This window comes from Gasterosteus aculeatus, chromosome X (genome assembly GCF_964276395.1).
Source record: "Gasterosteus aculeatus chromosome X, fGasAcu3.hap1.1, whole genome shotgun sequence".
Classification (NCBI taxonomy): domain Eukaryota; kingdom Metazoa; phylum Chordata; class Actinopteri; order Perciformes; family Gasterosteidae; genus Gasterosteus; species Gasterosteus aculeatus.
In genome coordinates this window covers 3,359,655-3,497,259 of record NC_135698.1, presented here as the reverse complement: position 1 = coordinate 3,497,259, position 137,605 = coordinate 3,359,655, and the positions used below count along the sequence as shown (strand labels likewise).

The window sequence follows — 137,605 nt, the reverse complement described above, 5'->3', positions numbered from 1 at the left end:
CCTGAGCTATACAGTATATGAAGGTCACTCGGAGACTATAATCATCTTTGTTGAATGATCTGGCTCATGTGGGGGCGGCAATTCAGCAGTATGACTAGGACGTAAACTCCAAAGTGCCTTTTAAAGGTGATAAATCCCACACTTACCGGTAACCAGTGAAGGGAGGCTTAAACCGGGGTTATAGGATTAAGTTTTTGTTTAATACAGAGCAGCTGCATTTGGTTTGAAGGCACCTCTCTAATCAAAAGGAGGGAAAAAAAGAGTCTTATGTAACTGATGTATGTTTTACAATTCAGTTAACCAGAGAAAAAGAGGCAGAGCTGGAGAGGACTTATCGCCTTTCTTCATCAAACCTTGACCTCCATTCATCAGTCATCAAACTTGTATGCACTTGTCCTGCAGTTGCCCACTCACATGTTAGGCGACACTCTATATTATTCCAACAACCAAGTCTTTTCTGAAAGCCATGTTGTTCCTCTTTTTGTTTACTTAAAGTCAAACTCCATTCAATTCTGTTGGCTGTAAAAGCCCTTTCATTGCACAACATTACACAATTAGTCCAAATGCAAACGAGATGGTGACACGCAAAGTCATTCTAGTTCTTATGTAAGAAAGTAAACAACATGGTCTTATGCATTGAAGGAACCATCTATCTTCTCATTAACATATTAAGGAGAGGAAAAGATAAATCATGCTAGAAAGTTAACAAGCTCTGGAGAAACTCTGCTATAATCAAAGTACTGTAAACCCTGATATCTTGAGACATTTCTATGTATGCTTTTGTGCCACTCTGCCTTTTACAGGAGTGATTCTGGCAGATTACGGTTCTAGTTGGAAGGAGCAACGTCGCTTTGCTCTGATGAACTTGAGGAACTTTGGAATGGGGAAGGACAGCATGGAGGAGAGGATTCATGGAGAGATACAATATACTGTGGACACGCTGGAGAAGAACATTGGTATGTCATCTGTCCTCCCATGGATGGCAGCGTTCACTTTAATCAGGGACACTGAAATCAAATTACTAATATTTGATAATGTTACAATGTGGAGCTCGATGAAATTGCACTTTCTTGTTTATTATTCCTTTGTCTGTATTCTTATGGTTGAAATGCACCTATTGTAAGATTCTTTGGATAAAAACATCAGCTAAATGACATGTGATGTAATTTTGCCTAATGTGAAGGATAGATTATTTTTGCTTGTTAATTGGTAAGTTAATTTTGTTGCACAATACTGTGTTGTACTTAAGTGGACATTTTGTCTTCTCCAGGCAAATCCTTCAGTCCTCAAAACATGTTTCACAATGCGGCCTCCAACATCATCTGCCAGGTTCTATTTGGAAAACGCTTTGAGTATCAGGATGAGACTATGAAAACACTTGTTCAATGCTTCACCGAGAATGCCAAGATAGCCAATGGGCCATGGGCTATTCTGAGTAGGCATGCTTCTGCCTTCAAATGTCGCTCAGAAATATCAGATACTTCTGACTTTAGTTAAGCTTGCGGCTCAGTGGAGCCGTACTTCAGTGATCGGTGGTGATTAGAGCCAACTTTAGCAGGCTAAGATGGTTGTTAGCAGGTATAACGTTTACCACATACTCAGCCTTTTTGTTTTGTTTGTCCGTTGGCCCAAATCAAGAAGCTACAATTGGAGCTAATGGTAGTGTTGCTTGCAAAGCTGACAATTGTCTAACCGCGAGAGTTAAGCCTAGTTTATGCATGCGCGTTTTCAAGAGCCCCTTGCGTGCCTTTTTTACCCCTCCTTGCGTGAGTCGACACATTTTTCTAGACTGGCATCAAAACTACGCAAGCCTCCTGCAGGCCGCAAGGCTGTGATTAGTCTGCTAACTACATCGTTTCCGGAGTCTCAGTTTCATAGCCTAATACTGCCATTATTAAAACGAAGATTTTTTACGAGAGAATGAATCAGATTGAAGAGCTTTTGTCGGAAATATCCGCAAGAAAAAAAAAAGAAATCCGCAAATATGACCACTTCTACAACCCGTCATTGGCGGATTATGGCGGACCCGTCGCTGGCCTCCAATTCATGGATGGAGATCTCCGCAAACGTTGGTTTGCCAGTCGAGGGGTGCACAAAGACGTAACTTCAGTCCAGAATTTCCCAAAGCCACACTAAAGTAACTGATGGTCCGAATAAACTGTGCACCTGCATCGTAAGCATGGATTGATGTGTATCCTTGCAAACCTACTCGCCTTGACTCACAGAAGAGTTGTTTTCCTGCAAAGCACAGAATCTTAGCCCATATGTGATAATAAAATAATTTGTTCAGACTGATTCATGCCAAGATGCAGAATGTTTGATATTGAATAATCTAAAATTGCGTGTTCTTTTCATTTACACAGCTTTATGACTCCTTTCCTTTGATCAGAAGCCTGCCACTGCCCTTCAGACAGGCCTTTAAGAACGTTGAGGTAGGTTAATCTCTCTCTCTCTCTCTCTCTCTCTCTCTCTCTCTCTCTCTCTCTCTGCATTCATTTTGTCAATTAAAAGTAGATTATAAATTATGAATGTTGACGTGAATGTTTTTCAGACATGTCAGAAGAATGCAAAAACTTTGATGAATGAGCACAAGCAGACCAGAGTGCCTGGAGAGCCGCGCGACTTTGTTGACTGCTACTTGGATCGGCTGGATAAGGTGAATCATTGAACACAGAAAAGATGGGTACATTTTTGAATAATGCAAACTTGTTGTTTTTTGGCAAAAGTTTAGGATTGGGAGGTGGGGGAGGTGCAGGGGGTTGGGTGAACTGGCCAGCCAGCGTTTCTGAGATAGGACTGAGACAAAGAGAAAAGGCGATGTCATGATTTTGCAGCAAAACATTTTAGATGTGACGTGTCGAGTCTTGGTCAATCAGCATTAAAATGTCTTCAGCGTCTTCATTTCTCTCCAATTTTTTGACGCAACCCCTTATGACGGTATGATTATGAACAACTTAATATTGCCCTTAAAGTTTGAAGTTTCACATTTGCATTGTCATTCTCCTCTCTCTAGCCGGGTGATGATCGGTCGTCCTTTTCAGAAGCGCAGTTGACTATGTACATTCTGGATCTTCACTTTGCTGGGACTGACACTACTTCCAACACTCTCCTTACTGGTTTCCTCTACTTAATGAACTACCCACAAGTACAAGGTATGCAAATACTCTACAAAGGAATGCTCATAATTGTTTGTATCGTAGATTCTTTTATACAGAAATACTTTTTGTAAAAGTCCTGAATTGAAAAGGTATTTTTTTTGGAACACGTATCAATTGTCTCATTAAATTAATGTCTCTTTCTTAAAAAGGGACAGCACAGCCTTGGGGAACTGTTTACCGGTTAAGTGTCTTTCCCAAGCACACTGTGGCATGCTGGTTGATGATGCCATGGAGGGAACTATTGCGCTTCCGAATTGATGTAAATCGACCCTAACTCTTAGCCCTAACCTATAAGTGACAAGATGCAACTTTTAGCTACAAATATGCAGAAAGCTCTCACTCCAGTTATGAATGATTAGTGTAGTGTTTGTAATAGCAATAGATCAAGTGTGTCCCTGCAGTAAAGGCTTTCATTTTTTCCCCCTCAACAAATTTCACCTTTGAGACAATAAGATCCACCCTCACGAGTGTACCACGGGTCATTGTTAGAGGCCTTTGGCAAATTCCAGAAAGACAGCCTCTTCAACAGAAGGCAGTTTGAAGTAGGAAATTGGCAGGTGTAAATAATTAAATCAACGATTGCTGAATTCCATTGGACTGCTTCAGTTTCAAGGCTGTAGTTAGTAGTTTAGTAGTTTCACCCATGCGTCTCAAAGAAGCCTTAATAGCTGCTAACTATGCATGTGTATATGGTCAGCTAGTTCACCCTGAGTCATGTATCAGTTTCTGAAAAAACATATTTGGTTCATAGAGGAAAGTACTGATCAAAGCCCGGCTGATGAATAGGTCATGGAAAATATATAGGTGTCGTTGTGTATGAAGGTCGGTAAAACACAAGAAAAAGATTCTTTAGTTTACTGACGCGATCAGTTTGAAGTCTGGTTTCTCATAAATGTCTTGCCCGGTATATTTCTTTGTCAAAGTTGAAAGAAGCCATATCAAAGCGATTTCATTCACGCTACATTAACATTAATGTCGACAGATATGTAAAATATGAATGTCTACATTGTTTGGGCTAGAGCAGAGACACCTACTTGCGAACAAAACCAACTAACCTTGTTCACCATTCCCTGAAAATCAGGTCATTTCCAACATTGAAAAAAATTACATTACATGACATTTAGCTGACGCTTTTATCCAAAGCGACTTACAATAAGTGCTCAGAAGACTTTTTAATGACTTTGTTATTTATCGGTGACGCCACGTATTAGGATGAATTCCCCTCCACTATTGCATAGGTTTAACATTGATCCACTCCTATAATACTATTTTCCAATTTATCAAAAATATTGCAAATTTGTATTATCATCCTTCATGTTTCTGTCAGAGCGTTGTCAGCAGGAGATAGACATGGTGCTGGAGGGAAAGGATCAGGCCAGTTCTGAGGACAGAAACAACATGCCTTATGTGCAGGTAAATCTCACACTTTTCTCATAGCCAATAAATCTTGGATTCAATATGTTCACCCGTGGGTACATCCTTGGGATAAATTCAATTCACATTTCACATATATACCAATCTTCGTGCCAGTTCCCATTTTGCTGCTTTTTTTGTGTGGCTGATCTTTTGAGAGCCGGTGTTTAAGTATGGGAACATGATGTTTAAATATTTCTTCATCCAGGCCGTAATCCATGAATTCCAGAGAGTAGCCAACACTGTTCCACTCAGCGTCTTCCACTGTACAACTAAAGACACAGAGCTCAATGGATATTCCATCCCCAAGGTAAGAAGCAACTGGTCCTGTCTTTTCTGTCACTATTGTGTAAAACAATGTAGGCGTCTCTGCTGGGAATGTACATCTCTGCAAATTATTCATTCCTCTTTTTATTCATGTCTTGTCCACAGGGTACTCTGATCATCCCTAATCTCACCTCAGTGCTGAATGAGGAGGGCCAATGTAAATTCCCAAATGAATTCAACCCTGAAAACTTCCTCAATGACCAGGGAGTTTGTGAAACCAGAGGCCTTCATGCCTTTCTCTGCAGGTGTGTATGTTTCAATTCTCGTCAAATCAATTATCTTCATGTAGACCAAAATCACAAGTAACGAAATGGCCTGAGGTGGCTTCAGAATCTGTATAATATGCAACACCGGTTGTCATGTAGAACGTGTCATTGCATTATAAATATGTGTAACACTAGCTTTATAGTGGTGCTTTTAGTTTAAGAATAAATACGAAAGTGGGATATTAATGAATCAGTTGGTCTAGCGTGTCTATTTTTTGTTATACACACCATAATTTTGCTGTGGAACAGGTGAAAACTACTACGTGGCATGTGTAGCAATGGTCTTTTAAAATTAGTATTTTGAGTTTAAATTGCTCATGACTTTAGTCAATTCACCAATAATGTACATGGTCGAATGGTTTATATTAGCAATAGAAAATATGTTATTGTTTGATCAAAAAGTGGGTGCACCAATCTCAGAGGGGTTGAACGGCACAGAGAAATAACTACTAACAAATGACTTACAAACATGTTCAGTTTAAGAATCTGTATTATGGTACCACCTTGTGGTAGCAATGGAAGATGTCATCAGCAGAACGCACCTCCGATGACAAGCACTGCATATGATCGATTATTCATGACAGCTGGAAAAAAGTAACATGCACATTAAAATATTTCCCACAATCTTTTCTGCAATCTTTCAGCGGGAATAAGATGTTCTGGACAGTCAGACACCAAATGCCCTATGTGCAGGTATGTTCTGGATTATTTCACTGAGATGTTCCGAGGTACCGTTTGGTGACAGCGGTGTCTTTCATGTAGGCAGTCATTCATGAGATCCAGGGAATGTCTGACACTGTTCCCCCTCAGTGTTTTCCACTGAATTGATAATGGTCACGTTAAGGAATGAGTTCTTTACAGAGAGTGAGGTGGCTCTTAAAAGAGCCGTTGTTGGGAGTAGAATCAGGGTGTTTAAGCTCGCTCACCGCGGATGCGACGGGCCAGCTGGATGTCTTTGGGCATGATGGTGACCCTCTTGGCGTGGATGGCGCACAGGTTGGTGTCCTCGAACAGGCCCACCAGGTAAGCCTCGCTGGACTCCTGCAGAGCCATAACAGCAGAGCTCTGGAAGCGCAGGTCGGTCTTGAAGTCCTGAGCGATCTCTCTCACCAGACGCTGGAAGGGCAGCTTGCGAATCAGCAGCTCCGTGGACTTCTGGTAGCGACGGATCTCCCTCAGGGCCACGGTACCGGGCCTGTAACGGTGAGGCTTCTTCACGCCGCCGGTGGCCGGGGCGCTCTTACGAGCGGCCTTGGTGGCCAGCTGCTTCCTGGGGGCTTTGCCTCCGGTGGACTTACGAGCGGTCTGCTTGGTTCGTGCCATAATCGACTAGTGTCACTCTGATTAAGAGAAGTGAACTTTGAGAGGAGACACCCGGCTCTTAAAGTGTGGACCGGCTGAGGAGCGGTGACGCTGATTCAGACCTCCGGCCCCTGATTGGTGGAGGACTCCTCCTGGAGCTCAGCCGCGACTCTACGAGCGAGTCTCCGCTGCTCATTGGCGGAAAATGATTTAAAAATGTCCGCCAAAAACTTTGAGCTCGCGCCCTCTGTCTTCCTGTCTGGAGCCTCTTCTCTGGTTGGTGCGTGCGTCAGGAACCGTCCCACCCGCTCCGCGGACATATAAAGGAGGGTTTGACGCGTTCACACACACTTCCTTCCCTGAAACAGTCTAACAATGAGCGGCAGAGGCAAAACCGGTGGAAAGGCCCGAGCGAAGGCAAAGACCCGCTCCTCTCGTGCTGGACTCCAGTTCCCAGTCGGTCGCGTCCACAGACATCTGCGCAAAGGGAACTATGCGCAGCGTGTCGGCGCAGGAGCCCCCGTCTACCTGGCGGCCGTGCTGGAGTACCTGACCGCTGAGATCCTGGAGCTGGCTGGAAACGCCGCCCGCGACAACAAGAAGACCCGCATCATTCCGCGTCACCTGCAGCTGGCTGTCCGCAACGACGAGGAGCTCAACAAGCTGCTGGGCGGAGTGACCATCGCTCAGGGCGGCGTGCTGCCCAACATCCAGGCGGTGCTGCTGCCCAAGAAGACCGAGAAGCCCGCCAAGAAGTAAAGCCGGAGACCTCCATCTACCACAAAGGCTCTTTTAAGAGCCACCCACCCACACGAAAAGAGATGTGATCCTCCTGTGTCTATTATGTGGTCCTACTTATTAAGATAATCCCAATAAAGTCACACAAGTTAATGAATACCTCACAACCTTTTAATGTATCGCGTAGAAAGGACACTACTGCAGCTGAAGCATAAAACCGTTTAGACATTGTTTGACACTTGATGTAGATGGATTCACTTTCAGAGAAAGGGAACAGGAAGACAAACAGGCAAGATTACAGAATGAAAAATAAGGATTTGACATTTTAAAGGAGCCACTCTTATTCAATACAAATATTAAATATTCCTTTAGAATTTAAATTGATTGTAGCATGAGATGGGTAATATAAAGGTTTCAATAACCGGATGCTCTTTCGCAGGATGTGACAATCAAAAACATGTTTTCTACTTTACGCAACATTTGGATGCTTTTGTATAATAAAGATGTATTATACAAGATTTCTTTGTAGAATAGTCTCGCAGGAAAAAAGCTCTTTAAGGAAGGATTGAGCCTTTAATGGAGGTGTTTGTTCTTCAGACTGATATCAGCTCACTTCTTCTTGGCTTCTGCTCCACATAATTGAGGGAATGTTTTGCCATTTGTGCCTTATCTGCTCCATGTTGAAATAGCTTCACACCTAGTCTACAAACTATTTCCTGATGGGTTTATTTTTTAAATGTATTATAACAGTATTTACTTGGAATTGTCCTAATTCTTACAATCTTATACATGTTTAATTGAAATGTACATTTTCTCCATTTAAAACAAATGTTCAGTGATGATGGATGGGCCAAATTCTGGAGTCTGAGCAACATTTGGATATCAAAGAACTGCAGGTGTTGTCCTTGAATAAGTAAAACCATATTTTCTTATAAAATGGTCTTTAGAAGCTCATGTTGGCTCGAAAATAGTGGATTTCCTAAATTTTCCCACCAGCAGTTGTATAGTTCAATTAAATACAGTAAATTAAAATAATTTTAAGAAGTCAAAACACTATAAAGTCTGAAAAAATAAATAAAGGCAAAGCTCTTTGAGGAAGGAGTGGGTGGCTCTTAAAAGAGCCTTTTATGGAAGTGTTTGTCACATCAGTTTACTTCTTCTTGGGTGCTGCTTTCTTGGCTTTGGGCTTAGCGACCTTCTTCACTGGAGATTTTTTGGCTGCAGGGGCCTTTTTCACCACCTTCTTAGGGCTCTTGGCCACCTTTTTGGGGCTCTTTGCTACCTTCTTGGGGCTCTTGGCCACCTTCTTTGCCGCTGCGGGTTTCTTGGCCTTCTTCGGTGACTTCTTAGCGGCTACAACTTTCTTCACTGCCGCTGCTTTGGGCTTTTTGGCCGCTGCGGGTTTCTTCGCCGCGGGCTTCTTGGCTTTAGGAGCGGTTTTCTTTGCCGGTTTGTCGGCGGTGGTCTTGCTCATCTTGAAGGAGCCGGAAGCCCCGATCCCCTTGACCTGGACCAGAGTCCCCTTGGCCACCAGGCTCTTGATGGCGGTCTTGACGCGGGCCTTGTTCTTGTCCACATCGTATCCTCCGGCGGTCAGAGCCTTCTTGACGGCGGCAGCAGACACGCCGCTCCGCTCCTTGGATGCGGCCACAGTTTTCACGATGAGGTCAGAGACGCTGGGACCGACCTTCTTCGGCTTGGACGCCTTCTTCTTGGCTGCTTTGGGCGAGGCGGCGGCTGGAGCTGGAGCTACTTCTGCCATGTTGTCCCGTTGTTGTGCGTTTGTGTCGTCGAGGACTCGAGAGAGTGAGACTGATGAAGAGCTCAAAGCAGCGGACTGAACTTAAACGCACCATGAGAACCGTAGAGACTCAACCCAGCCCGGCGCTCCTCGTGCAGTCTGAAAGTCGAGTCACTTGTGTTTTCTCTCCACTGATTAAAGACTAAAAACTAAATGTGCATCAGGTGCTGGAGGCTGAAGGTGGAGGATCCGATAGCGGACTAGTTTCTCTTCGTGTTCAGGTCACGTAGAGCTCTGATGATCGATGCGTTTTGTTTGAGGAGCCTCCAAACATCACCTACTCAGCGCCGTGGACAGCAGTGATCGGCGGCTTTTCCCACTCATTTCTCTCTTAAAAGTATTTAAAATACATCAAGTCTCCATCAAAATTGGGTTTCCAAACTATCCACATGTTGGTTCATGGTGTCAACGTAAAACAACCATCAGATGTTGATCAGTATTTAAAAAACTGGAGTTTTTGTGGAAGCAGCAAACACAGTGATGGTGGTTACAGTTCAATCAGACCTCCCATCAGAGCTGCTCACTGTGGACATTTCTTCTGCTAATAGTACCTTTTACTATACGCAGTTACAACTTTTTATCATCAAATATACTGACCCACTAATGTTAGTTTTTTGGGAAGCTTTCATATGCATATAGGTCTATTATTGTAAACCATTATTTATATTGTGTTGATGAATTCTATCAGCACAGATGCAGTTACATTTAGGTGAACATAACACATGTAATCATTATTATACTATCATAAAGTTACGAATGAAGTATTTCTATGCCAACATTCAAAGGAGCTGCTCACTGTGGTCATGTCTTCTGCTAATAAATTGTATTATAAATAGTATAACATATTTGAATCATCAAATATACTGAAAAACCAATGTGGCCTTTTTTTTGGAAACTCGAACGTTGCAATAACACTGCTATTGTACCACTGATGGTGTGTAATAGTATTCAGCTGATGAAGGAAGTCAGCACTAAAATTTTGAATTTTTAGTGCTGTCATTATTATATTGTCATTATTATGTATGCAGATCAACTGTGAACAGCGAAGAACATGACTCACGATTAGATCAATGAACAACTTAATAACTCACGGTGCATCTACTTCAGCCCAAAAAACAAGCTGTCTGCTCGAGACACGATAAGGTGAAATTTCTCTCTTAGTTGTTTTCAGTTTTTATGTCCTGAGAAATGTTATTGATGTATAATATACATAGCTCAACTTATAATCAACAAACACACTCAAACTCAAAGTTATCATTACTATTATTATTGTTAAATAAAAGTATTCCTAAGCAAACATTCAAAAATAGTTAGTTCCAACCCTTGTATGAGTGTGGAACCATTGAGTACCATTCTGAGCAAAAAAAAATTAAAACAATTCAGAAGCAATAATGTGAAATTAGAATGACAATTGAATTTTATGGCGTATCTCATTCATCAGCATCCACCTTTTTACAAAGGAAGACAGGAGCAATTTGTGGATTAACGATTGTATTCAGACTAACACTCTGAAATTGCATAATTGGAACGCTTGACATAACAGGAAGACAGGAACAATATTGTATTTCGGATAATAATAATCTGAACACAGATATTTGCGCCCTTGACTTATATTATTAATCAATATGTTCTGTTGGGTTTTAACTTGTTTTTTTCCAGGGTAAATGACTTATAGCGACGACTATATTTTGAAGGAATGAAAAGTATACTTTAACATGCCTGAAAGGTGTGTACAGGATAAAAGTAAATAGAAAGTAATCCTCCACAGGGACCCATTATGCATGTGATGAGACAGAAATATGGAGATCTCTAAAGTTTTTGGCCGAGTGGTCAAAGGATTTTGGGTTCCCTGCAAATGGTTCTCTCAGTAGAACAGGGGTCACATTATCTCTGGGGGCCACATTATCGTTCCTGACTGTGATGGAGGGCCGGGGCCGGGTCAGCTATATAACAGAGAATTGTATGACCCAGATCAAAATGACCACCAGCAGGCCTCATTGTGTAGTAGAGATTACTTGCCTGGAAGAGCCATCCACACTACTATATCCCCACTACTATATAAACACTTGATTCCTGGCACATATTTTTTTAACTTTACTAGTGGTTTGCAAAAGTAGTAATCGAGTCTTCACACTTTGTTTTAATTTGAAATATCACAGATATTCCATTTATTTATTTTCAAATAAAAATAATATCAAAACTTTCAAGGTAAGAAACATCTGCCTAGTTGAGGGGATTTGACACTGGCAAAGGTGAGTGAAAAACTATAAATTATAGGTAGGCCTGTTGATATTAATAATAATATTAAAAATAATTGTGTGCAGCACTTAATAAAGGTCAAATAAATAGGCCTATAAAATGAATGAATTAAAAAAAATTGAAATTATAATAACACATATATATATATATGTACTTCTATATAACTTATATAATAACTAGAAAATGCATTTCCTGCTGAAAATGCGTTGGAATGCAAAAAGCTGAAAGCTGAACTGAATTTTTAAAAATAGCTGAAAATACAGAAGGTTGAAGGGAATTTGAATACGTTTGCTGAAAATTACAGATATTAGAAAAGCTGAAATTAATTTTAAATAGCTGAAAATACATATATGGGGGAAGCTGCATGGAATTTTAATAGATTTGCTGAAAAATACAGAAGTTGCTGGAGCTTAGATGAATTTAAAAAAATACAGAAATAACAAAAGCTGAGATGAATAAAAAGAGGTTTTAAATTGTTTGTAGTAATATTAGTAGTAGCATTAGTTATAGTTTTATTTGTGCTAGTAGTAAGTAAGTAGTAAGCAGTAGAAGTAAGTTTAGTATCAATAGCAGTATAAACAGCTGTAATACTACTACTATTAGCCATAGGAGTATTTGCAAGTAGAAATACTAGTAGTATGGTAGTAGACATATCAGTTGTAGTACTAGAAGTACTAGTAATATTCGTAGTGGTTGTAGTAGTATTTGAAAGAGCAATACGTATTTCAACAAAACCGCTTCATTCTGAGCTTCATGGTTAAGGTACAGATAATCATTGAGGCTTTTATTTTGAAATGATGGAATTGGGTGAGGGGGGGTTGGAAGACAGAATGTTTGTTATTTAAACTAAGAAGTTTTTAACTAATAGGGCTCATCACAAACATTACAGTAAAAATTTCCCCCATGGGGCTTTTATTTTGAAATGATTGGATTGGGTGGGGTGGGGGGGTGTAGATAGAGGGAGGGAGGGTTAGAGGGTGAGGCAGGGAGGGGTGGTGAGGAAGAGATAGAGAGGGAGAGGGGAGGAGAATTAGACAGAGAGACTGACTGAGTGAGTGATTAACAGTGAGAAGAGGTCAGGGTGGAGGGGGGGCGAGTGTCTTCATCATGTTGGTCTGTTGACAGAAAGCATAGCTGCATCATGTGACTCCACTATTCAGGTAATAGGAGCAGCTGTGAGTCACAGACAGATACTGCAGCATGTGTGTGAGTATCCACGGCAACGGCGCACCTGGGTTCATTAACAAGCTGCTGAACAGGGCAGAGACAGGACAGCGAGTTACACAGAATCCACACCTCAAACAAGTGTTCACTAGCGCAAAACTATAACAGCTGTGTAAAAAATAAGACGTTTTTGCGAGACCCAAGACTCTACTGAACACATGGATGTGTTTTTTATGTCTGTCCGGTAATAAATACAGCTCCTATGGCAGTTTACAAAACGTGTACCTTCTGGATTTTTTGAGAAATATGTCGGCAGATTTGCATTGGAGCCTATGGGGCTTTTGGCAGAGGTTGTGTCACTTTTAACACTCCGTAAACCAAAACTAAAGAACTCTGGGATTCCATGAACACATTAAACCAATCAGCACAACCAAGCCATCATTAATTCAAAGAAATTAAGCATCAAAAGTGTATACTTTGGCTGGAAGGGCCGAAGTTCCATATTTTTTTAACCACATTCTGACACTGCCGCACACTCTAGCCCCTCAGCTGTCACTCTAAGAACCGCAATACACACTCATGTATATGGAATGCCGTTTTAGTCAAAATTAAATACATAAATGAATAAATACATGAAATATGCATTTGAAATACATCATGAAATAAATAAATGAGGCAATAAATATGTAAATATTAAATACATTTAATTATTTCATGGTACTCATCTCTTTTCTTGTCTTGCTGGACCTCAGTGCCACATTTGTCGATCAAGCCAGAAGAGAAGGACCAGCTAGTTAGACTTCAAGAGTGTCTTGGAGACATCAAAACTTGGATGACCGGCAACTTCCTGATGCTAAACTCAGAAAAAACGGAAGTTATCCTGTAATTTGCGATTATGGGCTATACAAAATAAAATGAATTGAATTGAATTGAATTACTCAATCCTGATCAAGAGATCGACCTATATGCACTACACAGGTGCTTCATGCCACTTATTCAGCATAATCTTCAGCTGTTCAAGGAGGCTTGGAATCATCACGGACTGAGGACTGCAAGCCACCGTTCACCTTTGCAGTTGTGGTTATTAAACCACAAAGAGGGACAAGATTTCTCACAAGTAAAACATTTTTTAGATCATGTAATGTATACCATCTTATGCCATGCCTCAATTAAAACGTTTTACCCTCAGTACAATGGCCTGAACACCTGTATTCCTTCTGTATTTCAGGTTGATGAGGATTATGGCGTCGACTGGGAAGGACCACATACTCTTTGTGCATCTTTTGTCAGTGTTCCTGAGATCCAGCTCTTGCGCCCGTTCAGTGAACATGAACTTGCAAGCCTACCAAACTGTAATGTTCCTTTCAGTGAAGCATTGTCAGTTTACATTAAAACTGTTAAGACACTCAAAGGCATGTTAAACCCAGAACCTTAGGTCAAGCACAGTTTCATCATGAAAACTTAGGCTACATCTACATTTCTATGTTTCCGTTTTTCAGGGTTTGAGTTTTGAGCCAAAAGCGATCTCGGTGCACCAAGTGTTATCTCCAGTACATTACATTCTGGTATACTGTACATAAAAAGGAGGCAATGTTCATTAACATGCTTTTATTTGTTCAAAAAAGTGAAATATCTTTGCCTGGTTCATTGCATGTCTCAGATTGTCTTCTCATTTACAGTTTGGTAAACATTTATTGTGAACCTGAGTGTGACTGAACTAGATCAAGAAATGGAACCGTAATGGTCTGTGATAAAATCTCCACCCCTCCCATGAACATGATTGAAAAAGATCTGGTTTTGTTTAAGTAACTTGTGACATTGAGTCCATCCTAAATAAGACCAAAACCTGTGTCAGTGGAGTTGATGCAGGCCTGAATGTCACTAGCAAAAGCTTCGTAGTCATTGTAGTGTGCAGGAATACGAAGTGTTTCGAAACATGTTGCAGACTTGGGAAAGTCACTGGTGACCACTTCCAGCGTTAGTTCACTGGGCAAGAGATCCCATCCTGTCCGGAATTGGAGGAGTACAGGTGTTCCCTGTATAAAATGCAGTATAATTTTTATTTTTGTAGAAGTGCTGAGCAATAACTTTATGAAAGTCACCATTGCTCAATACAAACCAAAAACATGTTTGGCCACAACATACCTAAATGTATGTGCAATCCAAACTGGAGAAGGGTCATCACTTTTGAGAGGAAGAACCTGTTGACTCCTTCTCTGACAGCTGCATCCCCTTTGGAAAGAACATACATGTTTTGAGTAAATTGTATGGAAAAATATTTTTTATATTTTCCAACATTGAAAAAGCCGTACCTTCCAATTTACAATTGAGAGGGCTAGCCCACTACAGTAAAGATACAATTATAACACAAATTGGATTAAAATGCTGAATGGCAGAGAAGGTAATAACTTTTGCATTCTCCCTAGCAGTGAATTTCCTTCACCTAAATCTAACTGCACTTTCATGGCTTCACTGAAGCTACAGGACCAGGACTGCTTCTCTGTCCTAGTTTCACTGATGCTACAAGATGGCTCATCTGTCCTAGGTTCACTGATGCTACAAGATGACTCATCTGTCCTAGGTTCACTGATGCTACAAGATGGCTCCTCTGTCCTGCTTGAAGTATTTACTGCTTGCTCACTCTGAGTGTCAACAGAAGAAGCTGCAGCAACACTGGGCAAACAGAGAAGAGTTTACAGAGATTAACACAAATAATCTTAAAGCAACATGGATGTTTGTAAGGACATTTGAATATGACTTTGGCATGAATTTAAGTCCCTATACGGCCAATAGCATCTTTTTAAAGAATAGACTGGATGTTAAACTTTTTAAATATATGTACAACAGAAGAAGGGACTAACAATTGGGACTTTTAGAAGACAAAAGTAATTTCTGTAATACTTACAGTATAAGTAATATAACTTACACGTACTTGAATATTGACACCAAAGTCATATTCAGTCAAAGGTTTCTGACAAGACTACCATGTTATACATATGTATTATGTTCCACTGAAACCTGTATGGTTTAAATGAGTAAGAAAAAATGTTTCACAACAATTATAACACATAAACAAACACACCCTGGACACGTGGCAATATGATTTCTCATTTGATTTAAAGGGAAATCCTTGTCACAGGTTAAGCATCTGGTCAGCGGCCCTTGGTGTTGCATGGATTTTGGGATCTACATAAAACAATGACATCAAAGATCATTAATCACTTAAGCGTTTTGTCCTGATGGCAGCATTTTTTTTTTTAGGTTTTGCGATGGAATAGTATTTCTGCTATGCAAAGTTTTTCTTCTGGTAGCTGACAGTTAAATGATGCTCAACCTAAAATCTCACCCTACATGCTTCAGCCCTCCCTTCATCCAGAGCAAGGGCCAGGCCAAGTACAATACCTTGTGCCTACATTGTTACCTCTGCAGGTATTCCGTATCACATCAATCAACCTAAGCTGAAATTTTTCTTTTTCAAGTTTTAGGCTGGGATGAAATTCGGAGCGGATTGAAAAACAAATCAATCAACTGACCAGAGAACATCAGCCCTAAATCTAATGACATACTTACACATTCACAAAAAATACGATTTTGCAATGGCCTGATGTAAATCATGGCCTATCCGATGCCAGTTGCAGGATTGGAGAGGTATCGGACAGTGTATCCTTCATCCAGGTTTGGCATTGGGGTTAAATCTCTGCTCCGTGTTGTCCCTGAAATCCTGAGTAGTTGAAACCCCCCCTGTTTGTAACTGTGGAAAGACTGCCTCAATTTTGTCACAGAAACTTTTATGATCTTCCTCTCTTACTACATACCACACACATAATAGAAAAGGGGGAAGAGAAGAAAATAGCTATTATTTTAACATTCATATTCATAAATTCTCAAAACAATGTTAAAGGGTACCGTTTTTTTCAACCCTATTCCCCATGTTTTGTGTCTAAGTGACTGATAGGAACAACAATCTTTGACATTGGTACAGTATTAAGCAAGATGGCTGCAGTCGGCAGCGAAGAAACAAGCTACAATGCAAGTTAATAGGACAATTGTCCACTTTGTATTTACCTTCACAAAAGTGCTTGTTTTGCCGCTGACAGACTCAGATTGATATTGTAAATGTCTGACAAAAAAGGATCCTACTCTTTAACAGAAAGGTCAACCTTCTTAAGAATCCTTTTCATGATGTTGTCAGAGACTTAGAATACTAATCTGAACATGTCAATGGGAATACAAGCACTTTTGTGAGGGTAAATACAACTGGACCAATGTCAAAGATTGTTGTTCCCATTAGACACAAACACATAGGAACATAGGGTATAGGTTGGAAAAAAATGGTAGTTACCCTTTAACTGCCTGATGAAACACAATCCGTTTCTCTCCCAGTCCAGCAGCTGTTTATTCCATTTTGGCATTTTTTGCAGGAACTTGGTCCCCCATATGGCCATTCAGGCAAAAGAAATTGTGCGTAAACGTCGTCCAACACAATCTTTTAGCTGGAGGTGCGGTTCTTGTTGTAGGTCTTGCTGGCCTAGCACTGTAGGGAGCGAAAAGTCTCGCCACTTCAGCTTAAAAATGTGAAAAAGAAAACATAGGATTAAAGAGACAGTCTGTAAATACAGTAGCATGCCATGCACACAAAGACAAAGCTTTTTCATATAATATATGCTGATCTTATAGAACATGCTGCTTTGCTGTACACAAAATTACCCAACAGTGTGTACAGAAGTTAACATAAGCACAACCTTAAACATCTTATTTTATAAATGCAAAATACACATGAATGCAGCAAAAATATTCATCCTGAAATATTAGATAGAATAAGATAACACTAACTGGGAACATTTAAATGTAAAAGCAATGCTTTTACCTGCCTATTTAACATTATCTGATGATACTTGCAAACTTTTATTCAAGTAATGCTTGAATAAATGCTTAACTTTTGTAGAATTATCACACTGTAGAATTAGCACCTTTACTTCATTAATATTGCAGGATCTGAATACTTCTTTCCCCACTGCTAGATAGTTACATTAATTTTGTGTAACGCTAACATTAGTTTATCTTTGGTTGTGAGATCAGCGTTTGCAACCCATACTGTAACAATGTTATATCAAAACCTAGACTTTCAAACATCAATATGTAATTTATTAATATGTATTTGTGTCTAAATGACATAAAACATATTTTCCTATTCTATTTTGCCTGGAAAGGCTTCCAAGGCGCTCGTGTCTCGCGTGAAAAATAGGTGTCAGATTTATTTCTAGCAAAAGTGGATCTGTACCGTTATCGGCCTGAGGGGTTCTGACCCGTTTTAAATAGTCTATAACGTCATACAGACGCATAGAAAACACACATAAAGTTACTTGATTTAAACAGGCCGAGTAACGTGGCGTTTACTATGCAGCCGCAAATGAGCTCACTGAAAGTGTCTGGGATATCATTAATATTACTGGGAAAATCCTTAGCGCAAGCTAATAGCATAACGTTATATGAAATTACTTTACTGTTTTTTCTGACAGTACCACTTTCACCTGCCGTTAAACTGTGCCGGGGAAACACAAGCAATCTCGCTGTCACTCGTGAAAATGGTGCTAGCTAGCTGGTTGAAGTAAAGTTGTTTAACGTTACCTTGGACAGGGGTTCTTGTGCTTGCGGTTCCCACTTGGGCAGCTCTAGGTGGTGTTTGGTTGTAGGTGGTGGTGGTGGTTTTCATCCCATCGAGGCGGTTGGCAGCCGCTCTAAATAAGTCTGAGATACTTTTCTCAGACATGAATGAACCAGTGCCTTATCTGCTACTTTCACAGCCCTTTCACTTCCAGCCTTTTTTTGCACACGGCTCTGTTGTCTGTTCTGAATGTTAGATGTAGCCACCCCCCCCCCTGATTTGCATATAAGAACGTGAAATGTAAAACGGCATTATGAAACAACTCTCTGGAAATGTAAAACGGCATTATGAAATAAAAGTCTCTGGAAATGTAAAACGGCATTATGAAATAAAAGACTCTGGAAATGAAAAGTAGTATTATGAAATAAAGGTACCATGAAATGAAAAGTGGCATTATGAAATAAAAGACTGTGGAAATGAAAAGTGGCATTATTAAAGAAAAGTACCATGTAATGAAAAGTGGCATTATGAAAAAAAAGTACCATACAATGAAAAGTGGCATTATGAAATAAAATCACCATGAAATGAAAAGTGGCATTATGAAATAAAAGTACCATAATATTTATGTATTTATTGCCTCAGTTATTTATTTCATGATGTATTTCAAATGCATATTTCATGTATTTATGTATTTATTCATTTATTTATGTATTTATTTAATTTTGACTAAAACGGCATTCCATAGTTTTCACACACACTCACGCCACACAACCAATTTCTCACGGCAAAATAAAAAATTCTGATTTTGGGCCGAAGCGCGTTCATTCCTTTTCAAACTCCCCGACGATAGATGGCGCTAAGGAGCGCATCTGTTAACCTCTTTACCTCAAAGAGTCCCAAAGTTAGCAACAAAAGAAGATTTTCAAACTGACACAACCGCGGGAGAAACTCAGGAGGAGCAAAGATCAAGGTATGTTAATGACATGTGGTTCAATTAAGTACTCACTCTCTTAAACTTTAAATCTTGAAAGAATTAAGGCTGTTTATTAAGGCTGCTCACTGTGAGCAGCCTTAATAAACAATGCTTAATAAAAAAATGACTAACCAGCTTCTGATCTCCTTAATACCTAATTTTATTAGGTATTCCAAAATGTAAGGAAGAGTACGAGATTCTCATGGGAGAACACAAGAACCTGCTTATTGCCCTCCACGCTGAGCAGGCCAAGACAAAGCAGCTGGAGGAAGATAAGAAGATCCTGGAGCAGAAAAATAGGGTTCTAACGGCGGAAAACGTGGTTCTTGATGAGGCAAAGATGCTCCTGGGCCAGGAAAAGAGGGTTCTGGAGGGAGAAAAAATGGTCCTGGCCCAGGAAAAATGGGCTCTGGAGGAAGAAAAGATTGTCCTAGGGCAGGAAAAATGGGTTCTGGAGGAAGAAAAGATTGTCCTGGAGCAGGAAAAGATGGTCCTGGAGGAGGATAAGAAGCTTCTGGTCGAGGATCAGAGGCTCCTGGAGGATATTTGCCTCCGAATGAAGAAAATAATCCTAGGATTCTTTGGGAGGAGGATGGAAGACAGAGCCACAGAGATGGCAAAGATGAGGAGGAAGGCTTCTGGCGGTGGATTTTTCCACAGGCCCTTCAGGAGGTAGTTTCTTTGCCTCTGTTTTTCTCCCGGTACTCGGGTTTTTAAAAAAAGATGGTGAGAGGGAGGAGGTGGTGGTAGCGGGTAGACGGAGTATCTGCCTCTATGTGTTTTTTTCTCCCGGTGCTCGGGTTTTTTTTTAAAAGTGGTGGAGGAGACAGGGAGTGGGTTTGGCGTCAGGAGGTAGAAACAGCAAGACAAATAACACAAACAGCAAGACAAATAACACAAAAACTCGGGGACAGCCAGCAGGCCTATCAAACTCCCAAATATGTGATTTTTTTGACTTGACGTGTGTTTGAGTCACACACTCACACTATGAGCTACGCATCTCATTTTATGATAATTTACAGATAATAACCTAGGATTTGAGGCACCGCTCTACACGTGAAGTGCTGATGGTTAATTAAAAATGACCAGCAGAGGGAGCTCAATGACCTGATAAGATGTGCTTCTAAAAAATGCCACATCAGCCCAGCAGAAGCTGAGTTTTTTCATCTGTATGCTAGGACTTGTTTGCATGGCTCGTTGGTCTAGGGGTATGATTCTCGCTTAGGGTGCGAGAGGTCCCGGGTTCAAATCCCGGACGAGCCCTAACTTTTTTACTCATCTTTGTTTGTGCAGCCCAAAATTGTATATTACAAATTTGTCTCAGAGGGCTTTAGAGTCTGTACACATGCAACATCCTCTGTCCAGAAACCCTCACATTGGCACACTCCCTCAAAAAATAAGAACAACACTGGTGGGGGAAAAAAGCAAAACCTCAGGGAGAACAGCAGAGGATGGGATCCCTCTCCTGGGACAGACTACAAGGGATGTCCATCCATCTTCACACCGCTTATCCTGAACACAGGGTCGCTGGGGGGGCTGGAGTCTATCGCAGCCAACTTTGGGGCGAGAGACAGGTGACACCCTGGACTGGTCGCCAGCCAATCGCAGTGCTAACACGGGGACATACAACCATCCACACTGACACAGGGAATTTAGAGCCACCAATTAACGTCATCCCATGTCTTTGGACTGTGGGAGGAAGCCAGAGTACCCGGAGAAAACCCACGCAGACACAGGGTGAACATACAGCCTCCACACAGAAAGGCCACTGGGCAAAGTCAAACCCAGGACCTTCTTTCTGCAAGGTGATAGTGCTAAGCACCACACCACCCAAATGTCATGAACAACATAAAAGATTTACAATACCTTCAATTCCTAAGAGACATAAAAAAAAACCTCCAAATAATTTCAATCACAGGTACACCGATGTGAAATGAAGGGAAGACTTAACATCCATTGAATCTTGATGATTTTTTGGCATCAGCCAGAGCCAGGATGAGAAGGTGGAGCGAAATCAATTCAGCTGTACACAGCTGGAAGAACTGCGCGTCCACGGGTTTCTTAAATAGACCACGGTATCGATCAGAGATTTACTGATGAAATGGAGAAGAGGCGCACGGCATATTTTTCACCAGCTGAACAGCAACTAATTATAAAAAATCATAGAGCTGCAAACTTTTCAAAAAAATCTTTGAGTCAGATTTTGTCGGAAGTGACAAAAATTTTGCCGCACTCGCAGACACACACATTGGTGGCTCAAAAAATCAGGGAATTGGAATTCATTTGGCGTTGTAGCCATGTTGTGCCCTGCAATCTAGTCGAATCGTTGATGAGGGCGGCCTACTGGAGATGGACAACATTGGTTACCTTCTGAGAAGCAAAGACACAGCTGAAGGTAAACCCCCAGGACATTTTGGTTTCAGTAGATGTTATTTCCTACATTCTAATCGATTGTTGGGTGGTATGCTAAAGAATTGATTCTGATTCATCTGATCATGACTTGTAGGGCCTTCTAGACTTGAGCTGAACCTTCAGAAAACTATTGTTGCGCCTTAATGACTGTCTATGTGCCACAATATGGCCTAATTATTAGACCTGTGTTTGAGATTTGACCCAGGTAAAAAAGATTCAAGTAGGAATTGGGAACTTGGGAAATGGGAAAAACCATGTGGATACTTGTGTGATGCGGAACAATTTGGTATTGGATATTTTTTTCAATTTACAAATTAGGAAATATATATTGTGAAATATGTAGAAGGCAGTGTTGAGAAAGAAGTTCTTCAGAGGTAGTGAGGTGGCTCTTAAAAGAGCCGTTGTGGGAATATCGGGCGGTTTAAGCTCGTTCCCCACCGATGCGACGGGCCAGCTGTATATCTTTGGGCATGATGGTGACCCTCTTGGCGTGACTGGCGCACAGGTTACGGGCAGCCTTGGTGGCCAGCTGCTTCCTGGGGGCGGTGATACAAGGTCAGACCTCCGGCCCCTGATTGGTGGAGGACTCCTCCTGGAGCTCAGCCGCGACTCTACAAGCGAGTCTCCGCTGCTGATTGGCGGAAAATGTTCAAAATGTCCGCTAAAAACTGTGAGCTCGCGCCCTCTGCTCTCGCGCCTGGAGCCTCATCTCTGGTTGGTGCGCGCGTCAGGAACCGTCCCGCCCGCTCCGCGGACATATAAAGGAGGGTTTGACGCGTTCACAGATACTTCCTTCCCTGAAACAGTCTGACAATGAGCGGCAGAGGCAAAACCGGCGGAAAGGCCCGAGCGAAGGCAAAGACCCGCTCCTCTCGTGCTGGACTCCAGTTCCCAGTCGGTCGCGTCCACAGGCATCTGCGCAAAGGGAACTATGCGCAGCGTGTCGGCGCAGGAGCCCCCGTCTACCTGGCGGCCGTGCTGGAGTACCTGACCGCTGAGATCCTGGAGCTGGCTGGAAACGCCGCCCGCGACAACAAGAAGACCCGCATCATCCCGCGTCACCTGCAGCTGGCTGTCCGCAACGACGAGGAGCTCAACAAGCTGCTGGGCGGAGTGACCATCGCTCAGGGCGGCGTGCTGCCCAACATCCAGGCGGTGCTGCTGCCCAAGAAGACCGAGAAGCCCGCCAAGAAGTAAAGCCGGAGACCTCCATCTACCACAAAGGCTCTTTTAAGAGCCACCCACTCACATGAAAAGAGCTGTGATCCTCATATGTTCATAGTTTTTTTTAGTCATTACCACATTAGGTCATTTGTGCCACAATAACCATCCACTAATAATTCCATCTCAAGTAAGAAATATTTTGTCTATTATGTCGTCCTCCTTCTTACGGTCATCCTAATAAAGTTGCACAACTCTCATTAAATCTCAGCCTATTAATGTATCACGTAGAAGGGACACTAATGCAGCTGAAGCATAAAACAGTTTTAAATCCGACACTTGGAGGACGTAGACGGATTCACTTTTAGAAAAAGGTAACTGGAGCACTTACAGGCAAGATTACAGATTGCAAAATAAGGATTTGACATTTTAAAGCGCCACATCTCCTTTTCAATACAAATATTAAATATATAATATTCCTTTAGATGTATTTGTATTACATGTATTTGTCTCTATTCTGAATGAAAGAAAGGTGTGTGTCACGTCCCTACACGTCAGGAATTGTGTGTGTGTATGTAATTATCAACAGGTTGCCCTGTGATTGTGAATGGTTTGATTGACGGTCATTAGATGATTTCAGTGCATGCGATGATTTATACAACATGATTCTCAACATGCAACTCTGTTGTGAAACGAAAAATATAAACAATCTTGTGTTATATCAAGAGCACTAAAGTGATTCAATCTCAACAGGGAAATCCGCATAGATGCGATGTTTGTGACGCATGCGCAGTATCACACAGAAGGCAACCAATCACGCTCGAGCAACAGCACAGTGTACTTTGCATCTAGTTCATATATGAACACCGTGCTGTCTAAATTGAGGCATTCTCAGTTTACAGAGAAGTTTCCAATCATGCCTGAGGTTGTGAAAGCGCCCAAGAAGGGCTCCAAGAAAGCCGTCTCCAAGGCCGTCAGCAAGAGCGGCAAGAAGAAGAGGAAGACCAGGAAGGAGAGCTACGCCATCTATGTGTACAAGGTGATGAAGCAGGTCCACCCCGACACCGGCATCTCCTCCAAGGCCATGGGCATCATGAACTCGTTCGTGAGCGACATCTTTGAGCGCATCGCCGGTGAGGCCTCTCGCCTGGCTCACTACAACAAGCGCTCCACCATCACCTCCAGGGAGATCCAGACCGCTGTGCGCCTGCTGCTGCCCGGCGAGCTGGCCAAGCACGCTGTGTCTGAGGGAACCAAGGCCGTGACCAAGTACACCAGCTCCAAGTGAGCCTGATGTAGACCGCCAACACAAAGGCTCTTTTAAGAGCCACCCACTTCTTCTAAAGACCATTTCCTGATGATTGTGTTTCAAAACTGTCTTATATCTCTATGTATCTTATTGATTTACATAGGAATACATGTTTTCTATGTATTTACCTTTATTCAGCGTTATGGCGTAATTCTGACTTCCACCAACATCTGCGGTTTAATTTAAACTTAACAAAAGCGGAAACATTTGGCTTTTCAGTTTGAAGCATTGCCCAGTGAGCACTGGACTTTATTTTAACGTTGAAATATGGTTAAAATAAGGTTGAAACGAGGTCTGAACGTCAAGACCTCATTTCAACAGCTTTTCAACTCTTCAATTCTCTATTGGATGAAAAATCAACTGGCCAGAAAACGTCAATTTGTTGATAAATGTGTCATGTTGTAACGTAAGGTTGAAAGAGACTACGTTAGATTTTCATTATATAATGAACTGGTCGGCGAAATTTGGTCTACACGAAGACTTGTATTTAACCTATTTAATATTTCACTTAAAACGTCATAAATATTAAACTACGGACTCAGTGTTCGACGCCTGCAGAGCTTCGACCGGGTGCAGCACGAGGCAAAGTTACGGCAGCAGAGCGACATGAACGGGCTGATAGAACCACGACTACCGGCTCCAATGCTCTAAGTACGTGAGTGTTTGAAGCACACCTGGAACTATAACCAGTTGTTTTACATGTGCTGCCCACTCGATACGGGAAAGACTGTCCTTTTTGTTAAGCTAGTTGGCGTTAGCGCAGGTAGTTTGCTAGTTAGCATGCTAGCGTGCAGCATGATGACCTGGACCAAAAGTAAACATCCCAGAATATTTTTCGTGTGTTTGGTGTTGGTAATGTGTTAGGTTGCAACTATACCTATACATTTTATTGTCTTTCCCATTTCATATTGAAAATGCGTTTTTTAAGCAATGGGGGCTAAATACAGATTGCAAGGGAGCTGAATTCAACAAGTTGTGGTCTGTAAACGAGGGCCAAAACATTGTAAGTTACTGTGTGCTTATAGCACAATACTGTGTGATATACCTGGAAATGTTACTCCAAAAATGCCATAAGTTGCAGATGAATTGTTATCTTGTTTAGAATCTAATAAGTAAACAGTCTATAAATTAGGGTTCTAACACACCTGCTGCTGCTCATAAACCCAAAAGATCAACTTTGCCCTTTCCTTGAAGTCTTTGTGCTTTGTGCTCACAGGTTTCTGTGGGTGGTGGTTGCATCTGATGGAGGTTACATCTGATGACGGTTGTGCCTGCAGTGGTCCTGCCTTACCCCTGGCTTACTACTCTCAATATTAGAATAATTTCTGTCGTAGGAATTGGATTCACTGTACATCTTTAAGTTGTTCATACTCTGCACACCTACTTTTCTGCTGTTTTCCCCTCAGGTTTCTCCCGGGTGAAGGTTTTTTACATTTTGGGGGTTTTGGGACAGGATGTTGCATGTTTACAGATTGCAAAGCTGAACAAAAATAAAATGATTTGAATTGAATAAACATGTTGACTAGAGGAATCTGAAATTGAGGGGTGTTCTGTGCATGTGAATGAGGGAGATGCAACTGATTTCAGGTATACTATCCCAAAACAAGTAACTCACAGCCAAGTCTTGTTACAGAATCTGAAAATGAAGTTCCAATGATTCAGAAAATGGGCTACAAACACTGAATTCTAAACTAACCTGTCCATGTTTTTTCTGCACTTTCAATGCCTTAGTTTATTTCCCTGAAATATATTTTATTTTTGTGTTATATTTATAATAAATACAAATTAATAAAACAATGTGTTGTCCTTGTTAAGGGCTGTTAACATGACAACTGTGACTAAGTATGTAACTTGTAAGATTCCAGCAGGCAATTTATCCGTTGAAATGACGTCTATGGCCAGACGTTGAAAAGAAGTTGCAAATTGGTACAAAAGTGAAAGTTGTTTCAACGTCTATTCATAGACTCAACACTGTCAATAAAAAACACAACAGCAAACACATGTATTAGCAAGGACTTGTTATTTTTCTATTACATGAAATAAGAGCATGAGGAACATGAGTTTGTATGGCGTACACTCTGTAGCAACAGCACAGTGGATTTTGCATCTAGTCGATATTTACATGTCACCACGGTATTTGATCAAAAATGAGTTTTAGGCATTTGGAATTAGGTGGTAATTGCTTATAAAAGCTTGTGGTTGGTTTCAGAACCACGACTAGCACTTTCAGTTCTCTTTGAGTGGCGTCTAATACGTTTTCCTTAAGTATAAATTACATAGGGGGAGTGGGTGGCTCTTAAATGAGCCTTTCCACCATTTTGGAGCTAGGAAGAGCAAGAGTGGTGATCTTGTTGAGTGTTTTGGCCTCAGTCAGCGTGGTTACATGGATTCGAATAACTGGCTTAGTCGGACTGAAATCGACTTATACCATCATGTAAAAACACTGAGTGAGGGAGGGACAAGTAGTTTGGCAGATGCAGAGCGGAGGTTGGGATGTAGGGTTTGACCATGTACTGGATGTAGACTGGAACTGATCCATTCACAGCACGGTTTTGAAGTGGATGCGGGCAGCCACCGGTAGCCAGTAAAGAGAGCGGAGAAGTGGAGTAGTGTGGTAGAATTTCGGAGGGTTAAAGACCAGTCGAGCTGCTGCATTCTGGATTCTGGAGCTGCAGAGGTTGAATGGCGGTGGCAGGGAGACCTGCCAGGAGAAGTTGCAGTAGTCCAGGCGTGAGGTGACAAGAGCCTGAATCAGTACCTGCGCTGCCTTCTGGGTGAGAAGAGGACATATTCTCCTGATGTTGATGTTGATCCTGAGTGTATCTACAGGATCGTGTTGTAATATTGGGAGTCAGAAAGAGTTGGCTGTCTGTATATAGAAACTATAATTTTACACAGCATTAAGTTACTTATATACAATATGGGACATAGAGCAGCAAGTCTTGAACCCCCAACCTTGCCGTTCGCGGCACACCCTCTACCCCTGTGCCACGTCAACCCAGTTTATGGTTGAACCATGTCTTTCTGCTATCTGCAAAGTTTTATTTTGAGAAATGAAAGGTATTAAAAATGTGACCATATCAATACATTGTTGGTCTGCGCATTATTCAAACAGAACTATGCATTGGAATCTGCATTAATATGTCCCATTTTCATCATTACAGTAATCAGCTCCTCAAAGAAAGTGCGTGGCCCTTAAAAGGACCGTTTGTGTGTTGGTAACAGAAGTCGGGGTTTATCCTCCGAAGCCGTACAGGGTGCGTCCCTGTCTCTTCAGGGCATAGACCACATCCATGGCGGTCACAGTCTTCCTCTTGGCGTGCTCGGTGTAGGTGACGGCATCGCGGATGACGTTCTCCAGGAAGACCTTCAACACACCGCGGGTCTCCTCATAGATCAGACCGGAGATGCGCTTCACTCCGCCGCGCCGAGCCAGACGGCGGATGGCGGGCTTGGTGATTCCCTGGATGTTATCACGGAGGACTTTACGGTGACGCTTGGCGCCTCCTTTGCCGAGTCCCTTTCCTCCCTTTCCTCTTCCGCTCATGTTGTCAGATAAGTTTGAAACAAGATGGGCAAGTAGGCTTAGTTCACAGATTTTTAAACCCAGTCGGAGGACGTGATAGGAGACAGAGGCGGGGCTTGATCTTATTGCCATAGCGCCCTCTGCTGAACTAGACCATTAATAATCAACCTTCGTCACCTCTGTCATTGTGCTTCAGATACCTAAACATTGTCTCCGTTTATCTTGTTATAGATCATGAAGTGGGACATCTTTGACATAGTATGGTTTTGCTTCATTTTTTGGTCTCGGCTTCCTTGACTGTCAAGGATGCAATCTGAGGGAGGATGAGACAACCATCTGATGGATATACTGTGTTACACAGTAGTGAAAATGGGGGTGGAGGCTCAGGATAGTTAAACTGTGTCTTCCGCCATCTAGCTGCAAGCAAAACCAAAGCAGACATTCTGTAGGGGCCATTATGTGTTGTTGTTGGCAAAGTATATTTTGTTTGTTAGACTGTATTTATATTGACACTTTGGACACTAGGTGGTGGTGATTAGGTGCACATGGGTGTACATAAGGGACGTAGGTGACAGGAAGCGAGGGAGAGGTAGGGGAGCACTAGACAGTTCTCACTAGACCACGAAGACAGACCACCATCAATAGGAGCACGTTCAACCGGTATGTTCATCTGTTTATACAATTGCCTGCAATAAATTACAAACCTCAACCACAATCATCGCTGGAAAATCTTTTGTGTGTCTGCATCGAAACATCACTCCCACCTGTGCCTGATGGCAAAGAACAACAACGAGACAGCTAAAGGGGCAGCAAACCTAAGATTGCAATTAGCCAATTTGGTAGAGGGCCGCACAAAGGGAATAAATAATTTTTACGTTTTTCATTTCACTGCTTTTTCATCTTAACACATTTTAAGGCGCTTGTCTAACGGAAATGAGCAAAAAATCCAACAGCGGGGAGAGTTTACTTTAAATGTAACGTTAAATTATAGAATTCACTTGAATATCTACCGATAGAAATGTTATAATATAAAATATGACATGACATCGTAGTTTAACCGATGTCGTGTTTTTTCAAATTCACATAAGACTTTAGAATAAACTGCTCTTAGTGATAACGCTAAGTCCCCTCATACAGCCCCTGAGCCAGACTCTCACCTGAATCCCCCCTGAGTCCATGTACTGTTTTTATAGACATCAATGTACCAACACACAATTATAACAAAGACAAAACGAGCAGCTCACGTTCCCTGGAGCCGCTGCGCCATTAACGGCAGCTCCTCAAAAGTCACTTTAATGACTCAACTTTCACACTTTAGAGGCTGACAAACATCCAACTGAGGCTGAGACGGTTTTATATGTAGTTTATACTTTATATTATGTAATATAACTATTATTATGTTATGGATCAAAGTGAGCTCAAGTAGTTGAAGCTGAAATATCATTTTCTAAGGTAGAACGTTACAGAATAAATACACAAGGAAACTTAACTCGCTTTGCTCCTTTTGTTTTGTTGTGTGATTATAAACTTTACATTTAGTTGTGTTATGGACCAGGAGGAAGCAGCATCAAGCTGAAGGAGAACGATGTGTGTGGCGACATTCAGCTGCTGTAACTTATTCCGAAATATCTTAAGGTTAAAATAGCTTGTATCCTGTTCAATAGAAAAATAAGAAGTCCTTGCATACAACTTAATACATGTGTTGGTCAATTGGTTTTTTGTCACGGTGTGGTTCACTTCCTGTTGTATTTTGTAGTTTTCTGCCACTCGTGTCCCCGGGTAACTTCACTTCCTGCCTTGTCCCGTCATCCCCTGTGATTGTCTAATAGTTTCCACCTGTGTCCAATCACCTGCACCTCCCTTGTGTATTTAAGCCGTGTGTCTCTTGTGTCACTTGTCGTGTCATTGTCTTTCGTCACACATGTTGCCTGCTGTTTTTCCTCCCGGTTCCTGTGTTTTTGACCTTTGACTATTAAAGTCCTTTTGTTCCTGCAAGTCTGCATTTTGAGTCCTGCCTTCCACCCCCACTCGCATCCCCTGACAGTTTTTAGTAACATTGATGGAATCTCCTCTGCCTTAATATTGTTTATATTCCTTTTAGCTGAAAGTAATTTTATATAAAAAGTATTATACATTACCATTACATTAACCGGAAAATGTTTGGAAAATTATCTCAGCGTGAAATATATCATACTCCGGAGGAGAAGCGTATCTTCCTAAATTAAATTAAATACGAAGAAAATGACCTTACTTATCGGTACTTCATACATTTTTCGGCTTTTAGGGCGTTTGTTTTTAAGCCCAGCAGGTTGCTTGGCAACGGGCAGGAAGTCCCCCGCAGGCCAGACCGCCCCACTTCAGAGACCGCTCGGTTCAGCCTACGCGGTTGCTGCCCAGGTCTGCGAAGGCTGCTGAAGGATGCAGCCCAGCGACTTTGAGACACAGCGACAGTCTAACATGAATACGGTGCGTAAGGCAAACATGGTTAGGGACCCAAAGGTCGCATTTTCACCATAAAAAAAGCTACAACCCCCTGCAGGAATCGAGTTAAGGTATAAATTAAACCGGTATAGGTAAGAGTAACAAACAACTAAACAATGCTTTTTTTCTTTGAGTACTATATTCTGATTGAAAGACATACTACCCCCCCACACTCTATAAAAGTATTTTACTAATGGCAACCAGATGAAACAAGTATCTGTTTCTGTCTCAGTAGTATGTTCAGATGTATACTCTGGGATTTTTCCGGTTTTCTCTTATTTAATAACGCATTCTGTTATTTAAACGTTTTCAGCAAACGCCTTTGTCAACCAGTTAATCATATTTTTCATTTTGCAGCATTGTGCACCACAAGATCTTTGCCTTTGCAGTCAGAGCTGCAAATATTTCAAATCCCTTCAATATTTTCTCTGTCTATTATATTGTGTGGAAGTTAGACCACACCCAAAGTGCATGAATGGCCTGTTTCCCTGCTGGCTAATACACCACCTTCAGAGGGAGTTAACTGCGCAGACAAGATCGTTGCGTAACCACATGAAACAACAGCAGCCCGCAGTGTCGCGTCCTGTGCGCGGTGGTTTCGTTCATGACGGGAGTTTAATAGTGATTCCGATCCACGCTTTAAAAAGCAGCGATATGAAGGTAAGACTTGTTCTTTATTTTCAGGTTCACGAGAAAACACTTGGGAGGATGAAGACTAAGTGGTTGGTTCGGTACCAACTTCTTCACTCGGGTCGCCTGCATGTTCTGCAGGACGCGTCACTCATCGGCCCGAGCAGCCGCTGCGCTTCGGCTCCTTTTTATCATATTGAACCCAACGTAAATAAAATAAATACAATCACGTCATTTGGGGTGACTGACGTATGACGCTCGTGCTATTCTGGGAATTCCACAACAAGTAAAGTATTCAAAGTAATCTCAACGCAGGAAAAAACGAGAAAAGATGTCGAACGCTATTATAAATGATTTAATGTTTTTTATTTTGAGTTTCGGACTGCAGGTCAAACGATTATCTATAGAAATAGATAATACAACAAAAATAAAAAGTAGTTTTTGAGAACCTGTAGAAGTGTAAAATGTTTGGCATATTGGTCATTATTTATAAAGATAGATATCGTTGACGCTCTTCGTATGTTCATATGTATGGAACAATCTGACGAATAATTGAAGAGGTTTAAGAATCTATATTTCTTTCTGGAATGTAGTCAAGTAGAAGGTCGTAAAAGTAAAAAATGCCTCTGATTTTTATCTACAGTATCTGAAAAAAAAGAAACGTTTCTCTACATCGTATTGTGTAACTGGTTTGCTGTATTCACCTCTATTAACAAGCCATGACAATAATTGTGTCAAACTACGGAAAAAGTTTAGCACTATATAAACTGATATTTTGGTGGGCAATTCAAGCCAAATCCTGGAAGAATTGCCTCTCAAAGTGTAACCTGTTTCTGTTTTCCACTCACCCACAGGTGAGCAAAATATAACTACAGGAGTCAGCATTCAGAACCGAGAAACACTCGCAGAAAGCCAGTAAACTCTTCAGTTCTTTCCCTTCCACCATGTTTGCGTCAATAATCCTGCTGTTAATCTGCGTCGTCTTCATCGTCGTTCAACTCAAATCCCGAAGGCCCAAGAACTTTCCACCAGGACCCCCAGTCTGGCCGATACTGGGGAACATTTTGGACCTGAGCCTAGAGAACCCCCTGAAGGACTTTGAGAGGGTAAGACAGCTGAAACGGACGATGTGGCTCTTCCAATACATTCTCTTGTAATTGTATGAATGTAATCACTATCACAAAATGTGTTGAGAACATTTCAACACTTAAACCTTTGGCAAAATGTGAAAAATAAAAACGTGACAAGTCTTTAAGTGTCAAGTCATTATGCTTCTATTTTACTCGCAATAGGTGATTACGGACGTTTTCCCTGTACAGAGTTGACAGTCTGTGTTCTTAACTAGTGGACTATGGCCAACCAGTAGCTGAGGTCACGCATACTTATTAGGTGCTGTCTAACTTGCACACAAAGTAGTATTTGCAAGGCCCAAGGTCAGGTGCTTGATGTAATGTGCCGTTAGTTGTTTTAATTTTTCTCCTAATGTTTTCATTATGTGATGATTCTCATGAATTACATTTTTTCATCTTAATTTGTTGAGTTTGTTTAAGCTCGTCCAATATTTTTAACACTGCTAACCTAATTTCCCAGGTTAGAGCATAAAGATCTAACTATATCAGAAAACATGTTGTTTTGATTATATTGAATTGCTGGACGTAAATAACAATCTGAAGTTAACTTATTTAAAACACTACCATGTCATCTTCTTTTCTCCCAGTTGAAGAAGACCTATGGAAATGTCTATAGTTTATTTCTCGGTCCCAAACCAGTAGTAGTCATGAATGGGATGAAGACCATAAAGGAGGCTTTGGTGACCAAGGGTGTCGATTTCGCTGGAAGACCCCAAGACCTGTTTGTCAATGACAGCACCCAGAGAAAAGGTAGGACATACATGATGTTTCAATGAGCAGCTAATAAATGTATCGTCCATCATAGCTTATTTAAAAAGAGCAACACAACATTCCAATGTTCACTTATCTTTGTCCATATAGAGATGGGAAAGTCACCAGTGTGAGTATATATGTAGTGGCCATTTGTCCTACAAATCTTTAAAACAAATGGCCACTGGCTGCACCTACTGCTTTGTTTTTGTCAGGAAGCAACAAAGCGGATTGTCAAGGCAATCGATTCCTTTTGTTCACATTTATTTGCAGAGTCCGCCAAACACATACAATAAAACTTGGCTACCTTCCTATGCAGTGCTCTGGCTCGCTATCTCGCTGGTAAAAAGAAACTATTAGTCACCCAGGTGCATGCTGGTCCTACCTGGCTATGCCCTTAAGTAACCTGCGGGTGCCCACAGTATTACCTAAATACTGGTCCACTTAACCCAACTAACTATATTTTAGTATAAATAACTGGATTATAGCTCCCACAATATATGTTATTAAAACAAATGGTAAATGGACTCTACGACACTTTTCTAGTCTTCCGACAACTCAAAGCGCTTTAACACTACATGACATCATTCACCCGTTCCGACTACAACTACACACTGTAGTCACAGCTACAGGAGCAATGTTGGGTTAAGTGTCTTGCCAAAGACACATCGACATGCGGGGTTAGCAGGGCCTGGGATCGAACCACCAACCCTCTGATTGGAGGACGGCCGTGCTCCCCACTCACCCACTGTTGACAAGGGTCAATGTGCAGTTTTTTTATCGCTATTATCACAAAGTACGTTGAAATGTGTGACCTATTCAACAGCATGATAGGAAATATTGAGAAGGTAGAAGCAGGCACCTGAGCTATACAGTAAATGAAGGTCACACGGAGACTATAATCATCTTTGTTGAATGATCTGGCTCATGTGGGGGCGGCAAATCAGCAGTATGACTAGGACGTAAACCCCAAAGTGCCTTTTAAAGGTGATAAATCCCACACTTACCGGTAACCAGTGAAGGGAGGCTTAAACCGGGGTTATAGGATTAAGTTTTTGTTTAATACAGAGCAGCTGCATTTGGTTTGAAGGCACCTCTCTAATCAAAAGGAGGGAAAAAAAGAGTCTTATGTAACTGATGTATGTTTTACAATTCAGTTAACCAGAGAAAAAGAGGCAGAGCTGGAGAGGACTTATCGCCTTTCTTCATCAAACCTTGACCTCCATTCATCAGTCATCAAACTTGTATGCACTTGTCCTGCAGTTGCCCACTCACATGTTAGGCGACACTCTATATTATTCCAACAACCAAGTCTTTTCTGAAAGCCATGTTGTTCCTCTTTTTGTTTACTTAAAGTCAAACTCCATTCAATTCTGTTGGCTGTAAAAGCCCTTTCATTGCACAACATTACACAATTAGTCCAAACGAGATGGTGACACGCAAAGTCATTCTAGTTCTTATGTAAGAAAGTAAACAACATGGTCTTATGCATTGAAGGAACCATCTTCTCATTAACATATTGAGGAGAGGAAAAGATAAATCATGCTAGAAAGTTAACAAGCTCTGGAGAAACTCTGCTATAATCAAAGTAAACCGTGATATCTTGAGACATTTCTATGTATGCTTTTGTGCCACTCTGCCTTTTATAGGAGTGATTCTGGCAGATTACGGTTCTAGTTGGAAGGAGCAACGTCGCTTTGCTCTGATGAACTTGAGGAACTTTGGAATGGGGAAGGACAGCATGGAGGAGAGGATTCATGGAGAGATACAATATACTGTGGACACGCTGGAGAAGAGCATTGGTATGTCATCTGTCCTCCCATGGATGGCAGCGTTCACTTTAATCAGGGACACTGACATCAAATTACTAATATTTGATAATGTTACAATGTGGAGCTCGATGAAATTGCACTTTCTTGTTTATTGTTCCTTTGTCTGTATTCTTATGGTTGAAATGCACTTATTGTAAGATTCTTTGGATAAAAGCATCAGCTAAATGACATGTGATGTAATTTATCCTAATGTGAAAGATAGATTATTTTTGCTTGTTAATTGGTAAGTTAATTTTGTTGCACAATACTGTGTTGTACTTAAGTGGACATTTTGTCTTCTCCAGGCAAATCCTTCAGTCCTCAAAACATGTTTCACAATGCGGCCTCCAACATCATCTGCCAGGTTCTATTTGGAAAACGCTTTGAGTATCAGGATGAGACCATGAAAACACTTGTTCAATGCTTCACCGAGAATGCCAAGATAGCCAATGGGCCATGGGCTATGGTGAGTCACAGGCATGCTTCTGCCTTCAAATGTCGCTCAGAGATATCAGATACATCTGACTTCAGTTAAACTTGCGGCTCAGTGGGGCCGTACTTCATTGATCGGTGGTGATAGAGCCAACTTTAGCAGGCTAAGATGGTTGTTAGCAGGTATAATGTTTACCACATACTCAGCCTTTTTGTTTTGTTTGTCCGTTGGCCCAAATTGAAAAGCTACAATTGGAGCTAATGGTAGTGTTGCTTGCAAAGCTGACAATTGCCTAACCGCGAGAGTTAAGCCTAGTTTATGCATGCGCGTTTTCAGAGAGACGCAAGGACACGCAGACGCAAGAGCCCCTTGCGTGCCTTTTTTACCCCGCCTTCCGTGAGTCGACACATTTTTCTAGACTAGGATCAAAAGCTATGCAAGCCTCCTGCAGCCCGCAAGGCTGTGATTGGTCTGCTAACTACATCGTTTCCGGAGTCTCAGTTTCATAGCCTAATACTGCCATTATTAAAACGAAGATTTTTTACGAGAGAATGAATCAGATTGAAGAGTTTTTGTCGGAAATATCCGCAAGAAGAAAAAAAGAAATTCGCAAATATGACCACTTCTACAACCCGTCATTGGCAGACTATGGCGGACCCGTCGCTGGCCTCCAATTCATGGATGGAGATCTCCGCAAACGTTGGTTTGCCAGTCTAGGGGTGCACAAAGACGAACCTTTAGTCCAGAATTTCCCAAAGCCACACTAAAGTAACTGATGGTCCGAATAAACTGTGCACCTGCATCGTAAGCATGGATTGATGTGTATCCTTGCAAACCTACTCGCCTTGACTCACAGAAGAGTTGTTTTCCAGCAAAGCACAGAATCTTAGCCCATATGTGATAATAAAATAATTTGTTCAGACCGATTCATGCCAAGATGCAGAATATACGTGTTTGATATTAAATAATCTAAAATTACGTGTTCTTTTCATTTACACAGCTTTATGACTCCTTTCCTTTGATCAGAAGCCTGCCACTGCCCTTCCGACAGGCCTTTAAGAACGTTGAGGTAGGTTAATCTCTCTCTCTCTCTCTCTCTGCATGCATTTTGTCAATTAAAAGTAGATTATATATTATGAATGTTGACGTGAATGTTTTTCAGACATGTCAGAAGATTGCAAAAACTTTGATGAATGAGCACAAGCAGACCAGAGTGCCTGGAGAGCCGCGCGACTTTGTTGACTGCTACTTGGATCGGCTGGATAAGGTGAATCATTGAACACAGAAAAGATGGGTACATTTTTGAATAATGCAAACTTGTTTTTTGACAAAAGCTTAGGATTGGGAGGTGGGGGAGGTGCAGGGGGTTGGGTGAACTGGCCAGCCAGCGTTTCTGAGATAGGACTGAGACAAGGAGAAAAGGCGATGTCATGATTTTGCAGTAAAACATTTTAGATGTCGGTATGATTATGAACGATTTAATATTGCCCTTAAAGTTCGAAGTTTCACATTTGCATTGTCATTCTCCTCTCTTTAGCCGGGTGATGATCGGTCGTCCTTTTCAGAAGAGCAGTTGACTATGTACATTCTGGATCTTCACTTTGCTGGGACTGACACTACTTCCAACACTCTCCTTACTGGTTTCCTCTACTTAATGAACTACCCACAAGTACAAGGTATGCAAATATTCTACAAAGGAATGCTCATAATTGTTTGTATCGTAGATTCTTTTATACAGAAATACTTTTTGTAAAAGTCCTGAATTGAAAAGGTATTTTTTTTGGAACACATATCAATTGTCTCATTAAATGAATGTCTCTTTCTTAAAAAGGGACAGCACAGCCTTGGGGAACTGTTTACCGGTCAGGTGTCTTTCCCAAGCACACTGTGGCATGCTGGTTGATGATGCCAGGGAGGGAACTATTGTGCTTCCAAATTGATGTAAATCGACCCTACCTCTTAGCCCTAACCTATCAGTGACAAGATGCAACTTGTAGCCACAAATATGCAGAAAGCTCTCACTCCAGTTATGCATGATTAGTGTAGTGTTTGTAATAGCAATAGATCATGTATGTCCCTGCAGTAAAGGCTTTCAGTTTTTCCCCCTCAACAATTTTCACCTTTGAGACAATAAGATCCACCCTCACGAGTGTACCACGGGTCATTGTTAGAGGCCTTTGGCAAATTCCAGAAAGACAGCCTCTTCAACAGAAGGCAGTTTGAAGTAGGAAATTGGCAGGTGTAAATAATTAAATCAACGATTGCTGAATTCCATTGGACTGCTTCAGTTTCAGGGCTGTAGTTAGTAGTTTAGTAGTTATACCAATGCGTCTCAAAGAAGCCTTAATAGCTGCTAACTATGCACGTGTATATGGTCAGCTAGTTCACCCTGAGTCATGTATCAGTTTCTGAAAAAACATATTTGGTTCATAGAGGAAAGTACTGATTGAAGCCCGGCTGATGAATAGGTCATGGAAAATATATAGGTGTCGTTGTGTATGAAGGTCGGTAAAACACAAGAAAAAGATTCTTTAGTTTACTGACGCGATCAGTTTGAAGTCTGGTTTCTCATAAATGTCTTGCCCGGTATATTTCTTCGTCAAAGTTGAAAGAAGCCATATCAAAGTGATTTCATTCACGCTACATTAACATTAATGTCAACAGATATGTAAAATATGAATGTCTACATTGTTCGGGCTAGAGCAGAGACACCTACTTGCGAACGAAACCAACTAACCTTCTTCACCATTCCCTGAAAATCAGGTCATTTCTAGCAGTGAAAAAAAGTACATTACATGTCATTTAGCTGACGCTTTTAACCAAAGCGACTTACAATAAGTGCTCAGAAGACTTTTTAATGACTTTGTTATTTATCGGGGACGCCACGTATTAGGATGAATTCCTCTCCACTATCGCATAGGTTTAACATTGATCCACTCCTATAATACTATTTTCCAATGTATCAAAAATATTGCAAATTAGTTTCATCATCCTTCATGTTTCTGTCAGAGCGTTGTCAGCAGGAGATAGACATGGTGCTGGAGGGAAAGGATCAGGCCAGTTCTGAGGACAGAAACAACATGCCTTATGTGCAGGTAAATCTCACACTTTTCTCATAGCCAATAAATCTTGGATTCAATATGTTCACCCGTGGGTACATCCTTGGGATAAATTCAATTCACATTTCACATATATACCAATCCTTGTGCCAGTTCCCATTTTGCTGCTTTTTTTGTGTGGCTGATCTTTTGAGAGCCGGTGTTTAAGTATGGGAACATGATGTTTAAATATTTCTTCATCCAGGCCGTAATCCATGAATTCCAGAGAGTAGCCAACACTGTTCCACTCAGCGTCTTCCACTGTACAACTAAAGACACAGAGCTCAATGGATATTCCATCCCCAAGGTAAGAAGCAACTGGTCCTGTCTTTTCTGTCACTATTGTGTAAAACAATGTAGGCGTCTCTGCTGAGAATGTACATCTCTGTAAATTATTCATTCCTCTTTTGATTCATGTCTTGTCCACAGGGTACTCTGATCATCCCTAATCTCACCTCAGTGCTGAATGAGGAGGGCCAATGGAAATTCCCAAATGAATTCAACCCTGAAAACTTCCTCAATGACCAGGGAGAGTTTGTGAAACCAGAGGCCTTCATGCCTTTCTCTGCCGGTATGTATGTTCCAATTCTCGTCAAATCAATTATATTCATGTAGACCAGGGGTCTCAAACTCAAATCAGCTGCGGGCCAGATGCAGCCCACTTCAACCGAACGCGGGCCAGACTAGCGTCCGAACGGCATGGTCGACAATAACACAACTTAACACTCACTTTCAAAAGCAGTCATTGAACCCCACCCTGGGGGATCGGTCCGAATGAGACTACAACACTAGTCCTCCTTTAACTCAGCGGGGGAGACCTAAGGTCATGTGACCGTGGAATTCCTTTATAGCCAAACGTGAAGTTACGTGAATCGAAGCTGCGTAGTAATGGACGGAGACGCTCGTCGGTGACGTCAGATGCTTCATGTGTTGTTAGTGTGAGTCGTAAAGGAAAACTTTATTAAACGAGCGATGCTAACGCTTAGTCACATGATCACCTGCGCGAAAGAGGGCAGGAAACTGAATTTCACCCTCCTGCTCTCTGCACCTCGGCCGACACACACGACCCGCCCCCCATGTCAGTCACATGCATGCCACGTTCACTGGACAAGCACACAGTAGGAAACCAGAACATCATAACATGTCCCACACAGCAGCTGACAGTGGGGTTACAGTATAAAACTTGCGGGCCGCACTAACATTACACTTTCATATTAAGGATGGGGCCACAAAATATCGGCCCGAGGGCCGCAATTGGCCCGCGGGCCGCGAGTTTGAGACCCCTGATGTAGACCAATATCACAAGATACGAAATGGCCTGAGGTGGCTTCAGAATCTGTATAATATGCAACACTGGTTGTCATGTAGAACGTCTCATTGCAGTCTTGGCCTAGGCAAGCGTGAACCAGCCCCAACTATAAGCTTTATTGAAGGTCTATAACCTACTCTAAAAAGGGGGGAAAGTGTTACTCTTAAAGCTTTATCCACTCTGTTCTGGGAGCCCAGTGTTTTAGTGGGGCGTTGAGGGTAGAGAGTAGTGGGGGTAGGAGAGCATAAGAAACAAACAACACTGTGAGGGTAAGTGCATGACTATGAGCTCTTTTTTATATTGTATTCTGTATGTCTCAGGCCCTCGGATGTGTCTCGGAGAGGGTCTGGCCCGTATGGAACTCTTCCTGTTTACGGTGACGCTGCTGAGGAAGTTTAAGTTCATCTGGCCTGAGGATGCAGGAGAGCCAGACTTCACTCCAGTCTATGGGGTCACTCTGACTCCCAAACCTTATCGCATGAAGGTCCAACTCCGGGTATCGCAGAAAATCCCAAATTTATAGATTGTTTTAACCAACCAGCAAACAACATGATCTGATCTGCACTTACTTGTCACCTACATACATCACCTTTAACAATTAATAGAACATATACTTGTTTCAAAAGCATCACTGGTGAATGCTACATTTTACTCTTATGCTTATATAAATATGTATAACACTAGCTTTATAGTGGTGCTTTTAGTTTAAGAATAAATACGAAACTGGGATATTAATGAATCATTTGGTCTAGCGTGTCTGTTTTTTGTTATACTACACACCATAATTTTGCTGTGGAACAGGTGAAAACTACTACGTGGCATGTGTAGCAATGGTCTTTTAAAATTACTATTTTGAGTTTAAATTGCTTATGACTTTAGTCAATTCACCAATAATGTACATGGTCGAATGGTTTATATTAGCAATACAAAATATTGTTATTGTTTGATCAAAAAGTGAAAGTGGGTGTACCAATCTCAGAGGGGTTGAACGGCAGCGGACAGTGAGGGGATCGATATAAAAGGAGCAGAAGTGGCCATGCATGCCTGAGGACCGTTCTGACAATAGCAAAGTCATCCGGCTGGACTATGGCGGGCCGGATTTGGTCTGCGGGCCCCAAGTTTGACATATGCGCCTTACATTAATCTATCAAAGAATATGAAAATACAGTTCTTTTCACAGAGAAATAACAAATGACTTACAAACATGTTCAGTTTAAGAATCTGTATTATGGTACCACCTTGTGGTAGCAATGAAAGATGTCATCAAGTATTCTCAGCAGAACGCACCTCCGATGACAAGCACTGCATATGATGTGTTATTCATGACAGTACAAAGAAAGTAACATGCACATTAAAATATTTCCGGACACAGTTGTCTATCTCTCTGTATTCCTCAACGTTGTTAGCAGGAATAAGATGTTGGACAGGAAGGACTGTTTGGTGACAGCGTGTCTTTCATGTAGGCAGTCATTAATGAGATGCAGGGAATGACTGACAGTTTTCCACTTAATTAGTATCCCACGATACTCAACTGTATTTGTCGACCAGAAGAGACCGACCAGCTTGTCTTGAAGACATTAGAACTTGGATGACTGGCAACTTCCTGATGCTAAACTCAGAAAAAACAGAAGTTATCTTGATAGGCCCAGAGCGCCTTCGAAGTCAGCTGTCACGTGATACACTTTTTATGGATGGAATTGCTCTGGTATCAAGCAGCACTGTCAAGAATCTTGGAGTTCTCTTCAACCAGGATATGTCCTTCAAATCTCATATTAAAAAAGACTTCAAGGACTGCCTTTTTTCATCTACTTAATATATCGAAAATCAGGAACTTTCTGTCTCGAAGTGATGCAGATAAATTAGTTCATGCGTTTGTTACTTCTTGACTGGATTACTGTAATTCTTTGTTATCAGGCTGCTATTGTAAATCTCTTAAGCCACTCCAGTTGATTCAGAATGCTGCAGAATGTGTATTAACAAGAACTAAGAAAAGGGATCATATTACTCCAGTATTAACTTTGCTGCAGTGGCTCCCTGTTAAATCAAGAATAGAATTTAAGGTACATCTCCTCACCTACAAGGCACTTGCTCGTGAGGCACCGTCTTATCTTAAAGAGCTTGTAACACTGTATTGCCCTACAAGGCAGCTGCGGTCCATAGATGCTAGGTTACTTGTTGTTCCTAGGGTTTTAAAAAGTAGGATGGGATGGCCAGAGCCTTCAGTTATCAAGCTCCTCTTTTGTGGAACCAGCTTCCACTTTCAGTCCGAGGGGCAGATTCGGCCAGCTCTGTTAAGATAAAGCTTAAAACTTTCCTCTTTGATTCTGCCTATAGTTAGGGCTGGCTCAGGTTAGTCCGGACCAGCCCTTAGTTAAGCTGCTATAGGCTTAGCCTGCCAGGGGACTTCTTAGGACACACCAAGCTCCTCTCTCACGCTCTCTTTCTACAATAATCCACGTTTTATTAATGTACATGACTTATTCAGCTTCTTTCCGGGAGTTTTTTGTGCTTTCTACCCTAGCAGGTCTCCATAGATCATAGTTTCTTCTGGACCCTGGTCCTGACACCTGCTGCTGTCATCATCATCATCATCATCATCATCATTATTATTTTAAATATTAAATCATATTACTGTCATCATAAACCAACATTACCCTCTCCTAAAGACTTTGTGCTTTCCCTCCCCCAGGTTTCTGTGGATGGTGGTCGTCCCTGCAGTGGTCCTGCCGTGGGCCTGGCTTGCTACTCGCAATTATTTGAATCATTTCTGTCATAGGAAATAAATGTATTATACATCTTTTACATTTTTCATTCTGTACACATGACATCCATTGTAGTCTGTCCATCCCGGGAGTGGGATCCGTCCTCTGACTTTCTCCCTAAGGTTTCTTCCCTTTTTTCCCCATGGAAGGGTTTTTTTCATTTTTGGGGGAGTTTTTCCTTTGCCGATGTGTGGGTTTCGGGACAGAGGATGTCGCATGTGTACAGACTGTAAAGCCTTCTGACCGATACAAGGGTACAACAAATAGTTTAGATATCAAACACAGCCAGCCAGTCCACACATCCGCAGACATTGAATAGTGAGGATTCTCACTACAGTGCTATAAGGGTGATGTACACCGACACACTTCAACGCCTTCACTAACAAATGGGATGTATAACTTACATGCCCCTTTTTAGTGAATGATTCGACTCAAGATAAAGAACTACATTACCTCACTATGGTTGATCAGGGTACAAAATGAGAGGAAAAAATCTCTTTTTTCCAAGCACGGCCATCCCATACTGACACAAATGTGGCCATTCACTTTCTGGAGAAGTAAATACACTAAATGAATCTCTCTCAGACACAATTTATGTGAGAGCCAGAAAATTCGATTTATTAGGAAATCCTGAATTAGATGAACTGAAACGAACGTTGTTGGTACTTCATGGATTCATTCATTTAGAAGACGGTAACTGCTGGGAACAAAAGCTCAGCCGCGCCTCTAGAAGCGAGTCTCCGCTGCTCATTGGTGGAAAATGATTTCAAACTGTCCGCCAAATATCAGCGGTCCCGCCCTCTGCTCTCGCGCCTGGAGCCTCTTCTCTGGTTGGTGCGCGCGTCAGGAACCGTCCCGCCCGCTCCGCGGACATATAAAGGAGGGTTGGACGCGTTCGCCGACATTTCCTTCCCTGAAACAGTCTAACAATGAGCGGCAGAGGTAAAACCGGTGGAAAGGCCCGAGCGAAGGCAAAGACCCGCTCCTCTCGTGCTGGACTCCAGTTCCCAGTCGGTCGCGTCCACAGACATCTGCGCAAAGGGAACTATGCGCAGCGTGTCGGCGCAGGAGCCCCCGTCTACCTGGCGGCCGTGCTGGAGTACCTGACCGCTGAGATCCTGGAGCTGGCTGGAAACGCCGCCCGCGACAACAAGAAGACCCGCATCATCCCGCGTCACCTGCAGCTGGCTGTCCGCAACGACGAGGAGCTCAACAAGCTGCTGGGCGGAGTGACCATCGCTCAGGGCGGCGTGCTGCCCAACATCCAGGCGGTGCTGCTGCCCAAGAAGACCGAGAAGCCCGCCAAGAAGTAAAGCCGGAGACGTCCATCTACCACAAAGGCTCTTTTAAGAGCCACCCACTCACATGAGAAGAGCTGCGATACACATGTCTACAGTATTAGGCGCAATATTTGAACCTACAAATGTTTGAAAATACAGTGGATATTTGTCAAATCGGTCCAACTGATTCCAGTCAATCAGCCAAATGAACCCGATGGTTGATGTCGGGCCACCTTGATTCCTCACAAACAATCCGAGCTCAAACGTTAATTTGAACGACTAGATGTCAGTCATCAGGATAATTGTGCTCCTCCTACTTCTAAATTCACCTCACAAAGTGAAGAAGAAGCCATAAGAATACAAACTGTACGTGTTTCACTTCCATGGCTCAGTGTGCCGAATGCCTACAAGTCCTGTTAAGGTGCCTTATAATATGTATGACTAATAGACATGTATTTGTCTATTCTGGATGAAAAAAAGGTGTGTGTCATGTCTTGACACGTATGTAAATATCAACAGGGTGCCCTGTGATTGTGAATGGTTTGTGTGACGGTCATTAGATGATTTCAGTGCACACAATGATTCTTACAACATGATTCTCAACATGCAACTCTGTTGTGAAACGACAAATAAAAAACAATATTGTGTTAAGTCAAGTGCACTAAAGCGATTCAATCTCAATAGAGAAATCCGCCTAGATGCGATGTGTGTGACGCATGCGCAGTATCACACAGAAAGTAACCAATCAATCTCGAGCAACCGCACAGAAAGATTTGCATCTCGTTCATATATTGACGCCGTCCTGTTCGGATCTCGACATTGTCAATCTACGAAAGCGACTTGAATCATGCCTGAGGTTGTGAAAGCGCCCAAGAAGGGCTCCAAGAAAGCCGTGTCCAAGGCCGTCACCAAGGGCGGCAAGAAAAGGAGAAAGTCCAGGAAGGAGAGCTACGCCATCTACGTGTACAAGGTGATGAAGCAGGTCCACCCCGACACCGGCATCTCCTCCAAGGCCATGGGCATCATGAACTCGTTCGTGAGCGACATCTTTGAGCGCATCGCCGGTGAGGCCTCTCGCCTGGCTCACTACAACAAGCGCTCCACCATCACCTCCAGGGAGATCCAGACCGCTGTGCGCCTGCTGCTGCCCGGCGAGCTGGCCAAGCACGCCGTGTCTGAGGGAACCAAGGCCGTGACCAAGTACACCAGCTCCAAGTAAACCTGATGTAGACCACCAACCCAAAGGCTCTTTTAAGAGCCACCCACTTCTTCAAAAGATGATTTCCTTATGCTTGTATTTAAAAACCCTTTCCTCATGTGTTAATTTTTTAAATGGAACATTATTTCCTTAAATTATTCATAATGGTCTTAATTCCATGTGTTATAAATGTTAAATTGAAATCTGCAAATTGTTTAATGATTGCTTATCAATTTAAAGCACAAACTGCCTTGTTGCCTGATCTGCATCCATGGTTTGTTTGCTAAAAGGAGTACCAAAAACACACAATAGTGGCTATTATGGTGTATTAGAAAAATGTGTATCGTCCAACTTATTTCTAGGGAATCTATAAATCTAGGTGAATCTGTTTAATTTAACGGGAGCTCAGAAAGCGCAGGAAGGCAAGGTTGAATATAAATGGAAACATGTCTGACGACATGGCAAAAGTTTGGGCAGGATAGTGTAAAGACACCAGCAGTGGGTCAAAGGTCTCATGTGTGTCTGTAGACACTAGGAGACATCAACCAGAATGAGCCAGTTAGTCTAGCAGCAAAATGCCAGAAAGAGGGACAATAGTGGGACAACATCAGGATAATCACAATGAGGGTGCTTTAAATAGAGATGTCTGTCAGATAAGTAAACACGTTGGAGAAAATAGAACACAGTTCAAACTGAAGTGCGTTAATCCACAACAGTAACAGTATCTTTGATTAGAGGTAAACATAAAAAGTATTGTGTTAATAACTTAAAAGGAAAAGCTCTTTAAGGAGGGATTGGGTGGCTCTTAAAAGAGCCTTTTATAGAAGCATTGGTTCTTCAGACTGAGGTCAGTTTACTTCTTCTTGGGTGCTGCTTTCTTGGCTTTGGGCTTAGCGACCTTCTTCACTGGAGTTTTCTTGGCTGCAGGGGCCTTTTTCCCCACCTTCTTGGGGCTCTTGGCCACCTTTTTAGGGCTCTTTGCTACCTTCTTGGGGCTCTTGGCCACCTTCTTGGCAGCTGCGGGTTTCTTGGCCTTCTTCGGTGACTTCTTAGCGGCTACAACTTTCTTCACTGCCGCTGCTTTGGGCTTTTTGGCCGCTGCGGGCTTCTTCGCCGCTGGCTTCTTGGCTTTAGGAGCGTCTTTCTTTGCCGGTTTTTCGGCGGTGGTCTTGCTCATCTTAAAGGAGCCGGAGGCCCCGATCCCCTTGACCTGGACCAGAGTCCCCTTGGCCACCAGGCTCTTGATGGCGGTCTTGACGCGGGCCTTGTTCTTGTCCACATCGTATCCTCCGGCGGTGAGAGCCTTCTTGACGGCGGCAGCAGACACGCCGCTCCGCTCCTTGGATGCGGCCACAGTTTTCACGATGAGGTCAGAGACGCTGGGACCGACCTTCTTCGGCTTGGACGCCTTCTTCTTGGCTGCTTTGGGCGAGGCGGCGGCTGGAGCTGGAGCTACTTCTGCCATGTTGTCACGTTGTTGTGCGTTTGTATCGTCGAGGACTCGAGAGAGTGAGACTGATGAAGAGCTCAAAGCAGCGGACTGAACTTAAACGGACCATGAAAACCGTGGAGACTCAACCCAGCCCGGAGCTGCTCGTGCAGTCTGAAAGTCGAGTCACTTGTGTTTTCTCTCCACTGATTAAAGACTAAAAACTAAATGGGCATCAGGTGCTGGAGGCTGAAGGTGGAGGAGCCGATAGCGGACTAGTTTCTCTTCATGTTCAGGTCACGTAGAGCTCTGATGATCGATGCGTTTTGTTTGAGGAGCCTCCAAACCTCACCTACTCAGCGCCGTGGACAGCACTGATCAGCGGCTTTTCCCACTCATATCTCTCTTAAAGGTATTTAAAATACATCAATTCTCCATCAAAAGTGGGTTTCCAAACTATCCACATGTTGGTTCAGGGTGTCAACGTAAAACAACCATCAGATTTTGATCAGTATTTAATAAACTGTACTTTTTTTGGAAGCAGCAAACACAAGGATGGTGGTTACAGTTCAATCAGACCTCCCATCACAGCTGCTCACTGTGGACATGTCTTCTGCTAATAGTACCTTTTACTATACGTAGTTGCAACATTTAATCATCAAATATACTGACCCACTAATGTTAGTTTTTTGGGAAGCTTTTATATGCATATAGGTCGATTATTGTAAATCATTATTTCTATTGTGCTGATGAATTCTATGAGCACAGATGCATTTACATTTAGGTGAACATAACACATGTAATCACTATTATGACTATCATAGCTCGAGACACTATAAGGTAAAATTTCTCTCTTAGTTGTTTTCAGTTTTTATTCCTAAGAAATCATGTTATTGATGTATAATATACATAGCTCAACTTATAATCAACAAACACACTCAAAATCAAAGTTAATCATTACTATTATTATTGTTAAATAGTTCAGTATTCCTAAGAAAAAATTCAAAAATAGTTAGTTCCAGACCTTGTATGAGTGTGGAACCTAAAATGCATTGAGTACCATTCTGAGCAAAAAACACTAAAACAATTCAGAAGCAATAATATGAAATTAGAATGACAATTGAGTTTTATGGCGTATCTCAATCATCAGCATCCACCTTTTTACAAAGGAAGAAAGGAGCAATTTGTGGATTAACGATTGTATTCAGACTAACACTCTGAAATTGCATAATTGGAACGCTTGACATAACAGGAAGACAGGAACAATATTGCATTTCGGATAAAAATAATCTGAACACAGATATTTGCGCCCTTGACTTATATTTATTAACCAATATGTTCTGTTGGGTTTTAACTTGTATTTTTCCAGGGTAAAAGAAAATCAAGACTTATAGTGACGACTATATTTTAAGGACTGAAAAGTATACTTTAACACGCCTGAAAGGTGTGTACAGGGTAAAAGTAAAAAGAAATTAGTCCTCAACAGGGACCCATTATGCATGTGATGAGACAGAAATATGGAGATCTCTAGAGTTTTTGCCCGAGTGGTTAAAGGATTTTGGGTTCCCTGCAAATGGTTCTCCCAGTAGAACAGGGGTCACCAAACTTTTTTCTCTGGGGGCCACATTATCGTTCCTGACTGTGATGGGGGGCCGGGGCCGGGTCAGCTATATAACAGAGAATTGTATGACCCAGATCAAAATTGACCACCAGCAGGCCTCATTGTGTAGTAGAAATTACTAGACTGGAACAGCCATCCACACTACTATATCCCCACTACTATATCAACACTTGATTCCTGGCACATATTTGTTTATCTTTACTAGTGGTTTGCAAAAGTAGTAATCGAGTCTTCACACTTTGTTTTAATTTGAAATATCACAGATATTCCATTTATTTATTTTCAAATAAAAATAACATCAAAGCTGTCAAGGTATGAAACATCTGCTTAGTTGAGGTGATTTGACACTAGCAAAGGTGAGTGAAAAATTATAAATTATAGGCCTGTTTATATTAATAATAATATTAATAATAATTGTGTGCAGCACGCCTATAAAATAAATAAATTAATTAAAAAAACATTGAAATTATAATAACTTATATATACATACTTATATATAACTTATATAATAATAACTAGAAAATGCATTTCCTGCTGAAAATGCGTTGGAGTGCGAATGGAATGCTCAGTGTGAGCAGCCTTAATAAACAATGCTTAATGAAAAAATTACTAACCAGCTTCTGATCTCCTTCTTAATATCCATTTTTTTGTTATTTTATTCATGTGTATTTATATTATGTGTATCCATTGTTTTGCTTTGAAAGGCTACTGTTTAAGCACTTTATTTGTTGCACTTTTTTGTTTGATAATGACAAATATTTTTACCTATCTAAACTTGTCATCTTTTGCTGAACATTAATAATTAAGTGCTCTTAAGAATACAATTATTAACAATATAGGTTAGGTTTCAGTTAAGAATTAGTTGAATACCATTGTAATCAAAATGTCAATCAACTTAAATTGGTCAAATGTTAAACACAGGTCTATTAATTAGGCTATAATTGTGGTACATAGACAGTCATTGAGACACAGCAATAGTTTTCTGGTTGAATGTTCAGCTAAAGTCTAGAAGGCCCCACAAGTCATGAGCAGATGAACATGAATCAGAATAAGTTCAGGCATACCACCCAAAAATACACTAGAATGCATGAAATAACATCTACATAAACCAAAATGTCCTGGGGGTGGACCTTCAGCTATGTCTTTGCTTCACAGAATGTAACCAATGTTGTCCATCTCCAGTAGGCCGCCACTATCAACGACTTTGGGCCCCACAAACCACCAGAAAGCAGGGTACAACACGGGTACTACACCAAATGAAAAGTTCCTGATATTTGAGCCACCAACGTGTGTGGCTGTGTGCGCGCGGCAATATTTTGGTCACCCCCTGACAAAATCTGACTTAATGGTTTTTTGAAAAGTTGGCAGCTCGGTGTATCAAAAGGAGGCATATGATTTTGACACGCAGGACAAAATCACCAGTCAGCTACCAGTGACGTACTCATTGAAGTACATTGGTATTTTATTGCTATGGAGCGACTTCTCAAATCATGAATTGATGGTCACGTTAAGGAATGAGTTCTTTACAGAGAGTGAGGTGGCTCTTAAAAGAGCCGTTGTTGCGAGTAGAATCAGGGGGTTTAAGCTCGTTCTCCGCGGATGCGACGGGCCAGCTGGATGTCTTTGGGCATGATGGTGACCCTCTTGGCGTGGATGGCGCACAGGTTGGTGTCCTCGAACAGGCCCACCAGGTAAGCCTCGCTGGACTCCTGCAGAGCCATAACAGCGGAGCTCTGGAAGCGCAGGTCGGTCTTGAAGTCCTGAGCGATCTCTCTCACCAGACGCTGGAAGGGCAGCTTGCGGATCAGCAGCTCCGTGGACTTCTGGTAGCGACGGATCTCCCTCAGGGCCACGGTACCGGGCCTGTAACGGTGAGGCTTCTTCACGCCGCCGGTGGCCGGGGCGCTCTTACGGGCGGCCTTGGTGGCGAGCTGCTTCCTGGGGGCTTTGCCTCCGGTGGACTTGCGGGCGGTTTGCTTGGTTCGTGCCATGATAGACTCGTCTCCCTCTGGTTAATAGAAGTGAACTATGAGTAGAGACACGCGGCTCTTAAAGTGTGGAACGGCTGTGGAGCGGTGACGCTGATTTAGACCTCGGCTCCTTATTGGTGGAGGACTCCTCCTGGAGCTCAGCCGCGCCTCCACAAGAGAGTCTCCGCTGCTCATTGGCGGAAAACTATTTCAAACTGTCCGCCAAGAGCTGCCCGCCCTCGGTTATCGTGCCTGGAGCCGCCCGGCTCGCTCCACGGACACGTGCATTAGGGTTGTCTCGACTATACAACTCTATATTTATTATTGCTAATGTCAAGCTCTGAAACATTTAGTCCACGGCTATAATTTCGTGACGGATTTCTTATCAGAGCGACGACCTGAGGAAAAATAAACGTTGTGTGTCTGGTGTTTCTGCCGTATAGTTCTACAAAGAAATGCTTCCAATCATCACTAACGGATCCCATATATGAAAGGACGTGACACTTTTTGCTTGTGAAATGACTCCTTTTATTTCTTCTGTCAAAATACAAACATAAAACACCACCGTAAGAGCTTTTTGCCTTCTTGCATCCAGGTCCATTAAAATGTTCAATGAATATCTGCATGAGTCAGTAACAAGATCCGTAGCCGTACAGTCAAGCTCACATATGAACATTCCTTTTGCATTCTCAAAATGTCCTATTCCTTTCCTTTAAAATATGTCAAACATACAAGGAATTTGTCTTGGCGGTTGGTGCGCGACAGTAGACAGTGTGACAATAGACAACAAGACAGCAGTGCACAAGTAATAAAGTAAAGTAAAATGCTAATGCAATGGGTTAGTAGAATAAGGCTATGGGTTAGTATAAAACAATGGAATAAAGTTAGTTAAAAATGTAAAATATAAAAAAAAAGTTAAAAAACATATTAAGCATAAAGTGCACTGGCGAACAAGTAAAGTGACCAGTGATGACAAAGTGATAAATTACAGTTAAAGTGACATGTGCAGTGTGAGGGGGAGTGACCGGTTGAATGTTATGAGGGGGTTATGAAAGTAAATCCATCTACATCCTCAAGTGTCTGATTTATAACTGTAAAGTTCTCAAGTTAGCTGCAGTGGTGTCCTTTCTACCTGATGCATTAAAAGGTTGTGAGGTAATGATAAAGTTGTGACCTTATTAGGATGACCTTAATAAGTAGGACCACGTAATAGACAAAGTATGAGGATCACAGCTCTTTTCGTGTGGGTGGGTGGCTCTTAAAAGAGCCTTTGTGGTGGATGGAGGTCTCCGGCTTTACTTCTTGGCGGGCTTCTCGGTCTTCTTGGGCAGCAGCACCGCCTGGATGTTGGGCAGCACGCCGCCCTGAGCGATGGTCACTCCGCCCAGCAGCTTGTTGAGCTCCTCGTCGTTGCGGACAGCCAGCTGCAGGTGACGCGGGATGATGCGGGTCTTCTTGTTGTCGCGGGCAGCATTTCCAGCCAGCTCCAGGATCTCAGCGGTCAGGTACTCCAGCACGGCCGCCAGGTAGACGGGGGCTCCTGCGCCGACACGCTGCGCATAGTTCCCTTTGCGCAGATGTCTGTGGACGCGACCGACTGGGAACTGGAGTCCAGCACGAGAGGAGCGGGTCTTTGCCTTCGCTCGAGCCTTTCCACCGGTTTTGCCTCTGCCGCTCATTGTTAAACTGTTTCAGGGAAGGAAGTGTCTGTGAACGCGTCAAAGCCTCCTTTATATGTCCGCGGAGCGGGCGGGACGGTTCCTGACGCGCGCACCAACCAGAGAAGAGGCTCCAGACACGAAGACAGAGGGCGCGAGCTCACCGTTTTTAGCGGGCAGTTTGAAATCATTTTCCACCAATGAGCAGCGGAGACTCGCTTCTAGAGGCGCGGCTGAGCTCCAGGAGGAGTTCTCCACCAATCAGGGGCCGGAGGTCTCAATTAGCGTCACCGCTCCTCAGCCGCCCGACTGCCTCTGATGAATCCTTAAATCTGCTTTTACACATTTCTGCAATGTTGGTATTAAAAATGAATGGTAAGATTTCTGCATTACTGACTTAAACAGGAGCCTTCAGTGATATACTCCTTTATTGCTTTGCTAAAGAACAAGAGGCTCTATAATTCTGAAGCTCCTAATACTGGTTAACTTCATAAGATCATCTTCCTTTACTGTCTTCTATGTGAGTGCAAGTACATATTATGTAAACACATTCATGTAAAGTACGAGCAGCTCAGTGGTATGGTTTCAATGGTACTTACATGTAAGATGATTTCCTCCACTGTAAAATAAAATACAATTGTCACTGCAGTTATAATGGTTACATAGATCTTTGAATCATAAAAACTTGGGATACTCATCCTCGCTACTCATCGATGCTTATGGTGAGATATATGCGGGCAATGAGGATTAATGGCAACAAATCTAAATTACAAGATTGATTCCTTGTTCCCGTTTTGTATTTCATGCATTTTCCACTGTCTTTAGCAGTGTCTAAGTTTCCCTCTGGTTGATAAATTTCTTTAGATGCTCACACTTGTTCAGTTGTTGGAATTTAATGAATTCAATTGATCAGTGAACAATTGATATTTTCTAGAACGCTAAAAATAAATCTACTGCTCTAATATACATTATTTTCATGCACATTTATCAGGTTCTGATGATTTCAGACTCAACTTTTCCCTTGAAAATGTTATTCAGCTACAATAGTGATTAATCATTAAAGATTAATCCCAGCTATATTTTCAACAGCTGAATAATGAAGGAAAAGCTCTTTGAGGAAGGAGTGGGTGGCTCTTAAAAGAGCCTTTTATAGAGGTGTTGGTTCTTCAGACTGAGGTCAGTTTACTTCTTCTTGGGTGCTGCTTTCTTTGCTTTGGGCTTAGCGACCTTCTTCACTGGAGTTTTCTTGGCTGCAGGGGCCTTTTTCACCACCTTCTTGGGGCTCTTGGCCACCTTCTTGGGGCTCTTTGCTACCTTCTTGGGGCTCTTTGCTACCTTCTTGGCCGCTGCGGGTTTCTTGGCCTTCTTCGGTGACTTCTTAGCGGCTACAACTTTCTTCACTGCCGCTGCTTTGGGCTTTTTGGCCGCTGCGGGCTTCTTCGCCGCGGGCTTCTTGGCTTTAGGAGCGGCTTTCTTTGCCGGTTTGTCGGCGGTGGTCTTGCTCATCTTGAAGGAGCCGGAGGCCCCGATCCCCTTGACCTGGACCAGAGTCCCCTTGGCCACCAGGCTCTTGATGGCGGTCTTGACGCGGGCCTTGTTCTTGTCCACATCGTATCCTCCGGCGGTCAGAGCCTTCTTGACGGCGGCAGCAGACACGCCGCTCCGCTCCTTGGATGCGGCCACAGTTTTCACGATGAGGTCAGAGACGCTGGGACCGACCTTCTTCGGCTTGGACACCTTCTTCTTGGCTGCTTTGGGCGCGGCGGCGGCTGGAGCTGGAGCTACTTCTGCCATTTCGTCCCGTTGTACGTTTGTATCGTCGAGGACTCGAGAGAGTGAGACTGATGAAGAGCTCAAAGCAGCGGACTGAACTTAAACGCACCATGAGAACCGTGGAGATTCAACCCAGCCCGGAGCTGCTCGTGCAGCCTGAAAGTCGAGTCACTTGTGTTTTCTCTCCACTGATTAAAGACTAAAAACTAAATGTGCATCAGGTGCTGGAGGCTGAAGGTGGAGGAGCCGATAGCGGACTAGTTTCTCTTCGTGTTCAGGTCACGTAGAGCTCTGATGATCGATGCGTTTTGTTTGAGGAGCCTCCAAACCTCACCTACTCAGCGCCGTGGACAGCAGTGATCAGCGGCTTTTCCCACTCATTTCTCTCTTAAAAGTATTTAAATAACATCATATCGCCATCAAAAGTCGTTTTCCATTTGATCCACATGTTTATTCAGGTTCTCAATGTGAAAACAACCATCGGATGTTGATCAGTTTGTAATAAACTGAAGTTATTCCGGGAGCAGCAAACACACTGATGACGGTGAAGGCTTATAGCTGCTCGGCGGACATGTCCTCTGCCGATAACACTTATTAGTTCAACTTGTAATCTTCAAACATGTTGCCTCTTTTGGAAAGCATAAATGTTGCAATGTTACTTATTTTACCTGTGATAGTTTTCAGCTGAATAAGGAAGTCTGCACTGAAATTTAGATTTTGATAACAATGTCCACATAATCCTTATTATTGTTATGAATGCTTATTCCGATCATCATTATTTTCAAGCATTCAACATAAATTATGTAAAAGATTCAGCCCAAGCCTTCATAGCTTATTTTACTCTTCTAACTTAGTTGCACATTTGCCAGCATTGTGTTGCTGGATATTACAGTCTGCTCAATGGTAGCTCCTCTTGCACAGTTCAAACTTACAATACAGGATTGCAAATGTCATTTTTGGTTAAAACACCAAATGAAAGTAGTCGTATACTTTAAGACCCAGATGAGGGCCTGGGGGCATAGACCAGACCTAGACGTACATGTTATAACACAGCAGCCTGGAAACCCGCACGGCCAAAAAGTCCAAGTAGCAGTCTATCATTTTCCCATATATTATAGATTTAAAGAAATATATTGTTTAAAGATCCCTTTTGAAGATGAGTACTGGTATAATCATGGACATGTAATTAGATTATATAACTTTTTGATCAATTTGCACTTTTTGTACAAACAGGTCCATGCGATATAGATTATGTTTTCACTATCTGAACAGTGTCTAATTTACAAATGTTTCAGACCCCTTCAATCTGAAATGTTTCAATAGTAGATTGAGTACATCCTCTTGATATTGGCATGCAGAGGGGCGGATTGGCCGTCGGGAATACCCCTGGTGGGCCTATGGGTTTGGGCTTGCCCAATACCGGCCCACCTGTCACCAACGGGCATCTGACGTCGCCAAACCCAACTATATTCTGCTTACAGCAGGAGATCGCAGGTGGGCTTTTTGCCGGAGACATGCAGGTGGTGTTGGATTGAATTCTGGTATCATACGTATCAGGTATCTTGATTTTTATGGCAGGTTATTTTTTGCCCATGGTGATTGAGTTTGACACCGCTCCCCGCTGTAGCCTACTCAACACTCACTCGCTCGCAGATGAAGCATGGTCTTTCTCTGCGGGCATTCCTTAAGGCTTAAAGCTCTGTAGTTATACGTATAACCATCTGATCCTAGCCCAGAGTTACGCATAATCATCTAGCAAAACTATACCTAACTTGGACTGTTACAATAAAACCATCCATCTTCACACCGCTTATCCTGCACACAAGGTCACAGGGTCAAACACAAACATGTGTACCCAGATCTATTTGTATTAGCATCTTATGAGCATTCCTGCCTCATCCGTGCCATATGAGCGCGTTTTTTCTAAAGCTGGGGAAACTATCTACAAAAAGAAACCGACTCAACCCCAATACTGTGAAGAAAATTTTGTTTCTCAATAAAAATCAATAATAATGTCATGTCCCATCCCATGTGTCCATAAGCACCTCAATATCCTGTCATAAGAAACCTGTCCAAAAGCACAATCACCGCCCCACTGACCTTTCCTCTGCAAATCACTTCCCACATTCAAACAATTCACATAGGTCCCTATGACTGCCATGAACTGCACATGCAGTAGGAAGCACTTGCAGGTATTTTAAATTATATTACCTACATATAACTGGGCCAAAATAAACTGGTAGGCTATTCGATACATATGCACTATAGGTTTTCAACAGCAGAGGTCATATAGTTTGCGATGCATTGAATGAATGAACCTTTTTCCGATACAATTGGCTGGAAAGCTTCAGTGGTTCAGAAAGCTTCACTTTGCCATCACTACTGGTCGATACGTGGGATTAATTGAATGGGCAAGTACATTTCCCCCCCTAATCTGCATTCTGGCTTGTACTCATTTTAAGATATATATATAGACGCAAGATGTAAATTGTAGAAAACTTCTACGGGAGAGGGTGATCAGCAATAAAATTTCAGGATCAGAGATCCTAAAATACACTTAGGGAAACCAATCTAACAAAGGCAATGTCAGGCTTCAATATAGAATTGCCCCTTCACCGGGATGGGGCTCAATAAGTTATATACATTTGGTAATGCAGATTCTGAAATATTTCTGGAAAAGCAAAAGTATTACGTACAAAATGTTTCAGACATTTTGAAAACTTTCACTACCTCACTACCTTACTGGTAGAGAGAACATATTCAACAATATTGCCATTTTTCTGAGGAACTACTTACAAGGACATCAGCTATTCAGAGAGAGTGCGTGGCCCTTAAAAGGACCGTTTGGTTTGTAACAGAAGTCGGTGTTTATCCTCCGAAGCCGTACAGGGTGCGTCCCTGTCTCTTCAGGGCATAGACCACATCCATGGCGGTCACCGTCTTCCTCTTGGCGTGCTCGGTGTAGGTGACGGCATCGCGGATCACGTTCTCCAGGAAGACCTTCAGCACACCGCGGGTCTCCTCGTAGATCAGACCGGAGATGCGCTTCACTCCGCCGCGGCGAGCCAGACGGCGGATGGCGGGCTTGGTGATGCCCTGGATGTTATCACGGAGGACTTTACGGTGACGCTTGGCGCCTCCTTTGCCGAGTCCTTTTCCTCCCTTTCCTCTTCCGCTCATATTGTCAGATAAATTTGAAACAAGATGAGCACATAGGGTCAGTTCAAGATATTTAAACCCAGTCGGAGGACGTGATAGGAGACAGAGGCGGGGCTTGATCTTATTCACATAGCGCCCCCTGCTGAACTAGACCATTAATAATCAACCTTCGTCACCTCTGTCATTGTGCCTCAGATACCTAAACATTGTCCAAAATACAGCAATATAAAAGACAATGATGTTTGGGCTTACAAAGCCAAATCACCAGATATTATGATGCAATCGGAGGGAGGATGAGACAACCATCTGATGGATATACTGTGTTACACAGGAGTGAAAACTCCAGTTAAACTGTGTCTACCTAGCTGCAAGGAAAACCAAAGCAGACAAAAAGCTTTTGCTGAAAAAAATGTTTTATTTTTATAAAATGACTTCTTTGATCTTTGTAGAACTTCTTTGGAAAGTTGAAACCCCTGACAAGAAAAACCAGGAAAAACAAGAAAAACCCTGCAACTTACCAAAAAAAGCTTAATTTAACCGGTATGAGTATAACAAATAATAATCATGAGAGTATGACAGTGTGCATTTTTCTCAATGAAAAAGGCAAACTCTTTTCTTGTTTATTGTTTTTTATTTTGACAGTATTATATTATGATTGTAAGAGGTAATAAAACCTCCCTCTATAAAAGTATTTTACTAATGGCAACCAGATGAAACAAGTATCTGTTTTTTTCGAATGTTCAGATGTTGCAGTTTTCTCATATTTAATAATGCATTCTATTGTTTAAACATACATTTTTCAGGAAATGTCCACCAGTAAATCATAATATTCATTTTGCAGCATTGTGCACCACAAGATGTTTCACTTTCAATTGCTTTTGCTGTCGGGGCTGCAAATATTTCAAATCCCTTCAAATATATTGTCTCTGTTATAAGTTAGACAACACTCAATGTGCAAGTATGGCCTGTATCACTGATGGCTATACACCATGTTCAGAGTTAACTGTCTAGACAAGATCGTTGCACATAAAGCATGAAACAACAGCAGCCCATAGAGTTGAGTTCTGTGCGCAGTAATTTTGTTCATAGCGGAGGGTTAACAGTGATTTCGATCCATGCTGTGATAAGCAGCGACATGAAGGTATGACTCGTTCTTTATTTTCAGGTTTACAAGAAAACACGTGGAGGATGAAGACTAGTGGTTGGTTTGGCAAATGTTTGTTTTGGTACCAACTTCTTATTAAAGAAGCAGCCCCACTCAGGTCGCCTCCATTCTCTGCCCGGTGTTTCGTCACTTATCGGCCCGAGCAGCTACTGAGCTTCGGCTTTCACGTTATTATGTTATTGAACCAAATGTACTGAAATATAAAAATAAATATAATGACATCATTTGGGGTGAGTTACGTATAACGCTGGTGCTAGTGTCGTGTAGGGCTCCTAACTTGGCCCCTAAGTCCAGATCTCCGGGGAGCACAATCACCAGACTGAAGGATTTGGAAGAATACTTTTATTATAACAATATTTTATAAAAGGGAGCATTGACTTCAAGGCAGGAGACATAGCATTGGTTTAGCCCGCACCCTCCAACCTATATAACCATGACGGTAGCAAGGCTACTAAAACCACTTCACTAACACAGCGACCCAAAGTGTACAATTCACGTCAACCCTATAGCGACTTAAATAACACTGCATAGGCCTAATACTGCGCACATCTCGTTAGGACAAGACGAACAGGCACAGGACAAAGGGAGATGCAGAAATTATATACACACAGAGAGGAACGAAAGGAAGGTTAATTTTCAAAATATAACAAGAAAAAAACGTGTTTTTTGACATAATCCTGGGGTACATCATTGGGGTAAATTCAATTCACATTTGCTGTGACGGCCCCAGGGCCACTGCCAGGGTATTTGTGGGTGTGACTCTGTCTGTGTGTGTGTTTACCCCTTTTCCACCAAGGCAGAACTGGTGCTAGTTCGGAGACAGAGCCTAGTTTCAAATCGGTTCTTTGGTTTTCCACCACCAAAGTACCAGCTCTGAACCAGTAAAAGTGGTTCTTAAGTAGCACCATATCGTTGCTGGTCTGGAAGTAAGAACCGCTTACGTCAGCGGCTGGGGGCGGGGTTACCGTGACCAACAAGACGAGAGAAACTTTGTGATCTGCCATTTTTCGACAGCAGCTAATCAAGCTAACAACAACACAATGGACGCTACTAGGCAAAAACGCGAGCCGCGCGAACATGTTTGATCCGCCGTGTTTGGATGTCGATTTAGCTCCGCAAAGCCATGAACATCAATAGCAAAGCAACGTCCGCCATTGATGATGTGTTTGTGTTTGGCGCCGCCGAGCTGACGTTGCTGGGAAAGATGAGACGTAACTGTGACGTAGGACTTGGCTCTGCGCTGGCTCTTTAGCCTGTGGAAAAGCAAACCGGTTCTTTGGAGGCTCCGAACCGGCTCTAGCTCTGGCTCCGAACAAGCACCTTCTTCTTCTTCTTCTTTTGCTTTTTATGGCGGTTGGCAAACAACTTTCGGGTGCATTACTGCCACCCACTAATCTGGAGTGTGGACTTAAGGAAATTAAACCTCTACTAGAACTAAACCAAATCAAAACAAATCAAAACAAAACAAAACAAAAAAAATCTCAAATTCTATTCATTAGTCTTGTATTCTCTAAATATGCCAACAGCAGTTCCCAACACTTGCCCCTAATGCCCTTCTTCAGTATTTCACTTATATTTGCCTCTCCCAGCTCTCTTAGCCCCTTTCTCAGGACTTCTCTCTCTGCCTCGTACCTCTGACATGCCATCAAAACATGGTCCACAGTTTCCTCTTCTTGACAGTATTCGCACCTTCCATTTCGATGTTTCCCAACCGTATAGAGGGAACTGTTAAGACCAGTATGGCCGTTTCTTAGCCTTGTCATTACCCTCTCCTCTTTTCTATTTCGTCCACCAGCTCCCACACTCCCAACCAATGGTTTATTTTTAAACAGATATCTTCCTTTGCTCCCTTTATTCCATTCATTCTGCCATATCGTTTTGATTTGTCCCTTAATTACCCCTTTAGCTTCTGCCTTACTCATCTTTATATCGACTATATTTCTCCCACACTTCAGTGCCCTTTTTGTTGCTTTATCCGCCTCCTCATTTACCTCGACTCCAACATGGGCAGGGACCCACACAAACCTAACTGCCATCCGCATTTGATGGGTTCTGAATAGGGATTGTAGGATTTCGAACGTTAAATCTTCTCTGCTTTTGGAGTGGAAAAACTTCAGACTCGTTAGCACTGCACATGAGTCTGATGCTATTACCACTCTCTCTGGCCTGACGTCCTCTACCCACTGTAGTGCAAAAACTATGGCCATCATCTCGCATGTAAACACTGATAGGTCATTACTGAGTCTTTTCCCACACTCATACTGGAATTCTGGTATTACTGCTGCAGCTGCTGTTCTACCAGTTTCAGGGTCCTTTGCTCCGTCTGTATATATTTGTATATAGCTATGGTAATTCCTCCTGATATAAGACTTGCAGATCTTACATTTACCCCCACCCTCATGTCTCATCAGTTCAAGTAGTCCCAGGTCCACTTCAGGCTGTGGCAGTAACCAAGGAGGAACAGCTGGCTGCACCACTGCTGGAGAGTAACTCCTATTTAGTATACCTAGTTCCCTAGCCTTCTCCCTAGCAACCCGAACAAGCACCTGGTTCTTGTTCGTGGAAAAGGGGTACCTGGTGGAGTGGAGCTGAGGCCATCAGGCAGATCAGACGCAGCTGGCCACTGTCTCTTGAGTGCATTAAAACCTGCCCCTTTCTGAGGGTTTGGGCGCGACTGCTGGCTTTCTCCTGTTCCCCAGCACAATGCCGGTTTCCGTTCCTGCGTTTCGGTTGTTTAATCGGTTACTTTGGAGAATAAACATTGTTGGCTGGTAATCCCTGTAGCGTGGTTTCGTCTATTTGTTGTGGCCTTTGAGCCAGATCATAACAAATTGGGGGCTCGTCCAACTTGGAAATTGTACTATTAACAGAGGTTAAGTGATGTGTTTTTTGTGGAAACCTATGGAAGGGAATTGACCAGGCTGTGGGATGATTTGGAATCGTTGGTGCAAGTTTGTTTCTGTCAAGTAAAGGGACAAGGAAGGTAAGTGTTGACCTTTTTGGTTGCGCAAATGTATATATTGAGCCAATTCCCCTGTAGGTATAGCACGTTTTCCTCTTTAGGATGTGTGTGCACAGGAATGTAGTGCGGGCTGAAAGTGGTTGGAGCGGTTGTCTCGGGAGCACGTCCATGGTTGTGGCAAAGTTGCCAGCTTGCTGGTCGCTTAACCAAACTACTGGGTTTTGGTGCGTAAATACCCACCGCAAATAACTCCTGAAGACTAGGGTTGAGTTAGGTAGATCGGGTTAGGCAGTTTAGAGGGGATGCTCAATTTGAGATTATTTTGTGGTCTGTTGCGCACTATTTAGGTCAATACTGTACATTATTTTGTTTACCGGGGACTGATTGCTGTTGCGTATTGGTCAGGTGATGTTCATCATCATGGCAGGAGTAGATGAGTTCATTGCTATTCCTTCGGAGGAATTTTTGGATCAGTGTACTAGGGATCAGTTGTTAAAGATAGCTGATCATTATAAAATCAGTGTAGGCGACAGAGGGTAAAAGGAAAATGTTAGATCTACTATAAGGGCACATTTGTATGATATGGGTGTTTTAACACCTGTACAAAAATCACATAGTCCTACAAATTTGGCTTTGGATGGGTTTTCGCAGGATATGGCTCATAGTGTAGCTTTAAACTTTGAACAGCAAAAAGAAATGTTGATATTGCGGATGAAGTTGGAGAAGGAGAAAGAGTTAGAGTTGGAACAGATGAGGCAGCAAGCAGAAGTTGATAAAGTGTTTGCAGTAAAAAAAATGAGGCAACAAACAGAAATGGCAAAGCTAGATTTGGAAAATGAGAGACTGAGGTTAGTTAAAGAAGGTAAATTTTATGACTTTTCCAGGAATGAAGAGGTCGCTCGAAGTAGCGATAATTCACGTGACATTTTGAATAATTTGCGCTTGGTGCCTAAATTTAGTGAGAAAGATGTTGATGTATTCTTCGCGTTGTTTGAGTGGATTGCAGACACGAGGGGCTGGGTTGATTCAGACCGTATCGTTTTGCTACAATGTGTGTTAACTGGGCGTGCCCAGGAGTTTTTTTCCTTGTCTCTGGAAGACAGCGGTGATTATGGCAAGGTTAAAATGGCTGTACTGAAAACGTATGAGTTAGTCCTTGAAGCATACCGTCAGCGTTTTAGGAGTTGGAAAAAGTGAGATAAATCATATCTTGAATTTGGGGATTCACTTTAGTCGATGGTGCTCGGCCTCAGAAGTGAAGGATTTTGATGACTTGTATAACTTGATGGTGCTTGAACAGTTTGAGAATTCAATCCCAGAACGAATTGCCATGTACATAAGTGAACGGAAGGTGAAGACAACAGGGGAGGCTGCTGCCCTTGCGGATGATTATTTCTTGACCCACAAAGCTAGCGGTGTCGATGTCCGCACGCATGCTTTGTCTGGGGGGAAATGTTGCACCTGCAGAAGGGATGTTTTTTTCTAGGGCGTTAGGTGGGGGTTTTCCTCGAGAACAGAGTTGATCATGGAGTCCGTGACTCTGAGTGTCATTTTTGTCCTAAATACGGTCACTGGAAGAGACTGCGTGGCGTTTAAGTTAAGGAATAGGCAAGATGTAACTCATGTAAAGCCGGTTGCTCTAGCGGCACCAATTTCCAATGTGCTTTCAGACCAATCGAGGGTCGAGTCACCAGTTGTGATGTCAAAGCCTGACTTAAGCGCATACTTGCCGTTTATTTCAAAAGGACGTGTGTCTTCGGTGAATGAAAAGCAGTTTCCTGAAGTGTTCACGGCCTGCGCTGTGACGCGCGCCATGAAGTGGGCCACTGAAATTTCATGATTTGGTTTTGCGTGTTGCTCATGATGAGTCGGGTCACATGGGGGTTGGTAAAACGAATGATCGGGTCCTTAGACATTTTTTTTTGGTCGCGGTTTAAGAAAAGTGTTGCAAGCCACATCAAAACGTGCCACACTTGTCAATTAACTGGTAAGCCAAACCAGAAAGTGAAAGCTGCTCACCTGTATCCAATTCCTGTTGTAAACCAGCCATTTGAGCACCTGATTATTGACTGTGTAGGCCCTCTTCCTCGTTCAAGGTTGGGTGCGATGTATTTGTTAACTTATGTGCAGTAGCACCAGATACCCAGCCGCTGGACGCTATAGCTCCTCTGGAAAGAAAAATAGCAACAAGAAGGAAGTTTGCTCCTTGGTATAACCCTCAAACCCGGAACCTAAAGCAAACTGTGCGAAAACTTGAACGATTATGCCGTTCCACCAAATCGGAAGGATCTAAGCTAGTTTGGTAAGACAGCCATAAAACATATAAGAAGGCTCTCTGTACACAAGAGCATCGTATGACTCATGATTAATAGAGAACAATAAAAACAACTCCAGGTTTCTCTTCAGCACTGTAGCCTGACTGACAGTCACAGGTCTGTTGAGCCGTGTATTCCTTAGGACCTCAGTAGTAACGACTTCATGAATGTCTTCAATGATAAGATTCTGACTCTAAAAGAGAAAATTGATGGTCTCCTGCCTTCAGCCAGTGCCAAACCTGTCCTCAGATGTAGGAACCTTGGATGCAGCAGTGGGCCCTGATGCCTGTTTGGATGCTTTCTCTTCCATCAACCTTGATCAACTGACTTCTTTAATTTCGAAGTCTAAATTTTCTACTAGTCTCTTGGATCCGATTTCCGTCTGCTGAAGGAAGTCTTCACTCGATATAATGAATCTGTCTTTGTTGTCAGGACATGTACCACAGTCCTTCAAGGTAGCTTTAATTAAACCTCTTTTTAAGAAACCTACTCTTGCTCCAGGGGTGTTGGCCAACTACAGACCTATCTCTAATCTTCCTTTCCTCTCTAAGATCCTTGAGAAATTCGTTGCATATCAATTATGTGACTAACACAATTATGTGTTCTACAAAACAATGATTTGTTCGAGGATTTCCAGTCAGGATTTAAAGTGCATCATGGCACAGAAACAGCACTGGTGATAATTACGAATGATCTTCTACTTGCATCGGACCAAGGACTCATCTCTTTTCTTGTCTTGCTGGACCTCAGTGCCGCATTTGACACCATATACCATTGTATCATGTTGCAGAGACTAGAACATTTGATTGGCACTCAGCTGGTTTAAATCCTATTTATCGGAACGATGCCAGTTTGTGCTTGTAAACGGCAGGGGTGGAAGTAACAAATACAAATACTTGCAGTTCTGTTTTAGAATAAAGGGTTGGAAATTAAAGCTTTTTCATGCTGTTTTTATTATCCAATTAATCGATTAATCAAAGAAAAAATCAACCAATTAATCTATTGTCAAAATAATTGTTAGTTGCAGCCCTACTGTTGAGTATGTCCACAATTTAAAATAATATTCGAACTGTCAGATTTCTTTTTTTCAATGCAAATCCTTATTGCCTGTGTAGGATATTAGAAACAAATTGACGATCCGGTTCATAAAATTAATAAAAATGCATATAGTGTACACCAGAATACAGCCGTGATTCTGAAACTGTGTAATCAATAAAGTAATGACAATATTGTAAAACCCCTGTAATTCTGCAACTGTAATAGAATAATACCAATGTACTGTTATGATTGTATTTGATGTAATGTAATCAACTGGAATGCTTGCATGTAATACTTGAACAACAACTGATATTGACTAAGGATCATTCGAAATCCGAGTTACATTGAACTCACCAGAAGACCACTCCCAGATGTGTGGACACTAACTTTCACACCTTAAAGCATTGTTATAAATACCTGTAGGAAACATTGTTCTCGAGTTCACTGGTGGAGGCTACAGACGAGGACTAGGGATGGTCAAAAGGACTGACCTGGGGCCTGTTGGTGGCTGAGACCAACGGCTCCTCAGCTGAGATGTTCTTTTTACCGCAACGCCATCTCCTTTATTAAATACATTTGATTTTAACCTTTTGATTAGCAATGACCTCTGTCCGTCCAGCGTTTCTTCATTTTTGAACACAACAGCTGTCAGATCGTGCCTGCGCCAACTATTCTAAGACGTAATATAAGCAAAGGACAAGTCGCTGGTGCAGCAGGCAAATGTTTCTGGAGGTTAAATACACAGCGGTGTAAAGAGTGGACTGAGAATTTGAGAAAGAAATGTAGAAGAACGTTAAAAGAAAGAATGATGGCCAAAGCTATGATTACGGCCGGGTGTTTAAAAAAGACATAAAGGACATTAACTTTCTTCTCCGTCGTTACTATGGTCGATCTCCCATAGTCCATCCACTATCCCACAGGTCAAAACCCCCTAGCGGCCTGGCAAACTTTCGTTGTGTTTTGAGTGAACTTGCAGCGTCTCTCTCTTGCATGTCTTTAGAAGTTTGCGTCGCGTGTGCTCCGGTCATTTTAGTGATTGCCGCATTTTTCTCTTGCAGCGTTTTACTGATGCATTTGTTTTGCCGTTTGCAACGCGTTTGCACGTATACCGTAAAATTGCCTGTAATTCTTCTATCGTTCGTCTAAGAAATGTGCTTAGAATTTGAATTTTATACATCTAATGTCTGCTATTGACGATGTAATAAAACATTCATCGGTTAAAAAGTAATTTGTAGTAGTTTTTGAGAAGAGCACTTTGTACTTTTACTTAAGTATTTTTTAACACTAGTACTTACTTTAATTGAGTAAAATTCAAGCAATGTAACAGTACTTGTACTTGAGTCCCACAAGGTTCTGTACTTGGACCGATTTTTTTACCCTCTAGATGATTCCTTTGGGCCATCTTATCAGGAAACACCGCATAAACTTCCATTGTTATGCAGACGATACTCAACTGTATTTATCGACCAAACCAGAAGAGACCGACCAGCTTGTCTTAAAGACATTAGAACTTGGATGACCGGCAACTTCCTGATGCTAAACTCAGAAAAAACAGAAGTTATCTTGATAGGCCCAGAGCCCCTTCGAAGTCAGCTGTCACGTGATACACTTTTTATAGATGGAATTGCTCTGGTATCAAGCATCACTGTCAAGAATCTTGGAGTTCTCTTAAACCAGGTTATGTCCTTCAAATCTCATATTAAAAAAGACTTCAAGGACTGCCTTTTTTCATCTACTTAATATATCGAAAATCAGGAACTTTCTGTTTAGAAGTGATGCAGATAAATTAGTTCATGCGTTTGTTACTTTTAGACTGGATTACTGTAATTCTTTGTTATCAGGCTGCTATTGTAAATCTCTTAAGCATCTCCAGTTGATTCAGAATGCTGCAGCATGTGTATTAACAAGAACTAAGAAAAGGGATCATATTACTCCAGTATTAACTTCGCTGCAGTGGCTCCCTGTTAAATCAAGAATAGAATTTAAGGTACATCTCCTCACCTACAAGGCACTTGCTCGTGAGGCACCGTCTTATCTTAAAGAGCTTGTAACACTGTATTGCCCTACAAGGCAACTGCGCTCCATAGATGCTGGGTTACTTGTTGTTCCTATGGTTTTAAAAAGTAGGCTGGGGGCCAGAGCCTTCAGTTATCAAGCTCCTCTTTTGTGGAACCAGCTTCCACTTTCAGTCCGGGGGGAAGATTCGGTCAGCTCTGTTAAGATAAAGCTTAAAACTTTCCTCTTTGATTCTGCCTATAGTTAGGGCTGGTTCAGGTTAGCCCAGACCAGCCCTTAGTTAAGCTGCTATAGGCTTAACCTGCCGGGGGACTTCTTAGGACACACCAAGCTCCTCTCTCACGCTTTCTTTCTACAATAATCCACGTTTTATTAATGTACATGACTTATTCAGCTTCTTTCCGGGAGTTTTTTGTGCTTTCTACCCTAGCAGGTCTCCATAGATCGTAGTTCCTTCTGGACCCTGGTCCTGACACCTGCTGCTGCCATCATCATCATCATCATTATTATTTTAAATATTAAATCATATTACTGTCATCATAAACCAACATTACCCTCTCCTAAAGACTTTGTGCTTTCCCTCCCCCAGGTTTCTGTGGATGGTGGTTCTATCTCATGGTGGTGGTCGTCCCTGCAGTGGTCCTGCCGTGGGCCTGGCTTGCTACTCGCAATTATTTGAATCATTTCTGTCATAGGAATTAAATGTATTATACATCTTTTACATTTTTTATTCTGTACACATGACATCCATTGTAATCTGTCCATCCCGGGAGTGGGATCCGCCCTCTGACTTTCTCCCTAAGGTTTCTTCCCTTTTTTCCCCATGGAAGGGTTTTTTCCATTTTTGGGGGAGTTTTTCCTTTGCCGATGTGTGGGTTTCGGGACAGAGGATGTTGCATGTGTACAGACTGTAAAGCCTTCTGACCGATACAAGAGTACAACAAATAGTTTAGATATCAAACACAGCCAGCCAGTCCACATATCCGCAGACATTGAATAGTGAGGATTCTCACTACAGTGCTATAAGGGTGATGTACACCGACACACTTCGACGCCTTCACTAAAAAATGGGATGTATAACTTACATGCCCCTTTTTAGTGAATGATTCAATACAGAACTACATTACCTCAAAATGGTTGATCAGGGTACAAAATGAGAGAAAAAATCAATTTTTTCCACGCACGGCCATCCCATACTGACACAAATGTGGCCATTCACTTTCTGGAGAAGTAAATACACTAAATGAATCTCTCTCAGACACAATTTATGTGAGAGCCAGAAAATAGGATTTATTAGGAAAAGCCTGAATTAGATGAACTGAAACGAACGTTGTTGGTACTTCATAGATTCATTCATTTAGAAGACGGTAACTGCTGGGAACAAAAGCTCAGCCGCGCCTCTAGAAGCGAGTCTCCGCTGCTCATTGGTGGAAAATGATTTCAAACTGTCCGCCATATATAAGCGGTCCCGCCCTCTGCTCTCGCGCCTGGAGCCTCTTCTCTGGTTGGTGCGCGCGTCAGGAACCGTCCCGCCCGCTCCGCGGACATATAAAGGAGGGTTTGACGCGTTCACAGACACTTCCTTCCCTGAAACAGTCTAACAATGAGCGGCAGAGGTAAAACCGGTGGAAAGGCCCGAGCGAAGGCAAAGACCCGCTCCTCTCGTGCTGGACTCCAGTTCCCAGTCGGTCGCGTCCACAGACATCTGCGCAAAGGGAACTATGCGCAGCGCGTCGGCGCAGGAGCCCCCGTCTACCTGGCGGCCGTGCTGGAGTACCTGACCGCTGAGATCCTGGAGTTGGCCGGTAACGCCGCCCGCGACAACAAGAAGACCCGCATCATCCCCCGTCACCTGCAACTGGCTGTCCGCAACGACGAGGAGCTCAACAAGCTGCTGGGCGGAGTGACCATCGCTCAGGGCGGCGTGCTGCCCAACATCCAGGCGGTGCTGCTGCCCAAGAAGACCGAGAAGCCCGCCAAGAAGTAAAGCCGGAGACCTCCATCCACCACAAAGGCTCTTTTAAGAGCCACCCACTCACACGAAAAGAGCTGCGATACACATGTCTCCGGTATTGGGCCCAATAATAGAAACTCTGTTCTTGTGCTTTGCTTTTATTCTTTAAGTGTGTGTATAAAAGACTTGAATGGTGATTAACCAATTTGGGATCAACTGACAAGATAACTGTTCCATCAGGATTTGGTTAAAGACTAAATCATTGATGGATGTAGCTGCTGCAGTCTTTTTAACCCTGGCTCAATGCCTACAATCCATCTTTCCGTTGTAATCAATGTAAAAGTACAGTGGATGTTTGTCAAATCGGTCCAACTGATTCCAGTCTATTAGCCAAATTAACCTGATGGTTGATTTCGGGCCACCTTGATTCCTCACAAACAATCCGAGCTCAAACGTTAATTTGAACGACTAGATGTCAGTCATCAGGATAATTGTGCTCCTCCTACTTCTAAATTCACATCACAAAGTGAAGAAGAAGCCATAAAAATACAATCTGTACGTGTTTCACTTCCATGGCTCAGTGTGCCGAATGCCTACAAGTCCTGTTAAGGTGCCTTATAATATGTATGACTAATAGACATGTATTTGTCTATTCTGGATGAAAAAAAGGTGTGTGTCATGTCTTGACATGTATGTAAATATCAACAGGGTGCCCTGTGATTGTGAATGGTTTGTGTGAAGGTCATTAGATGATTTCAGTGCACACAATGATTCTTACAACATGATTTTCAACATGCAACTCTGTTGTGAAACGACAAATAAAAAACAATCTTATGTTAAGTCAAGTGCACTAAAGTGATTCAATCCCAACAGAGAAATCCGCCTAGATGCGACGTTTGTGACACATGCGCAGTATCACACAGAAGGCAACCAATCACGCTCGAGCAACAGCACAGTGTACTTTGCATCTAGTTCATATATGAACACCGTGCTGTCGAAATTGAGGCATTCTCAGTTTACAGAGAAGTTTCCAATCATGCCTGAGGTTGTGAAAGCGCCCAAGAAGGGCTCCAAGAAAGCCGTGTCCAAGGCCGTTACCAAGGGCGGCAAGAAAAGGAGAAAGTCCAGGAAGGAGAGCTACGCCATCTACGTGTACAAGGTGATGAAGCAGGTCCACCCCGACACCGGCATCTCCTCCAAGGCCATGGGCATCATGAACTCGTTCGTGAGCGACATCTTTGAGCGCATCGCCGGTGAGGCCTCTCGCCTGGCTCACTACAACAAGCGCTCCACCATCACCTCCAGGGAGATCCAGACCGCTGTGCGCCTGCTGCTGCCCGGCGAGCTGGCCAAGCACGCCGTGTCTGAGGGAACCAAGGCCGTGACCAAGTACACCAGCTCCAAGTAAACCTGATGTAGACCACCAACACAAAGGCTCTTTTAAGAGCCACTCACTTCTTCTAAAGATGATCTCCTTATGCTTGTATTTCAAATCTCTTTCCTCATGTGTTCATTTTTAAAAGGGAACATTATTTCCTTAAATTATTCATAATGGTCATAATTCCATGTGTTATAAATGTTAAATTGAAATCTGCAAATTGCTTATCAATTTAAAGCACAAACTGCCTTGTTGCCTGATCTGCATCCATGGTTTGTTTGCTAAAAGGAGTACCAAAAACACAATAGTGGCTATTATGGTGTATTAGGAAAAATGTACCGTCCAACTTATTTCTAGGGAATCTATAAATCTATGTGAATCTGTTCAATTTAACGGGAGCTCAGAAAGCGCAGGAAGGCAAGGTTGAATATAAATGGAAACATGTCTGACGACATAGCAAAAAGGGCAGGATAGTGTAAAGACACCAGCAGTGGGTCAAAGGTCTCATGTGTGTCTGTAGACACTAGGAGACATCAACCAGAATGAGCCAGTTAGTCTAGCAGCAACATGCCAGAAAGAGGGACAATAGTGGGACAACATCAGGATAATCACAATGAGGGTGCTTTAAATAGAGACGTCTGTCAGATAAGTAAACGCGTTGGAGAAAATAGAACACAGTTCAAACTGAAGTGCGTTCATCCACAACAGTAACAGTATCTTTGATTAGAGGTAAACATAAAAAGTATTGTGTTGATAATTTAAGAGAAGGAAAAGCTCTTTAAGGAGGGATTGGGTGGCTCTTAAAAGAGCCTTTTATAGAAGCATTGGTTCTTCAGACTGATATCAGTTTACTTCTTGGGTGCTGCTTTCTTGGCTTTGGCCTTAGCGACCTTCTTCACTGGAGTTTTCTTGGCTGCAGGGGCCATTTTCACCACCTTCTTGGGGCTCTTTGCCACCTTCTTGGGGCTCTTTGCCACCTTCTTGGGGCTCTTTGCTACCTTCTTGGGGCTCTTGGTCACCTTCTTGGCTGCTGCGGGTTTCTTGGCCTTCTTCGGTGACTTCTTGGCGGCTACAACTTTCTTCACTGCCGCTGCTTTGGGCTTTTTGGCCGCTGCGGGTTTCTTCGCTGCGGGCTTCTTGGCTTTAGGAGCGTCTTTCTTTGCCGGTTTGTCTGCGGTGGTCTTGCTCATCTTGAAGGAGCCGGAGGCCCCGATCCCCTTGACCTGGACCAGAGTCCCCTTGGCCACCAGGCTCTTGATGGCGGTCTTGACGCGGGCCTTGTTCTTGTCCACATCGTATCCTCCGGCGGTCAGAGCCTTCTTGACGGCGGCAGCAGACACGCCGCTCCGCTCCTTGGATGCGGCCACAGTTTTCACGATGAGGTCGGAGACGCTGGGACCGACCTTCTTCGGCTTGGACGCCTTCTTCTTGGCTGGTTTGGGCGCGGCGGCGGCTGGAGCTGGAGCTACTTCTGCCATTTCGTCCCGTTGTTGTGCGTTTGTGTCGTCGAGGACTCGAGAGAGTGAGACTGATGAAGAGCTCAAAGCAGCGGACTGAACTTAAACGCACCATGAGAACCGTAGAGACTCAACCCAGCCCGGAGCTGCTCGTGCAGTCTGAAAGTCGAGTCACTTGTCTTTTCTCTCCACTGATTAAAGACTAAAAACTAAATGTGCATCAGGTGCTGGAGGCTGAAGGTGGAGGAGCCGATAGCGGACTAGTTTCTCTTCATGTTCAGGTCACGTACAGCTCTGATGATCGATGCGTTTTGTTTGAGGAGCCTCCAAACCTCACCTACTCAGCGCCGTGGACAGCAGTGATCAGCGGCTTTTCCCACTCATTTCTCTCTTAAAAGTATTTAAAATACATCAATTCTCCATCAAAAGTGGGTTTCCAAACTATCCACATGTTGGTTCACGGTGTCAACGTAAAACAACCATCAGATGTTGATCAGTATTTAATAAACTGTACTTTTTTTGGAAGCAGCAAACACAAGGATGGTGGTTACAGTTCAATCAGACCTCCCATCACAGCTGCTCACTGTGGACATGTCTTCTGCTAATAGTACCTTTTACTATACGTAGTTGCAACATTTAATCATCAAATATACTGACCCACTAATGTTAGTTTTTTGGGAAGCTTTTATTTGCATATAGGTCGATTATTGTAAATCATTATTTCTATTGTGCTGATGAATTCTATCAGCACAGATGCATTTACATTTAGGTGAACATAACACATGTAATCACTATTATGACTATCATAGCTCGAGACACTATAAGGTGAAATTTCTCTCTTAGTTGTTTTCAGTTTTTATTTCCTAAGAAATCATGTTATTGATGTATAATATACATAGCTCAACTAATAATCAACAAACACACTCAAAATCAAAGTTAATCATTACTATTATTATTGTTAAATAGTTCAGTATTCCTAAGAAAAAATTCAAAAATAGTTAGATCCAAACCTTGTATGAGTGTGGAACCTAAAATGCATTGAGTACCATTCTGAGCAAAAAACACTAAAACAATTCAGAAGCAATAATATGAAATTAGAATGACAATTGAGTTTTATTGCGTATCTCAATCATCAGCATCCACCTTTTTACAAAGGAAGAAAGGAGCAATTTGTGGATTAACGATTGTATTCAGACTAACACTCTGAAATTGCATAATTGGAACGCTTGACATAACAGGAAGACAGGAACAATATTACGTTTCGGATAAAAATAATCTGAACACAGATATTTGCGCCCTTGACTTATATTTATTAACCAATATGTTCTGTTGGGTTTTAACTTGTATTTTTCCAGGTTAAAAGAAAATCAAGACTTTTAGTGACGACTATATTTTCAGGACTGAAAAGTATACTTTAACACGCCTGAAAGGTGTGTACAGGGTAAAAGTAAAAAGAAAGTAGTCCTCCACAGGGACCCATTATGCATGTGATGAGACAGAAATATGGAGATCTCTAGAGTTTTTGCCCGAGTGGTTAAAGGATTTTGGGTTCCCTGCAAATGGTTCTCTCAGTAGAACAGGGGTCGCCAAACTTTTTTCTCTGGGGGCCACATTATCGTTCCTGACTGTGATGGGGGGCCGGGGCCGGGTCAGCTATATAACAGAGAATTGTATGACCCAGATCAAAATTGACCACCAGCAAGCCTCATTGTGTAGTAGAGATTACTGGACTGGAACAGCCATCCACACTACTATATCGCCACTACTATATCAACACTTGATTCCTGGCACATATTTGTTTATCTTTACTAGTGGTTTGCAAAAGTAGTAATCGAGTCTTCACACTTTGTTTTAATTTGAAATATCACAGATATCCCATTTATTTATTTTCAAATAAAAATAACATCAAAGCTGTCAAGGTATGAAACATCTGCTTAGTTGGGGTCATTTGACACTGGCAAAGGTGAGTGAAAAATTATAAATTATAGGTAGGCCTGTTTATATTAATAATAATATTAATAATAATTGTGTGCAGCACGCCTATAAAATAAATTAATTAATTAAAAAAACATTGAAATTATAATAACTTATATACACATACTTATATATAACATATATAATAATAACTAGAAAATGCATTTCCTGCTGAAAATGCGTTGAAATGCGAATGGAATGCTCACTGTGAGCAACCTTAATAAACAATGCTTAATGAAAAAATTACTTTTGTTATTTTATTCATGTGTATTTATATTATGTGTATCCATTGTTTTGCTTTGAAAGACTACTGTTTAAGCACTTTATTTGTTGCACTTTTTTGTTTGATAATGAAAAATATTTTTACCTATCTAAACTTGTCATCTTTTGCTGAACATAAATAATTAAGTGCTCTTAAGAATACAATTATTAACAATATAGGTTAGGTTTCAGTTAAGAATTAGTTGAATACCATTGTAATCAAAATGTCAATCAACCTAAATTGTTCAAATGTTAAACACAGGTCTATCAATTAGGCTATATTGTGGTACATAGACAGTCATTGAGACACAGCAATAGCTTTCTGGTTGAATGTTCAGCTCAAGTCTAGAAGGCCCCACAAGTCATGAGCAGATGAACATGAATCAGAATAAGTTCAGGCATACGACCCAAAAATACACTAGAATGCATGAAATAACGCAGGGTACAACACGGGTACTACACCAAATGAATACCAAGTTCCTAATATTTGAGCCACCAACGTGTGTGGCTACGTGCGCGGCAATATTTTGGTCACCCCCCGACAAAATCTGACTTCATGGTTTTTTGAAAAGTTGGCAGCTCGGTGTATCAAAAGGAGGCATATGATTTTGACACGCAGGACAAAATCACCAGTCAGCTACCAGTGTTGTGCTCATTGAAGTACGTTGGTATTTTATTCATATGGAGCAACTTCTCAAATCATGACATGACAAATAGATCCTAGCGTTCTGAACACTGGTTATTTACAAGGAAGTCAACTGTTTATAGAGAAGGTGTGTGTGGTCCTTAAAAGGTCTGCACATTATTCAAACAGAACTATGCATTGGAATCTGCATTGATTTTGATGTCCTATTTTCATCATTACAGTAATCAGCTCCTCAAAGAGAGTGTGTGGCCCTTAAAAGGTTGTTGGTAACAGAAGTCTGTGTTTATCCTCCGAAGCCGTACAGGGTGCGTCCCTGTCTCTTCAGGGCATAGACCACATCCATGGCGGTCACCGTCTTCCTCTTGGCGTGCTCGGTGTAGGTGACGGCATCGCGGATCACGTTCTCCAGGAAGACCTTCAGCACACCGCGGGTCTCCTCGTAGATCAGACCGGAGATGCGCTTCACTCCGCCGCGGCGAGCCAGACGGCGGATGGCGGGCTTGGTGATGCCCTGGATGTTATCACGGAGGACTTTACGGTGACGCTTGGCGCCTCCTTTGCCGAGTCCTTTTCCTCCCTTTCCTCTTCCGCTCATGTTCACTGGTTGGTTTGGTACAAAGATGATAAACTCGAGACGGTTCACAGACTTATAAAGCCAGTCTGAGGACGTGATGGAAGACGAAGGCGGGGCTTTAACGTGGTTCTGCAGCGCCTCCTGCTGAACGAATGTGTGTTTTGTTGTCTTCTGCAGGACCAAAAAAATGCTGAAAAGATCAGTATTTGAGTAGACTTCTACCATTCCCTAAACACATCTGTTACATGGTGAATTTTGTGAACGGCAAGTTTTCTACTCAAAAGTACTTGATCGAACTCTAAATCAGCAGATATTCATTTGGACTTGACTAGATGACTTCTCAAATCATGAAGTGATGGTCACGTTAAGGAATAGTTCTTTACAGAGAGTGAAGGTGGCTCTTAAAAGAGCCGTTGTTGGGAGTAGAATCAGGGGGTTTAAGCTCGTTCTCCGCGGATGCGACGGGCCAGCTGGATGTCTTTGGGCATGATGGTGACCCTCTTGGCGTGGATGGCGCACAGGTTGGTGTCCTCGAACAGGCCCACCAGGTAAGCCTCGCTGGACTCCTGCAGAGCCATAACAGCAGAGCTCTGGAAGCGCAGGTCGGTCTTGAAGTCCTGAGCGATTTCTCTCACCAGACGCTGGAAGGGCAGCTTGCGGATCAGCAGCTCCGTGGACTTCTGGTAGCGACGGATCTCCCTCAGGGCCACGGTACCGGGCCTGTAACGGTGAGGCTTCTTCACGCCGCCGGTGGCCGGGGCGCTCTTACGGGCGGCCTTGGTGGCGAGCTGCTTCCTGGGGGCTTTGCCTCCGGTGGACTTACGAGCGGTCTGCTTGGTTCGTGCCATGATCGTCTCGTCTCGCTCTTGTTAAGAGAAGTGAACTCTGAGAGGAGACACCCGGCTCTTAAAGTGTGGACCGGCTGTGGAGCGGTGACGCTGATTTAGACCTCGGCTCCTTATTGGTGGAGGACTCCTCCTGGAGCTCAGCCGCGCCTCCACAAGAGAGTCTCCGCTGCTCATTGGCGGAAAACTATTTCAAACTGTCCGCCAAGAGCTGCCCGCCCTCGGTTATCGTGCCTGGAGCCGCCCGGCTCGCTCCACGGACACGTGCATTAGGGTTGTCTCGACTATATATTTATTATTGCCAATGTCAAGCTCTGAAACATTTAGTCCACGGCTATAATTTCGTGACGGATTTCTTATCAGAGCGACGACCTGAGGAAAAATAAACGTTGTGTGTCTGGTGTTTCTGCCGTATAGTTCTACAAAGAAATGCTTCCAATCATCACTAACAGATCCCATATATGAAAGGACGTGACACTTTTTGCTTGTGAAATGACTCCTTTTATTTCTTCTGTCAAAATACAAACATAAAACACCACCGTAAGAGCTTTTTGCCTTCTTGCATCCAGGTCCATTAAACTATTAAAATGTTCAAGGAATAAATCTGCATGAGTCAGTAACAAGATCCGTAGCCGTACAGTCAAGCTCACATATGAACATTCCTTTTGCATTCTCAAAATATGTCCTATTCCTTTACCGGAAGGTCTATGGGATTATTTACCATCACACATTTTGAAATAGCAAGATATGACAAGACTGTTGAAAAAAAGACAACATTTACAGGAGCTTGACGCAGCTGATGGCATCACCCTACTCTCATATACCAGAAGATATGCAGCGGAGTTCTCGATAAATACACCTCAAACCAGAAGCATTGAATCAGACAGGAGGTACAGAAGTTTGTAATTAGGTGGCAATTGCTTATGAAAACCCTTACAGTTTTAAAGTAGTTAGAATCTGTGAGCAACCTACAATTATTATAGTTTTAACACCATTACTAGCTTTTGATACTTTTTATTAATTTCAATATTGAGAAAAAGCATCAGGAAAAGGTCTTTAGAAGAGGTGGGTGGCTCTTAAAAGAGCCTTTGTGTTGGTGGTCTACATCAGGTTTACTTGGAGCTGGTGTACTTGGTCACGGCCTTGGTTCCCTCAGACACGGCGTGCTTGGCCAGCTCGCCGGGCAGCAGCAGGCGCACAGCGGTCTGGATCTCCCTGGAGGTGATGGTGGAGCGCTTGTTGTAGTGAGCCAGGCGAGAGGCCTCACCGGCGATGCGCTCAAAGATGTCGCTCACGAACGAGTTCATGATGCCCATGGCCTTGGAGGAGATGCCGGTGTCGGGGTGGACCTGCTTCATCACCTTGTACACGTAGATGGCGTAGCTCTCCTTCCTGGTCTTCCTCTTCTTCTTGCCGCTCTTGCTGACGGCCTTGGAGACGGCTTTCTTGGAGCCCTTCTTGGGCGCTTTCACAACTTCAGGCATGATTGGAAACTTCTCTGTAAACTGAGAATGCCTCAATTTCGATAGCACGGTGCTCATATATGAACTAGATGCAAAGTACACTGTGCTGTTGCTCGAGTGTGATTGGTTGCCTTCTGTGTGATACTGCACATGCGTCATAAACATCGCATCCAAACGGATTTCTCTATTGAGATTGAATCACTTAAATGCTCTTGACTTAACACAAGATTGTTTTTTATTTGTCGTTTGACAACAGAGTTGCATGTTGAGAATCATGTTGTATAAATCATTGCATGCACTGAAATCATCTAATGACGGTCACACAAACCATTCACAATCACAGGGCACCCTGTTGATAATTACATATACACACACTTCAATTCCTGATGTGTAAAGACGTGACACACACCTTTTTTTTAATTCAGAATAGAGACAAATGCATTTCTCTTAGTCATAACTAAATATTATAGGGCACCTTAATAGGACTTTTAGGCATTTAGCACACTGATCCGTGAAACATGTATAGTTTATATTCAGATTCAGATTATCCTGATGACTGACGTCTAGTTTAAATTAACGTTTGAGTGAGGAATCAAGGTAGCCTAACATCAATCATCGGGTCAATTTGAAATTAGTTAATTAGATCGACTTTGTTGATATCACATTATAGGAATAGCACAAGAACTATTGTGCTTACAACTTGAGACATGTGACTTCATTTTATCATGTCATAAAATTATTTTAATTTACTCAATTTAATTGAACTATACAACTTCTGATGGGAAATTGGGAAATCCACAATTTCTGATTTGTGATCTTCAGCCAACATGAGCTTCTAAAGAACATTTTATGAGGAAATCTGATAAATGTTACTAATTCACAGACAACACCTACAGTTCTTTGATATACGAAAGCATCCAAATGTTGCTCAGACTCCAGAATTTGGCCCATCCATCATCACTGAACATTTGTTTTTTAATGGAGAAAATGTACATTTCAATTAAACATACATAACGGATTGTAATTTAAGAAGAATTATGACCATTTCAATAAATACTGTTCCATTTAAAAAAATAAACACATCAGGAAATAGTTTGTCAACGAAGTGTGAAGCTATTTCAACATGGAGCAGATAAGGCACAAATAGCAAAACATTCCCTCAATTATGTGGAGCAGCAGCCAAGAAGAAGTGAGCTGATATCAGTCTGAAGAACCAACACCTCTATTAAAGGCTCAATCCTTCCTTAAAGAGCTTTTATCCTTTAAAACGTTTAAGTTTTATTCAGCAAGACTATTCTACAAAGAAATCTTGTATAATACATCTACCTTATTCGTCAGACACTCGGTCTTTATTATACAAAAGCATCCAAATGTTGCGTAAAGTAGAAAACATGTTTTTGATTGTCACAGCCTGCGAAAGAGCATCCGGTTATTGAAACCTTTATATTACACATCTCATGCTACCATCAACTTAAATTCTAAAGGAATATTATATCTTTAGAATTTGTGATCAACTGCCAGGTGTCTGATTCATACGGCAGTAAAGTCAGATGTTGAATCAGGAATCAGGAAACATTTATTACCAAAATATGTCAAACATACAAGGAATTTGTCTTGGCGGTTGGTGCGCGACAGTAGACAGTGTGACAATAGACAACAAGACAGCAGTGCACAAGTAATAAAGTAAAGTAAAATGCTAATGCAATGGGTTAGTAGAATAAGGCTATGGGTTAGTATAAAACAATGGAATAAAGTTAGTTAAAAATGTAAAATATAAAAAAAAAAGTTAAAAAACATATTAAGCATAAAGTGCACTGGCGAACAAGTAAAGTGACCAGTGATGACAAAGTGATAAATTACAGTTAAAGTGACATGTGCAGTGTGAGGGGGAGTGACCGGTGGAATGTTATGAGGGGGTTATGAAAGTAAATCCATCTACATCCTCAAGTGTCTGATTTATAACTGTAAAGTTCTCAAGTTAGCTGCAGTGGTGTCCTTTCTACCTGATGCATTAAAAGGTTGTGAGGTAATGATAAAGTTGTGACCTTATTAGGATGACCTTAATAAGTAGGACCACGTAATAGACAAAGTATGAGGATCACAGCTCTTTTCGTGTGGGTGGGTGGCTCTTAAAAGAGCCTTTGTGGTGGATGGAGGTCTCCGGCTTTACTTCTTGGCGGGCTTCTCGGTCTTCTTGGGCAGCAGCACCGCCTGGATGTTGGGCAGCACGCCGCCCTGAGCGATGGTCACTCCGCCCAGCAGCTTGTTGAGCTCCTCGTCGTTGCGGACAGCCAGCTGCAGGTGACGCGGGATGATGCGGGTCTTCTTGTTGTCGCGGGCAGCATTTCCAGCCAGCTCCAGGATCTCAGCGGTCAGGTACTCCAGCACGGCCGCCAGGTAGACGGGGGCTCCTGCGCCGACACGCTGCGCATAGTTCCCTTTGCGCAGATGTCTGTGGACGCGACCGACTGGGAACTGGAGTCCAGCACGAGAGGAGCGGGTCTTTGCCTTCGCTCGGGCCTTTCCACCGGTTTTGCCTCTGCCGCTCATTGTTAAACTGTTTCAGGGAAGGAAGTGTCTGTGAACGCGTCAAAGCCTCCTTTATATGTCCGCGGAGCGGGCGGGACGGTTCCTGACGCGCGCACCAACCAGAGAAGAGGCTCCAGACACGAAGACAGAGGGCGCGAGCTCACCGTTTTTAGCGGGCAGTTTGAAATCATTTTCCACCAATGAGCAGCGGAGACTCGCTTCTAGAGGCGCGGCTGAGCTCCAGGAGGAGTTCTCCACCAATCAGGGGCCGGAGGTCTCAATCAGCGTCACCGCTCCTCAGCCGCCCGACTGCCTCTGATGAATCCTTAAATCTGCTTTTACACATTTCTGCAATGTTGGTATTAAAAATGAATGGTAAGATTTCTGCATTACTGACTTAAACAGGAGCCTTCAGTGATATACTCCTTTATTGCTTTGCTAAAGAACAAGAGGCTCTATAATTCTGAAGCTCCTAATACTGGTTAACTTCATAAGATCATCTTCCTTTACTGTCTTCTATGTGAGTGCAAGTACATATTATGTAAACACATTCATGTAAAGTACGAGCAGCTCAGTGGTATGGTATCAATGGTACTTACATGTAAGATGATTTCCTCCACTGTAAAATAAAATACAATTGTCACTGCAGTTATAATGGTTACATAGATCTTTGAATCATAAAAAACTTGGGATACTCATCCTCGCTACTCATCGATGCTTATGGTGAGATATATGCGGGCAATGAGGATTAATGGCAACAAATCTAAATTACAAGATTGATTCCTTGTTCCCGTTTTGTATTTCATGCATTTTCCACTGTCTTTAGCAGTGTCTAAGTTTCCCTCTGGTTGATAAATTTCTTTAGATGCTCACACTTGTTCAGTTGTTGGAATTTAATGAATTCAATCGATCAGTGAACAATTGATATTTTCTAGAACGCTAAAAATAAATCTACTGCTCTAATATACATTATTTTCATGCACATTTATCAGGTTCTGATGATTTCAGACTCAACTTTTCCCTTGAAAATGTTATTCAGCTACAATAGTGATTAATCATTAAAGATTAATCCCAGCTATATTTTCAACAGCTGAATAATGAAGGAAAAGCTCTTTGAGGAAGGAGTGGGTGGCTCTTAAAAGAGCCTTTTATAGAGGTGTTGGTTCTTCAGACTGAGGTCAGTTTACTTCTTCTTGGGTGCTGCTTTCTTTGCTTTGGGCTTAGCGACCTTCTTCACTGGAGCTTTCTTTGCTGCAGGGGCCTTTTTCACCACCTTCTTGGGGCTCTTGGCCACCTTCTTGGGGCTCTTTGCTACCTTCTTGGGGCTCTTTGCTACCTTCTTGGGGCTCTTGGCCACCTTCTTGGCCGCTGCGGGTTTCTTGGCCTTCTTCGGTGACTTCTTAGCGGCTGCAACTTTCTTCACTGCCGCTGCTTTGGGCTTTTTGGCCGCTGCGGGTTTCTTCGCCGCGGGCTTCTTGGCTTCAGGAGCGGCTTTCTTTGCCGGTTTGTCGGCGGTGGTCTTGCTCATCTTGAAGGAGCCGGAGGCCCCGATCCCCTTGACCTGGACCAGAGTCCCCTTGGCCACCAGGCTCTTGATGGCGGTCTTGACGCGGGCCTTGTTCTTGTCCACATCGTATCCTCCGGCGGTCAGAGCCTTCTTGACGGCGGCAGCAGACACGCCGCTCCGCTCCTTGGATGCGGCCACAGTTTTCACGATGAGGTCGGAGACGCTGGGACCGACCTTCTTCGGCTTGGACACCTTCTTCTTGGCTGCTTTGGGCGCGGCGGCGGCTGGAGCTGGAGCTACTTCTGCCATTTCGTCCCGTTGTACGTTTGTATCGTCGAGGACTCGAGAGAGTGAGACTGATGAAGAGCTCAAAGCAGCGGACTGAACTTAAACGCACCATGAGAACCGTGGAGACTCAACCCAGCCCGGAGCTGCTCGTGCAGCCTGAAAGTCGAGTCACTTGTGTTTTCTCTCCACTGATTAAAGACTAAAAACTAAATGTGCATCAGGTGCTGGAGGCTGAAGGTGAAGGAGCCGATAGCGGACTAGTTTCTCTTCGTGTTCAGGTCACGTAGAGCTCTGATGATCGATGCGTTTTGTTTGAGGAGCCTCCAAACCTCACCTACTCAGCGCCGTGGACAGCAGTGATCAGCGGCTTTTCCCACTCATTTCTCTCTTAAAAGTATTTAAATAACATCATATCGCCATCAAAAGTCGTTTTCCATCTGATCCACATGTTTATTCAGGTTCTCAATGTGAAAACAACCATCGGATGTTAATCAGTTTGTAATAAACTGAAGTTATTCCGGGAGCAGCAAACACACTGATGACGGTGGAGGCTTATAGCTGCTCGGCGGACATGTCCTCTGCTGAAAACACTTATTAGTTCAACTTGTAATCTTCAAACATGTTGCCTCTTTTGGAAAGCATAAATGTTGCAATGTTACTTATTTTACCTGTGATAGTTTTCAGCTGAATAAGGAAGTCTGCACTGAAATTTAGATTTTGATAACAATGTCCACATAATCCTTATTATTGTTATGAATGCTTATTCCGATCATCATTATTTTCAAGCATTCAACATAAATTATGTAAAAGATTCAGCCCAGGCCTTCATAGCTTATTTTACTCGTCTAACTTAGTTGCACATTTGCCAGCATTGTGTTGCTGGATATTACAGTCTGCCCAATGGTAGCTCTTCTTGCACAGTTCAAACTTACAATCCAGGATTGCAAATGTCATTTTTGGTTAAAACACCAAATGAAAGTAGTCGTATACTTTAAGACCCAGATGAGGGCCTGGGGGCATAGACCAGACCTAGACGTACATGTTATAACACAGCAGCCTGGAAACCCGCACGGCCAAAAAGTCCAAGTAGCAGTCTATCATTTTCCCATATATTATAGATTTAAAGAAATATATTGTTTAAAGATCCCTTTTGAAGATGAGTACTGGTATAATCATGGACATGTAATTAGATTATATAACTTTTTGATCAATTTGCACTTTTTGTACAAACAGGTCCATGCGATATAGATTATGTTTTCACTATCTGAACAGTGTCTAATTTACAAATGTTTCAGACCCCTTCAATCTGAAATGTTTCAATAGTAGATTGAGTACATCCTCTTGATATTGGCATGCAGAGGGGCGGATTGGCCGTCGGGAATACCCCTGGTGGGCCTATGGGTTTGGGCTTGCCCAATACCGGCCCACCTGTCACCAACGGGCATCTGACGTCGCCAAACCCAACTATATTCTGCTTACAGCAGGAGATCGCAGGTGGGCTTTTTGCCGGAGACATGCAGGTGGTGTTGGATTGAATTCTGGTATCATACGTATCAGGTATCTTGATTTTTATGGCAGGTTATTTTTTGCCCATGGTGATTGAGTTTGACACCGCTCCCCGCTGTAGCCTACTCAACACTCACTCGCTCGCAGATGAAGCATGGTCTTTCTCTGCGGGCATTCCTTAAGGCTTAAAGCTCTGTAGTTATACGTATAACCATCTGATCCTAGCCCAGAGTTACGCATAATCATCTAGCAAAACTATACCTAACTTGGACTGTTACAATAAAACCATCCATCTTCACACCGCTTATCCTGCACACAAGGTCACAGGGTCAAACACAAACATGTGTACCCAGATCTATTTGTATTAGCATCTTATGAGCATTCCTGCCTCATCCGTGCCATATGAGCGCGTTTTTTCTAAAGCTGGGGAAACTGTATCTACAAAAAGAAACCGACTCAACCCCAATACTGTGAAGAAAATTTTGTTTCTCAATAAAAATCAATAATAATGTCATGTCCCATCCCATGTGTCCATAAGCACCTCAATATCCTGTCATAAGAAACCTGTCCAAAAGCACAATCACCGCCCCACTGACCTTTCCTCTGCAAATCACTTCCCACATTCAAACAATTCACATAGGTCCCTATGACTGCCATGAACTGCACATGCAGTAGGAAGCACTTGCAGGTATTTTAAATTATATTACCTACATATAACTGGGCCAAAATATACTGGTAGGCTATTCGATACATATGCACTATAGGTTTTCAACAGCAGAGGTCATATAGTTTGCGATGCATTGAATGAATGAACCTTTTTCCGATATAATTGGCTGGAAAGCCAGTGGTTCAGAAAGCTTCACTTTGCCATCACTACTGGTCGATACGTGGGATTAATTGAATGGGCAAGTACATTTCCCCCCCTAATCTGCATTCTGGCTTGTACTTATTTTAAGATATATATAGACGTAAGATGTAAATTGTAGAAAACGTCTACGGGAGAGGGTGATCAGCAATAAAATTTCAGGATCAGAGATCCTAAAATACACTTAGAGAAACCAATCTAACAAAGGCAATGTCAGGCTTCAATATAGAATTGCCCCTTCACTGGGATGGGGCTCAATAAGTTATATACATTTGGTAATGCAGATTCTGAAATATTTCTGGAAAAGCAAAAGTATTACGTACAAAATGTTTCAGACATTTTGAAAACTTTCACTACCTCACTATCTTACTGGTAGAGAGAACATATGCAACAATATTGCCATTTTTCTGAGGAACTCCTTACAAGGACATCAGCTATTCAGAGAGAGTGCGTGGCCCTTAAAAGGACCGTTTGGTTTGTAACAGAAGTCTGTGTTTATCCTCCGAAGCCGTACAGGGTGCGTCCCTGTCTCTTCAGGGCATAGACCACATCCATGGCGGTCACCGTCTTCCTCTTGGCGTGCTCGGTGTAGGTGACGGCATCGCGGATCACGTTCTCCAGGAAGACCTTCAGCACACCGCGGGTCTCCTCGTAGATCAGACCGGAGATGCGCTTCACTCCGCCGCGGCGAGCCAGACGGCGGATGGCGGGCTTGGTGATGCCCTGGATGTTATCACGGAGGACTTTACGGTGACGCTTGGCGCCTCCTTTGCCGAGTCCTTTTCCTCCCTTTCCTCTTCCGCTCATATTGTCAGATAAGTTTGAAACAAGATGAGCACATTGGGTCAGTTCAAGATATTTAAACCCATTCGGAGGACGTGATAGGAGACAGAGGCGGGGCTTGATCTTATTCACATAGCGCCCCCTGCTGAACTAGACCATTAATAATCAACCTTCGTCACCTCTGTCATTGTGCCTCAGATACCTAAACATTGTCCAAAGTACAGCAATATAAAAGACAATGATGTTTGGGCTTACAAAGCCAAATCACCAGATATTATGATGCAATCGGAGGGAGGATGAAACAACCATCTGATGGATATAATGTGTTACACAGGAGTGAAAACTCCAGTTAAACTGTGTCTACCTAGCTGCAAGGAAAACCAAAGCAGACAAAAAGCTTTTGCTGAAAAAAATGTTTTATTTAAAAAAATGACTTCTTTGATATTTGTAGAACTTCTTTGGAAAGTTCAAACGAAGAAAAACCAGGAAAAACAAGAAAAACCCTGCAACTTACCAAAAAAAGCTTAATTTAACCGGTATAAGTATAACGAAAAATAATCATGAGAGTATGACAGTGTGCATTTTTCACAATGAAAAAGGCAAACTCTTTTATTGTTTATTGTTTTTTATTTTGACAGTATTATATTATGATTGTAAGAGGTAATAAAACCTCCCTCTATAAAAGTATTTTACTAATGGCAACCAGATGAAACAAGTATCTGTTTTTTTCGAATGTTCAGATGTTGCAGTTTTCTCATATTTAATAATGCATTCTATTGTTTAAACATACATTTTTAGGAAATGTCCACCAGTAAATCATAATCTTAATTTTGCAGCATTGTGCACCACAAGATGTTTCACTTTCAATTGCTTTTGCTGTCGGGGCTGCAAATATTTCAAATCCCTTCAAATATATTGTCTCTGTTATAAGTTAGACAACACTCAATGTGCATGTATGGCCTGTATCACTGATGGCTATACACCATGTTCAGAGTTAACTGTCTAGACAAGATCGTTGCACATAAAGCATGAAACAACAGCAGCCCATAGAGTCGAGTTCTGTGCGCAGTAATTTTGTTCATAGCGGAGGGTTAACAGTGATTTCGATCCATGCTGTAATAAGCAGCGACATGAAGGTATGACTTGTTCTTTATTTTCAGGTTTACAAGAAAACACGTGGAGGATGAAGACTAGTGGTTGGTTTGGCAAATGTTTGTTTTGGTACCAACTTCTTCTTAAAGAAGCAGCCTCACTCAGGTCGCTTCCATTCTCTGCCAGGTGTTTCGTCACTTATCGGCCCGAGCAGCTACTGAGCTTCGGCTTTCACGTTATTATGTTATTGAACCAAATGTACTGAAATATAAAAATAAATATAATGACATAATTTGGGGTGAGTTACGTATAACGCTGATGCTAGTGTCGTGTAGGGCGTGTAAGGATTTGGAAGAATACTTTTATTATAACAATATTTTATAAAAGGGAGCATTGACTTCAAGGCAGGAGACATAGCATTGCTTTAGCCCACACCCTCCAACCTATATAACCATGACGGTAGCAAGGCTACTAAAACCACTTCACTAACACAGCGACCCAAAGTGTACAATTCACGTCAACCCTATAGCGACTTAAATAACACTGCATAGGCCTAATACTGCGCACATCTCGTTAGGACAAGACAAACTGGCATAGGACAAAGGGAGATGCAGAAATTATATACACACAGAGAGGAACGAAAGGAAGGTTAATTTTCAAAATATAACAAGAAAAAAACGTGTTTTTTGACATAATCCTGGGGTACATCATTGGGGTAAATTCAATTCACATTTGCTGTGACGGCCCCTGGGCCACTGCAAGGGTATTTGTGGGTGTGACTCTGTCTGTGTGTGTGTTTACCCCTTTTCCACCAAGGCAGAACTGGTGCTAGTTCGGAGACAGAGCCTAGTTTCAAATCGGTTGTTTGGTTTTCCACCACCAAAGCACCAGCTCTGAACCAGTAAAAGTGGTTCTTAAGTAGCACCATATCGTTGCTGGTCTGGAAGTAAGAACCGCTTACGTCAGCGGCTGGGGGCGGGGTTACCGTGACCAACAAGACGAGAGAAACTTTGTGATCTGCCATTTTTCGACAGCAGCTAATCAAGCTAACAACAACACAATGGACGCTACTAGGCAAAAACGCGAGCCGCGCGAACATGTTTGATCCGCCGTGTTTGGATGTCGATTTAGCTCCGCAAAGCCATGAACATCAATAGCAAAGCAACGTCCGCCATTGATGATGTGTTTGTGTTTGGCGCCGCCGAGCTGACGTTGCTGGGAAAGATGAGACGTAACTGTGACGTAGGACTTGGCTCTGCGCTGGCTCTTTAGCCTGTGGAAAAGCAAACCGGTTCTTTGGAGGCTTGTCAGTTGAACCAACTCCGAACCGGCTCTAGCTCTGGCTCCGAACAAGCACCTTCTTCTTCTTCTTCTTCTTCTTCTTTTGCTTTTTATGGCGGTTGGCAAACAACTTTCGGGTGCATTACCGCCACCCACTAATCTGGAGTGTGGACTTAAGGAAATTAAACCTCTACTAGAACTAAACCAAATCAAAACAAATCAAAACAAAACAAAATCTCAAATTCTATTCATTAGTCTTGTATTCTGTAAATATGCCAACAGCAGTTCCCAACACTTGCCCCTAATGCCCTTCTTCAGTATTTCACTTATATTTGCCTCTCCCAGCTCTCTTAGCCCCTTTCTCAGGACTTCTTTCTCTGCCTCGTACCTCTGACATGCCATCAAAACATGGTCCACAGTTTCCTCTTCTTGACAGTATTCGCACCTTCCATTTCGATGTTTCCCAACCGTATAGAGGGAACTGTTAAGACCAGTATGGCCGTTTCTTAGCCTTGTCGTTACCCTCTCCTCTTTTCTATTTCGTCCACCAGCTCCCACACTCCCAACCAATGGTTTATTTTTAAACAGATATCTTCCTTTGCTCCCTTTATTCCATTCCTTCTGCCATATCGTTTTGATTTGTCCCTTAACTACCCCTTTAGCTTCTGCCTTACTCATCTTTATATCGACTATATTTCTCCCACACTTCAGCGCCCTTTTTGTTGCTTTATCCGCCTCCTCATTTACCTCGACTCCAACATGGGCAGGGACCCACACAAACCTAACTGCCATCCGCATTTGATGGGTTCTGAATAGGGATTGTAGGATTTCGAACGTTAAATCTTCTCTGCTTTTGGAGTGGAAAAACTTCAGACTCGTTAGCACTGCACATGAGTCTGATGCTATTACCACTCTCTCTGGCCTGACGTCCTCTACCCACTGTAGTGCAAAAACTATGGCCATCCTCTCGCATGTAAACACTGATAAGTCATTACTGAGTCTTTTCCCAGACTCATACTGGAATTCTGGTATTACTGCTGCAGCTGCTGTTCTACCAGTTTCAGGGTCCGTCTGTATATATTTGTATATAGCTATGGTAATTCCTCCTGATATAAGACTTGCAGATCTTACATTTACCCCCACCCTCATATCTCATCAGTTCAAGTAGTCCCAGGTCCACTTCAGGCTGTGGCAGTAAACAAGGAGGAACAGCTGGCTGCACCACTGCTGGAGAGTAACTCCTATTTAGTATAAATAGTTCCCTAGCCTTCTCCTTAGCAACCCGAACAAGCACCTGGTTCTTGTTCGTGGAAAAGGGGTACCTGGTGGAGTGGAGGTGAGGCCATCAGGCAGATCAGACGCAGCTGACCACTGTCTCTTGAGTGCATTAACACCTGCCCCTTTGTGCAAGTTGGCAGCTCGGTGTATCAAAAGGAGGCATATGATTTTGCCACGCAGGACAAAATCACCAGTCAGCTACCAGTGATGTGCTCATTGAAGTACGTTGGTAATGTATTGATATGGACACATATTAACAATTAGATCTTAGCGTTCTGAACACTGGTTATTTACAAGGAAGTCAGCCGTTTATAGAGAAGGTGGGTGGTCCTTAAAAGGACCGTTTGTGTTTTGGTAACAGAAGTCTGTGTTTATCCTCCGAAGCCGTACAGGGTACGTCCCTGTCTCTTCAGGGCATAGACCACATCCATGGCGGTCACCGTCTTCCTCTTGGCGTGCTCGGTGTAGGTGACGGCATCGCGGATCACGTTCTCCAGGAAGACCTTCAGCACACCGCGGGTCTCCTCGTAGATCAGACCGGAGATGCGCTTCACTCCGCCGCGGCGAGCCAGACGGCGGATGGCGGGCTTGGTGATGCCCTGGATGTTATCACGGAGGACTTTACGGTGACGCTTGGCGCCTCCTTTGCCGAGTCCTTTTCCTCCCTTTCCTCTTCCGCTCATGTTCACTGGTTGGTTTGATACAAAGATGATAAACACAAGTCCGTTCACAGATATGTAAAGCCAGTCTGAGGACGTGATGGAAGACGAAGGCGGCGCTATAACGTGGTTCTGCAGCGCCTCCTGCTGAATGTCTATGTTTTGTCGACTGGTTTACTGTATTAACGCTAATGTAAATCTCGATGTTATTTATTATAGTTAAATACCAGTCCAGACAAAGGTCTTATTCGCCAGAATACATACAACTCATTGTACGATGTGTTTAATGTGGTAACTGTTTGCACGGCTTCTTATTGTACTTTCCATCAAATAGTCTATTACGATCTGTAGTTATATACAAAATGGGACACTATTTTAGTTTACACAACATCTAACATCTGTCACCGGTTATCCGTTTCAAATTAATAAATCACATTCCAACAATATTTGGTTTGTTATTCGTCAATTAATTGCATTAGTAATTCTTGAGATGTTGAGGCTGTGAGATGTTTATAAAATTAAAAATAGACATTAATGCAGACGGATACAAATCACCAAGATCCATGACTATTCTCAAATCATGAATTAATGGTCACGAGAAGGAATGTGTTCTTTACAGAGAGTGAGGTGGCTCTTAAAAGAGCCGTTGTGGTGTTAGTAGGAGCAGACTTTTCAAGCTCGCTCCCCGCGGATGCGACGGGCCAGCTGGATGTCTTTGGGCATGATGGTGACCCTCTTGGCGTGGATGGCGCACAGGTTGGTGTCCTCGAACAGGCCCACCAGGTAAGCCTCGCTGGACTCCTGCAGAGCCATAACAGCTGAGCTCTGGAAGCGCAGGTCGGTCTTGAAGTCCTGAGCGATCTCTCTCACCAGACGCTGGAAGGGCAGCTTGCGGATCAGCAGCTCCGTGGACTTCTGGTAGCGACGGATCTCCCTCAGGGCCACGGTACCGGGCCTGTAACGATGAGGCTTCTTCACGCCGCCGGTGGCCGGGGCGCTCTTACGGGCGGCCTTGGTGGCGAGCTGCTTCCTGGGGGCTTTGCCTCCGGTGGACTTGCGGGCGGTCTGCTTGGTTCGTGCCATGATAGACTCGTCTCCCTCTGGTTAATAGAAGTGAACTATGAGTAGAGACACGCGGCTCTTAAAGTGTGGAACGGCTGTGGAGCGGTGACGCTGATTTAGACCTCGGCTCCTTATTGGTGGAGGACTCCTCCTGGAGCTCAGCCGCGCCTCCACAAGAGAGTCTCCGCTGCTCATTGGCGGAAAACTATTTCAAACTGTCCGCCAAGAGCTGCCCGCCCTCGGTTATCGTGCCTGGAGCCGCCCGGCTCGCTCCACGGACACGTGCATTAGGGTTGTCTCGACTATACAACTCTATATTTATTATTGCTAATGTCAAGCTCTGAAACATTTAGTCCACGGCTATAATTTCGTGACGGATTTCTTATCAGAGCGACGACCTGAGGAAAAATAAACTTTGTGTGTCTGGTGTTTCTGCCGTATAGTTCTACAAAGAAATGCTTCCAATCATCACTAACGGATCCCATATATGAAAGGACGTGACACTTATTGCTTGTGAAATTACTCCTTTTATTTCTTCTGTCAAAATACAAACATAAAACAACACCGTAAGAGCTTTTTGCCTTCTTGCATCCAGGTCCATAGCAAGTCAGTAACAAGATCCGTAGCCGTACAGTCAAGCTCACATATGAACATTCCTTTTGCATTCTCAAAATATGTCCTATTCCTTTACCGGAAGGTCTATGGGATTATTTACCATCACACATTTTGAAATAGCAAGATATGACAAGACTGTTGAAAAAAAGACAACATTTACAGGAGCTTGACGCAGCTGATGGCATCACCCTACTCTCATATACCAGAAGATATGCAGCGGAGTTCTCGATAAACACACCTCAAACCAGAAGCATTGAATCAGACAGGAGGTACAGAAGTTTGTAATTGGGTGGCAATTGCTTATGAAAACCCTTACGGTTTTAAAGTAGTTAGAATCTGTGAGCAACCTACAATTATTATAGTTTTAACACCATTACAAGCTTTTGATACTTTTTATTAATTTCAATATTGAGAAAAAGCATTAGGAAAAGGTCTTTAGAAGAGGTGGGCGGCTCTTAAAAGAGCCTTTGTGTTGGCGGTCTAGATCAGGTTTACTTGGAGCTGGTGTACTTGGTCACGGCCTTGGTTCCCTCAGACACGGCGTGCTTGGCCAGCTCGCCGGGCAGCAGCAGGCGCACAGCGGTCTGGATCTCCCTGGAGGTGATGGTGGAGCGCTTGTTGTAGTGAGCCAGGCGAGAGGCCTCACCGGCGATGCGCTCAAAGATGTCGCTCACGAACGAGTTCATGATACCCATGGCCTTGGAGGAGATGCCGGTGTCGGGGTGCACCTGCTTCATCACCTTGTACACGTAGATGGCGTAGCTCTCCTTCCTGGTCTTCCTCTTCTTCTTGCCGCTCTTGCTGACGGCCTTGGAGACGGCTTTCTTGGAGCCCTTCTTGGGCGCTTTCACAACCTCAGGCATGATTGGAAACTTCTCTGTAAACTGAGAATGCCTCAATTTCGACAGCACGGTGTTCATATATGAACTAGATGCAAAGTACACTGTGCTGTTGCTCGAGCGTGATTGGTTGCCTTCTGTGTGATACTGCGCATGTGTCACAAACATCGCATCTAGGCGGATTTCTCTGTTGGGATTGAATCACTTAAATGCTCTTGACTTAACACAAGATTGTTTTTTATTTGTCGTTTCACAACAGAATTGCATGTTGAGAATTATGTTGTAAGAATCATTGCATGCACTGAAATCATCTAATGACGGTCACACAAACCATTCACAATCACAGGGCACCCTGTTGATAATTACATATACACACACTTCAATTCCTGATGTGTAAAGACGTGACACACACCTTTTTTTTAATTCAGAATAGAGACAAATGCATTTCTCTTAGTCATAACTAAATATTATAGGGCACCTTAATAGGACTTTTAGGCATTTAGCACACTGATCCGTGAAACATGTATAGTTTATATTCAGATTCAGATTATCCTGATGACTGACGTCTAGTTTAAATTAACGTTTGAGTGAGGAATCAAGGTAGCCTAACATCAATCATCGGGTCAATTTGAAATTAGTTAATTAGATCGACTTTGTTGATATCACATTATAGGAATAGCACAAGAATTATTGTGCTTACAACTTGAAACATGTGACTTAATTTTATCATGTCATAAAATAATTTTAATTTACTCTATTTAGTTGAACTATACAACTGCTGATGGGAAATTGGGAAATCCACAATTTCTGATTTGTGATCGTCAGCCAACATGAGCTTCTAAAGACCATTTTCGGAGGAAATCTGATAAATGTTACTCATTCACAGACAACACCTGCAGTTCTTTGATATACGAAAGCATCCAAATGTTGCTCAGACTCCAGAATTTGGCCCATCCATCATCACTGAACATTTGTTTTTTAATGGAGAAAATGTACATTTCAATTAAACATACATAATGGATTGTAATTTAAGAAGAATGATGACCATTTCAATAAATACTGTTCCATTTAAAAAAATAAACACATCAGGAAATAGTTTGTCAACGAAGTGTGAAGCTATTTCAACATGGAGCAGATAAGGCACAAATAGCAAAACATTCCCTCAATTATGTGGAGCAGCAGACAAGAAGAAGTGAGCTGATATCAGTCTGAAGAACCAACACCTCTATTAAAGGCTCAATCCTTCCTTAAAGAGCTTTTATCCTTTAAAACGTTTAAATTTTATTCAGCAAGACTATTCTACAAAGAAATCTTGTATAATACATCTACCTTATTCGTCAGACACTCGGTCTTTATTATACAAAAGCATCCAAATGTTGCGTAAAGTAGAAAACATGTTTTTGATTGTCACAGCCTGCGAAAGAGCATCCGGTTATTGAAACCTTTATATTACACATCTCATGCTACCATCAACTTAAATTCTAAAGGAATATTATATCTTTAGAATTTGTGATCAACTGCCGGGTGTCTGATTCATACGGCAGTAAAGTCAGATGTTGAATCAGGAATCAGGAAACATTTATTACCAAAATATGTCAAACATACAAGGAATTTGTCTTGGCGGTTGGTGCGCGACAGTAGACAGTGTGACAATAGACAACAAGACAGCAGTGCACAAGTAATAAAGTAAAGTAAAATGCTAATGCAATGGGTTAGTAGAATAAGGCTATGGGTTAGTATAAAACAAGAGAATAAAGTTAGTTAAAAATTTAAAATATTAAAAAAAGTTTAAAAAGTGCATAGCGAACAAGTAACAAAGTGACGACAAAGTGATAAATTACAGTTAAAGTGACATGTGCAGTGTGAAGGGGAGTGACCGGTGGAATGTTATGAGTTGTGGCTCATTTAAAATGTCAAATCCTTATTTTGCATTCTGTAATCTTGCCGGTTTGTCTTCCTGTTCCCTTTCTCGAAAAGTAAATCATCTACATCCTCAAGTGTCTGATTTAAAACCATAAAGTTTTCAAGGCAGCTGCAGTAGTGTCCTTTCTACGTGATGCATTAACAGGTTGTGAGGTAATGATGAAGTTGTGTGACTTTATTAGGATAACCTTAATAAGTAGGACCACATAATAGACAAAGTATGAGGATCACAGCTCTTTTCGTGTGAGTGGGTGGCTCTTAAAAGAGCCTTTGTGGTAGATGGAGGACTCCGGCTTTACTTCTTGGCGGGCTTCTCGGTCTTCTTGGGCAGCAGCACCGCCTGGATGTTGGGCAGCACGCCGCCCTGAGCGATGGTCACTCCGCCCAGCAGCTTGTTGAGCTCCTCGTCGTTGCGGACAGCCAGCTGCAGGTGACGCGGGATGATGCGGGTCTTCTTGTTGTCGCGGGCAGCATTTCCAGCCAGCTCCAGGATCTCAGCGGTCAGGTACTCCAGCACGGCCGCCAGGTAGACGGGGGCTCCTGCGCCGACACGCTGCGCATAGTTCCCTTTGCGCAGATGTCTGTGGACGCGACCGACTGGGAACTGGAGTCCAGCACGAGAGGAGCGGGTCTTTGCCTTCGCTCGGGCCTTTCCACCGGTTTTGCCTCTGCCGCTCATTGTTAGACTGTTTCAGGGAAGGAAGTGTCTGTGAACGCGTCAAACACTCCTTTATATGTCCGCGGAGCGGGCGGGACGGTTCCTGACGCGCGCACCAACCAGAGAAGAGGCTCCAGACACGAAGACAGAGGGCGCGAGCTCACCGTTTTCAGCGGGCAGTTTGAAATTATTTTCCACCAATGAGCAGCGGAGACTCGCTTCTAGAGGCACGGCTGAGCTCCAGGAGGAGTCCTCCACCAATCAGGGGCCGGAGGTCTGAAACAGCGTCACCGCTCCTCAGCCGCCCGACTGCCTCTGATGAATCCTTAAATCTGCTTTTACACATTTCTGCAATGTTGGTATTAAAAATGAATGGTAAGATTTCTGACTTACTGACTTAAACAGGAGCCTTCAGTGATATACGCACCAGTTTGACTGCACAAAACAATCATGTAACCAATGAGGTGCTTCAAAGGGTTCTGATTAGGTGCCACATTGTTGTCATGAATGTCCCCCATTAATATCAGTGAGTGCTGGAGCCAACTGACATTTATCTCAAGATCTCCTTTATTGCTTTGCTAAAGAACAAGAGGCTCTATAATTTTGAAGCTCCTAATACTGGTTAACTTCATAATAATCATCTTCATGACTATTCCTTCTATGCTTTTGGTCCCTTCCTTTACTGTCTTCTATGTGAGTGCAAGTACATATTATGTAAACATATTCATGTAAAGTACGAGGAGCTCAGTGTCGTGCCTATGGATGGTACTTACATGTACCTAATTATTATCCACCACGTGATCGTTGTTACAACATTTAATTGTGCAACCCTGTCACGTAAAACAACAAATAAATATCAGTATTAGTCAGGAGTTAAACGGACAGTTAGATAATCAACAATATTCAAGACCATTAATCATTTAATGAGCTTTTTACACATATCGGAACACTTGTGCATTCATTTTAACAAGTAGGTTTACAGTTTATCTCAATTGCTAAGACAAATTTCTTGAAATTGTCACCCATTTTCTCCAAACTGTAAACACAACCTCTGAATCGTCTTTCAAACTGAAACTGCCTCAAATCAGTTTTACCTGCGCTCAAAACCAAACAGTGCTCTCAAATCATAAACAAAGTCATCAAATTAATATACACTATCAAGCAGTCAGTAAACAATAAATAGAAAACACATTGTTAAAAACATAGTTCTTAGGGAGAAGTAGGTTTTTAATCTCAAAACAAATGTCATATTTATCCGTCTTGACGAATGAACAATGTTCTATTACAGTCGCTCAAAATTGATCAGAAACGACTACTCTGCGTTGCAATTTTTGTTCTTCCTCCTCCTTGTACCCCAACTTTTACACTACGGTACCCTGCATCTCACAAACGTGTCCTTTGTCTCTGTGATACTGTACTTCTTGTTCTTTGTTGATATGAACTTGCAACCAGTCAAAATCTATTTAGCAGTCAGTACTGTAATAAATCGAAAGCACAATGTTGAGACACATACAATTGGTTTCTTCTTGTCTTTGGGCTGGGTCAGGCCAGAGCACTTCGTCGACATCATCGACAGCTAATTCCATGGCTTGCAGCAAATGTACTCTGGTGTAGTAGGGTTGTCTATCATACACTTTCCATCTCCATGAGGAGAAAAACTCTTTAAATCGCATTCTGGAAAGGAGAGTATGGAGGGAGGTACAAGGTCATAAACTGACCATTGATTATAAACCATTCCCATGCTCATACCTGAGCAGCTCGGTGGAAACTGACACGGTCCAACACTATCACATAGGTGGGAATCAGGAATCAGGAAATATTTATTGCCAAAATATGTCAGACATACAAGCAGGGCTGTAGTGGAGGGTAAACGCACGTAAACGCCGTTTACGCACCTCTGGAATTTTGGAAACAGCGTTTACGCACCTATAAATAGCGTTTACGCACCTCTAAGTGGCGTCTACGCACCTCAAAGTTCCCTGCGCCTTGTATTCTTCCGTTGGAATAATCCGAAATAAACTTGGTGTAATTTTAAAACAGCTAAGACTACGTTTCCTATTGTTGAACATATAAACGCCGTAGTCTGAATCATGTTCATCTGCGCTGTATTACGGTCTGTGAGCATCCAATCAGTGCCTTGCGGCTGCAGCAGCGACACCAATCAGGATCCAGGAGGTGTGTAAACACACAGCTCAGCCCAGTGGTCCCCAACCTTTTTTACCTCACGGACCGGTTTCATGTCAGACAATATTTCGCGGACCGGTCGAGAAGGTCCGACGGGGGGGGTAGTAGTCGTTGCGGGCGGAACGACCAACGGGGGGTAGTAGTCGTGCTCTGTGTTCGCTGGGCGTGCACGGTCAAAGGACAAGAAAAACGCCTGGTGACGCGCGCACCTAATTAGGAGAAAATCCAGTCAATGTTCAAAGGCTCTGCCTCCCCTGTCATCATGAGCGGGGAGCATAGCTGTTGCTTCACTGAATAGGCCTATATGCTTAATCAATTATTTTAAGTCATGAAAGGTGTAGAGTAGCTTGTAAGCGTTAGAAAACAAGTCAGTTCTCAATGTGAAAACAAAACATGCTGTAGGCTATTTATGATGGCGTAGGTAGTACATGAGTGTTCCTTTAACTTATGTTGTCAGTGTAATTGACAGGCTGCTTAACTAGTTAACTCTTAAATTCAACATATTTTTTCAGGCAGTGAGAGGACAGGCAATGATGCAGAGAGCACAGGGAGAGGAGAAACACCAGGTCCAATAGAGAGAGAAGCACAGAGGAGCCATGAACCCCAGAACGCGTGTTCTGGGGTCATGGCTCCTCTGTGCAAGGCAGGACCTGACGTGGAGGACAAGGAGGCCCTCTGGGCACTACTGTAAAAAGACTCCGTATGTACATAGTTCTTAATCTGCAATTGTCTTGTTGTGTTGTTTTGACATACTTTTCTTTACTGTTTTCTGAAATTTAATAAACTACTAACACATTTATTCATTGTCATTGATTGTATATGACTTTTACTGATAACATAATGCAATATAGCCAGGACAGCCTTGCAGAGTCGCGACGCTTTGTGTTGCGTTGCTTCGCATCGCGTCGAGGTCTGTATGATCACTAAATTCGGAGTTTACCCACCTCTAATTTTACCACTACAGCACTGCATACAAGGAATTTGACTTGCCGTTTGATGCGTGAAAGTAGACAGTAAAACAATAGACAACAAGACAAGTAATAAAATAAAATAAAATGCTAATGCTATGGGTTAGTAGAATAAGGCTATGCGTTAGTTTAAAGTAAGAGAATAAAGTTAAAGTTAAAAATTAAAAATATTTAAAAAGTTAAAAAAATATTATTATTTATATATATATATATATATATATTATTTTTTTTTCTCTTCCCCCCTCCCCCCATTTCTCTTTGTGCCTACGGGTTTGTATGTGTATATATGTATGTGTGTACCCTGTCTGTGTTGAAAATGCCAAAATAAAATGATTAAAAAAAAAAAAAGTTAAAAAATATTTAAAGAAATTAAAAAATAAAGTGCACTTGTATCACTCAATACTGGATTTCTCTGAGTCGTATTAAATTATCTTGAAGAACCATGCCCACTATAACAGGCTCTCCTTCTACCTGCATGCTGCAGCCTTGCAGTTCTACAAAAAATATTCATGCAGTACAATACATACAGTGATGAACTACAAATGTCTATTGAAAAAGCTGCATAGTGTAGTACAGTAAATTTGCTGTTACAAAAACACAGTATTATAGTGAAACCGTTATCTTCTCTGAATGTCCTTACTATGGTGGACCCAGAAAATCGGCTCAAATTGGGGTGCACTCGATGTCTTGTTTCCCTCATTGTCAGTGTGTGGACTAATAACATGGTCTATGACTGTTGCTTGATCAAATGTTTCCACTCTTTCTTGCCCTCCTCCTCGTACATTGTTTCTTCTATTCATTCTCAGACTTTCTCCTTCCCACCTTCAACCACCTGTTTGCTCTCTGAATTGGCTTATATTGAATGTGTCACATCATTTGATACAAATGAAATCAATTTTGAGTGATTGCGTTTAATCAACAATCTGATTGTTGCCACTTGTGTTCACCAGTATGCATGACATGTGCATTTTCAGTGCAGAATGTGTTTTTAGATGTCAATGTGTTTATAGTTTTGCTGAAAAATCTTTTAAACTTTTAACCATCGTAATTCTGTCTCTATAAGCATGCGCAGTATCAGTCTCACGACAACCAATCCTGTATGAGCAACAGCACAGTGCTATTTGCATCTAGTTAATTATATATATATATATATATATATATATATATGTATAAATAATTGGCTTGGAATCATGCCTGATCCACCCAGTGTGAAAGCCGTGTCCATATTTTTAGGTAATCTATAAGCCCAAAGGTTTTTTAAGAGCCACCCACTTCTCAAGACTATTTCCTGATTTATAATACCTGTTTATCAGTTTTAAAAGGTGACGTTATCTGAAATAATATAGTAATAGGAGTAATATATGCAGGCAATGAGTATTAATGGCAACAAATCTAAATGACAAGATTGATTCCTTGTTCCCGTTTTGTATTTCATGCATTTTCCACTGTCTTTAGCAGTGTCTAAGTTGCCCTCTGGTTGATAAATATCTTTAGATGCTCATACTAGTTCAGTTGTTGGAATTTAATGAATTCTGATTGATCACAGTAAACAATTGATAATTTCTAGGACGCTAAAAATACATCTACTGTTCTAATATACATGTATTTTCATGCACATTTATCAGGTTCTGATGATTTCAGACTCAACTTTTCCCTTGAGTTAGAACGTTGACATTTTTCTATTCACCGAAAATGTTATTCAGCTACAATAGTGATTAATCATTAAAGATTAATCCCAGCTATATTTTCAACAGCTGAATAATGAAGGAAAAGCTCTTTGAGGAAGGGTTGGGTGGCTCTTAAAAGAGCCTTTTATAGAGGTGTTGGTTCTTCAGACTGAGGTCAGTTTACTTCTTCTTGGGTGCTGCTTTCTTGGCTTTGGGCTTAGCGACCTTCTTCACTGGAGTTTTCTTGGCGGCAGGGGCCTTTTTCACCACCTTCTTGGGGCTCTTGGCCACCTTTTTGGGGCTCTTTGCTACCTTCTTGCGGCTCTTGGCCACCTTCTTGGCCGCTGCGGGTTTCTTGGCCTTCTTCGGTGACTTCTTAGCGGCTACAACTTTCTTCACTGCCGCTGCTTTGGGCTTTTTGGCCGCTGCGGGTTTCTTCGCCGCGGGCTTCTTGGCTTTAGGAGCGGCTTTCTTTGCCGGTTTTTCGGCGGTGGTCTTGCTCATCTTGAAGGAGCCGGAGGCCCCGATCCCCTTGACCTGGACCAGAGTCCCTTTGGCCACCAGGCTCTTGATGGCGGTCTTGACGCGGGCCTTGTTCTTGTCCACATCGTATCCTCCGGCGGTCAGAGCCTTCTTGACGGCGGCAGCAGACACGCCGCTCCGCTCCTTGGAAGCGGCCACAGTTTTCACGATGAGGTCAGAGACGCTGGGACCGACCTTCTTCGGCTTGGACACCTTCTTCTTGGCTGCTTTGGGCGCGGCGGCGGCTGGAGCTGGAGCTACTTCTGCCATGTTGTCCCGTTGTTGTGCGTTTGTGTCGTCGAGGACTCGAGAGAGTGAGACTGATGAAGAGCTGAAAGCAGCGGACTGGACTTAAACGCACCATGAGAACCGTAGAGACTCAACCCAGCCCGGCGCTCCTCGTGCAGCCTGAAAGTCGAGTCACTTGTGTTTTCTCTCCACTGATTAAAGACTAAAAACTAAATGTGCATCAGGTGCTGGAGGCTGAAGGTGGAGGAGCCGATAGCGGACTAGTTTCTCTTCATGTTCAGGTCACGTAGAGCTCTGATGATCGATGCGTTTTGTTTGAGGAGCCTCCAAACCTCACCTACTCAGCGCCGTGGACAGCAGTGATCAGCGGCTTTTCCCACTCATTTCTCTCTTAAAAGTATTTAAATTACATCACATCTCCACCAAAAGTCGTTTTCCAAACTATCCACATGTTTATTCAGGGTCTCAATGTAAAATCAACCATCAGATGTTGATCCGTTTTTAATAAACTGGTATTATTCTGGGAGCAGCAAACACACTGATGCTGGTGGAGGCTTAAGGTGCAGTTCATCCATACGCGCTATCAGAGCTGATCACTGGACATGTCTTCTACTTACAATAACACTGTTATTGTAATGCTGAATTGTGCGCTGATGAATGAAGTTTGCACAGATGCGAAGTTGCATCTAGATGTTTGCTACGAATTCCCTTTTGCGTTTTGGTAACCGGAGTCGGCGTTTATCCCACGAAGCCGTACAGGGTGCGTCCCTGTCTCTTCAGGGCATAGACCACATCCATGGCGGTCACCGTCTTCCTCTTGGCGTGCTCGGTGTAGGTGACGGCGTCGCGGATCACGTTCTCCAGGAAGACCTTCAGCACACCGCGGGTCTCCTCGTAGATCAGACCGGAGATGCGCTTCACTCCGCCGCGGCGAGCCAGACGGCGGATAGCGGGCTTGGTGATGCCCTGGATGTTATCACGTTGTCAAATATACCTTCCCAATAAGTTCTCCTCTTTCAGCAACAAGGAATTTGACCAAGTTGAAGGTTCTTGATATTGGACATCTTCTCATTCAACAGACCATTCATTATTCACTAAGGTCCGATTCAAGGCCTCAGAACGCAGACCGGACCAACTGAGCCTGGTACCACGAGCAGAAGCTGCTGTGGTTTCACCTTTGTCACAATACATTTTAGGATTAATATTAAATTAATCCTCCATGTTGTACTTCCCATAAATACTTCTACTCTGTGAGCCCTTCCGGTCTTTAAGTGATGCCATTGAGTAGTAATATGACTTTGTCTCCCCCCTCGTTTTCCTCCACGGGGGGAGATCTTCCACCAAAGAGCCTTCCTGAGGATGTTTGCAGACGTCTTCTACCCGCCGCGTTCTCTGCATTCAAACGAGAGTTCTCCTTTTGTCACTTCCCTGGTTGTGCCCCAGATTAAATTCTGCACCGTTTGTTCAGGCGAATTAGCATTTTGTGGGATGGAGGAAAGATGTTGACCATGAAGTCGTTTTCCTCCCTTACTTTAAAATGATCTTTGATAGTATTTTCAATTCATTAATGTACATACGTTCACGTATACATTTTTGTGGATCAGTTCACAGATATTTAACCAGGTTGTGATTGAGGACAGAGGCAGGGCTTTAACTCGGTGACCTGCTCAACTAGATCATTCATTTTGGGGATTTAGTAAAAGACTCACACGTATAACACGTATATTACTCGAGAATACAAAACACACAACATAAGTGCCGTAATATATTTAATAGAAAATACCATCTTCATCATTTCCACGTCAAGAACATAACATCAAACATACCATAATGTTGGTTATTTTGTCAATGTAACGGCGGGAAATTATGAAGTAGAAAAGCGACGAACTGATTTCGCCGTGCGCGTCTCTCAGCTCTCTGACGGGGGGGGCGCAGCCCGCCGAACGGCCTTGCACAGGGCTTGCTGGACGACCGGGTACAGTTTATAGCATCCCTCAATGCAGGTCCGCACCGCGGCTGTCAGGGTCTCTTCCGTCATTTCTCCATCCGACTCCAGCCCAGAAATCTGGTTCAGGCTCGGCAGGAACGCTATGGTCAGGCCGCCCTCGTTCTCTCTGCCGACCAAGCTGCGCCTGCTTTCCTCGGCGCGAGAAGGGTCGACCACGTACGAGGCGCCATCCTGCCGCACGGAACAACCGAGGACCAGGTCGTACATTTCGATCCCGGCATCTGCCAGAGCGAGCGAGGCGCACGTGACCGCGTGGGCCAGGACGGAGCCGCTGCTCTCGAGGACCATCACGTTGACCTCGATCTGAGAGCGGGGATATTTGTTGAGCCGCACGGCGGGCTGCAGGCTCTCCTGCAGCATCAGGGAGAGGTCCTTTTCCTGGCTCCCCTGAATCCAGGCTCCCCTCTCCAGACAGGAGAACGGAGCGAAACGCATGTCAGTAACCAACCTGGATGCACAAAAAAAAAGTGTTACAAAAAATGCAGCGTTGTCGTCTTTGTGAACTGTTCCTGCAGGACTGCATCACATACGGCCGCGTTCACTTCCAATACAATATAAATATGCAGGTATGGATGCGGATGGTGGAGGTCAAACCTGGCTAAAGTCGTGCATGATTTATCTGCATCCGGGACATGGCCAAACCCGACATCCCGACCCGCTCACTCCGCTCTGCATCTGCCAAACTGCTCGTCCCTCCCTCACTGAGAGCAAAACACTCGACTAGATCTCGACTCTTTGCTCTCGTGGCTCCTAAATGGTGGAACGAGCTCTCTGAAGACACCAGGTCACAAAGTAAGGACACACCTCTTCAGACTCTACCTCGACTAAAAGACTAACAAATTGTAGCACTTATATTGTACTTATAATGCCACTTGTGCAATTTGTTAATTGGCTTATTTGATGAAATTGCACTTTCTTTTTTTCTTGCTCTTTTGAGTTTGGTTGAATGCACTTATTGTAAGTGCTTTGGATAAAAACGTCAGGTAAATGACATGTAACGTAATCAAAAATGGTGTTTAGTCGGTTTTATTTTTTTTTAACGTTAGAAATAAGCGCGCTCACTGTAAGCACGAATATGCAACTTGGTTTGAATAAACAGTCTGTCGAGCTGAGGTTCATAAACTCGCGTTAACAATCAGCTTAACACACTGCTGGTCACGCAAACGACTGGGGCAGGATGTCTCACTGTGTCACAGATCAATGAAACAACTAACATTTAAATACATTGACAGATCGGACACGAATACACACCGTCCACATGTCATGTCGGTCTCATCTTTCCGCTCGATTTCTCTGGGGCCGTAAACGCAGCACATCAGCTTGGTGCTTCCAGCCTCGATGTACGCGGAGCCTTTGGCCTGACTCACCAGCCCGCAGCGGACAAAGACCGGCCGGACGTCCACTTGGTCCCGCTGCCGACCGTCCGCTCTCGGGCCTTTCGAGGGGAGAGAGGCCGCTGGTTTGCTAGAAAACAGAGACGGGCATTGGGACACTTCTGGGCCCTGCACACGTTTGTTGTCAGTCGGCATGGCGCATGGGTGTTTGTGGCACGAAAGAAGCAGCGGGTGAACGAGTCCGACAGAAAACCGGTCCCCGGGAAACACAGCGAGCTGAATAAAGATTCCGCTGTTGCTTGGCAGCGGAGGGAACTCACCTCAGGGATAGAAATACATGACGGGCGCCCGCAGAACCAACCCATTGTGTTTCATCATCTGTCACAAAATTATAAAATCATAAAATTACTACATAATTATTTATACGTCCCTAGGCAAATTTAAACACACAAACTGACGACCTGAGCCTATAACTAACCGTATTCACATTTAAAGTGAATATTTTATTCACAAACATATGCATTACATTTTCTTTTTTTTAATTAAGCGGATTAAATATATATATACATTTTTACCTTCATTTACACCGACGTCTATTTCATTGCATCAGCCAGACCAAAGAAGTTTGTACCATTCATGCGGCGGGATCGGCTTAGATTGATAGCCGGCTTGTCCAATAGAAATGTAGATCCGCCAACCAGTGGTGCGGCAGGACCAATGGCCGACCGTCAGAGGCGTGTCCACTGACTGCGCTTCTCTCTTGGTCGAGCAGCGTGGACTAAAGCCGTGTGTCTGGAGCAGTAACCGAATCATTCTACGAGAATTGCGACCTCTGTAAGTATCACGCTTTGCTGCGGTGCTGTTGAGATGTAAAACAATGTGCTGTTCCGTCCCCTGAAGAAGATTCGGTGTGAGATTTGGGGCCTGAGGTCTCTCTCTCGGGGTCGGTTTAAATGGTAGCCGGTGTGGCTACCGTTTAAATTGCTAACGTCAGTCTGTCAAGCTAGTTCGCCTCCTGCCCAACTCCGCTGATTTCAATGGTAATCTTCAAGCACTTTGTCTTTTTACAGGGATTATGTGGCAAGACTCGCAGTATTCTGTGGAAACGGTTGTTTACAGCGGAGGCGCAAAGGTGACATGGGAGCACTTCATTTTAGTCAGCAGCTGGAAAGGAAACGAACCCTCCCGAGATGTCGTGCGCGTAAAACCCATTTTACTCGTTTACTGTGTCTGTGAGAAGCAGTCACGTGATCACACGAACCAAACCAACAAACCCCTGGTTACCTGTTGGCAGTTATTGTCCTGTCTTCATGCATTTTGTACGTTCTACAATTAATTTTGCTGCAGGGACAAATATATTTGCCCAAACCACTGAACTTCCTGTTAAATGGTAAACAGAAGCTTAAACAACACTCATAATCCTGCCCTGCAGGCAATCAAACCTCAAAAGCTTTTGTTTAGGTGCTGGTGCATTTTGGATTGAAATCCCCCCCCCAAAAAATCCCTCTCTGCTCTGACCAAACACAACTAGAGGAATTGAAAGGAAAGCTATCATGGTATATACTGTATATCGAACTATGAGCCTAGACTGAATGTCCAAACTGCTTCCAATGACATGTTTGGCTTACTCTTATTTTACATAAGAGTATATGAGTGGATCAAATTCAGGACCCACAACGAGGGTCTTGGAGCCGAATTAAACAGCGTTTCCGTTTTGTTTATTATTCGTCAGACAGCTGATTCAGAATGGACTCCTCTTTGAGTGCAGCTCAAATCCGCGAGAAGTTCATCGACTTCTTCCGTCGCTATGAGCACGTGTACGTCCACTCGTCCTCCACCATCCCGCTGGACGACCCCACGCTGCTTTTTGCCAACGCCGGCATGAACCAGGTACCCCACCCGTCTCTCTACATCCACCCCATGACATCTGTGCGCACGACGTCACCTTTTATGTACTTTTTTTTTTTTTTTAAAGATTCTTAAAGCAATAACCGCCTATTCAATTTTGTTCTGCTTCATCGTAGTTCAAGCCCATCTTCTTGAACACCATCGACCCGTCTCACCCCATGGCCAGGCTGTCCCGCGCCGCCAACACACAAAAGTGTATCCGTGCAGGAGGCAAACACAATGACCTGGACGATGTGGGCAAAGACGTCTACCACCACACCTTCTTCGAGATGCTGGGGTCCTGGTCCTTTGGGGACTACTTCAAGGTGGGGTGGGGACGAATTACTGTCATCGTTGTTATTATTATGATGATTATTATTATTGATGTTGTCCCTATTCACAATTTAAGATAATCAAATCAATCTTTTTATTTTATTTTTTACCTCACAGTGGCCTCTAAACAAGTGTTACTTTCTTTTTAACGCTTCTCTCTGCTCATTTTGCGTCTTCCCACCTCCTCCCTGCAGCAACTGGCCTGCAAGATGGCCTTGGAGCTGCTGACCCAGGAGTTTGGTATCCCCATAGAGCGCCTGTACGTCACCTACTTCGGCGGTAACTCTGATGCGGACCTGGAGCCGGACCTGGAGTGCAAACAGCTATGGATGGACCTGGGGTGAGCCCGCCTTCTATCTTTTCTCATTCCGTGACATCCGTGTCATAGAATGTTAATATTTGGACATTTCACGAACGTCGAGAAGTATCAGTGTCACGTTATTTTATACGTCAAATAACTTATTCAAGCGCAGGAAAAGAAAACACTTCATTAGCTTTTACGGCTCCTAATTGTCCCAACAACCGTGTTTCCACCAGCTGCCCGGCTGCGGTTTGATTGAACCCCTCTCTCTCCGGTCTCTGTGTTCCCCTCAGGGTGGACGAGGCTCGCATCCTGCCAGGCAGCATGAAGGATAACTTCTGGGAGATGGGGGACACCGGGCCCTGCGGCCCCTGCAGTGAGATCCACTTTGACCGCATCGGAGGGAGGGACGCCTCTCACCTGGTGAACATGGACGATCCCAATGTCTTGGAGATCTGGAACCTGGTGTTCATCCAGTTCAACAGGTAACACACACACACACACACACTCGGCATTGAAAGCTTCCCAGATATTCTGATGAGCGCTCTTTCTCACATTTTGTTCACTGATTGCGATACTTTTTGACATTCTCAGAGTTTTGAGAACAATATTGGAAAGGACAGAGTAATGACTTCAAAATACGCCTCTCTATATCCGCCATGTTTGTTATTGGGTTAAAACGAGTCGCTCAACGAGAACTTTCCTTCTGAGCCATTTGTGTGCAAAACCCTTTTTTTTTGTTTTGTTATTGTCGCGAGCCCTTCGTGTTCAAGCTCACTTTTCAGGCGGCGTTGTTTTTCCGGTCAAACTAGTTCATTTGTTGACACCGGAGATCACTTCACAGCTGCTTTAAAATACACAGGTGGTCGTGATGCGACCCGTTGAACGGCTCCTTGGATTTGTTTGCACTTTCTGTCCTGCGCCACTCGCCTGTGGACCAGTTCAGTTGGTTGTATTGAGAGAGCATTCGACCGATCGGGAAGCTTTGTGACAGCAGCACACCAAACCCAAGCATGTATTTAGATCGGGTGTTGTTGGAATTTGGACGCACCTTTTTCTTTTTTCTTTTTTAATTGTCATCTGTTTTGCACAATATGCAGTGCAATTACCGAACCATGTGCACTCAGCATCTCAGTGACTATTGCATGTGCAGTAAAAACTCTTATCCAAAATAATAATAAGTGTGACGTGAACTTAATAACGCTGTGTGCTCCCACCATGAAGCCGCCTCGTCAAATGGGCTTTCTCAGTGAATCTGTGGGTTTTTTTTTAGAGAGTCTGCAACTGAGCTGAAGCTGCTGCCTAAGAAAAGCATCGACACCGGGATGGGCCTGGAGCGCCTGGTGTCCGTACTGCAAAACAAGATGTCCAACTATGACACGGACCTCTTCGTCCCGTACTTTGAAGCCATTCAGAAGGTACTGCAGCGCACATGATGACTGAAAGTCCAGAATCGTCTTGCATGTCGGTCTTCCCATAGATCGCCTGTCCAGTAATTCAGGCTCATTCTTAAATACCGTCACTTTGAAATGTCGCTCCTTCTACAGACATCCTGCACACTTTAAACAGTTTACAGGGGGTGGTACTAGCTACTCAGCTTTTTGCGTTTTTTTTACACATTTTGCATTATTACATTTTTTTTTCTGACCTTTCTCAGTTTAAAGTGTTAGTAGCCCAAGTGCAAGGAAGCTTTAAAAATATCTAACCCGACCGTGAGAAAGGGTGTCGCTCACAGACATGTTACCGAAGCCTGAAAACGACAGGAACTGCAAGCAAATGATTTTTTTGGGGGGGTCAGGGTAAACGTACTAATGTTTACCCTGACCCCCCAAAAAAAATCATCATCACCGCGCCAACCGATCGATTTTCTGCCGGACGGATATTTAGATTTCTTGTGTTTGGTTTCAGGGTACGGGCGCCCGAGCGTACACCGGTAAAGTAGGCGCCGAGGACTCTGACGGCATCGACATGGCGTACCGCGTGCTGGCCGACCACGCCCGCACCATCACCATCGCCCTATCGGACGGCGGCCGACCCGACAACACGGGAAGAGGGTGAGAGTGACCCGCGATCACGCGTTAGCTTTATGTGTCGTGGCTTTGCGGTAAACGACAAAAAAACCCACTGCGTGTCTGTCTGCTCCCGCCGGCGTTTAGCTACGTGTTGCGGAGGATTCTGCGCCGCGCCGTCCGTTACTCTCACGAGAAGCTGGGCGCTCAGAGGGGCTTTTTTGCCACCCTGGTGGACGTGGTGGTCGCTTCCTTGGTGAGATTTCTGCACGCAACGGTGGGACGTTTGTCAGGACCGAGGCGATCGCGCCGCCGCTCTCTGCAATGTCCCTCATGTCTCTCCCTCTTTGTTTCTCCAGGGCAATGCCTTCCCCGAGCTGAAGAAAGACCCAGAAATGGTGAAGGAGGTCATCAATGAGGAGGAGGAGCAGTTCCTCAAAACGCTCAGCAGGGGACGCCGTATCTTGGATAGAAAGATCGTTAGTCTGGGAGACAACAAGACCATCCCGGGTGAGAGCGGTGTTGGAATATGTAGTTTGCAGACCGTATCTGTACCCTTTGCTGTTTGACTCGACGGGTCTTTGAGCACCACTGCTTCGTCTTCATCTTTTTAACCCGCTCTGCGCAGGTGACACGGCGTGGCTGCTGTACGACACCTACGGCTTCCCGCTGGACCTGACCTCCCTCATCGCCGAGGAGAAAGGCATGGCGGTGGACGTCGCGGCCTTTGAAGAGGAGAAAAGGGCGGCGCAGGTGAGGAGGTGGGAGGGAGGGAGGGGACACGTTCTGATCCTTTGCGAGCGGCATGTCCCGCCCCCCCCCCCCCCACTCGCTCGGGGTCGCCGCTTAGCTTTGCGTCCGCTCTCCTGGACTGAGAGTGACAATGGGAAGCTTTGCACCTGCTGTTTTTAAATACCTCCCACCACCCCCCAAACTGCGCTACAGCGCTGTGATCCTCCTTTGTTGTCTGATTTAGCAAAAGCAAGCCGATCTCTCCTTTATTTTGCTGCAGATTCCCAACATACCGAAAGAAAACTACTTTCATTTGCTTTATTTATCAGTTGGTGCTGTCAGTCTTTCAATAAATGTGTCGTACATTTTAGGAAGTTTCTGTTGTATAAACGTGTGTGTGTGTGTGTGTGTGTGTAGTTAAAGTCTCAGGGAAAAGGCGCCGGAGACGTGGACCACATCATGTTGGACATCTACGCCATCGAGGAGTTGAGAAACAAGAACGTGCCCGCCACAGACGACTCTTCCAAATACAAATACGCCTCCGGGGAAAACGGCAGCTACGGTCAGTTGTTCGGCCCGCTCGACCCGCCGGGGCGCCGCGCGTGTTCCCGGGCTGACGCTCTTGCCCGTCTGTAGAGTTCGAGCGGCCCTCGTGCACCGTGCTGGCCCTGCGCTGCGACCGCGCCTTCCGCGACACCGTGACCACGGGCCAGGAGTGCGGCGTGCTGCTCGACCAGACGTCCTTCTACGCTGAGCAGGGCGGGCAGACGTTCGACGAGGGCTACATGGTTCGAGAGGACGACAGCACGGGGGATGTGAGTGACACGCAAATTGTAAAAGTCCATCCCGTAGGAGTTATTCAGGGGTGATGCAATCTTAGCCCAAACCTCCCCCGGGAACCGAGGCGCGTCCAACCAACCAACCAACCACCACCACCATGTCCCCGCCCACTTTCTGCGCCCGTCTTTGCAGCGGATGGAGTTCACGGTGAAGAACACGCAGGTTCGAGGGGGTTACGTTCTCCACCTGGGGACGGTCTATGGCGTTCTGAAGGTTGGAGACCGGGTGACGTTGCGCGTGGATGAGGTGAGAACACGCGCGCCCTGCGTCTAGTCAGTTTGCCTCCCACCTCCTCCCCCCCCCCCCTTTCCTCCCCCGCGGAGTCTGAAGCAAAGTATCTGCTCGTCTTCTCTTTCCAGGCTCGTCGCAGGCCCATCATGAGCAACCACACCGCCACGCACATCTTGAACTTCGCCCTGCGGGGGGTTCTGGGGGAGGCGGACCAGAAGGGCTCGCTGGTGGCCCCCGACCGCCTGCGATTCGACTTCACCGCCAAAGGTGCCCTGAGCACGGGGGAGGTCCGCCGCGCTGAGGAGATCGCCTGTGCCGTGATAAAAGACGCAAAGGTCGGTGTGAGACCACGGGGCTCATTGACTCGGCGGAAGCCCAATCAGCTCAAAGTGCTTTTCTCTCCCCCCCCCCCCCCGCTCCGCCCAGCCGGTGTACGCCATGGAGGCCCCACTGGCGAAAGCCAAGGCCATTCAGGGCCTGCGCGCCGTGTTCGATGAGACCTACCCCGACCCCGTCCGCGTCGTGTCAATCGGCATCCCCGTCGAGGAGCTGCTGGAGAAGCCCGACAGCGCCGCCGGGTCGCTCACCTCCATTGAGTTTTGCGGCGGGACGTGAGTGTCGACGCTTTATTCCCCACCCCCCCCCCCCCCCCCCCCCTCTCTCTCATGTCAAGCTTAAGCGAAAGCTAACTCGACAATGATGCTGCTCTCCTCCTCCTCCTTTGCCGCCCGTAGTTGTGTTACGCTTTTGGTTGATGTGCCGTTGGTTTTCTTTAATCTGCAGCCATCTGCAGAACTCGAGTCACGCCGCGCCGTTCGTCATCGTCTCAGAGGAGGCGATCGCCAAGGGCATCCGCCGCATTGTCGCTGTGACCGGAACGGAGGCCCAGAAGGTCAGCGCTAAAACACACACACTTGTGCTTCTGGCATTATGCTAATGACAAGAAAAATCTCCATCTGCAATGGAATGAAAAAAACTGTTGATTTACATTTACTTACTTTGGTTTTCTGTTACATGCAGATAAAAAAAAAAAAAACTAATTGAGAACGTGTCTGAGACGGAGGATTTTTATGTTGAAAAACGCGTCCCACCGATGGGTCTTTGACCAGTAAATGGTCTTTGAACCAGAAGGGAGACTTTTGCGTTTTCCCTTCCCTACGGGCCCCAAAGAACAACGTACCCGTTCTAATTTTAGATGACAGTCCCCTGGTTGATCCTCCTTGTTCATTCTCCTTTCCCCTGGTCTCCCTCGTGCCTCTCGGGTCGCGTTCATCAGGCGCAGAGGAAAGCCGATTCCCTGCTCCAGTCTTTGTCCGAGGTGGGCGACAAGGTGAAGCAGCAGACCGCCCCCAACAAGGACATTCAGAAAGACATCGCCGACATGACGGAGGTAAATGGCATTGTTTTGTGCCGCCGCAAAGAGCCCGGAACCTCCCGCGCTGTGGTCCCAACGTGTCCGTCCTCCCTGCAGTTGATCGGCACAGCAGTGATCTCCCAGTGGAAGAAGGACGAGATGAGGGAGTCCCTGAAGGGCCTCAAGAAGACCATGGACGACCTGGACCGCAACTACAAGGCCGACATCCAGAAGAGGGTCCTGGAAAAGACCAAGGAGGTGATCGAGGGCAGCCCCAACCAAGCGCTGCTCGTCATGGAGATGGAGACCGGCGCCTCCGCTAAGGTGAGCCAAGATTGTATTGGAAGATTGAAGAGTGAAAGCATGTAACTAAACTAAGCCATTTTTACATATTTATGAGTTGTCCTAAATTAAAAAAACGCCCTACAAGGGGAAATCCTAAGTTCACCCGCCCCACAAGCATCAATGTTGACATCATTGTTGACAACATTGATTTTAATCTACTTTATCTTTGCATGTTTTTGCAACCAGTCGTATCTTGCATCAAACCAGTTATTTGTTCTGACCTTCACTGTTTCTTCTTCTCTCCTCGTCCTCTCAGGCGCTCAACGAGTCGCTGAAGCTGCTGAAGTCGCAGTCCCCTCAGACCGCCGCCATGCTCTTCACCGTGGACCCAGACGCCGGCAAGATCACCTGCCTGTGTCAAGTCCCACAGGTAACGCGGCCGCACGTTCGGTCAAACTGCACCGGCAGCAATTCAGAGGCAGGTTGTTCAAATTAAAATAAAAAAAACCCTCCTCTCCTTCAGGATGTGGCCAACCGGGGCCTGAAGGCCAGCGAGTGGGTTCAGGAGCTGTGCCCCCTGCTGGACGGCAAAGGAGGCGGCAAGGACATGTCGGCCCAGGCCACGGGCAAGAACACCGGGTGCCTGCAGGAGGCGCTGCGGATGGCCAACCAGTTTGCACGGCTGAAACTGGGAGAGAACTAAAGAGCGGAGAGACGCCCGTTGAGGAAGAAGTTGGGCCACAATTGAGTTAGAAATCCCCAAACGTTCTCCTTTCCTCCATTTTCCTCTCCCCGTGGGTCATAAAATATTAGAAAACACAACAAAGCCGCCAGGTTCATATCGCTGACTCTGTCGACGGGTGGCAGCAGTTAAGCGAGCGTTTCGTTTATTCATTTACAGCATGAAGAGAGATGCTCCTAACGCAGTGAAGTGAAACAGAAATCTTGCATGCTTGTGACAGAAGAAAACCGATCTGCTTTTGATGAATTCAGCCTCCGGAAGGTTCTGTGCTGCTCCGATCAAGAACCGAAGAGCGTCTCCGTCCACCAGAGTGAGCAGTGGTTCTCTCCTGTGATTGATTTAGAGTTGAGTTGAACCCTCACTAACTGTATCATAGCGTTTCAAATAGCAAGTCATCATCTGACTAGTTCAATAATTGCATAAAATGATCACGTAGGTTTCTTGTAATTCATCCACCTGCCTTCATTTCGCTGATGTTTAATATCTGTTGAGTCTTATCATTGTAGCGGAGTCAAGTTGTAAGGATGGAATAAATACGACCGCTGTCTACTTTACTCCTGTCCAACGTGTGCGAGGTTTGTATCAGTGATAAACCTCATTTTGGGGGGGTTTGGGGAAATAACGGGTACACGTGGGCAGATCATAATTTGGGAAACGGTGAAACAACCATAATTCCACAAACAGACTTGACTCGTGTTTCATGAAGCTTTTTATTTTTTTTTACAATAGCATAAGATACACGAGTTTGATCACACAAAGCTTTAATGCAGATTATACTTGTGGTTTACTGGAGAACGCAGCTTCTCAGCCTGATTGACAGATCAAGACGGGCAGGAAACCACCCACGTGACACGCGTTCAAACAGACGTCAAACCTTTTCGAAATCCCTGCACGACGACTTTATCCCACAGTCGTCGAATCGATCCGCAGCGACTGCCGCTAAGCAGCCGTTCTTGCCGATGCCGTCCTCCCGACCGCACGGCGCTCTGGTCTCCGGCGAGGGCCGCGCCCACGTTTTCATCAACGCGTAATTGGTCCTCGGGGCTCTTAATCAAACGTCTGTCTCAATCTACCGTAAAGGGGATCAATGACCCACGTTCAAATAAAACATGTGACGCAACGCAGGTATATTCAGACCGGATGCAATGCACTGCATGCTCTTTAAAAAGTTACAACATTCCCCTCGTGGCAACCTCGAATTAAATAACGAACCTGAAAGAATGTGCATCATATGTTCTGATTTAATGTGTTGTGTTCTAAATCAGACTCAAACGACCCATTTTGTCTGTAACTATATATATTTTGATTTGCTTTCTTGTCAAGAGGCCTCCTTCTCTGTCAAAGAAAGCAAACTCCTGTGGTTTGTGTCAGCTGTTCTGTGCAGTGGTAAAGGGCTCAATAACACATTTTCAAACAATCAATAAATGCTAAATTTGTCTGCTCTGACTACGAGACGGAGCAGCGTAAAAATAGTCCTGGATGTGAGAAGAACCTGGATTCATTGCTCAGACTGACTTTAGGGCGGTTTTGTAAGCGTCTGGCCTGGAATTCCCAAAATAAGAAAAGTGCCGCAACACAAACAAATCAGTGCCGTTTTGAGTCGTGACAGAAAAATAACGCACAAGTCAGATGTCGCCTGGGAAAACTTGCTCGACCCCTGCAGGCCCCTAAGTTTATATCCTCGTGCCGCCCGCTGAAAACCGACTGCTGCAAACTGCTTCCACTCCTCCCCGGGATCCGCTGCAGGGCACAAAAATAAACCAGGTGTCCTGCGACGCGGGACCAGAAAGCTCCTTGGGGGGTCGCGTACGGGGAACGCTCGGGGCCAGATCTGTGCCGCGTGCTGAAAAAAAACCTATTTAGGCCAGCCAGAGAGGGAGCACCTGCTTTACCCCTTCATCTGACCGCGGCGTTCATCGATGGGTCAAGGACCCGGAGCTTTTGTGGGGTTCGGCCCTCGCTGGCTTCTAGTCTAGAATCTAGAAATGCCTTTAAAGTAGACCGGTGACGCTCCGAAAAGTAGCAAATAATATGAATTCAGAGCAACTCAACAACTCCACCAGCGGGTTACATCCACTCCGTTCGCCTACAGCAGTCCGTAGCAAACCGTCGCTAAACGGTAAGAAGTGAAGAGCGTGAGGCGTCAGCGCCCCCCGAGCAGAAGGCAAAGCGACACACGTGTGTGTGTGTGTGTGTGTGTGTGTGTGTGTGTGTGTGTGTGTGTGTGTGTGTGTGTGTGTGTGTGTGTGTGTGTGTGTGAGAAGCTCAGAAGGCACAGCTCTCAGCCAAAAGACATGAGAGTGTGGGTAACAAAAAAAGCAAAGGTGTGTGTGTGTGTGTTGCAGATGCAGCAGCTGTTGGCATTTTTACCTCCAATATCAAGACAAGGCACGGAAGCATGAATGTGTGTGTGTGTGTGTGTGTGAGAGACACCGCGAGAGGAAAGACAAACAATATATCCAGATTCAGCCAACAGACTCTTGAGCCGACGCTTAATCATCCTGTAAGATCCAGAATGGGGCAAAGTGGGATAAAAACATTAAAAGCTGATAGAAGAGAAATGAAAGTTAAAAGCAATCTCCTCCAAAGACAACACAGTTAATACCACAACACAGCTGAGCCCAGCGCACAGTTCTGACGCGTTCTAACCTTTGACGTCTCTCAGCTTGAGCAACGTGAACAGAGTAACTCGACTTCCGACGCACCAAGAGGGAAGCGCGTTACCGTTTTGTGTGAGAGGAGCATCTGCTGCGACAGCGGGCGCAACGTTTATTCACGAATGCAGCCCACTAGACAGAGCACATCACTGAAGCGATACACCGAGAAACGTGGGGGTGGGGGCGGCTTCTGGTAATCTTGAAAACGTGTTTTGTGAATCACACTTTAAGCCATTGGATCTGCAGTTGGCGAGACAAAGTGCGTCCGCGCTAGTCCAACGCCTGGAAGTCAATCAGAATTGATCAGCCGCACAGTGCCGATGAGGCCGTTTCTCACGAAAGTAGCGGTGCGCTGGGGCAGTTTTTTGTTCACCTTCACTGTTGCCCTCCAGATAACGCTGTGTGCATCCGTGAGCTCCATTTAAATACCGATATGATGTTGGGCCTCCTTGTTAAAGACACGAATGATGAAAGGCTATAACGGCGTAAGTACATACGATCTGAAGATCCCCGGTTGTGGTAAAAACAAAAACAATAACGAGCCAAAACACCATAAATCCGACCAGCGTCCATGCCAAGCTAAACATCACATCAAGCCAACAGATTACATCTGCAATCCACACGGAAACCGCGGTGAAGCCAGTTCAGTGTTTGTTTTTTTCTGTCTCATCTGTTCGGCCTTTAGCAGATGATGTGCTTCTCGTGCTGCCGTTGTCGGAACTGCTTCTTCACGCCCCAGCTTTCCGTCTACAGTCCTTCGTCTCCTAAATTAGAACCCGGCGGGCCACACGGGGATAAAACCCTGGTCCAGATCCATCACGTCTCCGTCAAAAAACCCAAAAGCCCGGGAGACAGACTTATGGCCTCATTAGAGCGTCCGCGCAGTCAAACCAACACGCCCCGTAGGGATGGTGACTCCCGGTCCTGGTGCTCGAATCCAGGTCAGCTGCCTCCGCAGACGCCGGTGCAGCCTGCGGCGATGCGTCAGAGTCAGAATGGCCACCACGCAAAAAGCCGTCCTCCCTTTCCCGTGCGTCTGCTGCGGGCGTATAAACACACGGCAACCGCATGTGGTGCTTTTAACCCGGCAGGTTCACGACCCATGTGACCGTAAAAGCGAGGCCCCGTCTGTGACCTGTAGAAGGGGACGTTTCTGTGGCCTTTTCAGTGAACGGGTGAGTGTTGGGCACTAATCCCAGGTGAGCCTAGAAGTAGGACATGCCTCCATCTCTCTCTCTCTCTCGCTGCCCTACGGAAGGTCAAGGGTGTTAGTTTTCCATCGTACAATCCGTCACTTTGTTTCTCACTGCTGCGTTGAAGCTGCCTCCCGGAGGGAGAGATGTGGTCCCATGGGCGACAGGGGGGGTCAAGCCCCGGGAAAACCCAAAGCCAAAGCGCTCTTTAGTGAGCTACATGTTCCCTGCTCCCGGTTCGTGCATCTTCAGCAGTCGCAGCCTCCACAGGTGGACCAATTCTCCAGTACAGTAGGGCGAGTGGATGGAATGGCGTGGCTCTGCGCCGCTTTATGACCTTCGCGCCTCCTGAAACCACCTGGTTCACTTCCGCCTCTGAACCTAAACTGGCGCAGATGAGGGGAACACGAGGATGTCGAGCGCGTCCCCCCCCCCCCCCCCCCCCCGCGCAGCCTCCACAGCGTCCGTTGCAGTGTGTCACGGTTGGACCGTTGGATACACGGGGGGGGGGGGGGGGGGGTGATCCCGCTGGTTATTTCCCAGGGAACACAGTGATCTTGCCAGCCTTGGCGAGCCGTTGGATGATCTGCGCTTCGTAGTCGGCGTCGTGGACGCCGGTCTTCCTGAACTCTCCAGAGTAGCGGTTCTGTTCCCAGTAGTGGTGCCAATTTCCCCTGCTGTCTGCCCCGAAACCGAACACGTTCACCTGGAGGAGAGCGGAAGAGGGAGGGGTGGAGAGCATCACAAATCTGTAGAGTTCCTCTGAGACCTTTAGGAAGGAGGAACAACAACATTATTTGCTCACTTTCAGATCCCTATGGTACAAGAGAGAGAGAACCTGACCTCGTCACAGACATGTAGGGCAAAGAACAGCACAAGCATGCCGGTGGAGGGGTAGCGCCCATGATGCCTGGTCCAGCGGTCGTGGATGTATTTAAAGAATGCCGGGTTGAAGATCTGGACCTGGGTGTGGGACAGAGAAACAGCGAAAGGGAGATACGGTCTACTGCCCGTGAGTTTATCCGAGAATGAAACCGAAGCGGATATTCAGAAAGATCCAGAAATGTTTTGTTTTTTTTCGCTTTTCCAGAAATTCCGTGCGTCGGTAAATCAGGAATCAGGAAACATTTATTAGCCTTTTTTTTTTTTTTTTTTAAAGAATAAGGCTAAGGCTATGGGTTAGTATAAAACAAGGGAATAAAGTAAAAAAAAATTAAATATTAAAAAGTTAAAAAGAAAAATATTAAGCATAAAGTGCACTAACGAACAAGTAACAGACAAGAGACAAAGTGACAAGTGACGACAAAATGATGAATAAATCCGATCTAGTCGGAAATTCAGATCTTAAGCTCTCACTCGGATTATTTATACAGGAAGAAAGAAAAAATGTACATTTAAGAGGTTCTTCAACACAAGAAAACGTTTCATTATACGCTCCATGGTTGTGATTGAGTTTTTTTTTATTTCACGGATTAAAGAGCAAGCAGAAGATTATTCAAAACAAAGCGAAGGTTTATAATCTAACTCTAAGCCCCCATCAACACGGCGGAGGGGATAATATAAAAGCAGGGTCACACGGCGTGTGCGCGTGTGTGTGTGTGTGTGTGTGTGTGTGTGTGCGTGTGCGTGTGTGAATGGCCAAAGTGGCCTGTGACGCCCATTGAGAACACGCACCTTGTCTTTATCCACGCGGAGGAACTGCTTCACGGGAGCGTAGGTACTGAGAAGCGGAGACGGAGAGACGCAAACGGATTAAACATTGATTGCTACGAATTATGAAGGAGTGACGGTTCGGAGGTGCGTGCGTGTCTCTGCTCACAACCGGATCTGGCCGGTGGACAGCGCGCTGGTGATCCAGACCAGATCCAGCGTCTTGAAGGGCACCACGACGAAGCTGACGTTGGCCGCCAGGTTCTTGGCGCTCTCCGGGTACATGAAGTGGTGGGTGGTGTGGCTGCCGGCGTCTTCCTCGTAGCCCACCGTGGGGGCCAGGTTGATCCTGGGAGCGGCGGAGGGACAGCAAAGGAGACGTCAGGGGTTTGCGTGAGCTTTAAACTGCAGTCACTCGTTCAAAGGATCATATTTTAGGCTGACTTGTAAGCAGGTTGTGGTCGTTTTTTAAAAATAGAAGATGAATTGTTGGATTTGGCCACGCGGTGACAGCTTTGGGAGCTAACATTGACGTTATTGTGCACATTCACTCTCCTTTCTGCTGCGTTTTGTTCTCCTCCTACTGCTAAAGGGACAATGTCTGGCTCCTAAACAGCAGAATGATCGGCTGTTTTGGTGCTGAGCAGGTAATGGACAACGCGTGAGGGCCCCTTTGTTCAGTGCCTGTTGCTTCCTCTCTCCGGGGCTGCAGACCTGACACCTCCACTCGTTTGACTTACGGTTCGGTTAACGGATCGCCGCCCTGTGGCGGTATTCACTGTCGGTATCGCCTGCGGCTTTGATCAAAGTCTGAGAGTCGAGCTTGCAACACCGACAGCAGCCGGACTCATGGGAGCACCGAGAGTGAAAACTGAAACGACGAGCCGAAAAAGGTGCTACAACACAGAGGGACTGAGAAAGCCAGTCAACGTGAAAATATTGGTTAGCTCATTGGTAATTACAGTGTGCATGCATGTACCGTAAATTCCGGACCTGAATACAACCTAAATTTAGAACAAAAGAAGATGTGTACATATATAAGCCGCAGGTGAAAAACGAGGGCAGGTTTACGTGCAGCCGGCGGTGTGGTCTACGTCAGTGATTCTCACCTGGTGGGACCCGTTTTTATGCTTTTTGCAGCTGGCCGTTGTTTTTTCATTAAACTCGTTCTTGTGTTGGCAATACGTATTCTGTCTCACACACTCTCTCAGGTTCAAACTGCGCCATATTTTCATTAAATACATTTTGAGAAGTTGAGAATGTTCCTCGATTTGGGTCGCGGCTCGTCATTAAGGGGTGCCGGTGGGTCCCAGAGCCAGACCAGCTGAGAACCACTGGTCTACGTGATACGCAGGTCTACGCCGTATACCCACTAGGGAAAGTCAAGGATCCCATACATCCAATTTGTCACGTAAAAATAAAAACAAAAACGGACTCCGGTCCGCGTTGGTTTCTCTTCAACCTCCCCGTTGGCCGTATCGTCCACCACCCCCCCCAGTATTGACACCCCCCCCCCCCCCCCCGTCAGCCAGCAGTCACAGTATGCCCGCTACAAAAATATAGACTACACCACTTCATGCAGCGACTACACCACTGCATGCAGCGACTGCAGCGGCTACACCACTGCATGCAGCGACTGCAGCGACTACACCACTGCATGCAGCGACTGCAGCGGCTACACCACTGCATGCAGCGACTGCAGCGGCTACACCACTGCATGCAGCGACTGCAGCGGCTACACCACTGCATGCAGCCGCTCTGTTTCCTTCTCCGACGGCCAGATTGCCCGTAACTTGCACCGGTCTGTCTGTCTCGCTCTCGCGCGTCAGCCCCGTAGAAAATGACACATTAGCCGCACTGTTGTATAAGCCGCAGGGTTCAAAGCGTGGGGGGGGAAGTAGCGGCTTGTAGTCCGGTATTTGCGGTACGCATGTACGTAACGTGCACGCGAGTGAGTCAGGGATGGACCGACGTGATGCGGCAGGGCGGAGGTGGCCGGCGGAGGCGCCGAGTGGACTCGTCTATTATTATTATTAAAACAAATGACATTCCAACCAGATGAGCTCGTGTATCAGGCAATGGAAGCTGCCCACGCAGGTTTGAGGAGCGCAGCGCCGATGTGCCCGGAAACAGAAAATACTAGTCATCTCGGCCACAAGCGCACACACACACACACACACACACACACGCTGCTGGAAACAACAAACAGCTGTGTGTGCATGCCAGCTGAAGACAATCGGGCACTGTGACGCATCACTCCGGCACAGCAAATGCGGTGCGTATGCGAGAGGCACGATCTGCACGCTTCAGCTTCTTGGTACATAAAGCTCTGTGGTCAGGTGACCTCAGAGCGGAATAGAGGAAGGCAATAAATAAAGAGATTAAATGTAGAATCAGGCACACATCTGCTGTCTCCTTCCTGAGGAAAATAAATTCTGAATTTGCACACAAACTGTCATTTGATGTCATCTTGGTGACTCATAGCATGGAGAGTGTGACGTCACAATGCTCGCGGCGGTCCTCCTCATCGTCTTCACCCCCTCAGTCTCGTCACCCTCACCTCATGACGTAGTTGTGCCCGTCGATGGTCGCCCCGTATCCGGCGCCACGGAGGTTCCCGGAGTTCCCCACCACGGCGCAGCGCAGGCAGCGGCCTGGATCCCACGAGCCGTACGGCGACCTTCCAGGAATCACCTGCGAGGGAAATGAAATGGACAACCGGCACTAAAGGCGGCGGGAAAAAAAACGCACCCCAGCTCTCACTTCTGGGGTCAATTCTTTAACGAGACAGTGCAGGAACAATACACGAGGCCCCTCGAGGAGCTGGAGTGAGTTACACAAACATACGCTGGTGTAAAAAGGGATTCAGTAAAAAGGAATGAGCCGTATCACTGACAAACTCTGCCGTCTAATCTGTTACTCGGCCTTTGAGCAAACGTGTGAACCAGGGACTCGGATGGGTGAATTAATAATGCAACGATACCTGGAACAGCCTCAGCAGCACCTGCTGGAGGCTGTGGGGTTTAAACTGGGGCTGTAACATCTGGAGACAAAGGAGAGAAAGAGAAAGGTGAGCAGGTCTCGTTCGCCTTCTGCAGACGAATGTGTGTTTTGTGCTGTGTGATCTCCCGTGCGCCCGGGGATCGTGTGTGTATGCGTGCCTTTGTGTTTGTGTTGGTGTGCGTGTATCTGTGTATGTGTGTGTCGGAATTGGATTGAAAACATTACTTTTCATTGTTGAAAACGGTTAACTACCTTTAACATCCGTTAACAACAGTGATTTCCGGATGGGCGGGATAAACAAAAGAGATGACAACAAGTCCCGCCCCCCACCAAACAATAGTCATGTGTTTCATTTAATGAGGGGAAAAGCAACAGAGACGAGAAGTGCCTTGATGGACGAGCGACACCATGAAGTGAAGCAATTTGATTTCAAGTGCCAAAAAAAAAAAATGTTCCTTTGCAAATGGCCTCAACACAATTCTCAGCATCTTGCTCCCCGTTTGTCCGCATTCGGGACCAACGGCACTCAGGTAATCACTTCTGCAAATTTTTAAAACAAATTGGAAAAACAACACCATCATTTCATGATGTCCAGGTTTCTGCACGGAACAATTTTCATCCAATGACAGATAAATGTATACGACAAAACACAGCTGAGGCTTGGAAAATTGGGAAGTGAGAGTGGTCTTATTCATTTTAAGAGATGTTGTCCATTTAGAAAATGAATTAAAAATGTTTGCACCTGCACACGCGTGTCCCGTCCTCTCCAGCAGGTCTCCGTGGCCTCACGTCTAATTGCCTCTCTTTCATTTCCCTCTTTGTTTCTCCTCCTCCTTTCATCTCTCTTCAGCTCTCTCTCTTGTGCAGAGACTTTGTTTTTCACGCCGTTACTCCTCCGTTATTCTCCTTCTTCCCTCTCCTTTGCCTCCTTTTTTCAAACCTCCTTGACTCCTCCATCCTTTGCCGGCTCCCGTTTCTGTCTCTCGGCACGCTGCTTGTCCGTGCGCTTTGTTTAGAGGTTAAGTAAACATTTACAACCCGGTAACAGCCGAGTAGAACTGTCGCCTGGGGTTACTGAAAGAATTGATTTGATTGAATTGATTTAATCTTTGTGGCGTCTACACAAGATTTAAATATACAATGTTATACAATTAAATATTGCAAACGAATTGCAAAAGATTTGGTCAAATAAAATCCAAAAGAGCGGTTAACTTAATCAACAAAGACTGTGACTGAGTGTTTACAGTCTTCAGCAAACTACGTAAATGCACAATAAACCACTGTTTGGACTTTTTGTTGTAATGCGTGATTCTTTCCTCTCTTTCCTCTTTTGCATGCTGCCCAGTCATTTATCCACTTGAGTTTTTTATTATTTTATTTGGCTTGACTTGTTTTTTAGGACCTATTCCAATAAACATTAATGAAATAAGGAAAACCTAATGCGACCCCCCCCCCCCTTCTCCTGCCTCTGGTTATAAAACGTCCTAATTGTGGCAATCCTGGCAATTTAGTCTATTTGTTAAAAAAAAGGTTATCGGGATATCCAACATGTAGAATACTTAAAAGATGTTCACTCCTAAAGCTTTGGAGCAACACAGCATTTATGGACAGCATATTTTGAGGGAAAAGACATTTCTGCAGAGTTGTTACTTGGTATCAGATGTTCCTTCTGTTTAAGAGCAATGGAGAAAATAAACAAATAATACAAACAAATAAAATCCTGAGGTCTTAAACAGAGAAACACAGCACTGACGTGGCTGCAGATGCACGCGACAGCCGTTCGGGACACGCTGAGACGGACGGACGGGGGGGGGGGGTCAATCTTTTAACGTGTGCTTCCTCGCGTTCGTCACAGTGATTCAGGCACCAGTGAGTTTGTGTTTTAATCCCGGTGGCCAAACACGCAGCGCTCCGCCGACATGTAAACACGCCCGCTGGCGAGGATGACCGAGCGTCATGTCCTGCTGCTTGTAAGAGGGGATTGGTTGGCTCGGTGACGAGGGACAGGACGATGAGGATGGAGAGAGAGATCACATGATGTACTACACGCACTGTTTTAGTGTTTCAGTAAATATGTTATAAAAAAAATGAAATGAGATAATCAATAGAATACTCAAACATCTGCAGGTTGCAGCAGCACTTGTTGGATTATGGCCCGATGGTGACGTGTAGAGTGAAATGGAAACTGTTACTTACCACCCACCAGTAGTAGACATCCGAGGCCAGCTGGACGTTGTCTCTGGTCCAAACGGGGGAGATATCCGGGTCGTAGTTCTCGTCGAACCAATCGGAAACGCCGGGGTCCCCGACGCATCGGGGGCACCCGCACGTCTTGGCCCGCGAGGCCTCGGCCGGCGAGAGCCTGTGAGCGCCGGCGTAGCTGGGCACGAGCTTCACCCGCCGCGACTCCTCCCACCCGGGCGGCTCCAGGTAGCTGAAGCCGACGCCCCCGCGGAGCGAGGCGGAGAAGAAGAGCGAGGTGAGGAAGACGAGCGCCAGGGAGCCGAGGAGAACGCAGACCCTGCGGGAACACCTCGCCCGGCATCCCCTCTCCGCCCCGCCCGCGGCGCCGCCGCCGCCGCCTCCGCCCCCTGCCCCCGGCCGCGGCCTGAGCTCGGGGAGCCTGGAGGCACCCCCGCCCCAGGACCCCCACCCCCAGCGCCTGTCCCGCTGCGGGGTGGAGGACGGGACTCGGCCCCCCCACGGCCATGCTCCCACCCCTGGGCCCGCCACTGTCCACGCCGCGCCGCCGCCCCGCTCGGGCGCTCGGGGGGACAGCGAGTCAGAGTCAATTGGTCTCACGATGCGGTGCTCCTCCGTCTCCCGCTGGGTTCCCTCTCGCTTCACAGCTCTGAGCGGGTCTCGCGCGTCCTCCGTCCTCCCGCCGCGCCGTCTAACCGATGTGGGACCCCCGTCTGTTCCCGCCTGCTTTCTTTTTTCCCGGGATTAGCTTCTCGGGTGAAACCCGGTGGGCGGGCGCAGCGGGTCCGTCTCGCTTTCTCTGCCATCTGTGAGGACGCTCCAGCGCTCTGCCGCCTCCCTTTTCTCTGTCCCGCTGTCTCGTCTCTATCTCGTTGCCAAAGAAGGCAGGCGGCGAGAGGGGAGGGGGGAGGGGGGGAGGATGGGAGCAGGAGGAGGAGCGGTAGACCTGGAGGTGGTCTAGCCTGAAGGGTGCTCCATCAGGTGCTCCATCATGTCTCTAGATGCTACTGAGGCTTCCTTGGAACGATGTCCTGCAGACACAAAGTTTTAAAAAAAGCTTAATTTCAAAAGCTTCAACTCTTTGTGATGTATAAAGAAATAGTCACGTCACAAAAAGGAAAAAAGCAGATTGTCTGACGTTCTTTCACGCCGATGGTTCATCAGGGGACGAAGTTGTGCCAAGGAAAGGGGAGCGTGGTGGACGGCGGCGTGACGTGCGGAGGCTGCGAGGGGAAAAAAAAAGACAAAACCAATCAGCCCCCAAAATCTCATCCTCTCTCCAGCCGGCTTTGCGAGGACGAGGGGGGGGGGGGGGGACGACGACAGCATCTGTCCTGCATCCCCGAGTGTGTTCGCGTGTCTCTGTGTCAGCGATTTAATGTGAGTACGTTGAGGCAGGTTAGCACGCCGTCACTCTGATTTAATTGTGATCTGCATCTGTGCCGGTGTGTGTGCGTGTGTGAGTGTGTGTGTGTGCGTGTGTGTGTGTGTGTGTGTGTGTGTGCGTGTGTGAGTGTGTGTGTGTGAGTGTGTGTGTGTGAGTTTGAGGTGAGTGCTGCTCAGCTCTAATCTGCTGAACTATAATCCGAGGGTTAAACACCGTCAGGCCATCTTCCTCCGATGCCAAATAAACATCATAAGTCACCTGCACACACACACACACACACACACACACACACACACACGCACACACACTGTTGCCTTTTCTGCTGAAACAACACCTACTTTTGATGGGAGAGTGCGTGCGCGGGTTTGTTTGTGTGCCGTTGAGGGATCCGTGACCCGGAGTCGGGCTCCCTGCTCCGCGGGAAACCTGTAGACACACGGAGAGATGAAAGAGAATGAGGACCAAGGACCAGAGCAGTTTGTCTTCTTTGTCAACATCTTTGTGTGTTCTTATTTGTGTGGAGGAATGCATTTCCCCCTCCGTCCGGCGAGGATCAAATGACATCACCGAGACCGTCTGCCTCTCTCTCTCTCTCTCTCTCTCTCTTGTCAACGACCCAGGAATCCACAGTTTTTCTCCACTCTCAATTTTGGAGGCATCGCCATTAGCAGCCAGCACGCGATGCAGGGTTGTCACGGCAACACCGGGGGTGCAAACTCATCAGGGATGAAAACGGGGACAATGTGAAAAAGGGCACATGCGGAAGGCAAACCTGACCTCTGCCTCGATGACGGGGGCGTGCAAGAGTCCATTCCAGTGAGGTTATGAATAAATAATGCCAGAGCTAAAAGGTTTGCTTCAAACGACGGGACTTAAGATAACTCGATCGACTACTCACATTCAAAGACAAATTGCTTTGGAACCTCAAGAATAGATTTCGCTTTGGACGAACAGAATAAATATTAGCAAGAGGGAGGGAGGAGGCCTCTCACCCCCCATTCGCTAACATTACATTGATATCAGAGAAAGCCTTTGACTTCTCCCTTGATTTCCCATTATCTGTTTTAGGATTTTCTAATGTGAGGGTAAGGTAGGTACATTTTTCGGCATTTTCTCGCTTCGATTTTTCAAAAGTTCCTGAGAAATAAACCCTGTACTATCCGACAACACCGTTGTTGTAACCCTCAAAAATGGTTGATGACGAACAAGCTTGAAAAAAATATTCATGACAGCTTGCGTTCGCAGATGACTTGGACCGAACCGGACCGGACCGGACCCCCCCCCAAAAAAAAGGTTTTATTGCAGATCTACATGAATCACACAAATGACCTATTTTGAAACAAAAACAGAAAGGTGACATGTTTGCGTCCCTGAACACGAACCTTGACCCATCTTATTCATGCTAGAGAACATGGCTTCCCTCCAGATGACATACTTGTTCTTTTGTATGTTCTATTCCTATAATTGCTGCGTGTGTCACCCCCTTCCGTGACAAAGAGTCGCACAAATTCACACCTGGAGCCGACATCCGTTCGTCTTCGTGCTCGTAAAAGTGACAAACAGCCAGACGCACACAGACACATGTGCAATCTGTACGATCTGACGGATCTCGCGACACTACGACAGCTTCATTTTGAGTCGTAACAAGCTGCAGGTTGAAAATCTGAGCGTTGGCTGGTTCATTTTTCTAACTCTGACTGTTCATTTAACAGATTCCGCATGAAGGCTTTTTAGTATTCCCTCTATTTGAGGTGGAAGCCAAGTGTTGGGTTGGACGCTTGCCTCTGCCCTGTGGGTTTTAATAAGAGATGCTCCACGTTGAATTCACTAGAAAAGCTGTTAATTGTTTACTATGGCGGCCGCTGAAGGAAAAAGCTGTCTGTATTGTTCCATTCTCATCCACACAGCTGTCATTTAAATCTTCTGCTAGATGGTTCGTTTCATCCCCCGAATACAATTTCCACACAGTGTTTCCTAGTGAACAAACGAAACAAATCTATCCCCGCCCGCCCGGCTTTCGGGCACCTTTTGGTCACATCTCCAGCAGTCTACTTAAAATGTGGCAAAGCCGTTCGGCCACTTCCAGACGCCAGTTTGCTCCAGATTCCTGCGCACTGCTGCAGAACAATAAGCACCGGCATTGTTGACGCCGGGGCGACCTTCCCTGGGGAGTTCTGCTCCAGGTCTGCGGGCCAAGTGTGAAGAGGGTTTTGTTGACACGACGACCAATCGTTCGGAAAGGGAAGACGCAATGCATTGATATCGAACGTGTTAATGTCAACGAGAACAAAACCAACACAAATAGATCCGTCTAACAAGTAGTGCATCACCAATGTGGTGCATCTCTGACACCGTATAACCAGGTGAAGGAAATAAAACCAATGCATCTACTGACACCTATTGAGATCCCGCTGAGCGGTTGAAAAAAACACACTGGGAAGGAATACCCAATTTAGCCCAAACGGGCCTGGAGATGCTCAGTGACCAACCAAACAATGGGCGTCTTTAACCAGCCGGTTGTGTCTGGGTGCACACATCCTCCAGGTGTGTAATTGACCATCTGGAATTCCTTTAAATCACACGCTTTAACCGTCGCTGGCCACCGAGCGCGTTGCCGCTGGCCACTATCCCGTGCAGATTCTTGCAAATTCTTCTTCTCAACCAACCCGAGAGTCTTATTTCTGTCGTGTAAAAAATAAAGCACCCAAAAGCAAAGAGCAGAAAACACGTTGCAGGCGCGTGACGTCAAGTGTCACGTCCCCAAAAGACACACAACGGCTCCATCGCCCCATCCCATCCCCGCGCTGACGTCCATCTTCTAAGTGGAAGATCTGTCCCGAGCGGTTGATCTCATTTATATCCTTCGAGGGTTCAAACAGGCTTTAGAAATTCTGCATCGCTTGCTCTTTCCGCCCCTCATCGTTTTTCACTGCTCGCCCTCTACCAACCCTCTCTCTTTTTACAAGTCGATCACCGCTGCAGGTGGCACAATTCAGAGACATTAAAACATTTTGAAAAAACGGAGCTATTTAAGAGCTTAATCTTCCTGTGACGTGGCCTGGGTGCAGCATTTGGCATTTACTTCACTGACATTTTGAAAACCAGAGGCCACCTTCACCTTTAACATAAATCGAATGTCAAGTTTAACAAACAATTCAACTACATGCATCACTTAAAAGTCATCTGGGTGACGAAAGTGGCACAGCAAGAGCGCTGCTGCCAGGGTTTGGAAGGTGACCCAGTGCTAACCAAGAATCCGCCGATCAGCCCCGGTCAAAGATCACCACAAGTTGTACGTGGCAAATCCACTAATTGCGCTAAATCACTTAAAATTAATTGACTTTGCTGAGAAATGACACGGGTTTAAACGTTGCCGCATTATGGGCTTAAGTCTTTAAACAGTCGGCGGTGCCGAAGCGGCAACCTGATTTGTAGCTTTTACCAGTTTTAGCCTGGATCTTAAAAGAATACAGAACCTTAATACCCAAGTTGGTAAAGACCTTTCTGTTATGGTCGAACTGAAAAAAACACTCGAAGGAAGACGTTCTTCTACTTAGACGAGCGAAAATGTCAACAATAAACTGAAATACAGCAAGATAGAATGATACCAAACACGGTCAAACAGAAGCCAAATTGATAGTGGGTTATTTATCAGAAAATTCGAGTCTCCATTTTTATAAGCTGAACAGAGAGAATCACGCTGCAGCTGCGCCGTAGCCATGGAAACCTGCTATCTGCGTCCCGTGGAAAGCCACCATTCTTTCATTCCTGCTTTTAGTTAGTTGGGTCATACCGACATTCTTATGACACCAAAGTACTGCAAAACAGAAACCAAAACATTTTCAGTTTACAATTATAAAAACGAGGAAAAGCAAGAAATCCTGAAATTGGTGAAGATGGAACAGTTGATATTTAACTCTGGACAACAGAATGTGCTTTCCAACACGTTTTCTCAAATTACACCAAGAAATACAACGGACCATCAAAATAAACATTTAAAGTATCTACAATACACAGATAATAATTTAAAGACTGATCATTCAAATGGAAAAGCTAACACAAGAAGTCCCAATGAATCGAATGGGTGTCAATGAGTGCTTTAACACTATATGACATCATTCACCCCCATTCACACCCATCAGAAACTACCATTCACACACTGTAGTCGCTGCTACAGGAGCAATGTTGGGTTAAGGGTGCTGCCCAAGGACACATCGGCATGCGGGTTAACCGAGCCTGGAATCGAAACCGCCAACCCGGTGCTCCCCCACCCACCCACAGTCAAGCCATGACTTCAGAAAGTCAGCAGTCTATTATAACAGCGGCCTATTCTCATGAAGTATGGTTGGTCCTGTTGAAGCTTCTTTACATTGAGTTCAACTTAACGAAAAGCTGAATTGTCCGGAAAACCGTGTCGTATAATAACCTGTAGTTATGTATGCACTTTATTACCAAAACCCAAAATACTGCGTTTGTGGCCTAATATCCTCGTAGTTCATTTGGGAACATTCTGATTCGTAGGGACGTTTTATTGTGGAATGTATTACGCAGTATGGTCGGATTGAGGTCGTTAAAGGTTAAAAAAAGTGACTTTTTGGGGGGATTGGAGATGAAAGCACCGCGGGTCTGTTTTCCCAGAGGGTTTGGAAAAACACACACAGTGTGACACCGAGTCACAGACCTCATCCCGCCATGATGGGAATTTGCATATTCCGGGAAAAATGCTAAAATTAGCAGCGTATTAAAATGCAGAGGACATACAGGAACGACATTGTCAGTAAAGGTACAAGCACTATGGTTCTTTAGATCCAAATAGGGAGTAAAGATAGTGCTGCCTTTTGTAATGTGGACGCAAGTTATATAGGTACTGCCCTTCATTGAGAAAGCGGTATCATTGTGTGAAAGTCAAAGACTTTGAATCAAGGGGATTAAATGCATTGTATTCTGGAATAAGAATGTCTACCTATAGAAATAGAGTGCAGGTAGAGAGGACATTGCTATTCAAATCAACGCGGCGGGACGGTCAGAGTGGCGTCTGTTTTTCTCTGAGCGTTTGTGTTGCAAACACAGGCACCCTCTAAACCAATTTAACCCCCCCGAGAGGGAGTCACCGATTCCAGCGCGCCTGTGACACGCCAGCGCTGGCGTCGAGTGGCTGCACATTCGTGTGGGCCGTCCCTTTCGCTCGGCCATCATCTTTGAATGCCTCCTCTGCCGGCCAAGCGGCGGAGCAACGACGCGTGACGCTCTCTTTGCTGCCTCAGCAACATGTGGTGTCACCATAGCAACTACCAACAATGGTCATTTGATTTGGTCAAATGGTGGTGGGCCGTCAGGGCCAGCCAAGCCTTCTCTGCTGGCCTAAACAGAATCACAAAGTTATAGCTATTTTATATATATTATAAATATATAATATATATATATATTATAAATATATTATATATATATTTATAATATATATATTATAAATATATATATATATATATTATAAATATATTATATATATACATATATATATATATAATTCTCCTTCCTTGTTCTAAAGAGAGCTTTTAACCAGTCATGTAAGAGAGGTCCTCTGGGTAGATTTGATCTTAAGTGTGACATGCTGTGCGTATTCTTTGACGTACCCTCATAAGTAGGTCTGCATTATCGCTTAGCGGTCATAGCAACGGTAACTAAACAGGGTCAGGAAAAGCAAATGGTCAGTTTTAGAGAGAGAGCTGGATTTCCTGAAAGCTGCACTTACAACCTCAATGTTTATAGGTCCTCAATCATTATGGGAGGTGCAAGAAAAAAAGGACGCCAAATTCAACCGACGGCTTGTCTGCATTTTTAGCCACACAGAGAGGCCTAAACCGACCACTGGTCCCGTCTCCCCTTTCGTCTCCTTGGCAGCCCCGCCGGTGTCTCTGGGCTCCTCCTCCACTCCCCTTTCTCTCCATTAGTCTTCAGTCCTGAAAAGAGAGGCGAGGGGCATACAAAAGGGAAGACGAAGAGGAGAGTCCTCCGTCCTGAGGCCCACTGCCAGCTGCTGCTGCTGCAGAGACCGTCCACCCAAACCCAACAGGCAGGCAGCGATCACGCTGCTCTGGCATTCAGCGGGTGCCTCGGTCTGCGCTCTGCGAACAATGCTACGATCACAGCAGACTGCTGTGTCGTCTCCTGCACTTGCACCCAGGAGGCCGGATACTAAATATTCAAGGGAAAGAACGGCGTTACGTCCCAACAAACATATTTCTTCTATTAACAATTGTGGTCGCATGAACAAAATGGAACACAAAAAAGTGACCCGCGTTAGGTGTGAGACGGTGCTTTCAGGGTTCCGATCGATGCTGCGAGGATCACAGCACAATGCCGCCATTATTGAAACGAAGAATGTTTTTACGAGAGAACGGATCAGATTGAAGAACTTCTGTCGGAAGAAATGCGTAAATATACGGATGGCCTCGGATTCACGGAGGGAGATCGGCGCAAACGTCGAGAGGAGAAAAAGGTAGAGAAAAGGGCGCCGTCTCTCGCTCTTTAATCTCATTATCTCATCAGCTTTGTTTCTCCGACGCGCCTTGAAACAAGCTCCACGTCTCACGCGCTCGAGCGCCCGCTCAGCTTCTCGCCGTCGTAGACGAGCTTTGGCATGTTTGGCCTTGAGCGCCGTGTACAACCAGTATGGATCAACCGACTAACCAATTGATCCATATATATAAGGCGCTCCGGATTATAAGGCGCAGGGTCGTTTTTTGAGAAAAATAAAGGCTTTTAATTGCGCCTTGGAGTGCGGAAAATACGGTACTATTGGTTTCTGCTAGGGGTGTAACGATTCATCCACTGAATCGATTAATCGATTTATATTCCTGCGATCCAACTGATTACAAATCGATTGAAATGGTACATAATAGATTGTATCGATACTTGGAAACTGCACATTGGATTTAAGTACAAAAACGGTGTGGATGTGTGTTTGTTTGTTTGTTTTTTAGCACTTTAGACGCATTAAACGTTACTGGATTCAGTCTGCCTGTCTGTGACGTCATCAGGACGCAGCGGCAGCCGCGCGAAACTCTGAACAACAACAAAACACAGCGTGGAGGAGACGACTGCGAGCGAGACATTTACAAACCAACTTATCGATCCAGCGCGTGGAAACATTTTGGCTTTTGCAAACACGGAGGTGTTCTAAATAAGTCGGTCGCTGTTTGTAGAATATGTAGAAGCCAAATAAAAAACCACGGAAACACGACGAATCTTTCCGGCCGTCTACTAAGGCGCCGTGGGATTAAACAACGCCGACAGTCAGGACCTCTAGCAGCGTCACCGCTGCAGCAGCAGGTAACTCCAGCTCTGCAGACGCCTCAGGCCTCCAGCACCAAACTCAACATCACAGTAACAAGTTTAGCTGTAAAGACATGCGACCCTACGATGTGGTTGAAAATCCGGGGTTCTGTAAATTGATCCAAACATTGTGTAATTATTGTGTAATGTTTACATGATTCAAATAAAAGGTTAATACATTTACCATTAATTGTTGTTTGCTTGTTTATAATATCCATAATTAATTTAAACCTGATTTCCTTACAAGAAACAACAGGAATCTCAGAAACTTTGCCTAAAGTTACTGAATCGATTTAAAGTCACTGAATCGAATCGAATCGTTCTAAATTAACCCAGATCGTCCATGAATCGAATCGGCAAACCGTGAATCGCGAATCGAATCGTCGTTAAAATAAATCGGTACACCCCTAGTTTCTGCGGGAGACTCGGGTCTGACTGAAATTCATGGTAAAAAAAACGCCACGGCAGTGAAGTGCGGCACAGCGAACCATATGAGCACATCTTAAATTCAAGTCAGGTGTTGGTTCAGTGTGTTTGGGGGCAGTGGATTAACTCATCGCTTGGAAAGAGAGCGGGAGGGATCCCTTTGCTCTTCATCTCTCCCTCCCCCGGGTGCTCGCTCTCAAAGGGATGCGAGGGCGAGAAGCCACAAGGAGATGAGAGGCGTTTCTTGGGAGACGGATGAGATGAAGCGAACACTTGACAGACCTAGAAACCGCAGCCGTTTGTGTCGAGACCTTGATACCGTCTCTCCTCGTGGATGTGGAGAACAACAGGCAGCGAGAGGGAGGGAGGGAGGGAGGGAGGGGGAAGAGGCACAACACAAACACAAAAAAACACAAAAAATGTGGCTCTAACGAACTCCTGCTCCCCAGGTATCCGATTAAGCCAGTTGAAGATTCCCCTGCTGTGCTAATTAGAAAAAAATGGAAAGACTCCCACCAGGTTTTCTAATGATGTGGTGAACATCAACAGCTCCGGTGTGCGTGCGCAGGACAGTGATCTATAGATATATTATTCGAATTACAAAGCACCCGCTGCAGCGTGAAGCATGCGACTCTTATCTGGTATTCGGGCGGGAAAACGCTGGAAAGCTCGCCGTGTTTCGGTGAGCGTGTTTCAATGCCGTTTCATCTCGATCTTCGGCCGACTATTAGCTGAAGTTGTAAACCGAGGGGGAAACACTGAGAGGCGTCGGTTGCGTTCGTCAGTCCGTACTCGCGCGAAGATGCAGACACAGCACACTGCAGGCTTTCTTTTGGTTTTACACAGATTTGTTTTGAGTGTTGATTTCAATAGCCACACGGATAAAGGGCCTTGTTGTGTGTGAGACGATAAGTAGTTTAGAGTGATGGGATAGGGTGCACGTATGTGTGAGAGATGGAGAATTAAGCAAAGTAGTTTCAAATGATGGGATTACACGTGCGTTCGTACGAGCGCACGTTCGCGTGTGCATGTGTGGAGAAAAGAAAATACCCCCCCCCACATGTGCTCTCATTTCCTTTTCTCTTTTTGACAAAATACCCATCATGGTAAATCAGCAGGGTGCACTTACGTATTGCACATCAAAGTCCATAGACTTAATGTTCACAGGGGGCCTTGGCGTTCGCCTCAAGGCAGTTTTTAAACTGGACGCACATCGCACCATTTGTTCAGCTCATTAAGCACTCGATTTGCCCACACACACAGTGCCCTGAGAAAGTTTATTATTGTTATATATTTTTTATTTATATATATATATATTTTTTATTATTTATTAATATATATATATATATATATTTATTTATTTATATATATTAAGTTTTACATTTTAAAATAGTTTTTTTTTCCTTTGGACGTCCGTTTTGTAGATCATGACATCAGGATTTGTTGTTCGGCAGCATCTTCTCTTTGTGTCGGAATCACTCTGCGCTTTGACTAATCCGAACTAACACGGTACAGATTACATTCGTGCGAATGTAGCAGCTTTTGTGTTCACTAGCAAAATACTTTTATTCTCGGAATCAACACACTGATCGGCCCCTGGCTGATGCGTTGCGTCGGCCACGGACCCTGAAGTCTCAAGGCATTCCACAGAAGGGATTTACATTTCAAATCTATTCTCACCATTCTCAGAATGTAGCAGCAGCATCAAGTGTGTGTGAGAAAGTGTGTGAGTGTGCGTGTGTTTGTGTGTGTGTGTGTGTATACTGCAAAGGGTTTAAAGGTAAGAATCCTATTACTCGTAATCCTCTTGGCTCAGTGCTTAGTCTTTCAGCTGATGTCTGATACTCTGTGATTTCATCACTGTGCCTCTGCGAGTAAACATGTCACATATGTGGCTTCTGTTTCATACTTTTGTGATAAATCATCAAACACAGACAGTGGTTGACACATGCAGGCCCAACTTTAAAGCTGCTTGCTAGCTTAGCGGGTTAGTTTGGCAGGTTGGCTTAGCTGGTTAGTTAGGCAGGTTAGTTTGGCAAGTTATCTCAGCGGGTTTAAACTGGACGCACATCGCACCATTTGTTCAGCTCTAGTTTGGCCGGTTAGTTTAGCAGGTTAGTTTAGCGGGTTAGTTTGGCAGCTTAGTTAAACAGGTTACCGTAGCTTGTTAGTTTGGTGGGTTAGTTTAGCAAGTTAGTTTGGCAAGTTAGTTTAGCAGGTTAGCTTAGTGGGTTAGTTTGGCAAGTTAGTTTAGCAGGTTAGCTTAGCGGGTTAGTTTGGCACGTTAGTTTAGCTGGTTAGCTTAGCATGTTAGTTTAGTGGTTTAGTTTAGCAGGTTTGTTTGACAGGTTAGCTTAGCGGGTTAGTTTGGCAGGTTGGTTTAGCAGTTTAGCTTAGTGGGTTAGTTTGGCACGTTAGTTTAGCTGGTTAGCTTAGCGGGTTAGTTTAGTGGTTTAGTTTAGCAGGTTTGTTTGACAGGTTAGCTTAGCGGGTTAGTTTGGCAGGTTGGTTTAGCAGGTTAGCTTAGCGGGTTAGTTTGGTGGTTTAGTTAGCAGGTTAGCATGTAATGTTTAGCATGTAAGTTTCCCCTACCATTCAATTAGGCCCCAAGAAAGTTTTCTTTTTTATGTTTACAATTATCCATCATAGATGAGAATTGTTTGGGTTCTTCCTGATACCAGTGCTAAAACAAACCGATGCCTAAAGAGTGCCCGGTAAATAGTCATAAGGAGTCGATATGAAGAAAACAACGAGCGCACATTCTTGGTCATTACCTTACGGGAGTCAGCCTGGGTTGCTTTGGAAGGAAATTAAATCCGTCCGTTAGTAAGCAAGAATTGCTAAACCCCATTACCATTAGTTTCGGTCATCTCCCGCGGCAGACCGTTCATGTGTGACCTGGTGTCATTTTTTTATCGATGGCACGCGATCGACTGGTGCTGCCTTTGATATCGACTGGTCGATCGTGATCGACGTATAACACTATACGTACATGCTCTGTAAGAGCCGGAAGATATATTACTTTGTTGGAATTTTGGGAATATTAATCATTTAATGTATGGTCATTGTGCAGGAACTAAAGATATGTAACATATATTGAAAGCCTTTATGTTGGATTGACGCTCCTTGTGTGTCTCAATGTATTGACGTCATGAATGCAGCAGGTGCAACACAGAGGAGCTGCATCAGGCGCGAGAGCGTATCGTTTATCTACCTTGAGACAGAATGTATGAATCGTATATTAAGTTAAGCTTTGCTGCGTAAAATGAAGACAAAATCAAAATGATCAAACTATCTTGTCATTCGCGTAAGAAAATTAAGTCACGTGTCTGTAGGGCTGTCACGATATGAAATTTTTGTTGTGCGATTATTGCACCAACATTTATTGCGACATTATTGCAATTTTCAGACAATTTTATGCCACTGATAACATTATGACAATGTAATAGCATAGTAATACAAGTACACTCTTTCGAAGACCAAGAATGTTTTATTTGTCAGACTAGTTAGTAGGGGTGTAACGATTCCTTTTAACAACGATTCGATTCACGATTCACGGTTGCCGATTCGATTCATGGACGATCTGGGTTAATTTAGAACGATTCGATTCGATTCAGTGACTTGAAATCGATTCAGTAACTTTACTGGACAGTGCAGGCAAAGTTTCTGAGATTGTTTCTTGTAAGGAAATCAGGTTTAAATTAATTATGGATATTATAAACAAGCAAACAACAATTAATGGCAAATGTACCTTTTATTTGAATCAAGTGCCATTTTCCATGTAAACATTACACAATAATTACACAATGTTTGGATCAATTCACAGAACCCCGGATTTTCAACCACATCGTAGGGTCGCACGTCTTTACAGCTAAACTTGTTACTGTGATGTTGAGGCTGGTGCTGGCGAGGCCTGAGGTGTCTGCAGAGCTGCAGTTACCTGCTGCTGCTGCAGCGGTGACGCTGCTAGAGGTCCTGACTGTCTGCGTTGTTTAATCCCACAGCGCCTTAGTAGATGGCCGGAAAGATACGTCGTGTTTCCGTGGTTTTTTATTTGTCTTCTACATATTCTACAAACAGCGACCGACTTATTTAGAACACCTCCGTGTTTGCAAAAGCCAAAATGTTTCCACACGCTGGATCGATAAGTTGGTTTGTAAATGTCTCGCTCGCAGTCGTCTCCACCACGCTGTGTTTTGTTGTTGTTCTGAGTTTCGCGCGGCTGCCGCTGTGTACTGATGACGTCACAGACAGGCAGACTGAATCGAGTAACGTTTAACGTGTCTAAAGTGCTAAAAAACAAACACACAAACACACATCCACACCGTTTTTGTACTTAAATCCAATGTGCAGTTTCCAAGTATCGATACAATCGATTATGTACCATTTCAATCGATTTGTAATCAATATATGTCGTCCGGAATGGCGATTTGTGGAGTACAGATCGATTCAGTTGGATCGCAGGAATATAAATCGATTAATCGTTTCAGTGAATGAATCGTTACACCCCTACTAGTTAGATATTAGAGTCGGAATGTGAAAAAACATATCCTAAGTGAATAAAACAAATAAAAATTAAAAATTAAAGCATTAAATTAAATTAAATTAAAAAGCATCGGGCATGGTGCGATGCGGTAAGTTCGAGGAAGTGTGTCCAGCGGGAAACCACGGAAAAGCTCTGATGGCGTTTCTGTAGTGGCTTCGCTAGCAGCGGCCCACTGATGTCTGCTTCCTTCAGCACGGCCCGTTAATGCCGCTCTCCCATTGTTTGAAATATCTAATGTTCCGCCTCCACATTACTTACATTCTGCTCGTCCCGGGTCTTGGTTTGTCGTAACTCATGACACTTTTCCATATGTAGCCAACCACGGTTAAATCTACACTTCCCGGCGCAGCGAACGATTCCTGAGCTACCGTTTTAAGAGAGCGTCCTGCTTGTATTTTGAGCGTCTCCCTTTAAAACCGTATGAATTATTACAAACGTATATCTCAAATGAACCACATGAACAAGGGTGTAGCGACGTTCCCTCTATGTCATTTGTTATTGAGCCACAATCGAGCTGCAGACACAGTGACTTAATTTCCCAACCCGAACTACATTTGATCGTTTTGTTTTGTCTTTATTTTACGTAGGATTTTTTTTTCTCGTAAATATACAAATAAAAAATTCTGTCACACGGTGGGAAAACGATATGCCTAATGCTGCTCTCTGTGTTGCACCTACTGCGATAAAACTGTCAGGTAAAAGGTAAAACAAGTTTGTATTTAATGTTTTGTGTGTATTTATATTCACAGTATACTTCAAACATGTAATGTGTTGTTCAATTTGAAGAAGAAAAAACGCGTTGGCAATTTAAAAAAATTAAATTAAATTAAATTCGTCAATTGTCATTTGTGCTTTTTAAAAAAAATTTAAAAATTTAAAAAAAAAGAGTATCGGTTCAGGCCCCTTTCAGGCACCGGCATTACCATCAGGGTCGTAAAAAGCCAAAGCCATGTGTCAACACGATCACCACAAACCAGATGGGAAGACGACACCTCCACAAACGACCTTTAGCGGCATCTATTTAGGAGACACGAGGAGAAAAATCTTCATCTCGCGATCTCCATCTCTTCTTCTGAGCAGGTGCGGCCGCCCCTCCGTCTACTCTACCCGTCTACCCCCCCCCCCCCCGGGCTGCTGTTGTCTCTTAGCAACGCCGGCAGCCCAATCGATGGAGGGAGAAACGAGAGCGACAGAGGGGGTGAATGAGGGGAGTGAGACGACAAAAGGCAAGAAGGAGGTGTGGGGGGGGGGGAGTGGGGAGGAGGGCAAACGGGTGTCAAGTGTACAAAGCGAATGAGGAGGTAAGGGGAGATGTGGGGGGGCCGCACAAAGAGGGGGAGAAAGGGGGGCTGAAGGGAGATAGAGGGAGATGGGAAATGCACTATTGGATGTGTAAATGTCAAGCTCCCACCAGGTCACGCGCATGTATTGCCATTTGGGAGCAGCATGTCAGAAGATAACGCAGATACGGCACCGTGCGGGTTATAACGAACGCAGCAGACGTCACATGTTCGTACAGACCCTCCTCCCGCAGCTCCCTCCACCACCCGCGAGCAGCGTGCTCAAAGGCTCACCTCGTCCGGCCGGTGTCCCTGCGTCCTCCTCCTCCTCCTCCTCCTCCTCCTCTCGGGCATCCAGCGGCTGTCGGCCGGTTGCGTCCGAATCCGAATGCGCGCGTTCTCCCTCCGCGGACGCGCGCGGCGCGGCGCGACGAGACAAAGGGAGGCCGGAATGACGCCGGCGGATTCGAGCTCGCTGCGCAGAGGCACCGGGCGCCTTCCCAGCGTCACCGCGGCTGAGCGCGCCGGCTGAGCAGGAGAGGCAGGTCTCCTCTCCGAGGAGGCGGCGTCGGTCCGGCGTCTTCCTGGGAGGGACCCTCGTGTTTCCCAACCACACACATGAACCCCGGTGGGCCGCGCTGTCACTCTCCCGAGCGTTTCTGCACAACTTCCTGTTTTCACAATTAAACAGCTGTGTGCGCCATTGAAATGCATCTGCATCATTGACTATACATTCATACATACATATATCAATCAATCTCTCTCCTCTCTCTTTCTCTCTCTCTCTATATATATATATTTTTATTATTATTTATTTATTTATTATATATATATATATTTATATATATATTTATTATATATATATATATATATATTTATATATATATATTAAATGTATAAAATATTAATTAATAAATATGCGAAACCCTTATATTTATATTTGTGTCATGTACATACCTGCACAGAATGGCTGACCACATGCACACATATATGGATATATACATATTGGATTGGATTGAAATGGGTCGTCTGCATTCGACCGAAGCCAATCTGAAACTCTAGTTTGCTAAAGATAAGGATCACAATAATGTATATCATTTATGATCAAAGTGAAAACCTATTTTTTTAAATCACACTTTAAAATAATTTATATATAAATTAGGTAAAAGCGGGATTATATATATATTAGGCTGTCAATAGAAAAATTAACTAATTAATCGTACATTTTGAAAATCAATAAATTGTGACTACCTTTGGTTAAGTTTATTGAGTTTGTTTTTCTTCTAGAGACTAAATCTTACACCTAATGAGTAATCACCTTAGAAGGCGTGTATTTCAGTCACTGTTTTTTAATGCGCATGGGCAATTTTGCCCTTTTCCCTTGTGTATTTCAACGCTGCACATATATATAAACATATATAAGTATATGTATGTACAAGGCCGT

The 137,605-nt window shown here is 44.2% G+C and overlaps 25 protein-coding genes, 1 long non-coding RNA gene, 1 other non-coding gene and 5 pseudogenes across 34 annotated transcripts in view; 9 read left to right on the top strand and 23 right to left on the bottom strand.

Moving 5' to 3' along the window:
* The window catches only part of LOC144383725 (cytochrome P450 2F2-like), a 4,796-nt gene extending 2,821 nt beyond the window's left edge, over positions 1-1,975 (top strand). The window contains exons 4-5 of the mRNA XM_078082579.1: positions 804-956; positions 1,271-1,975. Of these exons, the coding sequence (XP_077938705.1) occupies positions 804-956; positions 1,271-1,497 (380 nt within the window). The 3' untranslated portion in view covers positions 1,498-1,975. The remainder of the gene's footprint in view (positions 1-803; positions 957-1,270) is intronic.
* Positions 1,976-5,636: 3,661 nt separating this feature from the next.
* On the bottom strand, positions 5,637-6,515 carry LOC144383726 (histone H3-like). Of its 2 annotated transcripts, none has more exons than XM_078082580.1 (2): positions 6,091-6,515; positions 5,637-5,748 (listed from the first exon to the last, which is right to left on the bottom strand). In XM_078082580.1, the coding sequence occupies exons 1-2, from the start codon at positions 6,485-6,487 to the stop codon at positions 5,693-5,695; spliced, it is 453 nt and encodes a 150-aa protein (XP_077938706.1). In that variant the 5' UTR covers positions 6,488-6,515; the 3' UTR covers positions 5,637-5,692. The 2 variants fall into 2 exon arrangements, with proteins under 2 accessions (XP_077938706.1, XP_077938707.1); XM_078082581.1 differs by lacking the exon at positions 5,637-5,748 and adding an exon at positions 5,784-5,983.
* A 1,825-nt stretch (positions 6,516-8,340) lies between these two features.
* Positions 8,341-9,019, bottom strand: LOC120809689 (histone H1). Its single transcript, XM_040163690.2, has one exon. The coding sequence runs from the start codon at positions 8,964-8,966 to the stop codon at positions 8,355-8,357; it is 612 nt and encodes a 203-aa protein (XP_040019624.2). The 5' UTR covers positions 8,967-9,019; the 3' UTR covers positions 8,341-8,354.
* Positions 9,020-20,197: 11,178 nt separating this feature from the next.
* trnap-agg (transfer RNA proline (anticodon AGG)) lies at positions 20,198-20,269 on the top strand. The gene has a single exon. It is a non-coding gene; the product is annotated as a tRNA-Pro (tRNA).
* Positions 20,270-22,202: 1,933 nt separating this feature from the next.
* LOC120809692 (histone H2A) lies at positions 22,203-22,844 on the top strand. The gene has a single exon (XM_040163692.2). It carries the CDS (start codon positions 22,232-22,234, stop codon positions 22,613-22,615), a length of 384 nt encoding a protein of 127 aa, XP_040019626.1. The 5' UTR covers positions 22,203-22,231; the 3' UTR covers positions 22,616-22,844.
* A 7,533-nt stretch (positions 22,845-30,377) lies between these two features.
* LOC144382959 (cytochrome P450 2F2-like) lies at positions 30,378-39,795 on the top strand. 2 transcript variants are annotated; one of them, XM_078082577.1, is made up of 12 exons: positions 30,378-30,555; positions 31,380-31,631; positions 32,243-32,405; positions 34,055-34,207; positions 34,522-34,682; positions 35,650-35,718; positions 35,812-35,916; positions 36,187-36,325; positions 37,659-37,744; positions 37,953-38,054; positions 38,177-38,318; positions 39,377-39,795. In XM_078082577.1, the coding sequence occupies exons 2-12, from the start codon at positions 31,470-31,472 to the stop codon at positions 39,577-39,579; spliced, it is 1,485 nt and encodes a 494-aa protein (XP_077938703.1). In that variant the 5' UTR covers positions 30,378-30,555; positions 31,380-31,469; the 3' UTR covers positions 39,580-39,795. The 2 variants fall into 2 exon arrangements, with proteins under 2 accessions (XP_077938703.1, XP_077938704.1); XM_078082578.1 differs by having other exon boundaries at positions 30,422-30,555; positions 31,538-31,631.
* Positions 39,796-42,714: 2,919 nt separating this feature from the next.
* Positions 42,715-43,168, top strand: LOC144382958 (histone H2A-like). The gene has a single exon (XM_078082576.1). It carries the CDS (start codon positions 42,748-42,750, stop codon positions 43,129-43,131), a length of 384 nt encoding a protein of 127 aa, XP_077938702.1. The 5' UTR covers positions 42,715-42,747; the 3' UTR covers positions 43,132-43,168.
* A 777-nt stretch (positions 43,169-43,945) lies between these two features.
* LOC120809077 (histone H2B) lies at positions 43,946-44,355 on the top strand. Its single transcript, XM_040162655.2, has one exon. The coding sequence runs from the start codon at positions 43,946-43,948 to the stop codon at positions 44,315-44,317; it is 372 nt and encodes a 123-aa protein (XP_040018589.1). The 3' UTR covers positions 44,318-44,355.
* A 770-nt stretch (positions 44,356-45,125) lies between these two features.
* Positions 45,126-46,110, bottom strand: LOC144383724 (histone H1 pseudogene; annotated as a pseudogene). The gene has a single exon (XR_013451128.1). The product of XR_013451128.1 is annotated as a histone H1 pseudogene (transcript).
* Positions 46,111-48,795: 2,685 nt separating this feature from the next.
* Positions 48,796-49,365, bottom strand: LOC144383723 (histone H3). Its single transcript, XM_078082575.1, has one exon. The coding sequence runs from the start codon at positions 49,335-49,337 to the stop codon at positions 48,927-48,929; it is 411 nt and encodes a 136-aa protein (XP_077938701.1). The 5' UTR covers positions 49,338-49,365; the 3' UTR covers positions 48,796-48,926.
* A 1,120-nt stretch (positions 49,366-50,485) lies between these two features.
* LOC144383722 (histone H2A-like) lies at positions 50,486-51,019 on the bottom strand. Its single transcript, XM_078082574.1, has one exon. It carries the CDS (start codon positions 50,993-50,995, stop codon positions 50,612-50,614), a length of 384 nt encoding a protein of 127 aa, XP_077938700.1. The 5' UTR covers positions 50,996-51,019; the 3' UTR covers positions 50,486-50,611.
* An 835-nt stretch (positions 51,020-51,854) lies between these two features.
* LOC120809497 (histone H1 pseudogene) lies at positions 51,855-52,829 on the bottom strand (annotated as a pseudogene). The gene has a single exon (XR_013451127.1). The product of XR_013451127.1 is annotated as a histone H1 pseudogene (transcript).
* Positions 52,830-55,595: 2,766 nt separating this feature from the next.
* On the bottom strand, positions 55,596-55,947 carry LOC144383721 (histone H4). Its single transcript, XM_078082573.1, has one exon. The coding sequence runs from the start codon at positions 55,925-55,927 to the stop codon at positions 55,616-55,618; it is 312 nt and encodes a 103-aa protein (XP_077938699.1). The 5' UTR covers positions 55,928-55,947; the 3' UTR covers positions 55,596-55,615.
* An 11,031-nt stretch (positions 55,948-66,978) lies between these two features.
* Positions 66,979-67,426, top strand: LOC144383720 (histone H2A-like). The gene has a single exon (XM_078082572.1). The coding sequence runs from the start codon at positions 67,006-67,008 to the stop codon at positions 67,387-67,389; it is 384 nt and encodes a 127-aa protein (XP_077938698.1). The 5' UTR covers positions 66,979-67,005; the 3' UTR covers positions 67,390-67,426.
* Positions 67,427-68,358: 932 nt separating this feature from the next.
* Positions 68,359-68,783, top strand: LOC144383719 (histone H2B). The gene has a single exon (XM_078082571.1). It carries the CDS (start codon positions 68,393-68,395, stop codon positions 68,762-68,764), a length of 372 nt encoding a protein of 123 aa, XP_077938697.1. The 5' UTR covers positions 68,359-68,392; the 3' UTR covers positions 68,765-68,783.
* A 799-nt stretch (positions 68,784-69,582) lies between these two features.
* On the bottom strand, positions 69,583-70,291 carry LOC144383757 (histone H1 pseudogene; annotated as a pseudogene). Its single transcript, XR_013451191.1, has one exon. The product of XR_013451191.1 is annotated as a histone H1 pseudogene (transcript).
* Positions 70,292-72,036: 1,745 nt separating this feature from the next.
* LOC144383717 (histone H4) lies at positions 72,037-73,667 on the bottom strand. Its single transcript, XM_078082569.1, has one exon. The coding sequence runs from the start codon at positions 73,665-73,667 to the stop codon at positions 73,356-73,358; it is 312 nt and encodes a 103-aa protein (XP_077938695.1). The 3' UTR covers positions 72,037-73,355.
* On the bottom strand, positions 72,037-74,529 carry LOC144383718 (histone H3). Its single transcript, XM_078082570.1, has one exon. The coding sequence runs from the start codon at positions 74,492-74,494 to the stop codon at positions 74,084-74,086; it is 411 nt and encodes a 136-aa protein (XP_077938696.1). The 5' UTR covers positions 74,495-74,529; the 3' UTR covers positions 72,037-74,083.
* Positions 74,530-75,584: 1,055 nt separating this feature from the next.
* On the bottom strand, positions 75,585-76,013 carry LOC120809075 (histone H2B 1/2). Its single transcript, XM_078082567.1, has one exon. The coding sequence runs from the start codon at positions 75,973-75,975 to the stop codon at positions 75,604-75,606; it is 372 nt and encodes a 123-aa protein (XP_077938693.1). The 5' UTR covers positions 75,976-76,013; the 3' UTR covers positions 75,585-75,603.
* Positions 76,014-77,981: 1,968 nt separating this feature from the next.
* Positions 77,982-79,123, bottom strand: LOC144383716 (histone H2A-like). The gene has a single exon (XM_078082566.1). The coding sequence runs from the start codon at positions 78,502-78,504 to the stop codon at positions 78,121-78,123; it is 384 nt and encodes a 127-aa protein (XP_077938692.1). The 5' UTR covers positions 78,505-79,123; the 3' UTR covers positions 77,982-78,120.
* Positions 79,124-79,361: 238 nt separating this feature from the next.
* Positions 79,362-80,357, bottom strand: LOC144383715 (histone H1 pseudogene; annotated as a pseudogene). Its single transcript, XR_013451126.1, has one exon. The product of XR_013451126.1 is annotated as a histone H1 pseudogene (transcript).
* Positions 80,358-82,987: 2,630 nt separating this feature from the next.
* On the bottom strand, positions 82,988-83,484 carry LOC144383714 (histone H4). The gene has a single exon (XM_078082565.1). The coding sequence runs from the start codon at positions 83,454-83,456 to the stop codon at positions 83,145-83,147; it is 312 nt and encodes a 103-aa protein (XP_077938691.1). The 5' UTR covers positions 83,457-83,484; the 3' UTR covers positions 82,988-83,144.
* A 2,422-nt stretch (positions 83,485-85,906) lies between these two features.
* On the bottom strand, positions 85,907-87,766 carry LOC144383713 (histone H4). The gene has a single exon (XM_078082564.1). It carries the CDS (start codon positions 87,764-87,766, stop codon positions 87,455-87,457), a length of 312 nt encoding a protein of 103 aa, XP_077938690.1. The 3' UTR covers positions 85,907-87,454.
* Positions 87,767-88,235: 469 nt separating this feature from the next.
* LOC144383712 (histone H3) lies at positions 88,236-88,851 on the bottom strand. The gene has a single exon (XM_078082562.1). It carries the CDS (start codon positions 88,823-88,825, stop codon positions 88,415-88,417), a length of 411 nt encoding a protein of 136 aa, XP_077938688.1. The 5' UTR covers positions 88,826-88,851; the 3' UTR covers positions 88,236-88,414.
* Positions 88,852-89,891: 1,040 nt separating this feature from the next.
* LOC120809494 (histone H2B 1/2) lies at positions 89,892-90,316 on the bottom strand. Its single transcript, XM_040163337.2, has one exon. The coding sequence runs from the start codon at positions 90,280-90,282 to the stop codon at positions 89,911-89,913; it is 372 nt and encodes a 123-aa protein (XP_040019271.1). The 5' UTR covers positions 90,283-90,316; the 3' UTR covers positions 89,892-89,910.
* Positions 90,317-92,340: 2,024 nt separating this feature from the next.
* Positions 92,341-93,231, bottom strand: LOC120809492 (histone H2A-like). The gene has a single exon (XM_040163334.2). The coding sequence runs from the start codon at positions 92,858-92,860 to the stop codon at positions 92,477-92,479; it is 384 nt and encodes a 127-aa protein (XP_040019268.1). The 5' UTR covers positions 92,861-93,231; the 3' UTR covers positions 92,341-92,476.
* Positions 93,232-97,837: 4,606 nt separating this feature from the next.
* Positions 97,838-98,505, bottom strand: LOC120809162 (histone H1 pseudogene; annotated as a pseudogene). The gene has a single exon (XR_013451125.1). The product of XR_013451125.1 is annotated as a histone H1 pseudogene (transcript).
* Positions 98,506-99,161: 656 nt separating this feature from the next.
* On the bottom strand, positions 99,162-99,407 carry LOC144383756 (histone H4-like; the record flags this gene model as incomplete). The annotated part of the gene is made up of 1 exon (XM_078082967.1): positions 99,162-99,407. A coding segment is annotated over one exon (240 nt), but the record flags the coding sequence as incomplete, so codon positions are not given.
* A 777-nt stretch (positions 99,408-100,184) lies between these two features.
* LOC120809022 (exosome complex component MTR3) lies at positions 100,185-102,086 on the bottom strand. Its single transcript, XM_040162506.2, has 2 exons — positions 101,689-102,086; positions 100,185-100,885 (listed from the first exon to the last, which is right to left on the bottom strand). The coding sequence occupies exons 1-2, from the start codon at positions 101,964-101,966 to the stop codon at positions 100,339-100,341; spliced, it is 825 nt and encodes a 274-aa protein (XP_040018440.2). The 5' UTR covers positions 101,967-102,086; the 3' UTR covers positions 100,185-100,338.
* Positions 102,087-102,362: 276 nt separating this feature from the next.
* On the top strand, positions 102,363-111,039 carry LOC120809021 (alanine--tRNA ligase, cytoplasmic). Its single transcript, XM_040162505.2, has 20 exons — positions 102,363-102,605; positions 103,504-103,661; positions 103,796-103,984; positions 104,186-104,331; positions 104,586-104,777; positions 105,566-105,710; positions 106,201-106,346; positions 106,449-106,557; positions 106,661-106,811; positions 106,930-107,054; positions 107,451-107,595; positions 107,670-107,848; positions 108,006-108,119; positions 108,233-108,439; positions 108,531-108,715; positions 108,888-108,996; positions 109,381-109,494; positions 109,576-109,782; positions 110,060-110,173; positions 110,267-111,039. The coding sequence occupies exons 2-20, from the start codon at positions 103,518-103,520 to the stop codon at positions 110,444-110,446; spliced, it is 2,901 nt and encodes a 966-aa protein (XP_040018439.1). The 5' UTR covers positions 102,363-102,605; positions 103,504-103,517; the 3' UTR covers positions 110,447-111,039.
* Positions 111,040-114,855: 3,816 nt separating this feature from the next.
* LOC120809583 (CMP-N-acetylneuraminate-beta-galactosamide-alpha-2,3-sialyltransferase 2) lies at positions 114,856-121,934 on the bottom strand (the record flags this gene model as incomplete). The annotated part of the gene is made up of 7 exons (XM_078082561.1): positions 114,856-115,041; positions 115,141-115,298; positions 116,010-116,055; positions 116,155-116,334; positions 118,546-118,679; positions 118,969-119,028; positions 121,185-121,934. Coding segments are annotated over 6 exons (1,326 nt in total), but the record flags the coding sequence as incomplete, so codon positions are not given.
* Positions 121,935-122,044: 110 nt separating this feature from the next.
* LOC120809584 (uncharacterized) lies at positions 122,045-136,821 on the bottom strand. The gene is made up of 4 exons (XR_013451124.1): positions 136,456-136,821; positions 122,916-123,003; positions 122,329-122,413; positions 122,045-122,221 (listed from the first exon to the last, which is right to left on the bottom strand). It is a non-coding gene; the product is annotated as an uncharacterized LOC120809584 (long non-coding RNA).
* Positions 136,822-137,605: the final 784 nt, after the last annotated feature.

Coding starts and splice junctions, on each gene's coding strand:
- LOC144383721 (XM_078082573.1), bottom strand. CDS start 55,927: ATGAGCGGAAGAGGAAAGGGAGGAAAAGGACTCGGCAAAGGAGGCGCC.
- LOC144383713 (XM_078082564.1), bottom strand. CDS start 87,766: ATGAGCGGAAGAGGAAAGGGAGGAAAAGGACTCGGCAAAGGAGGCGCC.
- LOC120809075 (XM_078082567.1), bottom strand. CDS start 75,975: ATGCCTGAAGTTGTGAAAGCGCCCAAGAAGGGCTCCAAGAAAGCCGTC.
- LOC144382958 (XM_078082576.1), top strand. CDS start 42,748: ATGAGCGGCAGAGGTAAAACCGGTGGAAAGGCCCGAGCGAAGGCAAAG.
- LOC120809021 (XM_040162505.2), top strand. CDS start 103,518: ATGGACTCCTCTTTGAGTGCAGCTCAAATCCGCGAGAAGTTCATCGAC. Junction 105,711..106,200: donor ACTTTGAAGCCATTCAGAAG/GTACTGCAGCGC, acceptor GTTTGGTTTCAG/GGTACGGGCGCCCGAGCGTA. Junction 108,440..108,530: donor CCGTGATAAAAGACGCAAAG/GTCGGTGTGAGA, acceptor CGCTCCGCCCAG/CCGGTGTACGCCATGGAGGC.
- LOC120809022 (XM_040162506.2), bottom strand. CDS start 101,966: ATGCCGACTGACAACAAACGTGTGCAGGGCCCAGAAGTGTCCCAATGC. Junction 100,886..101,688: donor ACCGACATGACATGTGGACG/GTGTGTATTCGT, acceptor TTGTGCATCCAG/GTTGGTTACTGACATGCGTT.
- LOC144383714 (XM_078082565.1), bottom strand. CDS start 83,456: ATGAGCGGAAGAGGAAAGGGAGGAAAAGGACTCGGCAAAGGAGGCGCC.
- LOC120809492 (XM_040163334.2), bottom strand. CDS start 92,860: ATGAGCGGCAGAGGCAAAACCGGTGGAAAGGCCCGAGCGAAGGCAAAG.
- LOC144383723 (XM_078082575.1), bottom strand. CDS start 49,337: ATGGCACGAACCAAGCAAACCGCCCGCAAGTCCACCGGAGGCAAAGCC.
- LOC144382959 (XM_078082577.1), top strand. CDS start 31,470: ATGTTTGCGTCAATAATCCTGCTGTTAATCTGCGTCGTCTTCATCGTC. Junction 34,683..35,649: donor CCAATGGGCCATGGGCTATG/GTGAGTCACAGG, acceptor TCATTTACACAG/CTTTATGACTCCTTTCCTTT. Junction 37,745..37,952: donor ACAACATGCCTTATGTGCAG/GTAAATCTCACA, acceptor TTCTTCATCCAG/GCCGTAATCCATGAATTCCA.
- LOC144383718 (XM_078082570.1), bottom strand. CDS start 74,494: ATGGCACGAACCAAGCAGACCGCTCGTAAGTCCACCGGAGGCAAAGCC.
- LOC144383717 (XM_078082569.1), bottom strand. CDS start 73,667: ATGAGCGGAAGAGGAAAGGGAGGAAAAGGACTCGGCAAAGGAGGCGCC.
- LOC144383712 (XM_078082562.1), bottom strand. CDS start 88,825: ATGGCACGAACCAAGCAGACCGCCCGCAAGTCCACCGGAGGCAAAGCC.
- LOC144383716 (XM_078082566.1), bottom strand. CDS start 78,504: ATGAGCGGCAGAGGCAAAACCGGTGGAAAGGCCCGAGCGAAGGCAAAG.
- LOC144383726 (XM_078082580.1), bottom strand. CDS start 6,487: ATGGCACGAACCAAGCAGACCGCTCGTAAGTCCACCGGAGGCAAAGCC. Junction 5,749..6,090: donor GCTGGCCCGTCGCATCCGCG/GTGAGCGAGCTT, acceptor ACTTTTTTCCAG/CTGTCATGAATAATCGATCA.
- LOC144383720 (XM_078082572.1), top strand. CDS start 67,006: ATGAGCGGCAGAGGTAAAACCGGTGGAAAGGCCCGAGCGAAGGCAAAG.
- LOC144383722 (XM_078082574.1), bottom strand. CDS start 50,995: ATGAGCGGCAGAGGCAAAACCGGTGGAAAGGCTCGAGCGAAGGCAAAG.
- LOC120809692 (XM_040163692.2), top strand. CDS start 22,232: ATGAGCGGCAGAGGCAAAACCGGCGGAAAGGCCCGAGCGAAGGCAAAG.
- LOC120809494 (XM_040163337.2), bottom strand. CDS start 90,282: ATGCCTGAGGTTGTGAAAGCGCCCAAGAAGGGCTCCAAGAAAGCCGTC.
- LOC144383719 (XM_078082571.1), top strand. CDS start 68,393: ATGCCTGAGGTTGTGAAAGCGCCCAAGAAGGGCTCCAAGAAAGCCGTG.
- LOC120809077 (XM_040162655.2), top strand. CDS start 43,946: ATGCCTGAGGTTGTGAAAGCGCCCAAGAAGGGCTCCAAGAAAGCCGTG.
- LOC120809689 (XM_040163690.2), bottom strand. CDS start 8,966: ATGGCAGAAGTAGCTCCAGCTCCAGCCGCCGCCTCGCCCAAAGCAGCC.